We start from the raw sequence: 142,555 nt of genomic DNA on the forward strand, positions 1-142,555 counted from the left end.
ACCTAAATTAACACAAGTGAAGTAAAATTTGTTAGCTTCTGTGATTGTAGTATGAAATGGTAAAACCGGGGCTGGCGAGGTGGCGCTAGAGGTAAGGTGTCTGCCTTGCAAGCGCTAGCCAAGGAAAGGACCTCGGTTCTATCCCCCGGTGTCCCATATGGTCCCCCCAAGCCAACGGCGATTTCTGAGCGCTTAGCCAGGAGTAACCCCTGAGCATCAAACGGGTGTGGCCAGAAAAAACAAACAAACAAACAAACAAACAAACAAATGGTAAAACCTACTTCAGGCATGGCTGGATACGGGTGTTCAAGTCAGAAACAGGAGCACTATCTCTTAGCATTGCTCTTTTCTGGGTTAGTTTTCCTGTCTGCCAGCAACTTTAATTGCCCCTAGTGGCAATGAAAGGCTTACATTTCTGCCTCCCTCACCTCTTTTAAGGACATTTCTCCGAAGTTCTGGCACAGTATTTGTTGGCTTGAGATGTTGTAACAAATACTGGAAGGTGGGCAAAAGCGATAGATAACACAGTGGTAGGGTGTTTGCCTTATGTGCGGCAAACACAAGACAGACCCCAGTTTGATTCCCAGCATCTCATGGTCCCCCGAGCTTGCCAGGAGCGATTTCTGAGCTCAGAGCTGGGAGGGAGTAAACCCCTGAGCGCCGCTGTGCAACACTAACACAATAAAATGCACAAATACTGGAAGGTGGGTTGCCTAACTCAATGTATTACTTATTGTGAGAATTAATTTTAAGCCTCTCTTCCTGATTTATAAATCTGGATTTCTCTCTGTGCATGGGGGAAAAAAGGGGAAATCTTTTTTTTTTTTTTTTTTTTTTTTTTTTTTTTTTTTTTTTTTTGTGGTTTTTGGGTCACACCCGGCAGTGCTCAGGAGTTATTCCTGGCTTCACGCTCAAAAATTGCTCCTGGCAGGCACGGGGGACTATATGGAACGCCGGAATTCGAACTGATGACCTCCTGCATGAAAGGCAAGCGCCTTACCTCCATGCTATCTCTCCGGCAAAGGAGTACACTTTTTTTGTTGTTTGTTTGTTTTTGGGCCACACCCAGTAACGCTCAGGGGTTACACCTGGCTATGTGCTCAAAAGTCACTCCTGGCTTGGGGGACCATATGGGACGCCGGGGGATCGAATCACAGTCCCTCCTAGGCTAGCGCTTGCAAGGCAGACACCTTACCTCTAGCGCCACCGCGCCGACCCGAAAAGGGAAAATCTTGAGGCCTCTTCCTCTCCTTATAATGATACTATTCCTATCAAATTGGGACCCCACCCTTGTACTTTAACCTTCATTATCTTCCTGAAATACTATCACATCAGCGGTCATGCTTTCAACATGTATGAGTGCGAATGGTATATGAGTTTGCATCGGTCCAACTACCTATCAGGTTCATCCTTCCAGCCAAACACTATATCCAGAGAGGTGAGACACTTCTAGTGGTTAGACCAAATTGTTACCTGTGATGTGTTATGAAGCTGGAAGTCTAGAATCACAGGAAATGAATAAAGGAGGGACATTGCCCCAAAGAAAAATTGTGAAGCATGTCCCAGAAGCGATAGTGACTTTGTAGGGAAGGTACCTACAAGTGGTAATGCAGAGCCAGCAGGCCTCTCTTGATTCTCCATTCTCCACTTGGCTGTGTATACCATTTAGTACTTGCTACTTGGGGTCCAGTAATGTTGGGGACCATCAGAACCACTGGATTGAACCAGTTGAGCTATCTCGACAACCACAGAAGGTGGTGTGTAAGCACTGTTATGGGCTATTTCCACTTCATCCATGGATTCTGCAGCTCCAGTATGGTGGGACTTAGAGACTGGGCCTTTGGGAAATCCCTGGGCATGGATGAGGTACTGTTGGTGGGGCCTCATGACACCATTAGTGCCTTGATAGCAGAAACCAAGCTCAGTCTCTCCCCCCATTCTGTGGCTTCTGTCTTGCCTCTGCAAGTCAGAACAGAACTCTCTTCAGAACCTCAACTGGCTGGTACCTTGATTCGTGGGACTCCCAGGCCTCTAGGACTGGAAGGCAAAGACATGTAGTGTCTGAGCCATGGTTCCAGCATCTGCCCTTTCCAGTGAATCAAGAAGTTGATTAGATTAAGATCCAGCCAGACCTCAAGACCCTTCCTGAACAGAACTTACAGTTAAGAGCCCCTGATAGACTGACTGCTGTTGGAAGCAGCCTACCTTGAGGGCTACACTCTCTCCCAAGGCTGGCAGAGAGGCACAGGCTGGGAAGGGCTTGTAGTTGGCACACAGAGGCAGCAGCCACCAGAGGACATGAGCAGAGATTGGGGGTGGGGTTGGGCAAGACAGAAGGGCTACAGCCAGGAGTGGGTGGGGGGGAACAACACCTGCTCCGCGCGGGGATCAGCAAGGAAAAATTGTTGGGTGCCTGGTCAGACCCTGACACTTATGTATGGCTGGGTTTGGGACTCTGATGCTCAGATCAGGGTTTGCTTTCTGCTTCCCTCATTTCTCATGTCCTTGATGTAGGGGGTGGTAACCCAGCCATTGAGTCATTCTTTCCTCTTCTGTAAAAAGGAGCAAGAGTTACTCTTCCTCACAGTTCGAGTTCACCACCTCACCCCAAGGACAATATTCACTGGTAGTACTTTTATAGTACCCAGCTCTTTTTTTTTTTTTTTTTTTTTTTTGGTTTTTGGGTCACACCTGGCGGTGCTCAGAGGTGACTCCTGGCTGTCTGCTCAGAAATAGCTCCTGGCAGGCACGGGGGACCATATGGGACACTGGGATTCGAACCAACCACCTTTGGTCCTGGATTGGCTGCTTGCAAGGCAAACACTGCTGTGCTATCTCTCCGGGCCCATAGTACCCAGCTCTTAAAAATAACTGTTGCAGGGCCGGAGCAATAGTACAGTGGTAGGGAGTTTACCTTGCACTTGGCTGGATTCGGGTTCGAACCCCCGGCTTCCCATATGGTCCCTGAGCCTACCAGGAGCAATTTCTGAGTGCAGAATCAGGAGTAACCCCTGACCACTGTTGGGTATGGCCCCCAAACCAAAGAGCAAAAAAACAAAACAAAAAAAACCCAACCATAAAAACCTCACAAAGATAAATGTTGCTTTTCTGCATGGTACAAGAGGATATTTATTTTTTTTTTTTTTTTTTTTTTTTGTTTTTGTTTTTTTTTTGGTTTTTGGGTCACACTCGGCGGTGCTCAGGGGTTACTCCTGGTTGTCTGCTCAAAAATAGCTCCTGGCAGGCACGGGGGACCATATGGGACACCGGGATTCGAACCAACCACCTTTGGTCCTGGATCGGCTGCTTGCAAGGCAAACGCCACTGTGCTATCTCTCCGGGCCCGGATATTTATTTCTGGGCTCAGCAGTGACCACTGGTAGTGCTCCTGGAAGCTGCATAGTGCCAGAGATAAAGCAGGCTGGCCCTATGCAAAGCATGTGCCTTAACAGCAATCTCTGTGGCTCCACAAATGTTGCCTTCTTCCAAAACTCGGGATTTCTTCTGTTTTTCTGCCTGTATTTGAGTAAGGCTGCTCCACTGCCTGCAGACTAAAGATCCCCATTGTGTCCTTGATTCATAATTTCCGACCTATAGCCATCAGAGTCCAAGGGTGAAATACAGGGTAATGGGGAGCTGGAATGGATTTCAGGCCATCTCAGGAATGATGTGAGTTTCTAGGGGAAATGCCCATGGGAGCAGGAGGCGGGACATGGGTGGAGGGAGGTATTGTTATTATTATTATTATTTATTTATTTATTTGTGGATTTGAGGCCACATCTGATGCACTCATAAGTACTCCTGGCTCTATGCTCAGAAATCATCCCTGGCAGGCTTGGAGGACCATATGGGATGCTGGGTATCAAACTCGAGTCTGTCCCAGGTTGGCAGCATGCAAGGCAAATGTCCTACTGCTGTGCTATTGCTCCAGCCCCTGGAGGGAGGTATTGCTGATCATGTTCTTCTTCAGCAAATCCAGTGCTTTAGGCACTGTACCATTTCTACCTCTATTCAAAAATTTTTTTTTCATGGTTTTTTGCTTTGGGCTCTTTCCTCACAGAACCCATCATACTCTCTATTTCTTTCTTTCTTTTTTTTTTTTTTTTGGTTTTTGGGCCACACCCGGCGGTGCTGAGGGGTTACTCTTGGCTGTCTGCTCAGAAATAGCTCCTGGCAGGCACGGGGGACCATATGGGACACCGGAATTCGAACCAACCACCTTTGGTCCTGGATCGGCTGCTTGCAAGGCAAACACCGCTGTGCTATCTCTCCGGGCCCTCAAAATATATATATATATATATATTTTTTTTTTGGTTTTTGGGCCACACCCGGTGACGCTCAGGGGTTACTCCTGGCTATGCGCTCAGAAGTCGCTCCTGGCTTGGGGGACCATATGGGACGCCGGGGGATCGAACCGCGGTCCGTCTCCTAGGCTAGCGCAGGTAAGGCAGGCACCTTACCTCGAGCGCCACCGCCCGGCCCCTCAAAATATATTTTTAATTAAATTTTTGTTGTTGTTTTTTGGACCAAACCTGGCAGTGCTCAGGGGTTACTCTTGGCTCTGCACTCAGAAATTGCTCCCGGCAGGCTCAGGGGACCATTTGGGATGCCAGAAATCGAACCGTCAGTCCTGGGTTGGCTGGGTGCAAGGCAAATGCCCTATCACTGTGCTATCTCTCCAGCCTCTTGCTTAGTATATTTTGTTGATTCATTGAAGTAGAAATCAAGGGTATTCTCCTTTTCCATGCCAAGTAGTCTTCCATAGCATGAATTGCCACAATTTATTAGGGCCTGACATTTTTTTTTTTTTTTTAATTTTTTTTTTTTTTTTTTTTGGTTTTTGGGCCACACCCGTTTGACGCTCAGGGGTTACTCCTGGCTATGTGCTCAGAAATCGCCCCTGGCTTGGGGGGACCATATGGGACGCCGGGGGATCGAACCGCGGTCCTTCCTTGGCTAGCACTTGCAAGGCAGACACCTTACCTCCAGCGCCACCTACCCGGCCCCAGGGCCTGACATTTTATTGTGTCCAGTTTTGGCTGATTCTGAACCGTGCTCCCATGCAAGTTGTACAAGTCTTTTTATGGTCATATGTGTCTCAGGTAGATATCTGAGATCAGAATTGCAAGGAGATAGTACAAGTGCACGTGTAACTTTGTAAATAATTGAACATTTTTTTGCAATGCATGAGAATTCCAGATGTTCCCTACCTGACAGGTCTAGAGGCTATGGCGCAGCTCTTCGTTGCATTTTTTTTTTTTTTTTTTTTGGTTTTGGGCCACACCTGGTAACGCTCAGGGGTTACTCCTGGCTATGCATTCGGAAATCGCTCCTGACTTGGGGGGCCATATGGGACACCGGGGGATCAAACTGCAGTCAGTCCTAGGCTAGCAAGGCAAGGCATAAACACCTTACCCCTTGTCCCCACCGCTCTGGCCACTCTTCATTGCATTTTTTTTATTATTGTTTTGTTTTTCTTCATTGCATTGTTAATTAGACAAAGTATCTGCTATCTTTGACTAGTACTTTCCTATGAATGAAAAGAGTTCAGGCATGATTTTCACTTTGGGGGGCCACATCCAGCAATGCTCAGAGGTTACCCTGACTCTGCACTCAAGAATTACTCCTGGGGCCCGGAGAGATAGCTCAGCAGCGCTTGCCTTGCAAGCAGCTGATCCAGGACCAAAGGTGGTTGGTTCGAATCCCGGTGTCCCATATGGTCCCCCGTGCCTGCCAAGAGCTATTTCTGAGCAGACAGCCAGGAGTAACCTCTGAGCAACACCTGGTGTGACCCAAAAACTAAAAAAAAAAAAAAAAAAAAAAAAAGAATTACTCCTGGGGCCAGAGAGATATCATGGAGGCAAGGCTTTTGCCTTTCATGCAGAAGGTCATTGGTTCAAATCCTGGAATCCCATATGGTCTCCTGTGCCTGCCAGGAGCGATTTCTGAGCCTAGAGCCAGGAGTAACCCCTGAGTGCTGCCGGGTATGACCCCCCAAAAAAAATTCCTCTTGATGCTTCTGGGGGAATATATGGGATGCCAGGGGATTCTGGGGTTGATCATGTGCAAGGCAAATGACCTACCAACTATAGTTTCTCTTTGACCCCATGATTCTTGCTCACAAGGTCAATAATCTTTGGCACCTAAAAGCCAACTGACTTCAATTCCTCTCTAGAGGGACTGATTTTTGGAGAGAAAAACAGGTGTTCTCATTGTAAGTAAACATGATGGGAGGCCAGGTCAGTCACGTTTCTCCTTCAACACTCAACTTTCCCATTGCAGTGACCAGTCAGGCCATGAGACTCTGAGGCCCCATCCTGCCTGCTGCATATTTTTCTGGGCCTCTGCTATGACTAGTTCCCCTAGGAAGGCTTAAATTATTCTCTCAAGTAGACTCCACATTCTTCTTTGAGCTGTTCTGTGACTGAAAAGCCTGCCTGAAAATAAAAAAAATAGAAAGTCACACCCAACAGTGGTCAGGACTCATTTCTGGCGTTTGGCTCAGGATTTACTCCTAATAGGACTTAGCTATGTGCAAGACAAGTGCCTTAGTCACAGTCCTATCACGAATAGCTTTAGTGTTTGGGCCACTTCCAGCAGTGCTTAGGATTTACCCCTGGCACTGCACTCAGGGATCACTTCTGGCAGGCTAGGCGGATGATGGATGGTGGGGATCAAACCTGGATTGGCTGTGTGAAAGGCAAGCACCCTACCTGCTGTGTCACTCCAGCTCCATTAGCTCTGGTCTTAACCCTTCATTTCTGCCATTTTAACATTATCCTTATCCTCCAGGCTATCATCTCAGTGACTGGCTCTATTAATCCCTCATCTTCTACCCCCATTCTGTGCAAATCCATCTTTGTCACTGAAATGGAAATTGTTGAGGACATAAGAATACTGACCTAAAATTGGCTGTGTCAGTCAATGTTTTAAAATGTTTGTACTCTGTGCTGAGAGAATGACTGTAAAGAGCATCTCCTGGGACTGATCCTTCGATGGGATTTTTCCTCTGAAAGGAGCAATTTAAAAACCTACAGAAATGATATTAAACAGTTTTATCTCTGGATTTTCCTGTGGGTTTTCAAATATTGGTTGACTACTTATCTTTGGGGGTTGTGAGCTGAAAATAACAATGGAGAGAGGGAAAATAACAATGGAGAGGGATAGAACCTGACTGAGAAGAGTTTCACCACACCCTGCCCTGTTATCAGACTTCAGCTCCCAGCAAATTGTGCTTCTTTTTAGATCAGTTCTGTCAAATGTGGCCTGGTTCTTGTTTGCTTGCTTGCTTTCTTTTCTTTTCTTTTCTTTTCTTTTTTTTTTTTGAAGTGTAAATAAAGTTTTATTTAAGTCACCCACCCTGCATGCAGTTTTCATCTTCCTTCACTCTGGGATGCCTAGAGAGCAGAGCAGGTTTTCAGGCAGGGGTGGATGTGTGTGAGGAGGGCAGCATATGTAGCCCCGCAGAACAAACAGCTGCTCCCTGAGCGGCTGCCGCGTCCTGAGGTCTGTTACTCTTTGGTCACAGCGTGAAGAGTTCTTTCTTTTTTATGCTATACATAGAAATTTATCTAAAACAAACAAAAAACAGGGACTGAGAAGCTAAAATAAAATGTCTCAAACTAAGCCATGGCCTGAAAGAGAAAAATGAAAAGGAATGAGAATGAGGGAATATGAGAGAGAGATGAGAGAGAAAGGAAAGAGAGGGAGAGAGAGAGAGAGAGAGAGAGAGAGAGAGAGAGAGAGAGAGAGAGAGAGGGAATATGAGAGAGATGAGAGAGAAAGGAAAGAGAGGGAGAGAGAGAGAGAGAGAGAGAGAGAGAGAGAGAGAGAGAGAGAGAGACAGGTCAGTTAAACCTGAGAAGTCTGTTTGCTTTCTTTTTTCAAAGAAAAATTACAAAGTAAAGCAAGCTCACTTCAAAACAGAAAGCTTCATCTGAACTGCTGACAATCAGCGTTTTGACTAAAACTCACACTTAAAAAAATTATTCCTGGGGCCAAAACAATAGCCCAGTAGGGAGGACTTGCCAATGACTGACCAGATGGGATCCCTGCTCCCATGAGCTAGTCAGAGAGATCCTAGACTGCAAAAGTCCGTACTATGCTCTGAGCACTGCTGAGTGTGGCCCCAAAACAAAACAATTATTTTTAGAGTTATAATTTGTTTGGAGGTATATAATATGTCAGACTCCTGGGCGCCCAGGTAAAAAAATTAATAAATAAAATTCCTGACGTAACATGCATCACAAATTGACAGTCTCTGTCTCTCTGGTTTTTGGGGCGATGGGTAATTGGAATTGTGATTGAAAATTTCTATTGTCCATGTTTTTTTTTCATGGTTTGGCCAACCTTTTGTGGGGAACTGAATCAGAGCCATGTGCTGTGTAATTGTGTGTGTGTGTGTGTGTGTGTGTGTGTGTGTGAGTGTGTGAGTGTGTGTGTGTGTGAGAGAGAGAGAGAGAGAGAGAGAGAGAGAGTGAGAGAGAGAGAGAGAGAGAGAGAGAGAGAGAGAGAGAGAGAGAGAGAGATGACAGATGGAGCCAGAAAGGCTACACTGGTTGTGGGAGTTGAAAAAGATCCCATGGGTAGCGAGACAGGAGTCACTAAGAGCAGTTAAGTTCCCCATAGACCAAGCCCTGCTGCTACTGCTAAGAGAAAGATCCTAGTAAAAGTAAAGTGTGAGTTTTCACTAGGCCTGATTGATTTTTGAGCGTCAGACATCCAAGAGTGTTAAGTATTTTGTTGTGTATAGTTGCTTTGGGTACTCTGTGCCTGTCTTTGTCTGTGGTTCTATGTTCTGTGTTTTCTCTGTCTTGTCTGGTCAGGACATGGAGAGAAATTCTAGGGAGAATGCCACCCTTTCTAAGGGCAGGTATTGTGTGTCGAGTTGGCCTTACAGGTCTTTGTGTAGCTCAATTTGTAAGCTCTTCTAGGGACAGGGCAGGGAGTGGAGGTGGCAGAGGAGAATAAATTCCAGATTCCTTCTCAAAAGGCCATTGGGACATAAATTTGTCCTGAGAATGCCTGGCTTTGCAACCTATCGCATCAGCCGCTTTTCCTGTCATGCTTCAGTTAAGGACAGAGAAAGATGAAATTATCTGCGTGTGTGCAGAGAGAGGGGAAGGGCGGAATTAAAAGGATCATGGAAGCTAATGGCCTTGCCCTTTTTAGGTTGTAAATTGGCTGGAGAGAGAGAGAGAGAGAAAAAAAATGGCCTTTTAAATTCTCTACTGGAGCTTATCTAAAAAAAGGAAACCTTCCCAGCCCTTTCCCCAGAGTTTATTGCCAACAATCTCAAGCAAACTCAGCCTGGCTGGGTGATGCAGAGTAATAGCAGTGGGTTTTTTACAGATCAGAGAAGAGACTTGACTAAGGGAGAATGTCTTTGGTTTGTTAAGGACTGGGAGCCTAGAGGAAAAATTTGAGCCCTTTTTAAAATTTCCTATTGGAGAATTGTCTCTGATTTTAGGGGTGTCTAAAAAGAAATAATTGAGTGGGAGATGTTGCAAATTATTATGATTAACCTTTTTAGATAAAATTGGATAGTCTAGGGCCCGGAGAGATAGCACAGTGGCGTTTGCCTTGCAAGCAGCCGATCCAGGACCAAAGGTGGTTGGTTCGAATCCCGGTGTCCCATATGGTCTCCCGTGCCTGCCAGGAGCTATTTCTGAGCAGACAGCGAGGAGTAACACCTGAGCACTGCCGGGTGTGGCCCAAAAACAAAAACAAAAACAAAACAAAACAAAATATTGGATAGTCTAAAACATATAGTAAAAAATCCCCACCCGCCCCTAAAGAATTTTGAGGATTATCAGTAAAAGAAAAACTTCTTGACCTTTTTATTTGGTTTTTGGGCCACACCCAGTGTTGCTCAGAGGTTACTTCTGGCTGTCTGCTCAGAAATAGCTCCTGGCAGGCACGAGGAACCATATGGGACACCGGGAATTCGAACCAACCACCTTAGGTCCTAGATCGGCTTCTTGCAAGGCAAACACCGCTGTGCTATCTCTCCGGGCCCAACTTCTTGACATTTTAAATTTAAATGGGTTACTAAAGTGTTAAAATTTGGGTCTTTTATATTTCTTTCTTTTTTTTTTTTTTGTTTTTGGGCCACACCCGGTAACGCTCAGGGGTTACTCCTGGCTATGCGCTCAGAAGTTGCTCCTGGCTTGGGGGACCATATGGGACACCGGGGGTTCGAACCGCGGTCCGTCCAAGGCTAGCGCAGGCAAGGCAGGCACCTTACCTTTAGCGCCACCGCCCGGCCCCGGTCTTTTATATTTCTATTGGAAAGGTATCTAAAGAGAAATTTGTGTGGAAAATGTTGTGGTTAGCTTCTTAATATTAATTTTGTGAGTGCTTAATATTGTTAAGATCACTAGGTTTAGCTAAATAAATTTCATAACTGTATTGTCACCAGGTACTTAATGTGGTCTTAAGATCTAAAAGGCGGGGCCGGAAAGATAGCATGGAGGTAAGGCGTTTGCCTTTCTTTTTTTTTTTTTTTTTTTTTTTTGTGGTTTTTGGGTCACACCCGGCAGTGCTCAGGGGTTACTCCTGGCTCCATGCTCAGAAATTGCTCCTGGCAGGCACAGGGGACCATATGGGATGCTGGGATTCGAACTGATGACCTCTTGCATGAAAGGCAAACGCTTTACCTCCATGCTATCTCTCCAGCCCCAGGCGTTTGCCTTTCATGCAGAAGGTCATCAGTTCAAATCCTGGCGTCCCATATGGTCCCCCGTGCCTGCCAGGAGCAATTTCTGAGAATGGAGCCAGGAATAACCCCTGAGCACTGCCGGGTGTGACCCAAAAACCACACACAGACACAGACACACACACACACACACACACACACACACACAAAAGATCTAAAAGGCAGGGGCTGGAGAGATAGCATGGAGGTAGGTGTTTGCATTGCATGCAGAAGGATGGTTTTTGGTGACCCAAAAACAAAAAAACAAAACAAAACAAAAAGATCTAAAAGGCAAAAATGCTTAAAATATCTTTACTAAGTATAATAAAGAACAACTTGGTCCTGTTAAATGGAAGTAATTCTGACAATTTGTTTTTTAATTGAAAAAAAAAAAAAGGAAATAGAAGTTTTAATTATCTGGATAAAATGCAGACCTTTTAAAATTGGAGTAAAATCAATCTTAGTCTATATTTCTAAGGCTTTACAACTTAAGTTACTATAGTGCATAGATTTAAAAAGCACTAGTTATCCTTGATATAATTTGAAAACTATTGCACATTGCGTATTTCTCACTTGCTAAAGTTGTGTAATTAATCTTGTAATGCCTAGGTAATTTTGTAATTAGTTTTTAAATATAAAATATATTTTGGGCCCTGTGATGAAATTTGACATTTGGATTTTGATGATCAGCAAACATTTTTTTTTTTTTTGGTTTTTGGGCCACACCCGGTGACGCTCAGGGGTTACTCCTGGCTATGCGCTCAGAAGTCGCTCCTGGCTTGGGGGACCATATGGGACGCCGGGGGATCGAACCGCGGTCCGTCCTAGGCTAGCGCAGGTAAGGCAGGCACCTTACCTCTAGCGCCACTGCCCGGCCCCAACTTTCTTTGTGGGGGGAGGTTGTCACACCTGGCGCTCAGGAGCTACTCCTGGCTCTGTGCTCAGAAGTCACTCCTGGCAGTCTCAGGGAACCATATGGGATGCCGGGATTTGAACCGGGATCTGTCCTGGGTCAATCGTGTGCAAGACAAATGTTTTACCGCTGTGCTATAGCTCTGGTCCCAACAAACACAAACTTTTTATTTTATTACTTGATTAAAGGTAATTGCAGATAAAAGCCTCTTATTTATATTGTGAGGGCAAGAAGCAACCTCTCTTTGTTTCACATCAGTATAACATGTTAAACTATTTGCATTTACTAAATATAGCAATTTCAAAATTAAAACACTGAGGCAGTCAGGAATCATAAAGTATTTGTAAGTAAAATTTATATTTAGAAACTTCAAAATATGCTTGAAACAATTATAATTTCTCTGGGTTATAAATTTTGAATTTTTTTTTTTTGTTTTTTTTTGGGGGGCCACACCCGGCGGTGCTCAGGGGTTACTCCTGGCTATCTGCTCAGAAATAGATCCTGGCAGGCACGGGGGACCATATGGGACACCGGGATTCGAACCAACCACCTTTGGTCCTGGATCGCTGTGCTATCTCTCCGGGCCCTTGTTTTTGTTTTTGGGCCACACCCAGCGGCGCTCGGGGGGTTACTCCTGGCTATCTGCTCAGGAATAGCTCTCGGCAGGCAAGGGGGACCATATGGGACGCCAGGAGTCATTGGGATTTGAACCAACCACCTTTGGTCCTGGGACGGCTGCCTGCAAGGCAAACACCACTGTGCTATCTCTCTGGCCCCAAATTTTGAAAATTTTTTAAAGAAAATTTATGTTTTGTAATGGTCTAAGAATTTTGTTAATCTGGTATATAGAATTTTAACATGGAGTACTTACACAGTAAGAGACCATAACTTTTAAAAATTTATTTAATTTTTGTTCAATGTTTTGGCTAAAAGTGTTCTTTTCAAAATACAACTTAAATAAATTTAAAAAAGAAATATTCATTTATTTTGGGTATTTAAAACAAAAATGAAATTTCTGGTAATTTACAAATCATTAACTTGATTTGTTGTTGTTGTTGTTGTCGTTTTTTGAGCCACACCCGGCGGTGCTCAGGGGTTTCTCCTGGCTGTCTGCTCAGAAATAGCTCCTGGCAGGCACGGGGGACCATATGGGACACCAGGATTCGAACCAACCACCTTTGGTTCTGGATCGGCTGCTTGCAAGGCAAACGCCGCTGTGCTATCTCTCCGGGCCCCGCATTAACTTGGTTTTTATTTTTCCCCAAAATGTGGGGAAAGGAATTTTCTCTGTAGGTTATAAGCATGTGTCAGAGAAGTCATCTGCTAGCACAAAGGTAGCTGAACTCTGAGGCTGCGCGGCTTAAGGTCCCAGGCAAAGTTTTGGAAGTTACAGTTACCCAGAGTTGTCTGGTCCAAATATTAGCAGTGCCTTCTAGAAAATGTAACCAGGCTAACTTACTGAGATACTTCTTTTCTAGTTATTTTATTTTTGGTTTGGGGGCCACACCTGGTGACGATCAGGGGTTACACCTGGCCATGCGCTCAGAAATCGCTCCTGGCTTGGGGAACCATATGGGACACTGGGGGATTGAACTGTGGTCTATTCTAGGTCAGCTGCATGCAAGGCAAATGCCCTACTGTTGTCATTGCTCTGGCCCCTAGCTAGTTTAATAATAAGTTTATGAGAATGATAGATTACTACAGACAAAGGGGGAAATGTTGAAGTCTGAAATGTATTCTACTCATACACTAATTTGTTTTTGTAACCTTATTATAAAATTTGCTTAATTTACCTTGGGTTAATTGTAGTCATGACAATGCAGGCTTTTAAGCAGCCTAGGCCTCTGAGCCTAAAAGAAAAGAGGCCTTCTGATTAACCAGGAAGTCCACCGACGCTATTTTTGTAATAGCATTGTGTGCAACCTTGCTCGCATCCTTATCTATGCTATACTGTAAGTCCTGTTTTTCTGGTAAAAGTATTTTTGTACAACTATGCTCACATTACTATGCTGTATATTAAAATTGGTTCTGACGTAAAACCATTGTCTCACATGTCAAGTATGTCTGTTATATTGCCTACATAGGTTGCAGAGGGGAGGGGAAAGTTAGAAGGAACTATTGTTTTACATGTCAAGTAAAATGTCAAGCATTGTCTTTGAATGGTTAAATGAGATGCTGGATGGAGTATCTCTGAAATGTAAGGGCCACAGATCATGCACTTCGTCAGGAAACTGTCAGACCCTTGGGCAACCAGGTTAAAAAATATTAATAAATAAAAATCCCGATATAACATGCATCAAAAATTGGCAGTCTCTCTCTCTCTGGGATTTGGGGTGATGGGTAACTGTAACTCTAATTCTAACTCTAACAAATACAGATACAATTTTTTTGGGGGGGGGTCACACCTGGCAGTGCTCAGGGGTTCCTCCTGGCTCTACGCTCAGAAATCACTCCTGGCAGGCTCAGGGGACCATATGGGACGCCGGATTTCGAACCACTGACCTTCTGCATGAGAGGCAAACGCCTTACCTCTGTGCTATATCCCCGGCTCCTGTTTTTTGGATCAGACCTGGCAGTGCTCAGGGGTTACTCCTGGTTCTATGCTCAGAAATTGCTCCTGGCAAGCTTGAGGGACGATATGGGATGCCGGGAATTGAAACACCATCCTTCTGCATGCATGGCAAATGCCTTATCTCCATGCTATCTCTCTGGCCCAAGGTGCAATTATTATAATATATATTATGTTATAATATTATATTTAATAATCCCATGTGATTCCTGGGGGCATACCAGGGATCCTTAGTGTAGAGTCAAGAAAAGGCTTTTTTGTTTTGTTTTGTTTTTGGGTCACACCCAGCAGCGCTCAGGGGTTACTCCTGGCTCTATGCTCAAAACTCATCCCTAGAAGTCTCGGGACCATATGGGATGCCAGGATTCAAATCACTGACCTTCTGCATGCAAGGCAAATGCCCTACTGCTCTGTTATCGCTCCTGCCTCCAAAATAGCTCTTAGCACTATCAGGTGTAGCTGGAAAAAAGCAAAAAAAATTGTGAACAGTCTTCCAGTATTGAAAAGGGGAATTAGTTTCCTTTCAGTTAAAAAGCAATAGCTTTGGGACTGGAGAGATAGCATGGAGGTAAGGCGTTTGCCTTTCATGCAGGAGGTCATGGTCCCCTGTGCCTGCCAGGAGCAATTTCTGAGCCTGGAGCCAGAAATAACCCCTGAGCACTGCCGGGTGTGACCCAAAACCACACACACACACACACACACACACACACACACACACACACACACACACACACGCAATAGCTTTGGGGCTGGAGAGATAGCATGGAGGTAAGGCATTTGCCTTGCATGCAGCAGAAGGTCGGTGGTTCAAATCCCGGCATCCCATATGGTCCCCTGAGCCTGCTAGGAGCAATTTCTGAGCATAGAGCCAGAGTAACCTCTGAGCGCTGCCGGGTGTGACCCAAAAAAAAAAAAAAAAAAAAGAACAATAGCTTTGAAGTGGCTGGAGAGATAGTGCAGCCAGTGAGTAGGGCACTTGTCTTGCACAGGGCCAACCCAGTTTAATTCCTAGCCCCCTATGGTCCCTGAGCCCTGCCAGAAGTGATCCCTGCGTGTAGAGCCAAGAGTAAGCTCTGAGTACTGCAGGTTGTGGGCCCAAAATAAAACCCATATTTTGGGGAAGGTGAAGTTTCATGACAACACATCAGGTTACGTCCAAGAAATGATGAAGATGAGAATAAGACACATGCATACCACTGTTCTCTACAAGCAGATCTTGGACTACCCGTGCCAGGGGGCATAAAACTGAGTCTATCTGCAGAATTTTTGTTTGTTTGTTTGTTTGATTTTGGGTCACACCCGGTGATGCTCAGAAACTGCCCCTGGCTTGGGGGACCATATGGGATGCTAGGGGATCGAACTACAGACTGTCCTGGGCTAGTACCAGCAAGGCAGATGCCTTACCGCTCCATGCCACCACTCTGGCCCCCTATCTGCAGAATATTTAAGGAGCAGGGATATTGACACATGCCCTGACAGTGCTCAGGGCTTTTAGGATCAGTCCTGGGGAGTCTCAGGAGACTGGGGATAAAAACCTAGCATCCGATGCATACAAAGCAAGTGCTTTACCTGTTGATCTACCTCTTTGACTCGGTAAAATATGTTTTTGGGTCACACCCTTTGGCACTCAGGGGTTACTCCTGGCTCTGCATTCAGAAATTGCTCTTGGCAGGCTCAGGGGATCATATAGGATGCTGGGATTCGAACCACCATCCATCCTGGGCCTGCTGTGTGCAAAGCAAATGCCCTACTGCTGCGCTATCTCTCCGGCCCCTCAGTAAAATATTGCTAAGAGATTTATGGGCCATATTCTGCTAGAACTGACTTTTTTTTTTTTGTTTTTGGGTCACACCCGGCAGCACTCAGGGGTTACTCCTGGCTCAATGCTCAGAAATCGCCCCTGGCAGGCTTGGGGGACCATATGGGATGCCGGATCTGAACCACTGTCCTTCTGCATGAAAGGCAAACACCTTACCTCCATGCTATCTCTCCAGCCCCTAGAACTGCTTTCTTTAGTTATTCATTATTACTGAGGGGGGGGGGCATACCTGGCTTTGGGCCATACCTGGCAGCGCTCTGGTGTTACTCCTGGCTCTCTGCTCAGGAATCGCTCCTGGCAGGCACAGGGGACAATATGGGATGCCGAGATTTGAACCACTGTTGGTCCTGGGTTGGCTGCTTGCAAGACAAACACCCTATTGCTTTGCTATCTCTCTGGCCCCTAGTTATTCATTATTATAGAAATCATATGAGACTTGGAGCAAGAATGAGAGCAAAACAGAGAGTGACTGTGAGACCTGAGGACACACAAACAAAAGCAGTCTTCTTTCTTTATGACTGTTTGCAGAGACTTCTCCACATTACTGAATTTTTGCCTTTTATGGAGCCCTGATTGCAAAATAAATTGCTTAAGAAAAATAAAACACCTAAATAGGAGGACCTGAAGAGGATAGTGTGCTTCTGTGATCATGAGAAGAAGGAAAGGAGAAAAAGGCAGAGCTGCAGACTGACGAGTCATTTCAGTGTTTCTTGCAAAATCGACACAGATGGATCTCAGTACGGGAAGTTAAAGGCAGGTCTCTATAGCTAAAGCCTAATCTCCACAATCCCTGTGCCCCAACACCCACCCACTCCCAGACATCTGGTCCTCTTTCCCCTGTCAGTGCCACCCTCCCCACCATGTCTCTACACCTTGTCAACACCCCAGAACTTTCTTCAAGGTTCTAGATGGTTCTGAGGAGAGTGCTCAGACACTAATTCTCAGCTCCCCTGCAGGCAGGCCAGAGAAGAGCGTCCCCCCAGGAAGTGGCACTGCCCACTGTGGTGTCCACGTGAGAGCCGAAACTTCCTTTGCTACTGGCAGTTCTATGAACATTTCTGTGGTTTTCTTGTTTTCAAAAAAAGCTCATGTAGAAAAACAACCAAGATCCTCTTCATGGCAGTGAGAACCGTCCTGCAAACACACTTCCCCTACAAGCACATCTGCTGGCTGATTCTGCATCCCACAAGAGTACAAAGAATACAATACAAAAACCCCTTCCTCACACCTATATTTATTGCAGCACTATTCACAACAGCCAGGCTCTGGAAACAACCAAGATGCCCTTCAACAGACGAATGGCTAAAGAAACTGTGGTACATATACACAATGGAATATTATGCAGCCGTCAGGAGAGATGAAGTCATGAAATTTTCCTATACATGGATGTATATGGAATCTATCATGCTGAGTGAAATAAGTCAGAGGGAGAGAGAGAGAGACGCAGAATAGTCTCACTCATCTATGGGTTTTAAGAAAAATAAAAGTCATTTTTGCAACGATCCTCAGAGACAATGAAAGGAGGGCTGGAACTTCCAGCTCACTTCATGAAGCTCACCACAAAGAGTGGTGAGTGCAGTTATCGAAATAACTACACTGAGAACTACCATAATCATGTGAATGAATGAGGGAACTGGAAAGCCTGTCTAGAGTACAGGTAGGGGTGGGGTTGGATGGAGGGAGATTTGGGACATTGGTGGTGGGAATATTGCACTGGTGAAGGTGGGGATGTTCTTTACATGACTGAAACCTAATCACAATCATATTTGTAATCAAGATGTTTAAATAAAGAAAAAAACATTAAAAAAAAAGAGTGACTATAAAGAACAAACGATGGAGACTGGAGATGTGGGAAGAAGAGGCCACCCCAAAATGTGCCACTTTGGCAGGCGGAGTTTTTGTTGTTGTTGTTGTTGGGTGTTTTGGGGCCACACCTCGCGGTGCTCAGAAATCGCTCCTGGCAGGCTCAGGAGACCATATGGGATGCTGGCACTTGAACCCAGACCTGCTTGTGCAAGGCAAATGCCCTACTGCTGTGCTATCGCTCCAGCCCTGGCAGGTGTTTAAAGGCAATTAGGAACTAGCAGACTTCTCTCTTTCTTTTCTGGTTAAGCCTACACCAGCTGTGCTCAGGGCTTACTCCAGGTTCTGTGCTCATGGATCGCTCCTGGAGAGTTTGGGGGGGACCCTATGTGGTGCCAGGACTGAAACCAGGTTGGCTGCATACAAGGCAAATGCCTTAATCTTTACACTTTCTCTTTTTTTTTTTTTGGGAGGGGGCACACCCAGTGATGCTCAGGGGTTACTCCTGGCTATGCACTCAGAAATTGCTCCTGGCTTGGGGGACCATATGGGACGCCAGGGGATCGAATGCTTTCTGTCTTAGGCTAGCACTTGCAAGGCAGATGCCTTACCTCTAGCACCACCACTCTGCCCCCCCCTTTTTTTTTTGGCTTTTGAGTCACACCTGGTAGCACTCAGGAGTTACTCCTGGTTCTATGCTCAGAAGTCATTCCTGGCAGGCTCAGAGGGTAGGGGGCAATATGGGATACCTGGAATCGAACATGTGTCCATCCTGTGTTGGTTGCATGCAAGACAAATGTCTTACCTCTGTGCTATCGCTCCGGCTCCTACACTTTCTCTCTTGACCCCCTGGTATCACTGAAATGATTAGACTAGCCAAAAAGCCTAGAAGGTCAGAAAGAATTTTCTTGTAGAGATGTGACACTTTTTGTTGTTGTTGTTGTTGTTGTTGGTTTTGAGTCACACCAGCGACACTCAGGGGTTATTCCTGGCTCTGTGCTCAAGTCGATTCTGGCAGGCTTGGGGAACCATATGGGATGCCGGGATTGAAACCACAGTCCATCCTGTGTTGGCCTTGCGCAAGGCGCCTTACCACTGTGCTATCGTTCCGGCCCCAAGATGTGATGCTTATGATGACCATCACAGACACTGGTGATCCTAGCTGTGGATTTGACTCAGCACCAGGGCCTGTTGGGTGTGGCTGTGTGTCTCCTGGCACTCCTGAACTTACAGAGCTGTGAGGATAAAGTTTTACACCAGCACTGACTCCGATGCAGTAGGAGAGTCTCCTTGTCTCAAATCACACACCAGGCTACCCAGGATTTTGACATATTTAATCAAAAACAGAATCTGGCATTTCCAAAGTTAGGTTTACTAATGTCATACAGCCATAGGTTTAGTGATTTATTTATACACTGTCTAAGAAAGTAAGACATCGAGAAAGTAAGTTAGGAGTTCGTTATAAGCTACAGAACTTCACAAAGAAATATCCAGCTTAACTGCAACAAACCATTGTGAGAACTTTTAATTAAGTACATAAAAACATGAGTTAAATACAAGTCTCTGGGAATATACATTATACCTACAGCTGTTTTTACAATGAGATTCTTCCGGTCTTTGTTTTCTCCATCTTTGATTCTCAACATGGAAAAATCACTGTACGGTCCTTGACCTCCAGGCTATAAAACTGAAGTATGCGTTTCCAGCATAGCAGATGGTGACCAAGAAGGCAAAGAACTGTGGGGGGGGGGGAGAAAAAAAGCACAACAGGAAAAGCTATAAAGTATCTATGCATTATTGTATTGTATTATTATATTATATTACATTGTTTTGTCAAGCACTGCCATTCTATGTCATTGAATCAAGCACTCAGAGCTGCCCTTAATTCCAGGCTTTCTTATCTAAAAGACTCAATTGCTTCTGTTGCAATGTGTGTGTGTGTGAGTGAGAGAGAGAGGGGGGGGAGAGAGAGAGAGAGAGAGAGAGAGAGAGAGAGAGAGAGAGAGAGAGAGAGAGAGAGAGAGAGAGAGAGAGAGAGAGAGAGAGAGAAAAGAGCTTAACCCTTAACCTCACATCGGCACAGGGTCAGGGAACAGAAATGAGTGGTATGGGAGTGGAAGGAAGTGAGAACCCACAGGTGTGGTGGGGAATATGTGGGTTCCTCTGAAGTGGTAGCCACAAGGTCCAGTCACTCCTTGCTATTTGTTACACTGAGACCAAGTGCTGACAAAGCTTATTATGTATAATTTTTTTGCAGGGGCCATACCTGGTGGTGCTCAGGGTTACTCCTTGCAGGCTTGGGGAACCGTATGGGATGCCAGAGATTGAACCGAGTCGGCCATGTGCAAGGCAAACACCTTACCTCTGTGCTATCGCTCCGGCCCCTATGATGTATAAATTCTGTGCTGTGTACCCAGGTTCTCTTCCTCTGAGATTTTCAATGTAAGAAAAAAATGATGAAATGTTCCTATATTATCTATCTACCAGATTCTCTTTTATGCAAGAACTACTTTTTTTTTTTTTTTTAATCACTTACTGATGCTCAGGGTAACTCCTAGCTCTGCATTCAGAGATCACTCCTGGTTCAGTCATGTGCAAGGCCAGTTTCTTACTCACTGTACAATCTCTCCAGTCCTGGGAATACTTTTTTTTTTTTTGGTTTTTGGGCCACACCCGGTAACGCTCAGGAGTTACTCCTGGCTATGTGCTCAGAAGTTGCTCCTGGCTCGGGGGACCATATGGGACACCGGGGGATCGAACCACAGTCCGTCCAAGGCTAGCGCAGGCAAGGCAGGCACCTTACCTTTAGCACCACCGCCCGGCCCCTGGGAATACTTTTAAGGTCAGGCAGAGACAAACTTTTATTTATTTTGAGTTTTGGGGCCACATCTAGTGGTGCCTAGTGCCAACTATGCTCAGGAATCACTCCTGCTAGGGCCTGGAAGCCCATGTGGGGTGTCAGAGATTAAATTTGGGTCAGCTACGTACAACGCAAGTGGGTTTTGGTTTTATTTTTTGGTTTTTGGGCCACACCAGGCAGCGCTCAGGAGTTACTCCTGGCTTTGAGCTTAGAAATCACTCCTGGCAGGTTTGGGGGACCATATGGGATGCCAGGGATTGAACCCAGGTCTGTCCTGGGTTGGCTGTGTGCAAGGCAAACGACCTACAGCTATGCTATCACTCTGGCCCCTACAATTAGTAGTTTAAATTAGAAAAGTGGTATATGGGCCGGGAAGGTGGCGCTAGAGGTAAGGTGTCTGCCTTACAAGCGCTAGCCAAGGAACGGACCGCGGTTCGATCCCCCAGCGTCCCATATGGTCCCCCCAAGCCAGGGGCGATTTCTGAGCACATAGCCAGGAGTAACCCCTGAGCGTCAAACGGGTGTGGCCCAAAAACCAAAAAAAAAAAAAAAAAGAAAAGTGGTATATTGTTTAAAATGGTTTAAAAAGGTAGGTAGACACCGGGGTGTGGCTTAGTGGCAGAACACATCCCCTGCATATGGAAGACCCAGATTTTGATCCTTAGTATAATGAAAAGTAAAACACAAAAAGAAAAAAACCTCCTTCCTTCTACTTCTTTTTATTTGGGAAGGGAAGTGTTGGACCATACCCAGTGGTAGGTACGAAGAAGTTACTCCTGGCTTTGTACCCAAGAATTTTTCTTGGAGTGCTTGGGGACCATATGGAATGCTGAGGGTCAAACCCAGGTAGGCCATGTGCAAGCCAAAAGCTCTACTTGCTCCATTGCTCTTGCTTCCCTCCTTCCACTTTATTTAGTCTCAGTCCCTAGAAGAAGTGTTGGTGCATTTCCCTCATCTTTCTAGATATTTTCTTTTTTTTTTTTTAATTCTTTTTTCTAGGTATTTTCAACGTAGAATAAACACTTCTATACTTCTTGTTTGTTTTGTTTTGTTTTGTTTGTTTTTGGGTCACACCGAGTGGTATTGATGGGTCACTCCTGGCTCTGCACTCAGAAATCACTCATGGCAGGCTCGGGGGACATATGTGATGCCGGGGATTGAATCCAGGTCAGCCATGTGCAAGGCAAATGCCCTACCTTATTGATATTTCACTCCAGCTCTTTTTCTGTTTGTTTGTTTTGTTTTTGGGTGGGAGGCATAACCTGTGATATTAAGAGGTTACTCCTGGCTCTACACTCAGGAATTACACCTAGCAGGCTCAGGGAACCATCTGGGATACTTGGGATCAAACCTAGTCTGACACATATAATGCAAGGCCCTACCCACTGTATCATCTCTTTGTCTCTGGAAAATCTGCTTTTTAAAAAATGGGGGAAGAGGCCAGCTGGAGATATAGCACAGCAGGTTTGCCTTTGCACATGTCAAACCCAGCTTTGATACCCAACATTCTAAGTGATCCCATGTGTATCTCCACTCAGAAATGATTCCTGGGCCAGAAAGATAGCACAGTGGAAGGGCAGTTGCCTTGCAATTGGCCAATCCAGGGATGGACTTGGGTTTGATTCCCAGCATTCCATATGGTCCCCTGAAATTGCCAGCAGCAATTTCTGAGTGCAGAGCCAGGAGTAACCCCTGAGCGCCACTGGGTGCAGCCCCAAAATAAAACAAAACAAAAAAAGAAATGATTCCTGATTACAGAGTCAGGAGTTAATCCCTGAGCACTGCCAGATGTATCTCAACAAAACAAACAAGGGGCCGGGAAGGTGGCGCTAGAGGTAAGGTGTCTGCCTTGCAAGCGCTAGCGTAGGATGGACAGTGGTTCGATCCCCTGGCGTCCTATATGGTCCCCCAAGCCAGGGGCGATTTCTGAGCACATAGCCAGGAGTAACCCCTGAGCGTCAAACGGGTGTGGCCCAAAAACAAACAAACAAAAAAAATTCTTGGGCCCGGAGAGATAGCACAGCGGCATTTGCCTTGCAAGCAGCCGATCCAGGACCAAAGGTGGTTGGTTCAAACCATGTCCCATATGGTTCCCCCTGCCTGCCAGGAGCTATTTCTGAGCAGACAGCCAGGAGGAACCGCTGAGCACCGCTGGGTGTGGCCCCAAAACAAAACAAACAAACAAACAAACAAAACAAACAAAAAAGGAGGGGGCACTAAGAAAATAGCTCAGGGGCCGGGCGGTGGCGCTGGAGGTAAGGTGCCTGCCTTGCCTGCGCTAGCCTAGGACGGACCGCGGTTCGATCCCCCGGCATCCCATATGGTCCCCCAAGAAGCCAGGAGCAACTTCTGAGCGCATAGCCAGGAGTAACCCCTGAGCGTCACAGGGTGTGGCCCAAAAACCAAAAAAAAAAAAAAAAAAAAAAAAAAAAAAAAAAAAAAAAAAAAAGAAAATAGCTCAAAGTGTTAGAGTGCAAGCTGTATGTCAGAGCCCTGATTTAGTTCCTGGTCCTACAGGAGCCACATCCAAATAACCAGCAAGAAGACATCCTCAGTTCTTCCAGTTGTGGCCTAGAACCCGAAAAAGAATCCTGGTGGGCTCATCTGCATTTAGAGGCAGTACAACTATGTAGAAGTCTCGAATATACGCTCCCTTGAAGGCTGATTCGGTTCTGGCCATTTATCTGGCTCTCACAGAAGCAGTTCCTTAGCTTCAGTGCACTTAGGGACGGGCCACCAAGTATGATGTTTCTGGCCCTATGCTGACTGCTCCCCTTCAATCCTGTGAGAGGCCCCCCTCAGGGGCATAAGGAGGAGGTCATGGAAGCCTAGGCACTCACCGAGGACGCTGCCCAGCTGTTGAAGTTGTGGTTGACCCTCTCCGTTGAGACAGAGGACGCATCCACCACTGCGGCTGAGAGGTACAAGACGAAGGCGCTGCTGTTGAAACACAGGCCCTGGGGAGACAAGGTGGGGGGGATCAAGATATTCAGGGAGGGTAGGAGCATCCCAGACAGGCAGGGTAGGAGTACATAGCCATAATGAGGACCACTGATCAATGCCTTAAGGAGAGGAGACCTGGGGCTGGAGTGATGGCACAGTGGTAGGGCGTTTGCCTTACATGCAGCTGACCCAGGACAGACCTTGGTTTGAACCCTGGCATTCCCTATGGTCCTCCAAGCCAGGAGTGATTTCTGAATGCATAGCCAGGAGTAACCCCTGAGTGTTACCAGGTGTGCCCCCCCGCCAAAAAAAAAGATGAGGAGACCTTTGTACCCATTCAGACACAGCCCACATAGATTCCTCCCTGTAAAAGGCAGGAAAAAAAAAGTACAGAAACCTCTGTACTATAATGTATTACTGGATTCAACAATATACACGGCCCCTTTCTGCAGAGAGGAAGTAGCTTCTTTTTTAGTCTGACAATCATTTCCTGTCTAGAAGCTAACTGCTGTCTGCAGGAGGCAGGGCAAGCAGACACCAAGGTTGGCAACTGAGATTGGCATGAGGCAACCTTTCTCCATTCCTAATTCTCAAATACCCTCCGAGCTAGGGCCAGAGTGATAACACGTGGGTAAAGCCTTGCATATGGTCAAATGGGTTTCAGTGCCCAGCATCCCATTGGTCTCTGATCTCACCAGGAGTGATTTCTGAGTGTAAAGCTAGGAATAACCCCTGAGCACCACTGGATGTGACCCAGAAACAAAAGCAAAAACAGCAACAAACAAAAATGCCCTTAGTGCTTACATTTTTTCACCTGCAAAGTGATGGTGAAGATGAAATGATGCAGAAATTAAACACTGGCATATGCTCATATACATAGTGACACCTGACACATACCAGTGCTAATGCCTAGAAAATGTTCACCACCCTGCCTTCTGCAAGCAACGCATACCACACAGGGGGCTTATATAAGATCAACAGGAGAGGAATTCTCTAGGAATATACTCAACCCTGGTACTTGCAGTCATGCAGAGGACATTCCATGGCTTTGAAGCTTCAGCTCAAATCAGATTTATAAGAAAGTACATTTGTTGGGGCCAGAGAGATAGATAGCACAGCAGTAAGGCATTTGCCTTAGATGCAGGATGGTGGTTCAAATCCCGGCATTCCATATGGTCCCCCGAGCCTGCCAGGAGTGATTTCTGAGCCTAGAGCCAGGAGTAACCCCCCAGCGCTACCGGGTGTGACCCCACCACCCCCCCCCAAAAAAGAAAGAAAGTACAGTTGTCTTTGATATTTCTGAGCATTCCTTTGATTTGGGTTTTCTGTTCTGACTGTAAATGGTCCCTAGATTGTTCGGTTCTCAGGTGCAACCTATTGCCAAGGCTAAACTGTGTTTATCCACTGAGGCATGTCAAGACAAGTCTGATTTTTGCAGTGCCCTCTGGGCGGTATACTAGCCAAGCTTCCAAGGGGCTAAAATCACATTGAAGAACTCTCTTCTTTCCAGCTGGAGACACCTCAGGTGCTCTGCAAGCCAAAAGTAAATTGCAGTCCTTGCACTAAGCCTCTGTAAATACCAACTTGGGACCTTAAGCTGATGGCCCTGTTTAGAAAGGTCAAAATCTGGGGCCAGCGAGGTGGCACTAGAGGTAAGGTGTCTGCCTTGCAAGCGCTAGCCAAGGAAGGATGGCGGTTAGATCCCCCAGCGTCCCATATGGTCCCCCCAAGCCAGGGACAATTTCTGAGCGCTTAGCCAGGAGTAACCCCTGAGCATCAAGTGGGTGTGGACCAAAAAACAAAAACAAAAACAAAAAAAATCTGAGCACCCGCAAGGAAAGCCCAAGGCCTGGCCTCCTGAGGGTTGGTGGGGTGCTCCCAAAAAGAGAACTGTAAACAGTACTGGAAGGAGAGTGAGACCTACACTCCCAGACACTGTGGCAGGGATACTATGGAGTCAGCTAAGGGTGACAGATTTCAATCATGCAAATGGAAACATCTGAAATAAGGGGGAAGGGACCTCTACTTTATAAAGCACCACTAAATGCAATTATATTTAAAAATGCAATCAATTATGAAATCTAGGGCTTAGAGAAGAGTCTCTAGATGAACTAGTTTTAGGGTTAACAAATAGGTTTGTTTTGTCAGTTTGTCAATAAAGTTTTATGGGTACACAACCTTGATTGTAAATGGCAAGCTGGTCGCAGTTAGCAGATGGTCCCCAGAGATAAAATATTCTCTAGATCCTTCTACAAGAAAAGGAAATGTAGGCTAGATTCCAAAAAGGAATTGCTCATTGTTGTACTTGCTCCCTCGTCACACTTTTCCTCTCCCCAGCTCAGAAGTTTGCTTCAAGATGTAATTTGGGGCGGGGGGGGGGGGGTCACACCCAGCATCGCTCTGGGATTACTCCTGGCTCTATGCTCAGAAATCGCTCCTGGCAGGCTCAGGGGACTATATGGGATGCCGGAATTTGAACCACCATCCTTCTGCATGCATGTTACAATCTTCCACGTCCATGAAGTGCCCTTTCTCTTATAAAAATGCTCCCTACAACATGATTTCCCTCACTTTCCCTGCCCCTCAACCAGCATGTTTTTCAGAATCTGTGGTTTTTGATGTGCTCTGAGCTTAGTTGCTTTAGTTGTATTCCAAATAGAAGAAAAACCATCTGGTATTGACTTCCTCTTCCTGACTTGTTTCTCTGTTCTATTCAGACTGTGTAGAAAGACAGAACTTCATCTATTTTAACCACCTGGCAAGATCCTCTATGACCCACATAACGACTTTCCACCATGGCATTCAGTAAATCCACCTAGTCCAAAGGACTGTCTTCTGGCCTCTTGTTTCTGGGTTACTGTGGCTTCAGGGTGAACGGACTTTTTGTGACTCCTGTATTCTGGTGAGCCTGTGCTCCCGAGAGACCATGAGGAGTTTCTTCTTTCTTTTTTTTGGTTACACCCGGCAGCACTCAGGGATTAATCCTGGCTCTACGATCAGAAATAGCCCCTGGCAGGCTTAGGGGACCTTATGGGATGTCCAACAGCCATCTTTCTGCGCCTCAGGCAAATGCCTTGTCGCTGTGCTATCTCTTTGGCTCCTCTTCTTTTCTTTTCTTTTTTTCTGGGGGGGTCACATCCGGCAGTGTTAGGTAGCTTCTCCAGGCTCTACACTCAGAAATCACCCCCGCCAGACTTAGGGGACCATATGGGATGCTGGGACTCGAAACACCTTACCTTCATGCTATCTCTCGGGCCCCTCATGGGGGGTTTCTTGTGCTGTATATGATGGCCAGATGAGCTTTGCTGGAACTACCTACCAGCTTTACTATATTCTTGAAAAATCTCAAAGGATAGACCCTTCACTTGCATATTTGAGTACAGTAAAGCATTAGTCTATCTGCTTTGTGAAATAAAAAGAGATAATGGTGGCTGGAGGGACAGTACAGGAGAGACACTATTTTGCATGTAGCTGTAACAGCAAGGACCCTGGCTTTTTCCCCAGCACCACATATGGTGCTCATATCTGAGCACAAAGCCAGGAGTAGTGCCCTGAGACTGCTGGGTGGGGGGCCAAAATGAAAGCATTTTCATTTTCATTGCAAGGTGTTCCCTTGCACGTAGCTGACCCGGGTTCGATTCCCAGTATCCCATATGGTCCCCCAAGCCTGCCAGGAGAATTTCTGAGCACTGCTGGATAAAGCCCCCACACAAACAAACAAAACAAAACAAAACAAAAGACTCCTCGGTGAAATATACTCTTCCCTCTAAATAAAGAGATTGGTTCCGGGGGGTGGGGGTGAGTAAGGGGTGGGTGGGCTTAAATTAACTCTGAAGAGGCCAGAGAGATAGCATGGAGGTAGGGCATTTCCTTGCATGCAGAAGGAAAGTGGTTTGAATCCCAGCATCCCATATGGTTCCCCGAGCCTGCCAGGAGCGATTTCTGAGCATAAAGCCAGGAGTAACCCCTGAGCGCTGCCGATGTGACCCAAAAACCAAAATAAATAAATAAATAAGCAAGCTCTGAAGGCACAGAAAAAGAGTCAGAAACATTTTGGACAGTGATTTTTACCATACCCAATCTCCAACAACACATATGGTATCCCATGCCCACCAAGTGTAATTCCTGAGCACAGAACCAGGAGCAGAACCACAGAACAGTGCCTGGAGCACTGTTAGGTGTGCCCCCCCCCTAAAAATTGTGATGTTAAAGTTGATTCTGTGGGTCTTCAGGAAGGAGACAAGAAGTGAGCAAAAGGGTCTGCCTTCTTTGGAGTATGAAGAGAAATGTGAAAATAAAAGTGGGCTAGAACACAGGCCATTCTGGTGAGGTGTGGATAAAACAGAAATTTATGACAGAAAATCCAATGAAAGCTGATCTGTGTATACACCAAGCGGCAAAGAATCATACTGAACTCTTTTTCAAACCTGCAAGTAATGGCGCTGGGTATTTCCAGCTGAAGGGTTATTTGTTTTGGTTTCATGGGAGGAAAGGCTGGATATAGAAATTTTTGTGGAGGGGGAACCCGCATCTAAAAGAGCTCAGTGCTAACTTCTGGCTCTGTGCTCAGGGATCGTTTGTGGCAGATTTGGGAGACCATACGTAGTGCTGGGGATCAAACCCTGGTCAGGCAATTGGAAGGACCTGCTATAATATTTCTCTGGCCCCAGCTGAAGAGACTTTTTCTTTTTTGGGTCACACCCAGCAGCGCTCAGAAGTTACTCCTGGCTCTCTAAGTTCAGAAATCACTCCTGGCAGGCTCAGGAGACCATATGGGATGCCAGGATTTGAATTACCGTCCTTCTGCATGCAAGGCAAACACCCTACCTCCATACTATCTCTCCGGCCCCTGAAGAGATTTTTCAACAAAATGTTGAAAACTTGGATCCATGAGCCAGAGAGACAGCACAGCGGTAGGGCATTTGCCTTGCACACAGCCAACTCAGGACTGATGTTTGTTCAAATCCCGGCATCCCATATAGTCCCCCAAGCTTTCCAGGAGTGATTTCTGAGCAGAGACAAGAGTAACTCCAAGAGTAACTCCTGAGTGCTGCCAGGTGTGATCCAAAATAAAACAAACAGAATGTTGAAATGTATTGGTTCTTGCTGATTACTTTAAAAGAAAAGGATGAGGGGCCGGGCGATGGCGCTGGAGGTAAGGTGCCTGCCTTGCCTGCGCTAGCCTAGGATGGACCGCGGTTCGATCCCCCGGCGTCCCATATGGTCCCCCAAGAAGCCAGGAGCAACTTCTGAGCGCATAGCCAGGAGTAACCCCTGAGCGTCACAGGGTGTGGCCCAAAAACCAAAAAAAAAAAAAAAAAGAAAAAGGATGAAGCACAAAGCATTCTTTAAATAGAAAGGAACCAGATTTGAAGACTGAATTTATTTGTTTATTTATTTATTTATTTTTGGTTTTTGGGTCACAGCTGGCAGCAATCAGGGGTTACTCCTGGCTCTCTGCTCAGAAATCACTCCTGGCAGGCATGGGGACCATATGGGATGCCAAAATTTGAACCACCATCCTTCAGCATGCAAGGCAAGCGCCTTACCTCCATACTATCTCTCCGGTCCCTTATTTATTTATTTTATTATTTGAGTCACACCCGGCAGCGCTCAGAGGTTACTCCTGCTTCTGTGCTCAGAAATTGTTCCTGCCAGGCTTCAAGGGACCATATGGAATGCCAGGAACAGATCCGGGGTCTGTCCTGTTAGGTTGGCCTCATGCAAGGCAAACACCCTACTGCTATACTATCACTCCAGCCCACTCCTGTCTTTAAATGTGAGGGTGCTGACTTGCTCTGACAGTGTTTATCACTTCTTTTCCTTTTCTTCCCTGTTATTTGGTTTTGGCTTATTGGATCATACCACATGGTACTCAAGGCTTACTCCTTGTTCTGTGTCAAGGAGACCATCTGAGGTGCCAGAAATTAAGCCTGGGTCAGCCATGTGCAAAGCAAGTGCATTGTCAGCTGTACTATCTCTTTGTCAGCTGTACTATCTCTCTGGCCCTGAATTTATTTTGGAGAACTCTGCTACTAGTTGGAAAGGAACCTGGGAGCTTCCAAACGACTCATCTTCACATTAAAATACACCAGTGTCTTATGTTTATCTGCTTTGTCCTCTGCTTTGTTGGCAGAGACAACTGAGGAGCAGAGAATTACATTTTATCTCAACTAATAGTCAAGAACAGAATAACCACCCCCAGTTTCCTTACCACAGTTGTCCAGGGCACTTGGGGAATCCTGGTGTAGGTCATTGTTAGGTAGATGATGAGGAAGAAGACGGTGAGGACCCAGTAAAACACAGCTACGAACATGACCCAGCCAAACGCAGGCACCCGGAAATATTCTGTTCCTGCTATCAGGGTCCACACCAGCAGTCCCAGGATCTGGAGGGTGATGGGGGAGGCGGAAGTAATAAGGAGAAAAAAGTGAAGAAGAGAAAAAAATTATTACAGTGTCAATGACAACCATGCATATATTCACATCTCAGGATCAACACATTTACTATAATCCACACTCATGTTCTCTCTCTCTCTCTCTCTCTCTCCTCTCTCTCTCTCTCTCTTCTCTCTCCTCCTCTCCCTCTCTCTCTCTCTCTCTCTCTCTCTCTCTCTCTCTCTCTCACTCTCTCTCTCCCTCTCTCTCTCTCTCTCTCTCTCTCCTCTCCTCTCTCTCTCTCTCTCTCTCTCATCTCTCTCTCTCTCTCTCTCTCTCTCTCTCTCTCTCTCTCTCTCTCTCAGGTGTATGAGCTCAGAAATTGCTCCTGGCTTGGGGAACTACATGGGATGCCGGGGTTTGAACCCAGGTCCATCCTGTGTCAGCTGCATGCAATGCAAATGCCTTACTGCTGCGGTATCACTCCGGCCCCACTCATGCCTTTTAATGCCAAGAGGGCAAAATGAATGAACATAACAGGCTAGGGGCAGAGACCAAAGAGAAATGATGTCTTATTTTATGCCTTATTTTAAAGGGGAATGTCTAGCAAGAGGTTCTAGATGGTGCTATGGGAAGGTTTTATAGGTCCCTATAAAATTTGATATTTTTCCCCAGGAAAACACACACACACACACACAAAAAATCATGTTTTTACACTATCATTTTGATTTTGTTTTTGTTTTTTGGCCATTCCTGATGCTCAGGGGTTACTCCTGGCTATGTGTTCAGAAATCACTCCTGACTTGGGGGATTGAAGTGTTACATTCTCTAGGAGATTGGTTAAAGTTTGATTCCCACCAAGCTCCCAGACAGGAAAAGCAGTTCTACTCTTTAATTACAAAATTATACAACAGGGGACCATATGGGATGCCGGGGGATCACACTGCAGTCTGTCCTAGGTTAGTGCGCACAAGGCAGGCGCCTTACTGCTTGCGCCACCGCTCCAGCCCCCATCATTTTGATCTTTAAAAGTTAGCACTATTGGGCCCGGAGAGATAGCACAGCGGCGTTTGCCTTGCAAGCAGCCGATCCAGGACCAAAGGTGGTTGGTTCGAATCCCGGTGTCCTATATGGTCCCCCGTGCCTGCCAGGAGCTATTTCTGAGCAGACAGCCAGGAGTAACCCCTGAGCACCGCTGGGTGTGGCCCAAAAACCAAAAACCAAAAACCAAAAAAAAAAAAAAAAAAAAAAAAAGTTAGCACTATTAAGGTTTTTTGAATTTGTTATTGTTTTGGTCTATACCTGGCAGGGCTTGGGGAAATATATGAGTACTGGGGATTGAATTTGAGTTGGCCACACCTTGTTTTGCCAGGCAAACACCCTATTCTGTGCACCATCTCTCCTCCAGCTTTTTTTTTGCCTTTGGGTCACACCCAGTGGTACTCAGGGTTTACTTCTAGCTCAGAAATTGCCCCTGGCAGGCTTGGACCATATGGGATACTGGGGGTCAAACCTGGGTCCATCCCGGGTTGGTAGCATGCAAGACACATGTCCTACCACTGTGTTATCACTCCAGCCCCTCCTTTCATACTTAGTTATAGTGTCAAGAGGTTTGAATTTAGGGCCTCCAAAATGTACACATATACTTCAGCATAGAACAATACTGTTTATATGTTGTATATATTAATATCTAATAATATTGTTATTGTTATTTGCTGTGCTGGGGACTGAATCCAAACATCAGAGCAAGTAAGGAGTGTGCCTGGCCACAAGCCACATCCCCAGTTTCTACAAAGTTTTAGAACACCATGGTGGTAGGGACAAAACAATATACACTATGACTGGAACTTGCTCGAAGGATAATTTCACTTGGAAAGTGACAGCAGGTCCCTCAAGGTAGTTCCTAGGAGTGATGTTCTCCCAAGGAACAAGCTGCTGATGACACATTTCTTGTAGCTGGCAAATATATGGCCTTTAAGCTTTCACCTAAACCTAGCCAAAAGGCTGCAAAGCGATGGCCTGAGAACTTTCAGAAGGAGGACAAGGGCCAAAGAGAAAGTAAAGGGGATAGAGCAATTGCTTTGAGTGCAGCTGACCCAGCATGCAATGGGATGTGATGGGTACTGCTAATCCCTAGAAGTACCACTCAGAGTCCTCTGGATACCAACAAGAGTCACTTCTGTAATAGCCCTCTAGGGCACTGCAGGATGTGACCCCTACCATGAAAACACCCCCCCCCCCAAGAGACGAGCAGAGATCCTTTTAGACCATGCAAATAATGGTATAGAGACTTCTCTAGAAGACTACTGGCTGTGTGTGTGTGTGGGGGGGGGGTTTGGCAAGATCAAAGTCAAAATCCGAATGGATGGACATCACTAAGAAAACCACCAGTTCTAACATGGAAACATCATCTATCTTGTCTTTAAATTGAAACTTCAATATATAGGGGGCTGGAGTGATAGCACAGCAGTAGGACATCTGCCTTGCATGCGAATGACCCGGTTTGAACCCAGCTTCGGCATTGCATATGGTTCCCCAAGCCTGAATTCTACCAGGAGCGATTTCTGATCACAGAACCAGGAATAACCCCAGGGTTGCTGGATGTGGCCCCCCAAAACCCAATAAAATAAAATAAAATTCAATATATACTTGTGGTCTCAGGGAGTCCAGGGGCCACATCCCACCATTTCTGGACAATCATGTTGAAAATTTGGTGCATTGAAAATGTAGGGTTGCTGGGGCCAATAGCGGTTGGGGGGGGGCACAGGGGCTCAAAGCTAAGAAAACTTCACACTCAAGCACTTTCAACAGACGAGGCATTCTATGTGACAGGGTGCAAACTGAATACTAAACAGATCCTGTGTATACAACTTGGTCCACTGAGGAAGTTCTCTAATAACTGTGGAAAATACCGCTGAAGGAAGGTCGAGCCTATGATAAGGGTCTGTAACAGGGAGATGTGGTGGCAAGTTAGGTATCTGAGAAATGACTTGAGCCTGAGCGAGACCCAGTGAGATGTCGGTGGGAAACCAGGCTGTAGACAGACAGCAAAGGCGGGCAGGATGGAATGGCCTTCTGTCTCCTGGCACTGTTGAGTGGGTATGATAGCCAGGACATTGGGGGCAGCGTCGAGAAGTTGAAAGGGCTAGATCTATGGACTTTGGGATCTAAAGAGCTTGGACTCGATGAAAAGACAGAGGATGAAGGGCAGAGAGACAGCACAATGGGTAGGGTGCTTGCTTTGTGGGCCACCTGGATTTATTTGATCCCCAAACCCAAGAGTGATCCACTGCGAAAAGCCTGTGGGGGAAAGCTAGAGCTTTTCAGGCAAGAGTTAGCAGAGGTGGTGTTTTCTGTCACTCAATACTGAGATTCGTCCACGATGCTGAAAACTTTTGTTGATGCCAATTTTGGTTTTTTTTGTTTTGTTTTGTTTTGTTTTTGGGTCACACCCGGCGGTGCTCAGGGGTTACTCCTGGCTGTCTGCTCAGAAATAGCTTCTGGCAGGCATGGGGGACCCTATGGGACACCGGGATTCGAACCAACCACCATTGGTCCTGGATCGGCTGCTTGCAAGGCAAACACCGCTGTGCTATCTCTCCGGGCCCTGATGCCAATTTTGGGGTGGGGTAGGGGTGCAGTTTGGGCCAAACCTACAGTGCTCAGGGGCTAGCTCTTTGCTCAGCAGTGACCTCTGGTGGTGCTCAGAGTTAGTTACATGCAAGGGAAGTGTCAACCCCTGGGCTCTCATCAGCCCTTGATGGTTTGCTCTTTGCTCCTTCTCCTCCTGGGTACACACTGATTTTCAAACAGGGAGCCCCACTCTCTCGCCTCAGCGTCTGGAATTCTGTGGTCCTGGGAGGTGACCAGAGAACCTATGTTTCTACCAAGTTCCCAGTTGATGGTGATACCCTGTTCCAGGACCCCACGTTCAGAACCACTAGTGGGGACCCAGAAAAGGTGCAAAGGTTGGTGCACATGTTTTGCATGTGGGAGGTACTGCACAGTCACCTGGGCACAGAGCTGGGTGTGGCCCCCAAGCACTGCTGGATGTGACCTCAAAACCAAAACTAACAAATCATGGTCTTACTGAATTTATAGAGACTCTTTCTCAAAGAGGCTTATTTTTTTTTCTCTCTGTGGTTAAATTTTAGTTTCAATAATGTTTTTCAAGATACAGGCTTTTTTTGTTTTTGTTTTTGGGCCACACCTGGTAATGTGTACTCCTGGCTATGCACTGAGAAATTACTCCTGGCTCAGGGGACTATATAGAATGCCGGGGATCAAACCAACGTCTGTCCTGGGTCAGCTGTGTACAAGGCAAACGCTCTACTGCTTGCACCACTGCCCTGGCCCCCTCGAGATACAATTTTATGCCTCTTCAGAACAGACCACATCATACCTATCACCGAAGTGCCAATATTTCTCCTCTTCCCTCACTCAACCAAGACCCAGGAGTTGTTTAGATGGGGCTTTGTTTGCTCTAGACGCAGGGGTCTCAAACTCAATTTACCTGCGGGCCGCAGGAGGCAAAGTTGGGGTAATCCTTGAGTGCAAAGTCATAAGTAAGCCTTAAACATTGGGGGGTGTGACCCAAACAACTAAAACAAAACAAAACGAAAAAAGATTCCTCTAGGGCAGGGCCACAAAATGTTGTACAGAGGGCCATTTGTGGCTCTCGGGCCGAAAGTTTGAGACCCCTGCTAGATAGTCTTCACAACTTTATACTCACATTTACAACTTTTAAAATGTTAGGGCTGGAAAGAAGTACAGCCAGCAGGGAGGGTGCCTGTCTTGCACACAGACCTTAGTTAGGTCCCCAGGATCTCACATGGACAGACACTCAATTACTGAACCAGGAGTGATCCCTGAGAAGAGAGCCAGGAGTATGCTCTGAGCACCACCAGATGTGGCTTATAAACAAAGAGCAAACAAACAAAAATTACAAGATGGGTGTGATGCTAGAATACTGTGCATGAGAAACCATTATAAGCTACAGAACCTCAAGCAATAAAAAAGTGTATTTTAGGGGCCAGACAGATAGCATAGTGGTAGGGAATTTTCCTTGCATGAGGCTAACCCAGTACAGACTTGGGTTTGATCCCCAGTATCTCATATGGTTCCCCAAGTCTGCCAGGAGTAATTTCTGAGTGCAGAGCCAGGAGTAAACTCTGAGCGCTGCCTGGTGTAACCCAAAAATAAAAACAAAAACGTATTTTAAAAATGTTATACCTGGAGCCAGAGATATAGCACAGTGGTAGGGCATTTGGCTTGCATGCAGTCAAACCAGGACAGACCTGGATTTGATTCTTGGAATCCCATATGGTTTCCTGAGCCTGCCAGCAGTGATTTCGGAGCACAGAGCCAGGAGTTATCCCTGAGCAATGCTGGGTGTGGCCAAAAACCAAAAGAATTTAAAAAGTTATACCTAATCTTTCTGCAAGCCCTTCCTCCCATAATGACAAAGAGGAAAAATTCCAGAGAAGCCCAATGTCTCTAAGAGGCAAAAACCGGGCCTGGAGAGATAGCACAGAGGCGTTTGCCTTGCAAGCAGCCAATCCAGGACCAAAGGTGGTTGGTTCGAATCCCGGTGTCCCATAGGGTCCCCCGTGCCTGCCAGGAACTATTTCTGAGCAGACAGCCAGGAGTAACCCCTGAGCACCGCCGGGTGTGTCCCAAAAATCAACCAACCAACCAACCAAACAAAAACAAAACAAAACAAAAAAAAACCCACAAAAAAACACAAAAAACAAACAAATAAGAGGCAAAAACCACGCTAACAGAAACCATTCTAAAGAAAATGAAATAAACCAGAAGGACTCTGAATTGTTCTGCCTTTCGCATGCCGTCCTTCTTTCATCCATCCACTAGATTTAAAAAAAATAATAAAAGCCTTTCAGTTTTAAATTACTGTAATTTTTGGTTTGTTTTTACAAACACCATACCCAGCAATGCTCGGGCTTTGTTCAGGCATTGTCCGGGTGGGGCTTGGGGGGACCATATGGAGACTGAATGTGGCAATGTGGGGCCACAGGGGGCTCATTCACGAGCACTTGCCAGGTTCACTGGCCTCTGCATGGCAGCTGCGCACCTGGCCCATGCAGGCACTTTCACTTGCTGAATCTTGCAGGAGCCATCCTACATTATGATTGCTGTGTTGCGCTAAGGATGGAACCCAGGTTGCACATGCTACCTCTGAGATACATCCCCAGAAGAAGTCGAGCAGATGAAGTCCCAGAGTTTGGCTGCAGTTGTCTGGGGGTGGGGTGGGCTCAGAGGAATCTGCCCGTTCAATGTCTTCTTTACCATCTCTGGGCCACAAGTGAGCTAACTTCCTCCTGACGTTGGCTTCTGCTGGCAGAACAACTACTCTGGATCTGTGTGCCATCCTTGAAAGCAGGCGACTGCCCGGTGGCCACTAACAAGTGTGCCTAAGGAACAAACAACACACCAGCTGTTCCACTGGCTCTGCCCAGGGCAGCTGCCCTGATCCAGTGTGAGCTCAGTGCAATACTACATAAATCTGAAATTGGACTTCAATCATTTGTCATTTTAACTCATCACAGTGAAGAAGCTGAGGGAACTGGTAACTATAAACTCCTATTATGTCCTGCTCCGAGAGAATCAAACAATATTGCCAGGCCCAGCCTGTGCTCTGATGTGCTTTGCCCAGCACATCTGGCCAGACTCACTCATGTGCAAACTTCAGAGTTCTCACAGGGACTGAGTGGGAGGAAGGGGGGCAAACCCGTCTTCACCACCAGAGAAAATATGGTAACAGGTATTTAACCAGAAAGTGTAGAAAGTCATCTGGAAGAAGATGAGGTTGGTGCATCTGAGGACTCAACCATGTCTGGGTAATCTGAAGATAGTGGTCTGGATGGGAGGATGGGGGTGAGGGAGGTTGCATGGGGGGGGGGTAGTTAAGATGTGGAACAGACAAGACACCAACTGACAGGCACTTCAAAGGTTCCTACACTTGGAGAGACACAAGTTCCTGCTCCAGGAGGCTCTGACAGCACTGCAGATCCATCTCCAGACAGCACCTTTCTCTTAAGACAAAAGCCTCCCCTAGGGCTGAAGATATAGCATGCCTTTCATGCAGAAGGTCATTGGTTCGAATCCCGGCATTTCACATGGTCCCCCGAGCCTGCCAGGAGCGATTTCTGAGCGTGGAGCCAGGAGTAACCCCTGAGCACTGCCGGGTGTGACCCCCCCCCAAAAAAAAACAAAAAACAAACAAAAAAGCCTCCCCCAGAGATTTGAGGGCAAGAGACAAGAGTGCTGGCAGAGAAGGATGAATGTTCAGGCTGAGAAGGGGCGATTGTGATCGGAAGAAAAATCTAAGCAATCATTCAGAAGTGATGAATGATAAATAAAGGCGAGTGGTCACAGAACCAGCGTCCAGCTGGGATCTCATCTGGGGTTGTTTAATTCATATTTTAGGGCCATTGTTCCCTAGCCCCCTTTTTTTCCTTAATCTTCCAACAGCCCCACCCCCAGTTGAAGGGATAGGCAGTGATGGTTTAGCAGGGGAAAATCTATCCAGAGTTATCCTACACTTGAGCAAGTAAAAAATTGAGCTGTTTCCTCATCTATAGAGAAGGGATAGAGGGGCTGGAGTGATAGCACAGCAGTAGGGCATTTGCCTTGCACACAGCTGACCTGGGATAGACCCAAGTTCAATCCCTGGCATCCCATATGGTCCCCTGAGCCTGCCAGCAGCAATTTCTGAGCACAGAGCCAGGAGTAATCCCTGAGTGGCACTGGGTGTGCCCTCCAAATAAAGTGGGGATATAAAGACCTAGAGGTGGGGGAGAACAGAATTAAGTGACACACACTGCAGCATCAGAGAGATAGCACAGGGATGGGGCCGGGCGGTGGCGCTGGAGGTAAGGTGCCTGCCTTGCCTGTGCTAGCCTAGGACGGACTGCGGTTCGATCCCCCGGCATCCCATATGGTCCCCCAAGAAGCCAGGAGCAACTTCTGAGCGTCACAGGGTGTGGCCCAAAAACCAAAAAAAAAAAAAAAAAAAAAAAAAAAGATAGCACAGGGTTAAGGTACCCATTATGCATGTACTTTGGTCTCTGGCACTGCATATGGTTCCCTGAGCACCAGTAAGAAGGATGCCTGAGCACAAAAGCCAGGATTAAGTCCTGAGCACCACCAGATGTGGCCCCCAATCTCCCTCAACAAAAATAAAACAACCCCCCAGAGATGTATATACAGTCATACAAATGCTTGAGTTAACTTGTATATTAGGGGGCCCAGAGAGATAGCACAGGCGTTTGCCTTGCAAGCAGCCGATCCAGGACCAAAGGTGGTTGGTTCGAATCCCGTGTCCCATATGGTCCCCCGTGCCTGCCAGGAGCTATTTCTGAGCAGACAGCCAGGAGGAACCCCTGAGCACCGCCGGGTGTGGCCCAAAAACCAAAAACAAAACAAAACAAAACAAAAACTTGTATATTAGGAACAAACTGTATAGTTAATACACTTGATCAGAGTCACTGCTAGGACCACAAGGTCCTTTCGGGCACTCTCAGTAAATCTCATCCTGAAGCTGACCTCTAGTTGCTGAGAAATTTTTTTATACAGCCAAAGGGGGCTTTCAATAAGGGCTATTTAAGCCAGTCCTTTCCACACCTGCTTCTAGCTCTGACGTGCAGCAGGGCCAACATCCTTCCCTGATCACCCACTAGATGGGGACCACACACCACTTTTGAAAGATGGTGGTGTTCCAGGCCCGGCTCCACAGAGAGATCCAAGCTGCCCATCTGCCAGATAAGTTCTATGCTTGCAGCGCATTCCCCAGCAGTGGCAGGTCAGAACCATTAGAAATGGACCCCCAGGCTCCAAAACAAGAATCTGGTGAGACACAAACCTCAAAGCAGAAAATAATCCACACAGTGAAAGGGTGTCAGAACGGGTTCAGGAAATCCAACACTCAAACTAGGAATCCCACCACAGGAGCCTTCTGATCCTAAGAAGGAAAGCAGCTTAGTGGAAAGGTAGAATGAGCACTTTCCCATGCTTTCATTCACAAGAACCAGGCCACACCCTAGGGAATGAATAATCCCATCACCAGATCACACCCTAGAGTGGCGTATAAAGACTGATTAGGGTGGGACCAATGATCTAACAAACCATGGCCTTGTACTAGCCTCAGCATCTAGACACCAGACATTGGCTGGAAACACCGCTGACAAGTAACAGCATTAGCTGGCGAGGTAAAGATGACTTAACGGGGAGATGTAGAAGGCCAAAAATCCTGCAAATGCACTGTCCCCATACCATGTCCCTACCAAGCCTTCACATGGTGTGTTCAGGGTTGCATGGAGGGGCTGAGAGAGCACAAGGGGTAAAGACCACATGTGGCATGTGCCAAGACTAGAATTCAATCATCAGGCCTGAATCTTGGGGCTCAGATGGTCAGGGGTGTCCTGACAGTGGGGTGTCCCCTATGAAATAGTGCTGGACTGGGGATTTCCGGGCCAGCACAGTCACAAAAGAGGGCTTTCCTGCCTTTCTCAACAAGGAACTTGCTTGCTTTGGGGCTCGGCGCCCGGTCTGGGAAGCAGATATAATGGGGTTAGAAAGGTGTCAGCCCCTCATCTCTGAATCCCTGGGGACTCATTACTAACCATGCCGTGGGGGTGTCTGTCCTCTGATCTCCTCAACCATCCCTCAAGCATCTGAGTGCTTTGTAACAACAAAGCTTGATTTGAGGGCAAAGTTCTTTTGGTCATTTGTGACCTGGTTCTTGCTAAGAACCTTTTTTTGAGTCTCTAGAGCCCCCAGTCCTGAGAAATCATCAGGGGGTGCAGCTTTCTGGCAGCAATGAACTAGAAACATGTCTCCAGAATTGGTCTGTCAAAGGGGCAACAAGTTCTCAGTTTCTGCATTTCTTTAGTGGAGATAACAGCGAGCCTAGCTTACTGCTGAAAACAAAGTGGGTCTAGGTAAGGAAAAGTGCTTGCTTTGTGTGTGGCCAAACCCAGGTTCCATCTCTGCCACCATATATGGTCGCCTGAGTCCTACCAGGGCTGATTCCTGAGTCTGGAATAGGAGTAAGCCCTGAACACTATTGAATGTGATGACCTCCTATTCCCACCAACCCCTCTTCTCCCTTCTTCCTGTGCCCTGCCTTCTGCCACCAAAAGAATTCGGTCCAGAGTATGCTGAGAATAGGGTGATGAACCAGAAAGCACTCTTCCGGTTTGAGCAAGGTAGGATCTCAAAGTGGTCACCCAAGAGATGGCTCTGGACTTTCTTGCTCCAGTGAAACCCAGTCTAACCCCCTGTGATGAAGTCTCGGGCCTGTAGCATCCCCACCTTTTTTTTGAGGGGGAGGCACACGTGGCAGTGCTCAGGGGTTACTCCTGGCTCCTTGCTCAGGAATCACTTCTGCCAGTTCTCGGGGGACCATATGATACTGGGAAATTGAACCTGGGTTGGTCATGTGCAAGGCATGGTGGACAACCTAGCCTGTCTGTCAGTCTATCTCTCTCTGTCTATATCTATCTCTCTATCTCTCCATCCATTCGTCCGTCTGTCCGTCCGTCCATCCGTCCATCCATCCGTCCATCCATCCATCCATCCATCCATCCATCCATCCATCCATCCATCCATCCATCCATCCATCCATCCATCCATCTATCTATCTATCTATCTATCTATGACTATGCAGACCAGTTGGACTAACTAGCTATGTAGGTATATATTTATCTAGACCGGTGGACTATCTATCACTCCAGCCCTTCTAGCATCTCTCTCTCTCTCCCTCTCTCCCTCTCTCTCTCTCTCTCTCTCTCTCTCTCTCTCTCTCTCTCTCTCTCTCCCTCTCATTTTTGGGCCACACCTGGTGACATTCAGGGGTTACTCCTGACTATGCGCTCAGAAATTGCTCCTGGCTTGGGGGACCCTATGGGATGCCGGGGGATCAAACCGCAGTCCATCCTAGGTCAGTGTGTACAAGGCAAACACCCTACCACTGTGCCACTGCTCTGGCCCTCAGCACCTCTTTTTAAAGAAAAGCTTTGATGTATCCACATGCAAGACATGTATGTGCTCAGTGGCTACACACATCCTATGCATTCCTGTGGTGCTCAAGGGAACCACAACTCTCACATTTCTGCTCCTGTATGCAAAGGTATGAAAACGTGTGCCTGCCCAAGGCCTTTGCCTTCTCTTCAGCCAGCATACGTGCCTCTTCCTGCTCCTGAACCTCCTGGCACTGAGGCTTCTCAGACAACAGGGACACCCATGGCTACTTCTGCCCTAAGAGCCTGACGTGTCCTTTGGGGGACAGAGTACCCTTTGCTGGCCTCTCTTAGCAGCAAATTCTGGAGGCTCGTGGAGATGTACAAAGCCAGAGGATGCTTTTGGAGGAATGCTTTTGGAGCAAGATGAAGGTTTGTGGAAAGAGGGCAGTGGGCATCAGAAGGGAAAGGACTAAGGGGTCTTACTGAACCTATTCTACAAAGCTGGTGAAGCCCTGGTGCAAGTCAAGTCCAAGGATACCTTTCTGGTCTATGGTCCCTAATGCCTTTGCCAGGCAAAGCTTGCCAACATCAGACATGTCTTCTTCCTGGGCTTGCAGGGAGCCCTTCCTGACCAGGTGATGCTACTTGAAATCAGAACCAAGCAGAGATCTGAAGCACTGCCACAGGATGGTGGCTCTCTCTTCACACCCCTCCTTGCAACTCAACCCCTTTACAGACCCAGGGATGCAAGGTGTAGAGTAGACTCCTGCTAGCTCTGTGCTCAAAGAATGCTCTTGACCAATGCTTGGGGACCATGCATGCGGCGTCTGGATTTGCAGCCAGGTCTCTCCCATTCAACGCATGCACCCTGACCCACTGCTTCTATTCTCAAATCTGCCACTGTAGTTCCGAGCTTGGAGGCCCTGTGCTGTCAAAAAGAAGGAAGTGGGGGGCAGGGTAAACACAGGAAACACCTGGAAAGAGTCCACAACAGTTTAATCAACAGTTCCACCCGGCCAGTCCCAATGTCCTGCTGTCACCAGCTGCTTCAGAGGGTTTCATACTTAAAGTCAGTGAAGTCACAGATGCTGACACTGAGAAAGGGAACCTGGGCTTCTAGAGACCAGGGAGAGGAAACTAGGCTTTTGGAAGCGAGCTTGACATCTGCTATTTCATGCACCTTTCACCTGGAAGCTGGTCTTTCTTATATTCCCTCTCCAGGCCCTAAATCTGATTTTTTTTTTTTAAATGAAAACCTATAGTAAATAAAAGTTAGGAAGTATTTTTTTAAAATGTGAGTTGGAGAGATGTAAGCAGGAGTTAAGGCACTTGTATGTGGCTGACCTAGGTTTGATTTTTGGTAATCAAATATGGTACAATGAGGGGTCGGAGTGATAGCACAGCGGTAGGGCGTTTGCCTTGCAAGCGGCCAACCCCAGATGTACCCCAGTTCGATTCCCAGCATTCCATATAGTCCCCCGAGCCTGGCAGGAGAGATTTCGAGCAAAGAGCCAGGAGTAACCACTGAGCACTGCTGGGTGGCACCCCACCTCCCCCAAATAAAAGGTACAATGAACCCTGCCAGGAATAATCACTGAGCATAGGCAAGTGGTAAGCCCGGAGCACTGTCATGTATGACCTCAAAACAATATAAATTAAAATAAAACTAACACAAGCTGTATTTTGGAAAGTTCAGACTGTGCCCAGGATCTTTGGAACATGTTCATCTACCATCATTAAAACAAAACAAACAAAAAAAAGAAATAATGAAAAACACACAGAGTATTTTTAGAGCAGTTTTAAATTGGCAGAAAAATCCAATAGGAAGGTTCAAAGTTCCCCTATTCGGGGCCGGGCGGTGGCGCTAAAGGTAAGGTGCCTGCCTTGCCTGCGCTATCCTTGGACGGACCGCGGTTCGATCCCCCGGTGTCCCATATGGTCCCCCAAGCCAGGAGCAACTTCTGAGCGCATAGCCAGGAATAACCCCTGAGCGTTACCGGGTGTGGCCCAAAAACCAAAAAAAAAAAAAAAAAAAAAAAAAAAAAAAAAAAAAGTTCCCCTATTCCCTCCTGCTCCTCCCCCCATTTCTCTTATTAGCTGGTATTATTACTGACAACTGATAACCCAATCTTGAGACACGTGTGTTAACTGAAGTCCAGAGTTTCTAAGAGGGTTCATGTTTGGTGAGGTGCATTCTATGGGTTCAGACACACACAGAAGGGGGACTCAACTCTGCTTCAACAAAACTCGGAATTGTCTCACCATTCAAAAAAATACTTCCTGCTCTCCTATTCACCCTTCCACCCTTCTCCAGAAGCCTGACCACCACCTTTGTCTTGTTTTTGTAGTTTTGCCTTTTCCTCCAGATTTTGGGAGTGCTGGTGGGAGGAGTGAAGATGGAATATTACACAGCAACGAGAAACACATCATTAGAAACTGAGCAATGACATGCATCTTTATTTATTTTGGCTTTGGAGCCACACCCGGTGGCGCTCAGGGGTTTCTCCTGGCTCTGCACTCAGAAATTGCTCCTGGCAGGCTTGGGGGACCATATGGAATGTTGGGAATTGAACCCAGGTCTGTCCTGGTTTAGCCTCATGCAAGGCAACTCCCTACTGCTGTGCTATTGCTCTGGCCCCCAACATACATCTTTAAACATCTTTAAACAGTGCTAAATGAGTGCCCGAGTGACAGTGCAGTGGGTAGGGCACTTATATTGCACGTGGCCATCCTGGATTCCACCCTCAGTAACCCCCATAGTTTCCAGAGCACTCCAGGACACAGAGCCAGGAATAGTCCCTGAGCACTGCCAGGTATGGCTCCCCCAAAATAATTCCCCTCAAAGTGCTATGAGAGGGAGGTGGAGAAGAGAGCAAGTCTAGGGTTTCCCAAAACATCCACCCACATACAAATCCCCCGGTGGGTATGTTAAATGCAGGATGCCATCCACAATCCACTGGGTCTGGGCTATGCCCAGGCTTGTACTTCTAATCAGCTTTCCAGTTTGGTTGATGCTGCTGGCCCGAGAATATGCTGGGTAGCCAGGAGCAACACGAAGCATCTGTCATCTGTCCTTAGATGGTCATCACAAACCTAATCACTCCACTTTCTGTAAGGATCAGTAAGAGAGAACTTTGTATTTTCATATGGAAGTAGGTAGGGTTTGGGTCATACCTGGCAGTGCTCAGGGGCTAGTCTGGTATTAGGCTTTGCTCCCTATATTCTTGGGGAATTGTGTAGTGGCAGGGATTGAACTGGGGTCAGCCAGATAGAAGGCAAGGGCCATTATCCCTTAAACTCTCTTTCTAACCCAGATCAAAAAAAAAAAATTTTTTTTTTTTTGTTCACACCCAATAGCACTCAAGGATTACTCCTGGCTCTAGGCTCAGAAATCACTCCTGGCAGGCTCGGGGGACCATATGAGATGGCAATAGGGCATTTGCCTTGCACGTAGCTGACTCTGGATGAACGGAGGTTCAAATCCTGGCACTCTATATGATCCCCAATTCAGCCAGGAGCAATTTCTGAGTGCAGAGCCAGGAGTAACCCCTAAGCACCGTCGGGTGTGACCCAAACAACAACAACAACAAAAAATGTTGTGGGGGGAGGGAAACACACACACACCAATAATGCAAAAGTCATGATATTTAAATTTCAGTCCCCTTTCTGCACGAACTATAGCCCCCCCCACCAACAGAAGAACCCAGCTCCACAACTTAAGCTTATCAAACTTCCACCAATTTGATGTCAGATCTATAAATCCTGATACCTCAATATTCAGATTCACAGTAAATCTGATGGAAAAGTTACACAATAATTTATCCAGCACAGTGAGCCTAAAGAGGAACAGTAGGCTCAGCTAGCACCAGACACACAGCCCAGTAAATCCTTAGACACTGACTTTTATAATACTATGGAGAGATAGAACAATCATTTCAAACCAACCCTTGTTGATCTACGTTTTGATCATTCCATTTGCCTCAGTGTCATAACAATCTGAAGTCAATTTGTTTGTGCCTGCATGGAGGCAGGCTACTGAGGTGGGTGGAAAATTGAGGACATTGGTGAAGGAAAGGTCACTCTGGTGGTGGGGTTTGAACATTGATGTTTGAACATTTAATGGCTGAAACTATTATCTTATGAACAATTTGGTAAATTGCAGTGCTATAATAAAAATTAGAAAAAAAATTTCGGGGCCAGAGAGATAGCATAGAGGTAAGGCGTTTGCCTTTCATGCAGAAGGTCATCAGTTCGAATCCCGGCGTCCCATATGGTCCCCCGTGCCTGCCAGAAGCAATTTCTGAGCATGAAGCCAGGAGTAACCCCTGAGCACTGCCGGGTGTGACCCAAAAACCACACACACACAAAAAATTTTTTTTCAGTTCCCATGAGGTTTGAACAGAATACCATTATACTCCTTCTACCCAGCAACCACTATTTATTTTCTTTACTTTTTTTTCTTTATTTTTGTTTTTGGGTCACACTCAGTGATGCTTAGAGTAGCGTTTTTCAACCACTGTGCTGAGGCACACTAGTGTGCCATGGGGAAAATTCCCATTTTATCTGGAACATGCGGCTTTGGCTCACAAATAGATGGATCATTAGATTATTTCATAATAAAGTAATTATAAAATAATTTCTTTGTGTTTATTTGGTTCCTATTCAAGAGAATTACTTTATATATAGTCAATATAGGCACAGAGTTAAATTTTCTTTTTTTTTTTTAACATTTTCTAATGGTGGTGTGCCTCGTGATTTTTTCTTTCATGAAAAAAGTGTGCCTTTGCACAAAAAGGTTGAAAAACACTGGCTTAGTGGTTACTCCTGGTTCTGAGCTCAGGAATTACTCCTGGAATAATGGGATGGAAGACCCTAAAGTGATGCCAAGAAAAAATATTGAACCTGGTTGATCAGCTGCAAGACAAGGGCCCTACCCACTGTACTTCCTCTCCAACCCAGGTGCACCAAGCTTTATCTGAATCTACACACAATTTAAATTCCAGCCTTATCACTCTGGCCCTAGTTTCTTTTTCTTTTTTTTGATTTTTTTTGGTCCACACCTGGCAGCTCTTGGGGGTTACTCCTGGCTCTGCGCTCAGAAATTGCTCCTGGCTGGCTCAGGGGACCATATGGGATGCCAGGGATCAAAATCATGTCCGTCCTAGGTCAGCTGTGTGCAAGGCAAACACCCTACTACTGTGCTACACTCTGGCCACATGGCCCTAGTTTCTTTACTTGACATAGGGTGCCTTACTATACTATCTTTCTGGCACCCATCTAGTGTTATTTTTTTTTTTTTAAGACTTTGACTATTACTTTGCTTACTTTTTGGGAGGTGGGACAGGGGAGACACACCAGAGAGTGTTCAGGGCTTACTCCTGTATGTGCACTTAGGGATCACTTCTGATGAGTCAGGGGATCATCAGAAGGGTTCAATGAATGTAAGGCATGAGTCCCACCTGCTTATTATTTATTGCTCCAGCCCTACTTAGCTTCCCAGTATCTTTTCTTTCTCATTCTATATGTTGTCCTTTCACTCTGTTGACTATCCTTTGCTCTGAACACATTTTTGCAGTAAGTTCCAGTTCTACTTGTCTATTTTGGCTTTTTCTTTTGCTTTGGGGATCACATCCAAGAAATCTTTGCCAAAACTCAAGGTCATGAAGGTTTTCCCTTAGTTCCCTTCTAGGAGTTTCACAGTGTAGGTCTTATATTGGGATCTTTTTTTTTGGCGGGGGGGGGGGGGGTGTTGGGTCACACCCGGCAGTGCTCAAGGGTTACTCCTGGTTCTGCGCTCAGAACTTGCCCCTGGCAGGCACAGAGACCATATGGGATGCTGGGATTCGAACCAACCACCTTAGGTCCTGGATCGGCAGCTTGCAAGGCAAACACCGCTGTGCTATCTCTCCAGCCCCCTATTTTTTTTCTTTTTGGTTTTTCGGCCACACCCAGTGACACTCAGGGGTTACTCCTGGATATACTCTCAGAAATCGCTCCTGGCTTGGGAGACCATATGGGATGCCAGGAGATCGAACCTCGGTCTGTCCTAGGCTAGCTCGGGCAAGGCAGATGCCTTACCCCTTGTGCTACCACTCTGGCCCCTCTTTAATCCTTTTTTTAGCCAAATTTTGTCTATTGTGTAAGGTCAAGGATACATATTCATTCTTTTGCAAGTGAGCACCTAATTTTTAGCATTATTTCTTAAAAAGACCATCCCTAAGGTAGAGGAAATATTACACTAGAGTTGGGATTGGTATTGGAATTTTTTTTTGTTTTTTTTTGTTTGTTTGTTTGTTTTTTTGTTTTTGGGTCACACCCGGCGGTGCTCAGGGGTTACTCCTGACTGTCTGCTCAGAAATAGCTCCTGGCAGGCACGGGGGACCATATGGGACACCGGGATTCAAACCAACCACTTTTGGTCCTGGATTGGCTGCTTGCAAGGCAAACGCCACTGTGCTATCTCTCCGGGCCCGGTATTGGAATATTGAGCAACACTATAAACTATGGTGTCTAAAATAAATTTAATAATATAAAAAAAGATCACCCTTGGTCTAGAGCAACAGTACTGTGGGTAAGGAGCTAACCTAGGAAGGGAAGATGGAAGGAAGAAGGAAAGGAGGGAGTGAGGGAGGATGGAAAAGACCATCCTTTTCCACTGTACAACTCTGGCACCTTTGTCACAGGTCATTCAACAGTGTATCCTGGGGTTCATGTCTGACTCTATAGTTCCGCTGGGCAGTATGACTGTTGGAAAAGGCAACCTATGCAATATATTCTCTCAATCTCACTTGGCTGCACCAGAAGGATTGTGGTACAGGAAGACTTCGTTACTAAGAGAACCAATACAGTCTGTGTAGGGCTTACCAGTTGCCTGGAAATAATCTTTTTTGGGGATGTTCCACATCCTGAGATGCTCAGTAATTATTCCTGGTGGTGCTCGGGGGACCATATGGGATGCCGGAGATTGAACCTGGTTGGCTATGTGTAAGGAAAATGCCTTCCCCGCTGTATTATCTTTCTGATCTCCCAGTTTTACTTTCAATTCTTGAGTTTTATTTTCTGGGGAAGGGCTTTTGAAGAGACTTGACAATTTTATATACATTATAGGGTATTTTGGGAGTTCATCTTAAGGGGGATCAGAATTCTTGGCTTTTACACTCAGAAATTATTTCTGGCAGGCTAGGGGACCATATGGAATGCCAGGCATCGAACCTGGGTTTGCTGCTTGCAAGGGAAAAATGCCTGCCTAGCTTAGTGTGCTATATGTCTGGTCCCGCATTTTTTTTCTTGCTTCTGTTGGGGGGACTTACTGTGGTCTTAGATGTGCCGTTGAGGCACAATACATTGCACTCCATTCTAGTTGCCAGTACGAGGTTTGCCAGATGCATATATGTAAGCTACACCATCAACACAATAAAGACCACCCCCATTACAGAAGCTTTCATTCCGCCATGCCCCTGATAGTTCTGGTTCTACTGCTAGCCCACCTCACCTCCACTTTTGTTCTGTCCTTATTGGAGACACCATTCTGCTTTCTGCCATAAAATTGTTTTCAATTAACAGAACCTGTCAGCCAGCGCCAGCTTTGTCTGGAAAGGGCCATCCCCCCCCCCCCAACTCCCCCAGTATTCCTGAGTACAGAGGCAGGAATAGCTCTTGGGCACTGCCAGATGTACCCTCCACCCCAAATACAAACTCAAAACAAATAATCCCCATGTTTTCTGTATTTGCATTTCTTTTCTTTTTCTTTTCTTTTTACTTTCTATAATTTGTGGTGCTTGTATCATGTTGTGTTAAATAATTAAAGATGGTGGTGGATGGCGATGGATGGAGGGATCTTTCTCTGCCATCCCAGGCCACGTGGCTCCGCAACCCCCATTTAGCCAGCGGGTCTGGGGTCCAGGAAAGCGACGGGTATTGAACTCACTCACAGGCAGGCGTCAGGAAGCATCAACTTTATTCATGTCCTATTCACCACATGTGTGTGGCCTATCTCATAACCTTTCAAGCACAGCCATTCTTCGCTAGCCCTGCCTCTTAACTCCTTTCAGCCATCTTCCCTTTGGGCTCCATGCTGCCCAAAGACCAGAAGCGAGAGAGCCAGCCAAGACCCTAATCCCCTCTGGTCCATACCTTATCTACCTTTTTCAAGACCCCTCCCAGGAATGGGCGGGGTCTTGCAGGTAAGGTCAAGTTACCTAGGGAGAAAGGGTGGAGGCTGAGGCTTCAGTATCACATCAAAAAAATCCCCATCATGATAAAAGCATTTTTTCCTAAGAAGTTCCTTGTGAGAGGTATAGCTAGGCTCTGACACCATTCAGAGCAGTGTCAGATACTGCCAGGGGCAATATTTACAGGTCTGAGAGGAACCATGCCCACATTTGCAGGGCTGCACCCAGCAGCAAAATTTCTTCCTTGTATGATAGGAAAACAACTATGGCAGGGAACAGTAAAAGGCTCCAAGTGGGCCTTACCTATTTTTACTGTGCTCATCTCCCTTGGCACTTCCGGTAGGCAAGGACAAGGCCTCTTATTTAAGATGCTGCTGGCTAGATGGCAGAGCTCCAAAGTGCCTCCAGACAGCAAATAATCTGTAGTGTAGACACACTGTTACTTGGAGCAAATGGTTGGATCATCGGTCAACTGGAGTTCAACAGTGCCAGCATAACCTCTTCACATCCCCACTGTCATCATAAATTCTTCACTTTATTCTTATTTTTGCTGGCAGTGCTATGTGGTGCCAGTCACCAAACCGGGCCGATCACATGCAAGACAAATTGCCTTAATTCTTGCATTATCTTCCCTGGCCTACCACAGGATTCTGAGGGGGCCTCCATCCAATACAGCTGGCTCTCAAACCTTCCCCCCAAAACAAGGCTTATATAGTTTAGTCCAAGCCAATAGGAGTCTGAAGATACCCAACTTACTGACAAAAGACACGTTTACAACTTACTCATCACTGCACCACTGTTCTTCACTTGTCACAGCTGGCAAAAATTATAATTGAGAGCTAGAGGGTGCTTGCCATGCCTGCTGCTAACCCAGCTTTGATTTCTATAACCCCAAATGATCCTCTGAGTCTGCCAGGGTGATTCCTGAGTACAGAGGCAGGAGTAACCCCTGAGATTTACCGGATGTGGCCCAAACACACACACACACACCCAAAAAAGAATTAGAATTGGGCCCAAACACACACACACACACACACACACACACACACACACACACACACACACACACACACACACACCAAAAAAAGAATTAGAATTGGGCTGGAGGGATAATACAATGGGTCAGGTGCTTGCCTTATGTGTGTAGCTGACCCTAATTTGATCCCCCCGACACTGCATATGGTACCCCAAATTCTATCAAGAGTGATTCTGGAGTTCAGAGCCAGTAGTATGTCCTGAGCATCGCTGGGTGGGCCTGTCCCCGACCCTCAAAAAAGAAAAGATGGGGGGCTGGGCGGTGGCGCTAAAGGTAAGGTGCCTGCCTTGCCTGGGCTAGACCGCGGTTCGATCCCCCGGTGTCCCATATGGTCCCCCAAGCCAGGAGCAACTTCTGAGCACATAGCCAGGAGTAACCCCTGAGCGTTACCGGGTGTGGCCCCCCCAAAAAAAAAGAAAAGATGTAGTCTAGAGCTATATTCCTCAATCTTTTTCTCACTATGCTCCCCTTCTTATTTTGTGGCCTTCTGGTGGTTTCCTGTCCTGGGGGTTTGCACCTAGTTTCATGCCATGGTCTCCCATTGATGCAATCCCCAGCCCTGGTCCCCTTGAATACATGCCCCAGCAGAGAAGTGCTGGTCTTGAGATAAGACAGCATCATGACATGCCTTGTCCTGGGATGGGATACCCAGTTTAGGGATATTTCCAGCTTTTCTGGAAATTTGCACCCTCTCAGCCCTCCTAATCCCCGGACCTAAAGGGAGAGTCGGTGCCCAGAAGGGCATTACCCATCACCTTGAACGAGTGCCAGCATCACTTGCAGATGGCAGTTGGAGCATGAAGCAGAAGGGCTGGGTAGGGCTGCATGAGCCTCCAAACTGTGCCAGATCTAAGCTCACCACATGTGCTGGGGTCAAAGCTGGGCTGGCACAGGCAAGGCAGGTGTTCTCCACCCTTGAGTCATGCTTTCCCTCCCAGGAAATAAAGAAATAAAACTCTTTTTCTTTAAAGGTCAGAACAACAGTACAGCAGGTAGGGCATTTGCCTTGCACATGGCCAACCTGGGTTCGAGCCCCAGGGTCCCATATGGTCTCCTGAACATAGCTAGGAGTGATCTCTGAGTGCAGAAACAGACGTAACCCTTGAGAACTGCTGGGTGTGGTCCCCAAACCAAAAATTAAACAAACCCCCCCTCTCTACACACACACACACACACACACACACACACACACACACACACACACACATCCTCTTTTCCTCTTGAATGAACTTAATTTTATCCTGGTTCCTTTTAAAAGCATGATTCTTTAGTCATGTACACTCATTTGCTCTCAGAATCTTTTACTGATGTGGGTACTGGAATAATTCGGGGGGTGGGGGGGATAAGGTGATTTATGGGTTTTCTTTGTTTGTCCACATAAATAAGGTTGATTTCCAAGGTCACTGGTATATTGTTTTTCTGAAAGGGGGCAGTAGGTCATATAAATCTGGGAATCTTTGGTTCAGAGAAAAAGCTTGAGTTGGCCCAATAATGATGCCAGGGGAATGAGGAGTGGGATTTCCTAAGGGCCAGTGAAAATTCATCTTGAGGACCGCCTCTAGACCACTTTGTTCTTCTAGCAAGATGTTGAACTTTGAGAAGATTCTCCAGCTTCCTGGAACACCCACTGTCTCATCAATTGTCAACATCTGTGCATAAAAGAACTCGACCATCCAGGACTTAAGAGCTTTCCATGTGGCTTTATCAATATTCTTGGGACCTGGATTTTTTCCTCTTTGATAGAAGAATGTGTGTGCGTGTGCATGCATCTAAACACGTAGTTTCATACAAATTAGAAGGGGAAATAACAGGCTGCTCTTCTTGGGGACAGCCCCATACAAGTTGTGAAAAATTACAAATGTATTCACACTGGGGAAAGAAAGTTAACACTCGTAGTGGGATTGGTGCTGGAACAGAGTATGCCTAAAACTCAACTATGAATAACTTTGTGAATCACAGCATCTTAATAATAAAATAAAACATTGAGGTTAGGGAGATAGTACAGCAGGTAAGGCCTTGCATGCAGCCCGCCCATCTGTATTTGATCACCAGATCCCCCCCCAATAATCATACCCTGAAGCACTGTTGTAAGTAATTCCTGAGTGTAGAGCCAGCTGTAACCCTTGAGCATCTCTGGGTGTATCCCAAAACAAAAAAGTAAATAAAATTTAAATAAATAAATAAATAAATAAATGAGGGGCCGGAGAGATAGCATGGAGGTAAGGCGTTTGCCTTTCATGCAGAAGGACGGTGGTTCGAATCCTGACATCCCATATGGTCCCCCGTGCCTGCCAGGGGCAATTTCCAAGCATAGAGCCAGGAATAACCCCTGTGCGCTGCTGGGTTTGACCCAAAAACCACAATAAATGAATGAATGAATGAATGAATGAATGAAGGATGTAACCCTTGGGGGACAGCAAGGCTAAGTGAATGTGTGAGGAAAGCACAACCAGGTATGTGTGCAAACTCTGGTAATAACAGAAATGTCCAGAAAAGAAAAGAGCAGAGAGAAATATCTTCTGCTATTTTCCTGTCACTTTTCAAATCACTCTGAAAACAACTGCAAAGGTTTCCCTATAGCTGGCTATGGTTGTAAACGGGCACCACGGAAACAGTGTTTGGAATGATTAAATTACATTGTTCAACAGATGCTCCTTCTCACGCAGGATTTTGAACAACTGCATTTTTCCTTCTTTGGTGGTTCTTTTTTGTGTTTATTTTTGTTTTTCGGCCACACCTGTGATGCTCAGGGGTTACTCCTGGCTATGCGCTCAGAAACTGCTCCTGGCTTGGGGAGCCATATGGGACACCAGGGGGTGAAAGTATGGTCTGGCCTAGGTTAGCACGTGCAAGAAAAATGCCCTACCGATTGTGCCACTGCTCCGGCCCCTCTTTGGTGGTTCTTTTTGTTTGTTTGTTTGTTTGTTTTGTTTTTGGGTCACACCCGGCGTTGCTCAGGGGTTACTCCTGGCTGTCTGCTCAGAAATAGCTCCTGGCAGGCACGGGGGACCATATGGGACACCGGGATTCGAACCAACCACCTTTGGTCCTGGATCGGCTGCTTGCAAGGCAAACGCCACTGTGCTATCTCTCCGGGCCCTCTTTGGTGGTTCTTAACCTCATGCCTCAAAGTAATGCTTGAGACCATTGCCTTAGATGGAAAGACAAGCACAAAATTCACTTGAGTTTCCACATCCACACAGAAATATCTCTTTTTGCAAATCTTAGTTAAATCTTTTTTGTTTGGGAAGTTTAAATGCCTCTTTAAGTCAATAGCATCAGCGACTTTCTCTATTATGCCGCAGAGGCGGTTCATCAAAAAACCAATGTGTAACCCGGCAAAAAGAATTCTGCCCAGATTCTCTTGTGTGCACCACCAGAGAAACATCAGCCACTGAATAACTTAATCTAGATCTGCAATAATCCTTGGAGGCTCAGGACACTTCCCAAATATTTGCCCTCTGGGTCTTGCCATGGAGACCAGAATCGCTTCTTTTGTTCATGAAGAATGAATGTGGAATTTCGAGGCCACAGAGCCTGCCGCACATTATCTCTGATGTTTACTCAGAAGAAGAGGCAAAGGAGTGGCTCTATAGAGATCTGGCCAAACACACCTCCTTTATGCTTTTTCCCCCCCTCTACCTCCTCCAACAGCTAAGAACCACACAGTGCTGGATGCTACAATCAGTAAGCAAAAGATGTGGTGAAAAGTATGTCCACACGGCCAAAATAAGGCCTCATGGACTTACTGAATGAAAAAGATCTCTTAAACATATGTTTAGGGCCCAGAGTACAGGGAGAGAGAGGGCACTTGCCTTGTCTGCAACCGACCTCGGGTTTGTCTTTTCTTTGGGGGGTCACACCCAGCGGCACTCATGGGTTACTCCTGGATCTACACTAAGAAACCCCTCCTGGCAGGCTCGGGGGACCATATAGGATGACAGGAATAGAAACCAGGTCCGTTCAGGTCAGCAGCATGCAAGGCAAATGCTCTACTGCTGTGCTATCACTCTGCTCCCCACCCCCCCCAACCTGGGATTTGTTCCCAGCATCCCATCTGGTCCCTTGAACAACTAGGAATAATTCCTGTGTGCAGAGACAGGAGTAACCACTGAACACGGCTGAGTATGGCCCCCAAACAAAATTTGGTTGTGTGCCAGAAGAGTTTTTTTGTTTGTTTTTGAGGCTTAGCAGGCTGACCTCAAGCTTAGCACCGAGGAGGTCCAAGTTTAATCCTCAACACTGCATGATTTCCCAAATTAGGAGTGACCCTCCCAAACAGAGCTGGGAGTGCCCCCAGCTACCATTCAGTGTGGCTCCACTTGCCCCCCCCCATTATGTTTTGAGTTGTCATGATTTATAATAGTATGCATACACATTTTGAGGACCTTCACCCGGCAGTGTTCAAGAACTATTCTGACTTTGGTGTTCTGGAGATATCCCTGGCACTGCTCAGCAGACCAAAACTGGGGTGAACACCAGATAGCTTAATTCCTATCCCATCTCTCTGGCCTATAGTTTTAATACTGATGTTTTATGCATATAGTGCAATTGTCCCCATGCCACCAAATACCTCCCCAACACTGTCCTGAGGTCTTGTCTCATCTCCCCTTTTAGGAAATCTGGCAGACACTCTTAGCAATACTGAAATGGGAACAGCTGCTGTTAGTTGCTTTACAAATGACACCATCTGAGACAAACAAACCCCTGAGCTTGCATTCTTGTCCAGACAGCCTAGCCTGAACCACATCCTGTGGAACCAGAAACTAGGCTGTGAGGATTGCAGAGGGGGAAAAAAAGGGTCTGTACTCTTCTAAAAGTCAGTGTCAGAAGAAAATGCTGTCTGTCTGGATGAAAGTGACTCCAGAGACAGGGCAATGGCAGGTGACTAATGGATCCGGTCCAACCAGGCTCTTCAAAAGAGGAGGCAGAAGGAAACATTGGAATGTCATGAAGACATGAAGGCACAGACAATGGTCCTGAGGTGACGCAGGGTGGCAAAGAGCATTGCATCACTGGGAAAGAGACACTGAGGGGTTCCTTCAGTAAATTAGCACCTGATCTGTGATTTCCTTAAAACTCATCCAACAGAACAATGCCACGGAATCAATATGTGCCCCAGAATGAACATGGGAAAATGTTAAGTGGCAAATTCAAATGAAGGAACCTGTCATTTCTTCAGTTTTCTTATAAAGTTGAGGGGCTGGAGAGATAGCATGGAGGTAGGGCATTTGCCTTGCATGTAGAAGAATGGTGGTTCGAATTCCGGCATTCCATATGGTCCCCCGAGCCTGCCAGGAGCGATTTCTGAGTGTAGAGCCAGGAGTAACTCCTGAAAACAAAGTGCTGGGCAGAGAGGCAAGGGATGAAGACTTGTTATAATCTTTTCTCCTGGGCAAGTTTAAGCATTCACAGCTGCACTTTTGAAGTCAAAGGGCCTTGGTTCCTTATTTCTTTTTCCATCTCTCAACAACATATGGACTGTTAAGGTGCCAACCAGACTTTCTGGAGCTTTGTTTTATCTTTTCTCCTCTCTTGGCCAAGGAGATCTTAAAAACAGGCTTTGAACAGGGAAGTGGCACTGAGGTCCTGTTTGAGCCAGAATGATAGTAATAAGTAATAATACTTACAAGGAAGTACCTACTTACAAGGTGGGAAGCTTGCCTTGCAAGTGGCCAACCCAGATTTGATCTCCGACACCCCCTAGGGTCTTTTGAGCACTACCTAGAGTAATCCTTGAGTGCAGAGCCAGGACTAATTCCTGAGAATTGCCAGATGTGCCTTCCACCCTGCAAAAGGAACCTGCAGTTCCTTATGGGGCACTTGGCCCCATAAACTGAATAGCAAACAAAGGTAGACGATTCCATTTGGTTTGTGTCCACCAATATGTGTTCCAAGTAGAGCATTAACTTGAGTGTTTATATGCTCTTCTACCATGATAGTGTATCTTTTGTGTAAGGTCCAGCCTAGAAAATGTAGGTCCTGAACACAGACTATGCTATTATTATGTAGGAAAAAACCCACGAAGAATCAATGGTGGGGTGAAAAACCCTAGCAATGTTCAGGATTGGGAGCCAATCCTGTTGATTCTCTGGCAACCAGAACGAATGATTCAATGTGATGGTGCCCCAACGTGATTTTGCTTTCTCAGGGAGGGACCACTGCCTACTGCTCTGGGAGTTATGAAGCTCCAAGGATTTACAGGGGGATAAGTAAGCCAGTCTTTTCTGCATCTCCTGCTGCACAGCCCCCACTGTCCACCCTCCCATCACACTTAATTCCAGAAGGAATTTGACTCTTTTTGTTTGCTTTTGGGCCACACCAGGCTCTGCATTCAGGGTTACCATATGTGGTGCTGTGACTTTTTTTTCCCCGGCCACACCCGGTGATGCTCAGGGGTTACTCCTGGCTATGCACTCAGAAGTCACTCCTGGCTTGGGGGACCATATGGGATGCCGGGGCTAGCACTGGGCAAGGCAGACGCATTACCGCTCTACGCCACCACTCCAGCCCCGTAGTGCTGTGACTTAACCCAGCAGTTTCATTTAAGACAAGTGGCTGGCCTGCCCCCTTGACGATATTTTTTCTTTGGTTTGGGGGCCACACCCAGCTGTGTTTAGGTCTAAGTCCTGGTTCTGTACTCAGGAATCAGTACTGGCAGGCTTGAGGAACCACATGGAATGCTGCGGGGGGGGGGGGGGGGGAATATGGGAAATCAAACTCAGGTTGGTCACATAAAAGGCAAGTACTCTACCCACTGTACTATCACTCTGGCCCATTCACCTTTGACTAATTCAATCATCTTGGTTTTAGTTTTACAAAACCAATGAGTAGAGGGGCCCTGGGTTGTGGCTCAGTCCCGGAGTAACCGACTGCCTTGCATGCATAGGGCCATGAGTTTGATCCCCAGCACTATCTACATCACTGAGTTAAAATTCCCGAATCTGTTGCTGTTCATTTTCAGAGCACATTCCTAACAAGTGTGTGAACTTGGTGTTCTACCACCACCCTACAACACCAACCACAAAAAGAAAGAGAAAAGAAGGAAGGAAGGAAGGAAGGAAGGAAGGAAGGAAGGAAGGAAGGAAGGAAGGAAGGAAGGAAGGAAGGAAGGAAGGAAGGCAGGCAGGCAGGCAGGCAGGAAGGAAGGAAGGAAGGAAGGAAGGAAGGAAGGAAGGGAAGAAAAGAAAGAAGAGAGAGAAAGAAAAAAGAACTGTTGGATGAATGCTTTTAAAAAGAACTCATTTTGCCTTTTAGGTTATGTAGCTGCCAATTATAATATCTGAAAAACCAGACACTTGATTCTTACAGAAAATGCATGTATTGGGGCTGAAGTAATAACACCGCAGGTAGGACATTTGCTTGCCTTGCACATGGCTGACAGGGGTTTTATCCTCAGCATCCCATATGGTCCCCTGAGCACTGCCAGGAGTGATTTCTGAGCCCAGAGCAAGGAGTAACCCCTGTGTGCCGCTGTATGTACCCCCCAAAACAAAGCAAAACAAGCAAACCAAAAAAAAAGCATGTATCTGACACTTGACAAACATGCCTTTAATTCAGGGAGGCTATTAGCAGGAAGACAAGAGCTGGCTCATGGGCAGATGCAGAAACTAAGGGAAAGTCTATGAGAAAGGAATGCTAGAACAGACTAAAGTTAGGCACAAGAGTAGTTCAACTTCTGCAGGTATGAGGCAGCAATCCTGTTTTGTTAGGTCTTGAGACAGAAAAGTTTTTCTGTTTTTGATGACTGAAAAAAAGGATGAATACTTTAGAACTCAAAACCTATAGGGAATTCCGAAGTCAATGCTGATGAATAAAGTTTTATTGGTACATGGTTGCCTTGTCTGTTTCACTATAATTTGCCATAGGACATGCTAAGTAGTTACTACAGAGACTATAAGAACCTGCAAAACCCATATAGCCAACCAGCTAGCTCTTGACAGGAAAATAGTTCTGACTTCTGCAAGAGAACAGGGGATGATCTTTGGTGGCTTATCAGCCAAGAAGACCCCCCAACACACACACACACACACACACACACACACACACACACACACACACACACACACACAAGACACTAAGAAGGCCCTCATTAGTTGCTTGTGAGCTTCTTTTTATGTTTTGAATAAAATTTTCTTGAAAATGCCCTCATACGGGGCTGGAGAGAGAGCATGGAGGTAGGGCGTTTGCCTTGCATGCAGAAGGTTGGAGGTTCGAATCCTGGCATCCCATATGGTCTCCCGAGCCTGCCAGGAGCGATTTCTGAGCGTAGTGCCAGGAGTAACCCCTGAGCGCTGCCAGGTGTGACCCAAAAACCAAAAACCAAACCACCCCCTCAAAAAAAGCCTTCATACCAATTTATAACGTGCCTGCCCTTGAATTAATGACTGCTGCAGCAGGAAACCTGTCTCTAGAGTAAGACTGACGGTGCTACACAGAATCCTGGCATTCCAAGGGTTCAACAAAAGGACTCGACAGTTTTATTAACTCTAGGGCAATCTGCCAGTATTTCCATAGAGTCAAAACAATGATCCCATTTGAACTTTTGAACAACGGACTGGATTATGGGAGAGCAAAAGCAGGGTTATTTTAATGTTATAATAATCAGAGGTTGATATATGTCCAAATCCTAAGTGTCTCCTTGGAAAGTTTTTATTCTGAAAAAAAAAAAAAAAAAATATATATATATATATATATATATATATATATATATATATATATATATATATATATATATATAGGTTTGTTTTTGGACCACACTCATCGGGGCTTGAATTCTGCACTCAGGTATCATTCCTGGTTGGCTCAAGGGACCACATGGGATGCTAGGGATAAAATCTTGGTCAGCTCTATGCAAGGTAAGCACCCTGCCTGTTATACTTTCTCTCTGGCCCCAATTCTGAAGTTTTTTTTTTTAATTTTGGGTACCACCTGACGATACTCAGGGGTTACTTCTGGCTTTCGGAAATCACTCCTGGTGGTTCTCAGGGGACCAGATGGGATGCTGAGGATAAAACCTGAGTCAGCTGCAAGCAAGTCAAATGCCATACTGGCTATATTATCACTTGGTATCGCTCAGGCCCCAATTCAGAATTATCTTTATGAAAGGAAAAATTTTCATAGAAGCAAAATACTGCATCTCTACCTATCGGACTTCTCATGATTTGTTCTGCTATTTCCAGAAATATTTTACGGGGCTTACAGAGACGTTGTTGGAATCCAATGAGCAAAGAATACTGATAAGGATCCAGAAACCTGATGATGAATACACAACACAATTTGTTTTGAGGGAACACCTGGGAGTGTTGGGGCACTCATGGCAGTGCAGGAGGGCCCCGTAGGGTCAGGAATTGAAACCCAGTTATTCATGCAAAGTAATTTAGCCCTCTGAGCCAGTTTCCCAGTTCTACACCAGACCTTTTCACCTTTCTGTGGAATTGCTTTTTCTTTTCTTTTTTTTTTTGTTTGTTTGGTTTTGGTTTTTGGATCACACTGGGTGGCACTCAGGGGTTACTCCTGGCTCTGCACTCAGAAATAGCCCCTGGCAGGTTCTGGGGACCATATGGGATATTGGAATTCGAGCCACCATTCCTCCTGGGTTGGCTGTGTGCAAGGCACACACCCTACTGCTGTGCTATCTCTCTGGCCCCTTCCCTGGAGTTTTCTTGGGGGAGATGGTGAGGGTTTGGAAGAGGGCCATATCCAGATGTGTTCATGGCTTACTCCTGGCTCTATGATCAGGGACCATTCCTGGTGGTGGTGGTGGGGCTATATGCAGTATTAGGATGGAACCAGGGTCAATGGCATGCAAGGCAAGTGCCTTACCCCAATACTATATTTTTGGCTATCCTGGAATTGTTGTTTGTTTGTTTGTTTGAAGTCACATTTGACTTTTTTTTTTCTTTTTTGGTTTTTGGGCCACACCCGGCAGTGCTCAGGGGTTACTCCTGGCTGTCTGCTCAGAAATAGCTCCTGGCAGGCATGGGGGACCATATGGGACACGGGGATTCGAACCAACCACCTTTGGTCCTGGATCGGCTGCTTGCAAGGCAAACGCCACTGTGCTATCTCTCCGGGCTCCACATTTGACTTTTGACTTTTTTTTTGGGGGGTTTTTTTTTGGTTTTTGGGCCACACCCGGTGACGCTCAGGGGTTACTCCTGGCTATGCGCTCAGAAGTCGCTCCTGGCTTGGGGGACCATATGGGATGCCGGGGGATCGAACCGCGGTCCATCTCCTAGGCTAGCGCAGGTAAGGCAGGCACCTTACCTCGAGCGCCACCGCCCGGCCCCCACATTTGACTTTTAATGTTATTCTTCCCCAGTACCTTAAATTAGTCCCCCTCTCCTTCCACCTGCTCCCTACAAACATAATTTTGCAAGGGGCAAGCCTTTATTTTAAACTGTCCAATCTCCCTCACACCCCAGCTTAGCACTTCTATTTTCCCTTAATTGCCACAAGCAGTCATTAAATGTTCCTCTGGCTAAAGCTGGTGAACAACAGAAAAAAAATTGCTAACTTCTCCTCCCTGTTCAGCTGAGATAACACTTCAAGACAGTGTCTGAGAGTGCCTGTAGACATACAACAGGTCCAACAAGGTCCTTCTGGAAACTTCTTTTTTTTTTTTTGGTTTTTGGTTTTTAGGGTCACACCCAGCAGCGCTCAGGGGTTACTCCTGGCTCTACACTCAGAAATCACTCCTGGCAAGCTCGGGGGACCATATGGGAATATGCTGGAATTTGAACCACCATCCTTCTGCATGCAAGGCAAACGCATTACGTCCATATTATCTCTCCAGTCCCTAGAAACTTCTTTGGCTGAGGCTGCATGACAAAGGTGGATTTGGAGAGAGGAAGGCAGTAAAAATGGTGACGAGTGTGGAGAGAATCTCTCTCACAGTGAGGGACAATGTGGCCCCATCTTATCGCACAACACAGGGGCAATTTCTTTGAGTTCCTCTTTCTACATACAATGGGAAGGAATGTATTTTTATCTGTTCAGCCAACAGGGTACAAACTTTCTAGGAAAACCAGGCCCTTAGGGAGCAAACTTGGGACAGGAGTAGAAAAGATATGAGAGGACTCATAAACTAATAAACTGTGAAGATGGCAGTGGCTGTTCTCTTTGTCCTTTGCTGGCTAAGGGACACAGGACACGTACAAACATGTTCATGCAACACTGACCCTTCTGTTCCCCGAGACTGATATGGGTTCTCAAGGTCCCCAGAATGTCCTGGGTGAGAAAGGCAGGAAGCCACACCTACGGGACTTCAAATCCATTGGGACACACACCTGAAGCAATTCAGGCCATGGCTCCACCCTCCTCAGGGCACAAAGCTCTGGCCTCAGAGCCACTGAATAAATAAATGCTCAGGGAGAGGCTAGCTGTTGCCTCCCCCAAGGTCATGGCTTCAGAAATGGGCCCAGAAGAATGTACAGTCTGTCCCAGGGGAGAGGGCAAGGGAAAGATGAGATTCTTTCGGAGGAAGACAGGCTCCAACCAGGCCAGAGTCAATAAAGACAAGCACTGACAGGTCTCCACAGTCCTCTCCATCAGTCATCGCTCCCAGTGTCTACACCCTGTACTGACTCCTGACAGTTGCAATGATGGGTGGTCAAAGAGGAGACTGGCCTTAGAAAAAAGGGGGTGAAAGTCCCCCACATTACTACCACACAAGAGGGGCTCAAAGAGATCAAGGGGATGGGGGAATCAAAGATGGCTTCCAGAAGGAAGTGACACACAAAAAAGGTCTGTGAGAATATAGGCCAGGAGAGGCAGGCAAGAGAGGCAGACAGGAAAATCCTTCCAGGTAAAGATTCATTCCTCTGCTGTTCAAGGGCCAATCAAACAAGAGACAGGGCTGGGAGGAGAGACAAGAGCTGTATTGGCAACACGCTGGTAATTTTAGGTTGGTGGACTCAAGTCCTCAAAGCAATTATCTTCTCTGCGCAGTCATAAGAAGTTTTGTGTGGGGCCGGGCGGTGGCGCTGGAGGTAAGGTGCCTGCCTTGCCTGCGCTAGCCTAGGACGGACCGCGGTTCAATCCCCCGGCGTCCCATATGGTCCCCCAAGAAGCCAGGAGCAACTTCTGAGCGCATAGCCAGGAGTAACCCCTGAGCGTCACAGGGTGTGGCCCAAAAACCAAAAAAAAAAAAAAAAAAAAGAAGTTTTGTGGGGCAGGAGAAGTAGCACAGCAGCTAGGCAATTGCCTTACAAGCAGCCAATCCAGAATGGACGGTGGTTTGAATCCTGGCATCCCATATGGTCCCCTGTGCCTGCCAGGGGTGATTTCTGAGTGCAGAGCCAGGAGTAGCCCCTGAGTGCCGACCTATGTGACCTCCCCCCCAAAAGAAGTTTTATTTTGTTTTTAGGGGGAGGGGGCCACACCTGCCAGAGCTCAAATTACTCCTGGTGGTACATGAGGGATCGTATGCAGAGCCAGGGACCAAAGCCAAACTGGTCACCTGAAAGGCAAGTAAGTGACTCAGTGCCTGTGGTATTTCTCTGGCCCCAAGAAGGTTTTCAGGTTTGTTTGTTTGTTTGTTTGTTTGTTTGTTTTTAAACAAGAAAGAAATGGTGGGACAGATAAAATCCCCTCATGAGCTGGTTCCCTGAGGCATATCTGCAAGCCTAAACAAAAGGTTAGGCTTTGGGGGGCAGGGTAACCTGAGGACAAGCTGTCCTTATCTTTAGGCTTTGGGACCAGGCAGTGTCCTGCCTGACACTGGTCTCTGGAGTTTGTTGTCCTCATTATATGAGCAGAGCACAGCCCCAAGGAATTCACTGTGTAATTAAGAAAATTCCTACCCCCCCCCAATTCACAGTGTAATTAAGAAAAACATTTATAGAAGCAATTAACAAAAACAAATGGCCTGAGGTTTCAGAGCTGAAACAAAAGAGGCAGCAAAGAGGTCTTCAACTGCAGATTTGTTCAACACAATTTCTTGATAATACGGGTGAGGAAAATGAAGGATGCTGGCTGGTATTCAAGGAAATCTAGTTATTCCAGGACCCCCTTTCATTGTAAATCATTTCACTTAAAGTCAGATGACAAGGTTAATGGGGACGGACTATACCTGGACCGTGCCTTGTGAGATCTAAATGACTTTTATTCAATTCCAACTGCGAAGGTAAGGATTCTCTCAAAGTTAAACATACCCAGGGCCTACTCCATGTCACTACGGTTGGCCTTACTGCTATTTCCTTTATTCCCTTGCTGTGTTTCTTAAAGAATAGACAGATTTCAGGCCAGAGCAATAGCACAATTCATAGGGCATTTGCCTTGCAACTGGCTGACCCCTTGAGTATCATCAGGGGTAATTACTTAGCAGAGTCAGGAGTAACCCCTGAGCACTACTGGGTGAAGCAAAACCAGAAAGAAAAGACTGGCTTGTTGGGGGGGGGGGCATGAGTTCTGTATGCAAATCTTTGATACAGGTCTTTAGAACCACAAGCTCAGCAACAGTAGTCTAATTTCTACAGGAAAAGGATCACAAACCAGCAGAGAAAAAAAATAAGAACACCGGCCCTGAATAAGTAAGAGACTCACTTCTTCAAGGCAACACATCAGGCCGACCCAGGAGGGGACCCAGTTCATTCCTGGCAAACTGATATGGTCCCCCCGCCTGCCAGAGGTGATTTCTGAGGGCAGAGCCAGGAGTAACACTGAACACCACCAGGTGTGGCCCAAAAAACCAATCAATTAATAAATAAATAAAGTTTAAAAAAAAAAGAGAACTGAGGCCAGAGAGATAGCATGTAGGTATGCCTTGCATGCAGAAGGACGGTGGTTCGAATCCCGGCATCCTTTATGGTCCCCTGAGCCTGCCGGGAGCAATTTATGAGCGTAGAGCAGGAGTAACCCCTGAGCACTACCGGTGTGACCCAAAAACCAAAATGAGAGAGAGAGAGAGAGTGATGAGATGGGAGGAGAGAGAGGAGTGAGAGAGAGAGGAGAGAGAGGAGAGAGAGATGAGAGAGAGAGAGAGAGGAGAAAGAGGGAGAGAGAGGAGGAGAGTGAGAGGGAGGAGAGAGGGAAGAGAGGAGAGGAGGAGAGAGAGGAGAGAGGAGAGAGAGAGATGGGAGAGAGAGAGAGAGAGAGAAAGAAGGAGAGAGAGGAGAGAGAGGAGGAGGGAGAGAGAGAAGGAGGGAGGAGTAAGAGTGAGAGAGAAGAGAGAGGGAGAGAGAGGAGAGAGAGGAGAGAGAGAGAGAGAAGAGAGAGAAGAGAGAGAGAGAGAGAGAGAGAGAGAGAGAGAGAGAGGAGAATTCCTGATGGAGAGTTACCATATTTGAAACAGACCAGTTCCACAGACTTACTCTTTTCTCAAATGAGATGTAAACTGAGCCATGAAAGATCATGGGTGCACTGGCCCACTCAGCAGAAAGCTAAAAATCTTGGGGGGAGAGTGGGCCAAGCCCCCACCCTACCAAAGCCTCCCCTGCTGCCTCCACTACCCAGAATCAGTTTTGTCCGATGGCCCTACCTCATCACCAATCCTTTTCCCTCACCAATCTGACCAAACTTCAGGTACACTGACTGATATCACCTTTTTTTTTTTTTTTTTTTTTTGGTTTTTGGTTTTTGGGTCACACCCGGCGGTGCTCAGGGGTTACTCCTGGCTGTCTACTCAGAAATAGCTCCTGGCAGGCATGGGGGGCCACATGGGACACCAGGATTTGAACCAACCACCTTTGGTCCTGGATCGGCTGCTTGCATGGCAAACGCCGCTGTGCTATCTCTCCGGGCCCACCATTTTGGTTTTTTTGTTTTTGTTTTTGGATCACAACTGGCAGTGCTCAGGGATTACTCCTGGCTCTGTGCTCAGAAATTTCCCTTGGCAGGCACAGGATTCCATATGGGATGCTGGAATTCGAACCGCTGGGATTCGAACCTCTGTCCTTCTGCATGAAAGTCAAATGCCTTACCTATCTATCTCTCAGGCCCCATGCTATCTCTCAGGCCCGAATATCACCATTTTGAGCTGATATCACCAGGAGTTTTTGGAACAAGTGTGGGCACCCCTCCCCCATCTTTCTTCTTCCAGGAGGTTTGACAGCTGAGTATACACCCCTAAAAATTATACTATGAGCAATAGTGCTTTGAATTTCTGGACAACTTTATTTGTTTGATGCTGTCATCTCTAAAGGAACACACCAAGTTAATAGATGGACAATTAACAACAAGAATTTATAACCCTTCAGTCATTGTATTAGTGATGCATGTATTAATGACTTCATTGGAGATAGAATAATTTTCACAAATGTGCTTGCTACTATACTTTTTCTTTTGTTTAACTTTCTCTTCTATTTTATTTTATTTCCACAAACTTTTGTTTCCACTTCTCTGGAAACAAATGTATTACAACCAACTATCACAACTATGTGATGAATTTTCTTTAAGTAAATTAAAAAAATAAAGAATTATTCCTGGTGAAGAGGTAAGGCCAGAGCAGCTCAGAACTCTGCTGATGTGGAGAGGGGAGAAGCAGAGAAGACTGAGTTTCCTGAATCCATGTTTGAGGAGAGCAAGGCTATTTCTGAAGTAAAATGAAGCACTTTTTACCCACAGAACTTGCAAGAACATGATAAAGAAAAACCTTGCAGATACAGGCCTTGGCCTCTGACAGGAAAGGAACCACAGGGCAGGGTCCTGGGGAGATGGAGCAGCAGGCACCCAAAGGAGATAGCCAGAGGCTGCCCCAAGAGGGGAAGAAATTACTTGTTTAATTGGTGTCACAGCATATGGGAAACAGGTGCCCCTGTGGGAGCCTGGTGTGCCCTGAGACAACCTCCACACCAAAGCAACTGCCATTGAGACATGATGGCCCTATGCTAACCACTGGGATACATGCACAAGTAAGCAAAGCCTGACCCGTCATTAAAGGAAGGCCTGGGCATATAGTTGCTACTTTTTTGGTTGTTTGGTTTTGATTTGGGGGTCACACCCAGCAGCGCTCAGAGGTTACTCCTGGCTCGATGCTCAGAAATCGCCCCTGGCAGGCTCGGGGGACCATATGGGATGCTGGGATTTGAACCTCTGTCCTTCTACATGCAAGGCAGATGCCTTACCTCCATACTATCTCTCTGGCCCCATATTGTTGTTACTTTTAAATAGAAAAAAAAATAGAGGTATTAAGAAGGGTTGGAGAGAGAGTGCAGGAGTTAAGGTGCTTGCCTTGGACATGGGCCACTCCGATTCCACCTATGATCTCCTAGCACCACCAGGCATAACCCCTGAGTTCAGAGCCAGGAGTAATCCCTGAGCACTACAAGGTGTGGCCATCAAACAAACAAGAAGAGCAAAGAAGGATATAGGTTCACATTTGTTTTTTTTGATAGCCTACAGCAGCTGTTCTCACCTAAGGATGTCTTAGCCCCAGGGACACTGGCCATGTCTGGAGATGCTCTAGATTCCCATGAGAGGTAGCAGGTGTGCTGCTGGCTACCAGATCTGGTGGGAACTGACTCAGTGAATGGCAGCAAAACACAATGAACAGACAGACACTCCTTCCCCAGGAAGCACAAAGCAGCCCCAACCCCAACATCTCTGGGGCAGAGGTGGAGGAATCCCCCAACTAAAGAAACAGCAGGGCCTGGAGAGATAGCACAGAGGCCTGCAGGCCATTTGCCTTGCACGCAGGCGATCCAGGACTGACGGTAGTTCAAATCCTGGCATTACATATGGTCCCCATGCCTGCTAGGAGCGATTTCTGAGTACAGAGCCAAGAGTGGCCCCTGAGCTGAGCGCAGCTGGGTGTGATCCCAAAACAAACAAACAAACAAAAAAGAAACAGCAACAGCATCACCTGGAGCCTGTTGGGGCCTTCTTTCCTAACTGGGATGGAGAAGGGAAGGTTTCTGGGTGTAACTCTTTATAATTCTGCCTTCTGAACCATGCATATACATGACCTGGTACATATTCATTCCAAGTCTCCTTTTATTTATTTATGTATGTATTTATTTATTTGTTTTTGGGTCACACCTGGCGGTGCTAAGGGGTTACTCCTGGCTGTCTGCTCAGAAATAGCTCCTGGCAGGCACGGGGGACCATATGGGACACCGGGATTCGAACCAACCACCTTTGGTCCTGGATTGGCTGCTTGCAAGGCAAACGCCGAAGTGCTATCTCGCCAGGCCCACCAAGTCTCCTTTTAATTAAGTGAAAAGAAACACAAGCTGTGATGTCTGGGGCATAGGTGGGCTCTGGACTGACTGACTCTGAGCCTGCTGTGAGCCCCTTATGGTCAGAAACATGCCACATGTTACTGTCTATAGGTCTAACTTCCTGCGAGGGAGTAACTCCAGGTTGCTCCAGAATCTCCCCCTAAAGGCCCCTCACCATGACAACCCAATGAGTGAGTGGTGGGGTGGCCTCCACAGGGCCTAGTTCACAATCCACCTCCTCAGTTCCCAGCCATGAACCACCCAACCTAGTACTGAATTGCCATGTCATGTTTGGGAAGCCTCACCCCTATCCCCTCTCTGACCCCCCCCCCTTATGCCTTGCAACTACTGCTTGTGTACAAATCTGAAAATTAACCTGTATTAAAACTTCTGGTATATGGGGCCAGAGAGCGGTGTTTGCTTTGCAAGCAGCCAACCCACGACCTAAGATGGTTGGTTCGAATCCCGGCATCCCATATGGTTCCCCCATGCCTGCCAGGAGCTATTTCTGAGCAGAGAGCCAAGGAGTAATCTCTGAGCACTGCCGGGCGTGGCCCCCCCCAAAAAAAAAAACTTCTGGTATAAAAGCTCTTTCTAGGAGCTGGAGCGGTACGCATTTGCCTTGTGTGCAGCTGATCCAGGATGGACCTCGGTTTGATCCCCGGCATCCCATATGGTTTCCCACACCAAGAGCGATTTCTGAGCGCATAGCCAGAAGTAACCTCTGAGCATTACCTGGTGTGGCCCAAAAACAAACAGCTCTTTCTAGACACAAAGGATTGGAACTCTGGCTTTGTCACTGCTGATGCCAGGGGCCCTGAGTCCTGTCTGTGACTAATGCGGGGAGGTCTGACTCCTGTAAAGAAGGGTCTGGCTCCCCCACCCCTCATCCCTTTGCTCATTACCACTATCAGAGGAAGTCTGAGTCCTGTGTTCTGCATCACCCTGACATGTTTATGTACTAAATCAACCTGTCGTATACTAATGCAATCTGCTCCCTTCCCTAGTCCAGAGACACGCCTGCATAAATGTGGTCTGGACCTCGGGCACTTGCTCAGCATTTTCAGATCACTCTGCTGGGCAGACACCTTGCCTGGAATTCTGCAACACTAGTACGGTAAGTCATTCATTCATCCAGCTCCGGTTTCCTAACCAGGGAAACAAGCTAATGATAAGGTAGGAAAGCCAAAGAGAATTGCTCGCTGGCAACCAAAACAAAGGCCACATTTTCTAGTTTCCCAGGTGGAATCAAGCCTGACTCTCATCTCAAGTCCCAGCTCACTAAAGCTAAAAGTCCAGGCTCCCTGTCTGGAACCCTGTGTTTGCAGGGACTTGGGGAAATGGAGAAACAAAGTGAGATTCTAAAAAAGATCCTGGGACACACGGATCAGATCCAGGTCTAGCTCTAAAGCCCTACTAATACTTTTTTAATTTTCCCTGTTCTCTTGCATGTGGCTTTTGCTACTGATGCAATGACCAGGGGTGGTGTCACTGGTCCCACCAATCGAGGGATAACAAAGTCCTTAACAAAGTAATGATACTGGGCCCAGAGAGATAGCACAGAGGCGTTTGCCTTGCAAACAGCCGATCCAGGACTTAAGGTGGTTGGTTCGAATCCCGGTGTCCCATATGGTCCCCGTGCCTGCCAGGAGCTATTTCTGAGCAGACAGCCAGGAGGAACCCCTGAGCACTGCCGGGTGTGGCCCAAAAACCAAAAACAAAAAACAACAACAAAACCAAAACCAAAAACAAAGTAATGATACTTACATTCACACACAGGTGATATGGCTCACCAAAGGTTGCATCCTTAGCCACAGTGTCTCAAGACTCCACTGTAATGCGGGCTTGGGGGGGGGCATCTATGTTAGCTCACACACATACGTGGCCTGGCAGGTCCCTGTTTGCAGCGCTCCTGAGATTGCACTTGGCATGTGGGACCATACAGAGACTCAAACTCACAATCACGTGCCCATAGGCAAGTGCTCCATCCTGGAGACACATCCCTAAATCTCCATTTTCTACATTTATTTTAAATTTTTGTTTTGTTTTTGGGTCCACACCCAGTGATGCTTGGGGTTTACTCCCAACTCAGTATATGGTGCTAAATCTAAAAGGCGTTGCCTGGGGCCGGAGAGATAGCACCACAGCGTTTGCCTTGCAAGCAGCCGATCCAGGACCTAAGGTGGTTGGTTCGAATCCCAGCATCCCCTATGGTCCCCTGTGCTTGCCAGGAGCTATTTCTGAGTAGATAGCCAGGTGTGACCCCTGAGCACCGCCGGGTGTGCCCCCCCCCAAAAAAAAAAACCCAAAAAACAAAAGGCGTTGCCTGTACACAGACAAGCACCTTACCTCTGTGCTATCTTTCCAGCCCTGCTGTTTAATATTTTTCAATGTTTGAGGGGTGAAAATAAATTGCAAAATACTTGTGGTGTGAAAACTGGATGCAATTCAAATAAATTTGTTCTCGAATAAAATGTTGCTAGAATGCAGCTATGCCTGTTTATTCACACATTGTCTTGATGCTTTTGTGCTATTTGAGATTTGGCAAACAAATTCATCCCTTTCTCCAAGATATAAAACCGTCTGTCATGGTCTAGATGGTTCTAAGTGGACTGTTACTCTCTGATTTCTATAGGCTTTAGGTATATTTTCCTAGAAGGCTTATCCTCTTATCTTGTTTACCTGGCCCTCAATCTGATCTTACTTTGGTCCCCAACTCAACTCTCTCTCTTTCTTTTTCCCTCTCCAGAGGGTCTCCAGCCACCTATGGCCAGTCCCACCCTAGGGATGTGTCATAAAGCCCCTGGCCTTGCCTCCCTATCCTCTGTTTATTTTTATTGTTATCATTATTTTGGTTTTCGGGCCATACCCAGCAGTGCTCAGAGGTTACTTCAGGCTCAGTGCTCAGAAATCACTCCTGGAAGTCTTGGGGGACCATATGGGTCCATCCCAGGTTGTCTGCATGCAAGACTAATCCCTATCACTGTGCTATCTCTCCAGCCTCTCATTCCTCTGATTACTCTACTGAAGCATTCAGCCCCAAGCTTTCCTTTCATGAGGGTCAATACCCCCAAGAAAAGATCCCTCTGAGCACCACAGGAAAAGACATTCTCAAAGTGGACTATACCTGACTGCTGGACAAATGATAATTTCAGAGGAAGATGGAGCTCAGCGGGACAAACATGATCATGAATGCATAGAAACCATGTCTTAGTGCTTTTAGGAGGATGGGGAAGTCCAAGGAAGCTCCAGTTGCACAGGAACTCACACCCCCACAAGATAAGAGTAATGGTTGTGGGCCCGGAGAGATAGCACAGCAGCGTTTGCCTTGCAAGCAGCCGATCCAGGACCAAAGGTGGTTGGTTCGAATCCCGGTGTCCCATATGGTCCCCTGTGCCTGCCAGGAGCTATTTCTGAGCAGACAGCCAGGAGTAACCCCTGAGCACCGCCGGGTGTAGCCCAAAAACAAAACAAAACAAAAACCTCCCAAGGATGGTGGCAATCCCCCATTGCCAGGTCTCCCACAGACTTCCTGTAGGTTGCCAACAAGATCCAATAAAGCATATTTGGTCCTTTTTCTTGTTATTGGTTATTAATAAACCCACTTTGTTGTTGGAATAACTGATTACTTTTGTTTGGGGACAACATTACCAGTTGGGAAAAGCTCTAAGAGGAAATCACCCAAAAAAGGTCAATGAGATTAAAGCTGGCTTTGCTGCCAGAGACTTCAATTTTTAAAACCTTTATTTTGGGGATCAGAGTGATAGCAGAGCAGTAGAGCGTTTGCCTTGTATGCAGCTGACCCAGGACGAACCTGGGTTCGACCTCCAGTGTCCTATATGGTCCCCTAAGCCAGGAGCAATTTCTAAACACAGAGCCAGGAGTATTACCCCTGAGTATCACCAGGTGTGGCCCCAAAGAAGCCCCCTCTGCCTGTTCTCAATGCTGTCTTCCTCTAGTGGTCCTATTAAGCACTGCACCCCAGCCAGCGACTCTTGGAGGAGCCCCTCTCCCTGTTCTCAATGCTGTCTCCCTCTAGTGGTCAATTTAAGCACTGCACCCCTGCCAGCAGCTCTTGGAGGAGCCCCCTCTCCCTGTTCTCAATGTCTTCCTCTAGTGGTCCTATTAAGCACTGCATCCCTGCCAGCTGCTCTGCAGGAACCCCCTCTTCCTGTTCTCAATGCTGCCTCCCTCTAGCGGTCAATTTAACCACTACACCCCAGCCAGCGGCTCTGCAGGAGCCCCCTCTCCCTGTTCTCAATGCTCAACCAACCAACCAACCAACCAACAAAATAAATAAATAAATAAAACCTTTATTTTTGGAGGCTGGAGGGGTAGTACAGGCGTTAAGTCCTTGTGCCTGACTGATGTATTCACAAATGCCTAAAATACTGCATACAATCAAACAAAACACACACACACACACACACACACACACACATACTCAAACACACACAAACATACTCAAAGTTCCTCTGTACCTAAAACCAAAGTTTTCCCAATAAAGGCATTTGTATCGCCAGTGAGTTTTATCAAAGCCAGACATGGACATGGTACAGTCAACAAGGTATAGATGAGAGCTTCTATTTCTCTAGCCTCTAGAGTTTGCATATAATTCGCCCATTAGCACTTTTTACTGGGCATATATTTATGCCTGACTCTACGCAGGTTCCCTGGTTTTTTAGTTCCCCATGTTAATTACTTTATTGCAGAACCTCAAACCAAGCCACAACCGGTATGGGACCCTCAGTGGTCCCATAAGTGGTTTTCTTTCTTGAATCCAGTAAGACAACCCAGCTCTGAAGGAGCAGAACTCTGACTCTCGACTATGAACGTACCCTACAGTGTCACGCTGCTAACCCAGTTTCTGTGAGAAAAGGCTGTATGAATCGTGTGTCAGCAGTGATCCCAAGCTTTCCTGGGATCAAGATCCAAGCCATTGCTCCACATTCCTTGTGTAACTGCCCCCAAGAAAACACGGCTGTGAGAGCCGGAAGAAAACAGCCTTTCCTCAACAGCCTGGCCTTTTTCCTTTCCAGTAAGGAGAACTGTAACAGCATTCACTTATGCAATAAAATATTCATTGAGTTCCTCCTGTCTTCCAGGTACGCTGAATAGACACTGTGTGACCTTGATGGCTAGTGAGTCCAGGCCAGAGGGGCCCCTCTCCTGGCAGGACAGATGTGAGGCTGGGGACTGAGCCCTGCCCAAGACAAATGCCTTATTCTCTTTATGATCTTTCTGGCCCCTGTACTACTTCCTTGGGCCCTGAGCTGGAAGTTTCTGGTATGTGTTGTGGAGTTCTATCATAGATGAACACTCGAGGCTCACTTTTCTTTCAGGCAGAGTCCCCAAACCCACACCACACCCTTTGTATGTTTGCATAGGGGAAGGGAAGTACTGATACTGGTGGTGACATAAAGCTACTTCAAACCCTTTTTTAATTTTGTTTTGGGCTAACCCAGCAGTGCTCAGGGCTTACTCCTAGAGAGACTGGGAACCACATGGGATGCCAGACATCAAACCTGGGCCAGGCATGCAAGACAGATATCTTATCAGCAGTACAATCTCTCCATTATCTTCAAAGCCTTCTGGATGGGAAGGGGGAGAAGGGAGAGGTACGTACTAGTAATAAACAAAGTTTCAAAAAAGGCTCTGGACTTGTTGCACTTTGTTTTCTGCCATAAATGAAGACATCTCAGATCTTTTTAGTTCCCACCATTCTTTTGGCCCTCTGTCTCGAACTGGAGTGCACTTAACTAGCAAAGATGCTCATAACGTTAAAGAAAAAAAAGAAAAAAAAAAAAGCGGGCAGTGAGAAATGGGGAACAGTTCACCAACATCAGAGTAGTCTCAAACAATGGCCGACTGCCTTCCCCTCATGGTCCAGGGCAATCCAAGTTAAGGCCCAGGCAAGAGGCTAATGTCAGCTCCTTCCAGTCATCACAACAGGACATCCTCTGTCTTGGCCACTCAGTAGCATCTCCAAAGCACACAGCAATGCTAGCTCCTACTGCAGTATCCCCACAACAGCAGATAATCAGCTTGGCAGGCCCTGCTCACAAAGCACATCTCATCCTTGAAAAATAAAATTTGTGGGCTGGAGAGAGAGCACAGAAGCCGAGGTGCTTGCCTGGCATGAGGCTGACTCCATTTGATCTCTAGCAACACAAGATCTCTGAGTACTGTCCGGTACAGTCCCAGAGGTCCCTGGAGCATTGCTGAAGTAGCCAGGGAAAGATCCAGCATCAGTGGGTTTGGCCCAAAATCCCCAAAGCCCCCTACAAAAGCTGCATTTTAAGCCTTTCATGTGAAATCACTCTTCTGTTTTGGGGGGACAGGCAAGATGTGGTCTCATTTTCCTATACATCAGTTCTAATGGGAGCAGCTGACAAGCAAGGATGGACTTGAAAGACAACAGATGTCACCAGTTCTTGCCACCTTTAGTGCTGGATCCCTCCAGCTAAGCTTACAGCCTCTGCTGGCTTATTTTTGGTTCTTACTGATCTCCCTCCCGGCTTCTCCTCCCACCCCTGACAGCCCCCCACTCTCAGTCTGTTCTCTGCACAGCAGCCAGAGAGATGCTGCTGAGATGTGTCAGGTAGGCGACTTTCCGTCCTGTTCACAGGAAGATCCATCCTGTTCCGTCTCTGTACACGAGCCCCATGTCCTCCATCCTAGCTCTGTGGATTCGACGCCTTTACCAAGCCTGGCTTTTCTCTCAGCCCTTCTTTGACTCAGACCCACTTTCTCAGATAACTGTGTGGCTTGTTTCACTATCTCCTTCACTAGATTTTTCTCTTTCCACCATGAGAGAAATGCTACGGCCTAATGGTGGCCCCCTGTACATCAATGGCCTTTCCCACTGTGAATATGGTGAATCTTCCTTTCCCCTTCCTTTCCAGATGAATACACTGGATTTGAGACCCAGATGGACAAGTGCACCATCCAAGTGTCAGTCCTTTAAACAAGACACTCAAGGTGATAAGGGCGTTGCTGCTTGTCCCGTGGCCTGACTCAACAAGTCTGCCCAGACAAACTGCTCCTGGGAAGAGGCGTCAGAAGCATGCCGCAGTGCCCATTTCAGTCAGGGATTCGTTTACAAGATGAGTTCTAAGGAAACCGGTGTTAGGCTGGCCCTGGTTCAGACTGCCATAAAGCAAGGTCCTACCAGGACACAGGTGTGTGACATGCACAGTTCCTCCCTAAAATCCAGGGGCCACCATTACCTGCCACAAGGCAGTGACTCCATTAATATTCTGCCCAAACAGGCTCCAACCACACGCACTCAGCTCACAAACTGATAGGAAGATAAGGGAGGCATCAAGGCAGCACCACCATATGAGACCAGATCAGAAACAATCACTTGGTAGAAGAAGCAGATGCCCTCAAGAGCAGCCTCCCAGGGACACAGCATCTTCAGCCTGTCTTCCTTTCCAGGCCAGGGATCCATGAGGCTGGTAGGGGTGGGAGGGCAGTGACAAATGCCCTGTGTCAACCCAGAAAGAGGCAATGCTTGAAACCAGGATAATACTCAAAGAGAGAAAGGAGAAACAGTACATTAGAATAGAGGAGGAGGTGGATTTGACTAACTACAGGCCCTGCAGAATGACTGAGCAACCCCACCAGTATATCAAAGGACTGGGAGAACCCCCCTAATACAAGGGAAGTGCACCTTTTCCCAAAGGGGAATCCTGACTGTGCCAGGCCCTGGACCAAAGCATTTTCATGAGGTTGAGTATGACTGTCTCAGAGACCCAAAGAAAAAGGTATCATTAATATTTTATGGGCAGCTATAATATTTTATGGGCCAGAGAGGCAGGACAGAAGAGGCACAGTAGGTGGATGCATCCCATGTGACCCTGGCTGGAATGTCCTGCATCATATGTGGCCCTTGTGCAGTACCAGGGGTCACTTGAGCAGAGAGTGAGGAAGAGCCCCAGAGCAATATTGGGTGTGTGGTTCAAGCCCCTATACCTCTCCCCCCCCAAAAAAAAATATTGCTTTAAAGTAAGCTAGTGAATCAATTAATAAACTAAGGAAAAGTTATGTATTTTATTTATAGACACAGAGCTCAGTGTAGAAGGGCAGGATGAAAAGCAAGATGGATTTAGTTCCAAATTCTGTGCCATGTCTGCATGGTCAGGCCAATATCACTGAGAGGGACTCTTGAGAAAATGGGTGAAATCTGAGCACAGATTGTCTTCATAGCAAGGACAGATCTCTACTGAGCATAAAACTATTCTGTGGGTACAGAAAATTCTTGCTCTTGGGAGATGTAGCTGATGATACGGGAGGAATGTGGGATCAAGATGTTTGTGATCTACAAAACGGTTCATCACACCACGAGACAAGACAGTGCTTGAGGACAGAGAAGATTATTTACATGTGAAAACCCCACTGACTGGAAGAGGAAATTCATTATGCCAGGTTTACTTTTAGTTTGTTTGTTTTTTTGGGTTTTGGTTTTGGGGTCACACCGGCAGCACTCAAGGACAACTCCTGGCTCTATGCTCAGAAATCGCTCCTGGCAGGCTCGGGGGACCAGATGGGAAGCCGGGATTCGAACCACTGTCCTTCTGCATACAAAGCAAACACCCTACCTCAATGCTATCTCTCCAGCCTCCAGGTTTACATTTTAACAAATTTTATTTTTAGCTGAAAAACTAAAAGGGCCTGGAGAGATGGTTTAGCAGGCTGTAATACATGCTATGCACCCTGGCACCAAAGGCCACCAACTTACCAAGCCCAGTAGCCCAAATACTGCCAGGTATGGCCCGAACACCAAAAAAAAAAGGTTGCTTTCTTTTTTATTTTTGGGCCACACCTGGTGATGCTCAGGGTTTACTCCTGGCTATTCGCTCAGAAATCGCTCCTGGCTTAGGGAGCCATACAGGACGCCAGGGGATGGAACCACAGTCCAAACTGCAGTCTGTCCTAGACCAGTGCGTGCAAGGCAAATGCAATACCACCTGTGCCACTGCTCCAGCCCCAAAATTGTTTTTTTTTTAAGGAAAAGGATTTTACCTTCAATGTCAGTGATAGGAGAAGGAGAACTAAAACAGAAGGCTTGCTTTGCATATGGCCAACTCAGGTTAGATCCACATCATCCTATATGGTCTGCTGGACACTGCCAGAGTAATTGCTGAGTGCAGAGCAAGGAGTAACCCCAAAACAAACAAACAAAAAATGTCAAGTGGAGATTCTCTCAAATGAAACAAGTATGGATCAACTATAAAACACCTTTAAACATGCTGCTGCACTGATATGAAAAGAAGAACTTCTAAGAGACTAACAACAAAATATGGCAGAGACCACTGGAAATAGTCAAATCCAGTCAGTTTTTAGGTTGAGTACTGGTTGAACCTCTGAGGGACCTTAACCTTCCACATTTTGTTCTATTTTTTTTCATAGTTTTTCGTGAGAGCTAATTCATAAGCCATATAATTCATCTTTTGAAATATACAGCTCAGTGATTTGTTTGTATCCTAATTTATTGATTTTTGAGCAGCATCAGAGGTGCTTAGGGAACCATTTGGGGTGCTAGGGATTGAACCCAGGTAGTGTAGTGCAAGCACTCAATCTCTGTATTAACACTTTGACCACTGGTGATTTGTTTTTGTTGGTTTTTTTTTTAGACTATTCACCAGAATGGGGCTGGAATGATAGCACAGCAGTTAGGGCGTTTGCCTCTGCATGCCGCCAACCAGGATGGACCTGGGTTCTATTTCCAGCATCCATATGGTACCCTGAGCCCTCCTAGGATCGATTTCTGAGTACAGAGCCCGTAGTAACCCTGAGCGCCGCCGGGTATACTCCCCCCAAAATATTTACAGAACCTGTGCAATATGTAATTTTCAGGATAAACACTGTAGATTTTCAGGATATTTTAATAATACACATACACACAATACCAATCTACAGCGCTCTCTCCCTATTCCCACTCTCCCCATACCCACTCCTGGGTGTCTTTTGTCTTTATGTAATTGCCTATTCTGGACACTTCAGTCATCCAAAACTAGTGTGTGGGGTCTCATATGTTTTATCATCAAACTATTTATTTTTGTTTTGGGGGGCCAACATCTTTTTATTTTAAATTTTCGTTAAAATTGGGGAGGTACGGGGTCAGAGAGATAGCATGGAGGTAAGGCGTTTGCCTTTCATGCAGAAGGACGGTGGTTCAAATCCCCATATCCCATATGGTCCCCTGTGTTTGCCAGGGGAGATTTCTGAGCATAGAGCCGAAGTAAACCCCTGCCGATGCTGCCGGGTGAGACCCCACCCCCCCAAAAAAATTGGGGCAGGTACATATACCAACAAGAAGAATCACCTGGGAGTAAAAAAATTTCCTTTTAAGGAATCTGGCAATTATTTTCTCAAGTAAACACAATAATTTTCCAATCTTATCAGTATATGTGAGAGCTCAATTCCTCTAAAATTCTTGCCAATCTGTCGTTGTTATAGCTATCTTGGCATAGATGAGAAATGTAATTGTGGTTTTGATTTGCACTTTTCCTGAAGAATAATGGTACTTAAACTATTTTCATATGGTCTATGGATCCTTTGAAATTTTGAGGAATTTCTATTTCCATTCTTTTTTTTAAACTTCCATCTTGGTGCTAAAGAAACAAAGTAATTAAACCCAGGACCCCATCCAAAGCTATAACACACAAGTCCTTATGCAAGGAAAACAGCCCCAGTCCCTCTACTAAGTCTACAAGAAAACAATGGCTGACAACTCTTCCTAGGTAGTTGGTCTAGGCTGAAAAATTTGGGCCTTCTTAACGTAGTGGGGGCGGATGGGAGAGGCTGGTGGACAGGAGCAATAGCACAGCATTTAGAGCATAAGCTTTGCACGCGGCTCACTCGGGTTCATTCACCAGCACTTCCATATTGGACCCATGAATCTGTCAGGATTAACTTTCTGAATGCAGACAACCAAGAGTAAATGAGGGCCCGGAGAGTCCTAGCACAGCGGTGTTTGCCTTGCAAGCAGACTGATCTAGGACCAAAGGTGGTCGGTTCGAATCCGGTGTCCCATATGGTCCCCCGAGCCTGCCAGGAGCTATTTCTGAGCAGACAGCCAGAAGTAACCCCTGAGCACCGCTGGGTATGACCCCCCCCCCAAAAAATAAAAAAGAGTAACATGAGTGCTGTTGAGTGTGACCCACCAAAACAAAATAATAGTTTTTTTTTAATTAGTAACATTAATTTTTTTAAGACTCTAAAATGTTAAGTTACTTTGAATAATATAAACAAGAAACCCCAAAATATTTAACCCAATTATTCATTGCAGCAGCCGGGATTCGAAACCGATGACTCCTGCATGACAGGCAAACGCCTACTTACCTCCCATGCTATCTCTCCGGCCCCAAAATAATCGTTTTTAAAAAAGGACATGAGTGGCCCCGGAGAATGCACAGCGGCGTTTGCCTTGCAAGCAGCCGATCCAGGACCGAAGGTGGTTGGTTCGAATCCCGGTGTCCCATATGGTCCCCCGTGCCTGCCAGGAGCTATTTCTGAGCAGACAGCCAGGAGTAACCCCTGAGCAATGCCGGGTGCGGCCCAAAACCCAAAAAAAAAAAAAAAAAGAGAAAGAAATAATCCAATATTATAAGGGGCTGGAGAGATAGCATGGAGGTAAGGCGTTTGCCTTTCATGCAGAAGGTCATCGGTTCAAATCCCGGTGCCCCATATGGTCTCCCATGCCTGCCAGGAGCAATTTCTGAGCCTGGAGCCAGGAATAACCCCTGAGCACTGCCGGGTGTGACTCAAAAACCACACACACACAAAAAAAGGAAAGAGTGGGGCAGATTTCCTTTTCTGCTTGACAGCACAGCAGCCTGCATTCAAACCCAACACACACTCCCCAATAGAAGACCCACAATTTAACATTATCAAATTGCCAAGCAAGCAGATCAATTTTTTCAGATCTACCCCATAGGTATCTGGATCATGCGGCTAGCCTCGAAATTCCAACAACCTAATAGTAGTGTGCAACTCAAAAGGATCATCAGCAATTCTGATGAGAAGGCTGCACCGACATACCACCAAGCCTCCAGTGATCATACGCAGAGCAGCACAGACAGCTCAACCAACATCCAGCCATGGCATATTAAATCCATAAATGACCTTAGAAACACCACTGAGAGACAACAATTATTATGAATGGCTCTTACTGATCTAAGTTTTGATACTTTCATTTGATTTTGTATTATGACAACATACTCACTGATGTAAATTTTGTGCCTAAAAGGCTAGGGTAGTGGGGCCGGAGAGATAGCATGAATGGTAAGGCGTTTGCCTTTCATGCAGAAGGACGGTAGGTTCAAATCCCGGCATCCCATATGGTCGGTCCCCTGTGCCTGGCCAGGGGCGATATTCCTGCGCATAGAGCCAGGAGTAACCCATGAACGCAGCCCAGGGTGTGACTCAAAAAAAAAAAAAAAAAACGGCTAGGGTAGGTGGGAGGAAACTTGGGCCAACTGGTACGGTAGTGGGACTATGTTTTAAACAATTTCATTAGTCTGTAACCACAACTGTATATATGTAATATAACACAACTGTTTTGTAAATAATTTGGATACATTATAGTGTCATAATAATTGTTTCTAAAAGTAACAAAACCCCCAAAGTAAAGTTGGCTGCCTCAAAGGGACTGTACCTTCAATCTGAGGTTGGTATAAGAAATCAATCAAAACCCCCCCGGTCCAGGTACAACCTCAAGCTAGTCACTATCTTCTTTTTGGCAAAAGATGGGAACACTGAGGGTAGGAGTGGGGGAATCTTATTTATAACCTATAGTCACACTCCATGTATCATTGATCTGTCGGAGTCTAATAAACCATTGAAGAGGGTGACAGGTCTGAAGAATTTCTAGAATATAAGGAGACTTGACATTTAAAACTGAAAGTGTTGATTAAAGAGACAGAATCTGTCTTTACTACTGTACTGTGCTGTTTTAATTATTACTTTTTTTTTTTTTTTTTTTTTTGGTTTTTGGGCCACACCCGTTTGATGCTCAGGGGTTACTCCTGGCTATGAGCTCAAAAATCGCCCCTGGCTTGGGGAGACCATATGGGACGCCGGGGGATAGAACCGAAGGTCCGTCCTACGCTAGCGCTTGTAAGGCAGACACCTTACCTCTAGCGCCACCTTCCCGGCCCCTTAATTATTACTTTTAATACAGTTTGAAGTCGGGGAAAGTTGATACCTCCAATCTTCTTTGTCTCTATGATTGCCTTAGCTATGTAAGGGGTGCTGTTATGGCCTATATGAATTTCAGGAGTGTTTAGTCTATTGATTTTATATCCTTATAAGTACTACATTGTAACTGACAGTGCTTTGGGTGTATGGACATTTGGTGATATTATCCTCCCAACCCATGAGCAGAGAAGATAGATTTCCATTTCCTTGTGTCCTCTTTTATTTCTTAGAGTAGTGTTCATTGTTTTTTTAATATAGGTCGACCTAACAGGCTCATTATATGGGATGCCAGGGACAAACATGGGTCAGCCGTGTGCAAGGCAAATGTCCTACCCACTGTGCTATCACTCCAGCCCAAGTATAGGTTTTTTTTTACCTCTTTAGTTAAACTGATTCCAAGATACTTGATTTTCTGAGGCATAATTATGAATGGGATTGTTTTTAAAATTTCTCTCTTGTCTCTTTCACCATTTGCATATAGGGAATCATGGACTTTTGCATATTAATTGTGTAGCCTGCTACTTTGCTACACAAATCTATTGTTTTTAGGAATTTCTTTGTTGTCTTTAGGATTTTCTAAATATAATACCATGTGATCTGCAAATAGTAAGAGTTTAACTTCTTCCTTTTTTATCTGGATCCCATAATATCTTTTTTTTTGTTTGTTTGTTTGTTTGTTTTTTGTTTTTTGGGCCACACCCGTTTGACTCTCAGGGGTTACTCCTGGCTACATGCTCAGAAATTGCCCCTGGCTTGGGGGGACCATATGGGACACCGGGGGATCGAACCACGGTCCGTCCTATGATAGTGCTTGCAAGGCAGGCACCTTACCTCTAGCGCCACCTTCCCGGCCCCCCATAATATCTTTTACTTGCTCAATTGCTATGGCAAGTACTTTCTAGTCCTTATACTGATTAGAAGTGGCAAGAATGAGCAAATTTGTCTTGTGCCTGACCCTAGTAAAAAAGCTTTTAGTTCTTTTTCCCATTGAGTTTAATGTTTGCTATGGGTTTGTGACAAATGGCTTTCACTATGTTGAGGAAAGCTCCTTTAATATTCATTCTGTGGAGATTTTTTTTTTATCAAGGTAGGCTTGGAGCTGAAGCAGTGGCGCAAGTGGTAGGATGTTGCTTTGCATGTGCTAACCTAGGATGAACCATGGTTCAATTCCCAGCATCCCATATGGTCTCCCCAAGCCAGGAGAAGCTCCTGAGAATCACCGGATATGGCACCCAAAAAACCAACCAAAAAAACAAACAAACAAAAGAATAGGCTTGTCAAATGCTTTCTCTACATATATTGATATAATATTTTTCTTGACATGGTGATTTATATGGATTGACTTGCATATATTAAATATCCTTGCTTCCCTGGGATGAATCCCAACCCTCTCTGATGAGTTGTTGGATCTATTTGCTAGATAGTATTTTTTTTTTTTTTGGTTTTTGGGCCACACTCGGCAGTGTTCAGGGTTACTCCTGGCTGTCTGCTCAGAAATAGCTCCTGGCAGGCACGGGGGGACCATATGGACACCGGGATTTGAACCAACCACCTTCGGATCCTGGATGGCTGCTTGCCAAGGCAAACGCCGCTGTGCTAATCTCTCCGGGCCCCTAGATAGTATTTTGTCAAGGATCATTGCATCTATGTTTGTCAGGGATAATGGTTTGTGGTTCTCTTTTTTGTGTGGTGTCCTGCTTTTAGTATCAGAGAGACAGTCCTCTCAAGTATATGATTTGTTAAATTTTGATAAAGGAGCAAAAATTATGAAAGTGGAGCAAAACAAAGTCCCTTTCAACAAGGTTAGTGTTGGGAAAACTGGTCAACACATGCAAAAAATATTTTTTAAGCCAGATCTCTTCTAATGCCATGCACAAAAGTCAAATTAAGATGGATTAAAAATATTGATATCAGATTTGAATCCCAGAGGTATATAGAGAAAAATGAAAGCAGAACTCTCTATGACACTAAAACTAAAGACACATTCAAGGACAAAACACTGACTAAGCAGTGGAAGCAAAGATAAACAAATGGAACTAAATTATAATTTTATCAAGAAACTTCTGCACTTCAAAAGAAACAATGACCAGGCTACAAAGACTACCCAGGAAATGGGTAAAATTATTTGTCCACCTCTCATCTAATAAAGGGTTAATAAAAAGATATTAACATACTGGTAGAACTCAACAAGAAAATAACATTCAACTCCATCAATAAAAGGAGAAAAGAGATGAACAGAAACTTCCTCAAAGAAGAAATACAAATAGCCAAAAGTTTGGTACATAAAAATGCTCTCTCTCTTCTTGAGAGCCTGGAAGCTGAGGACGTGCCCCACAAAAGCTGCAATATCAATAATAGTGCTTTCAATTCCTAGACAAACTTCATTTGTTTGATTCTGTCATCCCTATAGCAACACATCAATTTAGATGCCATATGTAGCTGAGCTCAATATTCAGAAAAAGTGAAATAACAGAATGGACAGCTAGCTGCAAGAGCTTACTCTTCAGCCACTGTCTTAATGATTTCATTGGAGATACAATAGTTTTCACAAATGTGCTTGTCTCTGTTTTTTTTTCCCCCTAAAAACCTTCTTTCTATATTTTTTATTTTGCATAACTTTGCTCTCACTTATATGGAAACAAATGCATTTTCTAATGACCTAATTGGAGAAAAAACATTACGAATTTGCTTGTCACTGTACATTTATTTATTTATTTATTTATTTATTTATTTATTTATTTATTTATTTTGATTTTTGGGTCCTACCTGGCAGCGCTCAGGGCTTTACTTCTGGCTCTGTGCTCCGAATCGCTCCTGGCAAGTTCAGGGTAACCATGGGAAATGGAATCTAGGTTCATCCTGGGTCGGCCTTGTGCAAGGCAAATGCCCTACCACTGTGCTATCTCTTCAGCCTCTTACAGTACTTTTTTAAATTTTTCTTCCTTTTTATTTCTTTCTTTCTTTTTTTCCTATCATCTTTTTAAAATAATTTGCTCTTAATCTATCTAAAAAACAAATGTATTATGGTCAACTATGTCAACTCTGTGATGCATTTTCTTTTTCTTTAGTATATAATTTCTTTATTTAAGCACCATGGTTAAAAACATGCTCATAATTCGGTTTCAGCCATAAAATGCAGACACACACACCCCTTCACCAATGCAACCATTGTCCCCCATTTCCCTCCTCCCCCATCCCCTTCCTGTCTTGGAGACTCGAGACAGGAATTGCACTTCGCCCTCTAACAATGGCAATTGTTAGTGTAGTTATTTCTTTAACTGCACTTACCACTCTTCATGATAAGTTTTTTATTATAGGCTGGTCCTTCCAGCCCTCATCTCTATTGTCTCTGTGTATTATTATGTTCATTAAATAAAGTAAAAAAATAAAAATTAAGAATGGGTTGGAGTGATAGCACGGTGGGTAGGGCGTTTGCCTTGCATGCAGTCAACCTAAATTAGATCCCCAGCATCCCATACAGTTCCCTAAGCCTGCCAGGAGTGATTCCTGAGTAGAGACAGGAGTAACCCATGAACACTGCCAAGTGTGGCCAAAACAAAACAAAACAAAACAAAGAGTTAGTAAAGAAATGACTATATGGAAGTAGTAGTAATAAAGAAAAATACTGTCTTGAAAACAGAGCTGAAAACAATCATTTTTAAATGATAAAGTGGGGGGGGCCAGAGAGACAGCATGGAGGTAAGGCATTTGCCTTGCATGCAAAAGGACAGTGGTTCGAATCCCGGGCATCCATATGATCCCCTGAGCCTGCCAGGAGCCATTTCTGAGCATAGAGTCAGGAGTAATCCGCTGAGCGCTACTGGGTGTGACCCAAAAACCAAACCAAACCAAAACAAAACAAAACAAAAACAAATGACAAAATGGGGGTAGGAGGCAATAGCTCACAGAGTCTGTCTGCCTTGCATGCCGCAACACGGAACCTGTGTTTGATCCCTGGTATCCCTATGGTTCTCTGACCTGCCAGGAGACGATTTCTGAGCACAGAGCCCAGGAGTAACCCCTGAGCACCACCGGGATTGGCCCAAGAACAAACAAACAAAAAATTTAAATAAAAAGAAAGAAAATGACAAAGAATGTTCTAAGGATCTAGTACATGTACAGCCCAGTTCCAAGGAGAAGAAAATGAAATAACAAAGCTACTACTTCCAACATTTCATGGGACAATGGCTGAGAATAATTTAATGTGTTAGATCAACAAATTATTAAAAATCCCCATGAAATACAAGGAAAAATAAAACGAAATCCTGAGCTAGACACAGCATGATGACATAGCTGAACATAAAGAAAAAGAAAACTCTAAAGCAAAGCTGTTTAATTAAAAAGCACAGTACTTTGCAGCTTACTTTCACAGCAACCATGGAAACCAATAAATAAGACAAAAGAATAAAACCTTTAATGAATGAGACAAAAATAACTGTCAACTTGGAATTCAATAATTTGCATATTTAGTCTTCAAGGTGGAGCAGAAAGATGATTTCAAAAAAAAAAAAAAAAAACAGATGGGAGGCCTGAAATATAAGAAGAAGAGATAAGAAAAATATCAAGTAGGGATCGGAGAGATAGCACCGTGGTAGAGCGTTTGCCTTGCATGCAGCCGAAGAGGGACGAACCCGGGTTCGATTCCCTGCATCCCATGTGGTCGCCCAGGAGCGATTTCTGAGTAAACCCTGAACGCCACCAGCCACCAGGTGTAGCCCCAAAACAAACAAAAGACCAACAAAGCTGAATTTCCAAACTAATAGGAAAAAGAAAAATAGAAAGCACAAGGAGAAAAAATTAATCCATGTACAGCAAGGCAGTCTAAGTGGCCATCAACACAGAAGGCACAGCTAATGAGCTGTTATAAGCATCTAAATAAAAAACACACATGAAGGAGGAAAGTAGTAAATCACAGGGGGAAAAGGCTATGCAATCTGTACCCTGCAACGTTCAAAACAATGACAAATACTAGCAGCTTCCAAGTAGACTAAGCTGGACAGAGAAGCCCTCTAGGGAGGTGGTCAGGGCACAGGTGGGGGGGGCCTCTCAATTAGAGTGGGTGCCACTTCTTTAACTGACTGGCAAAACTACTTGCTCTAGGGCCCGGGGAGATAGCACAGCGGTGTTTGCCTTGCAAGCAGCCGATCCAGGACCAAAGGTGGTTGGTTCGAATCCCGGTGTCCCATATGGTCCCCCGTGCCTGCCAGGAGCTGTTTCTGAGCAGACGGCCGGGAGTAACCCCTGAGCAATGCCGGGTGTGGCCCAAAAATAAAAAACAACAACAACAACAACAAAAAAAACTACTTGCTCTATTGGTCTAGATTTGTGAAATAGTCACACAGCAGGCTGAAGAAATCTCGGGGACAGGGTATGCCAATGCACTGGACAGACATCTCCCTATTTTTCAAGGTTGAAGAAAAGAAAAAAAAGAAAAGAAAAAAGAAAAGGAGAGAAAAAAGAAAAAGGAAATCGGGGCTAGAGAGATAGCACAGCTGTAGAGTGTTGCCTTGCACACAGCAGACCCAGGATGGACAGTGGTTCAAATCTTGACATCCCATATGGTCCCCCAAGCCTGCCAGGCGTGACTTCTGAGTGCAGAGCTAAGTGTAACCCCTGAGGTCAGCCGGGTGTGGCCCAAAAACTTAAAAAGAAAAAGAAAAAAAGGAAAAAGGAAAATCCAAGGCTAAGAAAATGGGTCAGAGGACTGCAGCATATGCTTTGCATTGAGGCAGCACACGGTCTCCCTCCCTCAAGTTTTTCTCTCTTTTTATTTTGTTTTGGGCCACACCTGGCAATGCTCAGGGGTTACACCTGGCTCTGCACTCAGAAATCACATCTGGTGCTGCTAGGGAGACTATATGGGACGCCAGGAACTGAACCTGGGTTGGCTGTATGCAGGCAAGCAACCATGCCCATTGTACTATCTCTCTGGCCCCTAATTTTTATCTTTCTTTTCTTTTTGTTTTTTGTTTTTTTTTTTGGTTTTTGGGCCACACCCGGCGATGCTCAGGGGTTACTCCTAGCTGTCTGCTCAGAAATAGCCCCTGGCAGGCACGGGGGACCATATGGAACACTGGGATTCGAACCAACCACTTTTGGTCCTGGATCGGCTGCTTGCAAGGCAAATGCCGCTGTGCTATCTCTCCGGGCCCAATTTTTACCTTTCTAAAGTGAACCCTGGTGCTTCTACACCCTTGACTGATATAGAGTTCTTGGTGCATCCTTTAAAATTCCAATCGAATTATTTCTGTCCTGCCTAGAGACCTTTCTGGAAACAAGACATGCTATAAAGGATTGCTTTTTTTCAAAGAATTATATTTCACCCACAAAGAGGCACCTCTGAGAGTGTGACTTTAGAAAGAAGAAAGGGGGTGGCGGGAACTAGAAAAGCAGCAAGGTGAGTGTGGCCTGCTTCCCAGAACAAGCCATTCAGCTCAGAGCTTTGAAAAAAAGGTTCCTGCCAAAGTTCTTAGAGCTTATTGGGGTCAGAGTACTGGTACAAGGGGTAGAGCATTTGCACTGCACAAGGCTTACCCAGGTTCAATCCCCAGTGCTCCATATGGTTCATAGGCATTGCCAGGAGTGATTCAGGAGCACAGAATTAGAAGTAATCCCTGAGCACTATCCAAAACCAAACCAACAAAAAAGATGTCTAAAGTCTGAACAGGAACACAGAAGCACAATACTTTTCGTGGCACCATCTTGCCCATCCAAATGAACAAATCACGCCAGGTGCCAGAACCAGCAGGTCTCCATGCTGCTTGGTAGAGCAAGTTTCTTCAATTTAAAAGATGGTCCGGAGGGCTGAGGGGCTCAGTACCACACCAGGTGTGGGCCCCAGAATGCTACCAACAAGCAAAAGGAAGGACCTTGTCCCACCACAATAGAAGCCATTGAAGCTCAAGTGTGTTCCTGCTTAGTGCTGGGAGACAAAAACTCACTATAAACAAATCTCTCACCCCACTTGCTGTAAATGTGGATGTACTCACCTGTGAATAGCTATGAAGCCTGGGCCCACTGAGGGAAAAAGGAAGAAATAAACCTCCATTATGCAAGAAAGAGGACCTGAATGAGTAGAAAGGTTAAGACATAAAACTTGCATGTGGGGCCCGGAGAGATAGCACAGCGGCGTTTGCCTTGCAAGCAGCCGATCCAGGACCAAAGGTAGTTGGTTCAAATCCCGGTGTCCCATATGGTCCCCCGTGCCTGCCAGGAGCTATTTCTGAGCAGACAGCCAGGAGTAACCCGAGCACCGCCGGGTGTGGCCCAAAAACCAAAAAAAAAAAAAAAAAAAAAAAAAAAAGCAAACTTGCATGTGGCCCAATCTCTAGCACCACAAGTTCTAGAGAACTTGTGTGGCCCCCAACCACTGTTGCAGGACCCAAGTGGTAATGAAAATCTGTTGAGATTCAATGGAAGTGATCCCTAGGTCTCCTGCACATAGCTGAGAAACACTCTGTCCCTCTCTCCATACATAAAACCAAACAAAAGAAGACATTTCATATTCACTTCCGGGCTAGGGTATTAATACAAGAATTCAAACCCAGCATTTTCCCACTGGTGCCCAGGATATTCAGGGAGTTATGGGTGACACTGTGTAAATGAGGGACCACGGTATGAGATGGTGGGGCCAACCACAGACACAGGTTGGAAGGGAGACATGGCTGAAAAAAGGCTGAGATCCATGGCTCTAGCTGGGGTCATTTTTTTATACTGCAGTGGCATCATTTAACTTCTTGTTGCTGCAGATACAAGTCGAGGAAGTACTAGGTCAACTGTGCCTGGTCATAGAGGCAGAGAACAATTGCAGTGAAGGGACAAATGCTGAGCATTTGTCACACACAGCACACAGGAGAGACAAGTTCCATCCCCACCACTGGGACCCTGTGCAAACACAGTGAGAGTGGCTGGGACAACCCTGACTGTGGCTTCATCCTCTCCATTCTGTTCCCCTTACTCGCTGGTGGTGGCAAACTAGATGCCAGCAGACACAGCTACTAGGAGACACAGACATGCAAGACTCAGAAAGCAGAAGACATTCATAGGAGAGAGTGCAGGAAGATGTCTACAGCAAAACATCAGCTGAAATCCCTACTGGAGGGCAAGGCAAGCCAGGGCACACACCTGGGCACCTGGGTCTTGGCAGAAATAACCGGAGGACCCCCGCAACTGTGTTCTGAGGCTCAATCCTGCTTCCTGGCCTTCCTGCTTGTGGCAGGCCAGTTCCATGGTGACCCTGTGAGGAGTGTCAGGAAGCTCAGCCTAGAGTCCACTCTACCTCCGGTCCTGTCCAAACTTATCGAGTCACACAATGATGAGCTATATGTCTCTTGCCATTTCAACTATCCACAATAGATGGTGTCCTGTTACTGAACCTTCCACCCAAACAATGGACATCCGTTTTCCCAGAGAAAGGAGATTCCACTGGGCTGATAGGGAATCATGATTCTCATGGACAAACTTGAGAGAAAAGCAATCAGATGGGATTTGTTTGCCCTTGCATTTCTTTTTTTTTTTTTTTTTTTTTTTGGTTTTTGGGCACACCCAGTAACGCTCAGGGGTTACTCCTGGCTATGTGCTCAGAAGTTGCTCCTGGCTTGGGGGACCATATGGGACACCGGGGGATCGAACCGCGGTCCGTCCAAGGCTAGTGCAGGCAAGGCAGGCACCTTACCTTTAGCGCCACCGCCCGGCCCCCTGCCCTTGCATTTCACCAAGGGCTTGTTGACTCACTTAGGAATGGTTTCAGCAAATCAGGGGTCCCCAGGCCCAGAGAAATACCTTAGTGGCTTAGAATGCAGGCTTTGAAGCAGATGGTCAGGAATTCAACCCTGGGTACTGCTGCATGCTGGAGACCAGCCCCAGTGAAGAGGGTTGAAGCAGGGGCACTGTGGAGGATAATTAAAACATGATGGGGACTGGAGGGATAGCACAATGGATAGGCCACTTGCTTTGCATGTGGCCAACCTGGGTTAAATCCCAGCATCATATGGTCCCCCAAGCCTGCCAGGAGTAACTCCTGAGTGTTACCTGGTATGGCCCCCCCAAAAAAGGAAAAAAAACATGACAGAAATTAAGAGAAAAAGCAGAAGGTTAGGGGGTTAACAGCTTTGTCGATTGAGAACCTATTCCTCATACTCAATATTTATCAAATTGCGGCTGGAGCAATAGATAGTGTAGTAGGTAGGGTTCTTGTCTTGTAAGCAGCTGACCAGGGTTCAATCCCTGGTTCCCCTGAGCAACACCAAGAGTAATTCCTGAGTACAAAGCCCAGAGTAAACCCTGGGCACAGCCAGGTGTAACCCCCAAAACAAGACAATATGCATTGCTTTGATTCCAGAAACTTCCCAGGAGAACATGCTTAGATGACATACCTAACTATCTTAATCAAACAGGGCTAAAACCTACTTACATATTGAAGGGTCTCAATATATTGAGGCGAATACCTTTCTTATGGGTTTGTCTAAAAAGATTATTTCTTTTCTTTTTTTTTTCCGGCCACACCCGTTTGATACTCAGGGGTTACTCCTGGCTAAGCGCTCAGAAATTGCTCCTGACTTGGGGGGACCATATGGGATGCCGGAGGATCGAACCTCGGTCCTTCCTTGGCTAGCGCTTGCAAGGCAGACACCTTACCTCTAGCGCCACCTCGCCGGCCCCATATTTCTTGGAAAAAAAAATAAGCAGACAAGCAGTTACAGGAGTCTTGCTCAGTGGTTTTCCATATTAGCATCAGTTTTCTGGGTTTTAAAGTCTTGTTTTCTGCCTATTCTACCCTTTCCCTCATTCTTGTTCAGCCCTTAATCCCAAATAGCCACATGCTAGAGATGGAATCATGGCAGCAGGGCCATCAAAAGCAATTTCTGGCAGCTTCACAGCCAGGTGGGTACAAGCTAGGTGTGTGCCAGGGAAACACTGAAACTAAAGCAATGCACCATCCCATCACCTCGGTTGGAAGGATGGCCCATAGAGCACTGTGTGAGTACCAGGAACCCCGGCAGGCATGACCACCAGAAGACACAGGAGCAACACCACATGTGTGCAACCTAGAGAGCATATGCGCAGCAGTGAGCACCATGGCAGAATGAGCAAGTCCCATGACCTGATACATGAACCATCCCAGTGAGTGCAGCTGAACATGCAAGCACCACAGCCAAGCATTTGAACAGAGTTCATTAAGGCCAAAAAAGGGAAGAAAGGTAAGGGGGAGAAGAAAGCAGAGATTCTCTGAATCAAATTACTTCCTATCAAAAGTGAGATCATAAATCTCATTTCACTTATAATAAAATAAACATGTTTGTCTATCACTCCTAGCAATGTTCAAGGGACCATCGTGGTGCCAGAATTTGGACCCAAGTCAGCCATATGCAATACGCTGTATTAGTGCTCCAGCCCTCATTTACTTAAAGGAAAATAAATACTGTGGTTATGCCACTTATTCTAAAGGCTCGACACAGATCCTAGTATCCAGTAACTATTAAGTAACATATTTGATGAGTAATGATAAGCTAGGCATTATTAATTTACACACTACAACCCTCAGCATTTCAGCCAAGAAAAGGCCTTGACAAAATTAAGACTTTATATTAAGACACGCAGGAACAGAGAGAACAGGTGGAAATTTTCTTCTTCATAACTAAGAACGCATTACCTCAAGGCTTTTATTTTTGTGGCCCAAAAAAGGAAAAAATAATAAATAAAAAAATAATAATTAAAAATAAATGTAAGAACCAATTAAGTGTTGGGCCCGGAGAGATAGCACAGCGGCGTTTGCCTTGCAAGCAGCTGATCCAGGACCAAAGGTGGTTGGTTCGAATCCTGGTGTCCCATATGGTCCCCCATGCCTGCTAGGAGCTATTTCTGAGCAGACAGCCAGGAGTAACCCCTGAGCACCGCCGGGTGTGACCAAAAAAAAAAAAAAAACACACACACACACACACAAAAAACACAAAATAAACAAACAAAAAAAAACTAAGAACAGGGCCAGAGAGATAGCATGAAGGTAGGGCATTTGCCTTGCATGTAGGATGGTGGTTCGAATCCTGATATCTCATATGGTCCCCTGAGCCTGCCAGGAGTGATTTCTGAGAGCAGAGCCAGGAGTAATCTCTGAGCACCGCTGGGTGTGGCCCAAAACAAACAAAAATAAAAAAAAAAAAGTGTTATTTTATTGAAACCATTGTGATTTATATTTGTTTTTCAGACATACAATGAATCAGAGCCATTCCCACCACCAGTGATGACCTCTCTCCACCAATGTTTCCACAGCGCCCTCTATACCACCACCCTTTGCCCCCTGGCCTGCCAATATATCAGGTCCACTTTAAGTTTATATTGTTATCGCTTGGGTTGCTTGATTTTATTGTTGTTGACTCAGGCTTGGATATTTAATTCTGTCCTTTTTTTTTTTTTTTATCTCCACCAATGCACCTGAGATCACTTGGCTGCTGGCCCCAAGCACTTTTCTAGTGCTGGCCATTATGAGGCACAGGAGTCACTCCTGGCTCTGCACAAGAGGATCAGGTCACAGCTTCTACCATGCAAAATGCTCAGCCCCAGAATTTTTCTTTCAAGGTCGCTGAACAGACCTGTATGTTCATCTTTCCCTACATTTCACTGAATGATAAAAAACAGATACACAAATGTACAAAGAATTCTTAAGCTTTTGAGCTAACCCCCTTAAAAAAAAAATCTAGCAAGATCAATACCAGCAGTCTGGTAATGGGTTCTGAGAGCAGAAGGAACAAGCTTCAGCTGAGGAAACAGGACACCAGCAGAAAGGGAATTTCTAAACACTTTCAGAAAAGGAGCGGGAGAAGGAATGGGCCCAGCAAAATCTGCTAAGGGGAAATCAAAGATTCCGAAGCTGCCAAGTTAATCATTTTCTCCCCATCACCTCCAGCAGTTACTTCTGGAAATAGCTGCCAAGATAAAGCTTCAATATTCACAGTTCTCATGAAACAGAGAAATAAAAAAATAAATAAATAAATAAAAAGCACATTAGAATCAGGTCACGTGATGACAAGTCATGTTTTGTACCAGGAACTCAGGGTTCTTGTAAGGCTGAGCAGGCCCTTACCAGCCATCTCATCTATAATTATAAACAGACAAATTACCCAGTGAGGGAAACAGCCCATTCAAGAAACAACAGACTCAACATGCAGAACAAGCAGAAACAGAGAAGCTTAAACAGATAGGATTGGTAAGGTGGTTCAGTACAAAAGCCATCAGACTACAAACATTTAAAAAAAAAAGAAAGGCACACTTTTGGGATTGTGAAGATCCAAACAAAAATAAAAACTGGATCTGAAAAAAATAGACCATCTGAATTTAAGCTGGAAGTGTTAATTTTCTAGAACTCTGTAAAAGAACTGAGAGAGGAAGTATGAGAAAAAAATAGGAGATATGGAAGACAGGTTAATTTCTCCTAGAAATTCTTTTTTTTTTTTTTTTAGAAAAAAAAAAAGAAGAAAAAAAACAGAGACACCGAAAAAAGGGATTGTATTGTATTGGACACAGATCTAAATATAAATAATAAAGGGCTCACTGGAGCAACAGTATATCAGTTAGGGATGGCACTTGCCAGGGTTCGATCCTTAGCGTTCATGTGTTCCATTGAGCCTGTCAGAGTGATTCCAGAGCAGAGAAACAGGAGTAAGCCCTGTGCATTACCTCAAGGCCTATATTTTTGTGGCCCCAAAAAGGAAAAAATAATAATTAAAAATAAATGTAAGAACCAATTAAGTGTTAAGCAAGATGAATAAGGAATGCCCTAATAGTCAAATGCATACGCCCTAGATATAGGAATATCTAAACATTCTGAAACCTTTCAGGTAGATTTAAAAGGACATCTGGTGGGGCTAGAGCAATAATATAGTAGATAGGGCACTTGCCTTACATGTGGCCAACACACATTCAATCCCTTGCATCCCAAAGGGTCCTCTGAGCACTGCCAGGAATGATATCTGAGTGCAGAATCAGGAGTAACCCCAAACCCCACCTCTCCAATAAATAAAAAAGACATCTGCTTACTTAAAAGAGGCCTGGGGGCGGGGGGGCGGAGAGATAACACAGTGGCGTTTGCCCTGCAAGCAGCCGATTCAGGACCTAAGGTGGTAGGTTCAAATCCCCAAGTCTCATATGGCCCCCAGTGCCTGCCAGGAGCTATTTCTGAGCAGATAGCCAGGAATAACCCCTGAGCACCACTGGGTGTGGCCCCAAAACCAAAAAAAAAAAAAAAAAAAGGAGGCCTGGGGTTGAGGAACTTGCCTTACACATGATCAACCCTTCAATTCTCAGTACCCAATGTGGTTTTCTTTTGGGGGGGGGTCACATCAGGAGGTGCTCAGGGGTTACTCCTGGCTCTGTGCTCAGAAATCTCTCCTGGAAGGTTCGGGGGCCATATGGGATACTGGGGATCGAAACACCATTCATCCTGGATAAATTGCATGCAAGGCAAACGCTCTACCACTGTGCTATATCTCCAGCCAGGTGGTTTTCTGAGTGCTGCTGGGTGTGGTCCAAAAAACTCAAAACTAAATAAAAATAAAAGGGCATGAGATTCAGATTCCCACGCAGGAGTGCTCTTGAAGCCTAGGTAAAACTTTGTGTGACTTTGCAAAGTATTACAAAATATGACAAAGGTTACAGCTGACCACATGAACACAGGGACGTGTTCCCAACAGCGAACACCAAGTCAGAGCTGTCCTGGATATTTCAGGGGTCCCTGGATCCTTCCAGGCTTGGCGAGGTCATTCTGTCTACCCCAGGACACAGTCAGCTTCAGCACACTGCAAGCAGGAACTTTATACCCAACCACACCTGATAGATTTCCCAAATTGCCTTTAAGCAAGCCAGTCCACCTGTACAGTACAATATTCCACCTACGGTTTCTGCCTACACTATCAGTGATATCTTTCTCCATTCTTTTTTTTTTTTTTTTTTTGGTTTTTGGGCCACACCCGGCGTTGCACAGGGGTTACTCCTGGCTTTCTGCTCAGAAATAGCTCCTGGCAGGCACGGGGGACCATATGGGACACCGGGATTCGAACAAACCACCTTTGGTCCTGGATCGGCTGCTTGCAAGGCAAACGCCACTGTGCTATCTCTCCGGGCCCCTTTCTCCATTCTTGTGCAAGTCATCAGTCACAATTTTATCTGTGCAAAAGGCCATCATGAAAGCTCAAGGCTTTTGCAGAACTAACCAGGCTCATTCAAAGAAGCACTTGGAAAAATCAAGAAAGCTAGACAACATCAAAAAGCATCACAAATCTAACTCTGAAAAAAACATTGTAGCATGGAATGAAATATAAATAATTGCTTGGTATGTGAGTAGTTTCTGCTTCAGGTATCTGGCAAGAGATGAGTACTGTGAAATCTTTCTGTTTGTGGGACACACCCAGCTGTGCTCAGGGCTTACCCCAGTTGGTGTTTAGGGGACCACATGCAGTGCTATGAATGGAACCAGATCAGCCACATGCAAGACAAGTTTCTTACTCCCTATATTATCTCTCTAGCCCAGAAATCAAAAAATATTGGGGGGTATGGGGGCAGCACCTGGCAATGCTCAGGAGCGCCTCCTAATTCTGCACTCAGAAATCACTCCTGGCAATACTCGAGATATGTATGTTGGGGATAGAACCTGGGTCAGCTTTGTGCAAAGCAAGAGCCCTCCCTACCCATAATGCTATCATTCTAGCCTCCCAAAAATAATTTTTTGCCCCACCCCCCAAAAATAATTTTTAAAACAGATACAGTGATAGTAAAATGGTGAAGCACTTGATGTTTTCACATCTAATTAACTGTCGAGTTTTCCAAAGATCCAGAGATATCACTCCTAGGTAGATATTGAAGAAAAATAAAAAATAAATCCACAATAAAACTGTATGCAAATGTTCTTAGTAGCAGCATCAATGATAGTTAAAAGGTAGCAGCATTAATCCAGGACAAAAAAGCTAAAAGTGCAGTAGAGTAGAACTACACAATACAATGTTCTTCAGAAATAAAAATAGCAAAAGTACTGATACATACAATCAGGAAAGACCATATTGTGGATTCTGAAAGACCATATTTGGGATTCTATTTCTATAAAATAACCCAAATAGGCAGATGTAACAAAGACAAAAATATAGACTTCTGGGGGCCGGGTAGGTGGCGCTGGAGGTAAGGTGCCTGCCTTGCAAGCGCTAGCCAAGGAAGGATCGCGGTTCGATCCCCCGGCGTCCCATATGGTCCCCCCAAGCCAGGGGCGATTTCTGAGCACATAGCCAGGAGTAACCCCTGAGCGTCAAATGGGTGTGGCCCAAAACCAACAAAAACCAAAAAAAAATATATATATATATATAGATATAGACTTCTGGTTTCTGGGGCTTGATAAGAAAAGAGAAAGTGAAGGGGGTGGAGATAGCATCATGAATCGGGCACTTGCCTTGCACACAGCTGACCCAGGTTCAATCCCCAACATCCCATATGGTCCCTGAGCACCACTGGGAGTTATTCTTGAGTGCAGGGCCAGTAAGAACCCCTCATCACCACTAGGTACTAGGTGTAACCCAAAACCCAAAACAATAATAAAAGAAATAGAAAAGGAATGCAAATGGGCTTTTTCAGAAATGATACAAAGTTCTAAAATTGATTATAATTATTGAATAACTATGTGAATAAATATAAACAATACAGCATATGAATGATGCTCCATAAAGCTGTTAGTTCAACTGCATGATACAAATGTAGGCTATGAATAGTTAAGGAAGAGAGTATTTTGAATGGAATTATGTGTCTATACACCTTGATATACATCTGGGCAGTTAGAAAAAATGTTGAAATATATGTAAATGATGGGGCCAGAGCAAAAGTACAGTGGTAGAGTGTTTGCCTTGCAAGCAGCTGACCCAAGACAGACTTGGGTTCCATCCCCAGCATAGCCATATGGTCCCCCAAGCCAAGAACGATTTCTGAGCGCATAGCCAAGAGTAACCCCAGAGTGTTACTGGGTGTGGCCCCAAAACAAAAAACACAGAATACAAAAAACCAAAAATATATGTAAATGAATATTCTATATAAGCATGTATACAAAAGTCAATTTGTAACTTTGAAATATTACTCAGCTGTAAGTAAAGATAAAGCCATGCAATTTACTGCAACATAGGTAGATCTAGAGAGTATCATGTTGAATAAAATCAGTCAGAAGGAGAGGAATAAACTTAGAATCTCTCTCTTTCTCTCTCATGTGGGGACGTAAAGAAACTCATAGGGGAATATCAAATGCTCATGGCAATAGAAACAAAGAGCAGAACTGGTCTTCATTAGGAAGTTTGTCACTGAAGGGAATAAGGGAATAAGATAGAGAAGGGAATACTAGGATAATGAAAGATGGGAAAAGTGCCTGTGATGGAGGTAGGCTGGAGGGCAGGAGGGAAACTGGGGACATTGGTAGGGGGTAATGGACACTGGTGAGGGGACTGGTGTTAGAACACTCTACACCTGAAACTTAGTTAAAAATACCTTTATGGGGCCAGAGAAATAGTATGGAGGTAAGGCGTTTGCCTTTCATGCAGAAGGTCATTGGTTCAAATCCCAGCATCCCATATGGTCCCCTGAGCCTGCCAGGAGCGATTTCTGAGCATGGAGTCAGGAGTAACTCCTGAGCGCTGCCGGGTGTGTCCACCCAAAAACCAAAAACAAACAAAAAAAATACCTTTATAACTTAAAAATCACAGTGATTTTAAACTTTTGAGGTTAACTTAAATTAATATGCATGTGCATGGAACTGTAAAAAAAAAATACTATGCCTTCAATGTTAAAGGAGTTACATAAATTTTGTGACTTTAGATTGCTTTGTGTACTGCTAATAAATGTTCTAAGGTACCACAATCTGGAGACTTGAGGGACAAAGTAATTGCACATGTGTTTTATTTTATTTTTCTTAATGTTTTTTGGCTGAAAGTTCAAAATTGAGGTGTCAGCAAGGGGATTTCTTCTGAGAATTCTGTTTATGGGTGATAGTCTTCCCACTGTAACTTCACCTTGTCCTCTTTCTTTGCATCTTTGTCTTCATAAAATAAGACAAAATTGAAGAAAAAAATTACAGTGATTCAATTAAAAGAAAGAACGAGGGGCCAGAGAGATCGAGATGGTATGGGTCATTTGCCTTGGCATGACCAATCTGGGTTCAATCCCTGGCATCTCAGTACAGGCCTTGCCTTGTATGCAGCCAAACTGGCTTTGATCCCTGTCACCCCATACTGTACTCCGAGCCTGTCAGGTGTGATTCCTGGGTGCAGGACCAGGAGTAACCACTGAACATTGCAGAGTGTGGCCCAAAAGTTAAAAATAAAACCAAAACAAAAGGAAATGGATTAGATTATATCAGATAAATGCTAACCCCAAAAATCTTTTAAGATAATAAAAGGGGGCCCGGAGAGATAGCACAGCGGCATTTGCCTTGCAAGCAGCCGATCCAGAACCAAAGGTGGTTGGTTTGAATCCCGGTGTCCCATATGGTCCCCCGTGCCTGCCAGGAGCTATCTCTGAGCAGACAGCCAGGAGTAACCCCTGAGCACTGCCAGGTGTGGCCCAAAAACCAAAGAAAAAAAAAAAAAAAAGATAATAAAAGGGTCAGTGAGATAGCACAGTTCAATCCCCCAAATCTCATATGATCTTCCGAGCACTGCCAAGACCGATTCCTAAGCACAGAATAAGGAGTAATCCCTGAGCACTGCTGGGTGCGGCCCCAAAACAAAAACAAAGATTACAATTAGAAATATGACAAAATAGAACAAAACAAAGGAAAACCAAGGTAAGTCTTAGCCTTACATAACAGAATAGAACCAGAAATCCATGATATAATAGTAAGTCAAATTCTATACTAAAAAGTTCTAAAATTGAGGGACCGGAGCAGTGGCACAGCAGCAGGACATTTGCCTTACAGGCGGACAGACTGTGGTTTGATCCCCGGTGTCCCATATGGTCCCCTGAGCCAGGAGCGAGTTCTAAGCACATAGCCAGGAGTAACCCCTGAGTGTTACAGAAAAAAAGTTCTTAAAATCCAATTATTTATCAAGGAAATATTACTAAGTATATATTCAACAAGAAGTACGAGATTTAGCATTAGAGTATATATAAAAACCTAAAAATTTAACACACAACACAATACCCAAATTCCTAATAGAGAGGCCATATTTCCCAGGAACAGAGTTTGAGGGTAGAAAAAATATGTGAGAAACCAAAACTATAAAACATCTGGGAGGGGCTGGAGAAATAAACCAAGGGCTGGCTTTTCATGCAGTTCAATTCCCCACATTGCATATGGTCCTCCAAGCCCCCCACGAATGATCCCTGAATACAAGCCAAGAGTAAGTCCTGAGCACCTGCTGGGTGTGGCCTAAAAACAACAAAGTTCTGGGGGTACAGCAGACAGCTTGGACACCATAACTACAGTAGTGAACTGAAAGTTGCCAAGATTTTAAAAGTTCTCACCATGAGTTAAAAAACGTAATAACCTGGTAAGGTAATGATATTAGCCAAACTTGCTGTGGTGATCATTTCTTAATTACACACATGAATCATTTTGTTGTATTTTTTAAGCCAACACATTGTTATCTGTTGATTATATCTCAATAAAGCTGAGGGCTATAATTTACGTAGATTTTATCACCAGGGTACCAAAATGAGTAAAAGTTACTTTTCTACTATCATACACTGCATTAGCAAATGTATACCAACCAAAATGGACGTACCTCAATCAAAACCATCCAAACCTTGTCTCCTAAATTTAACATTACCCATGAAATTACATATACTATTAATCTTCCTCTCTAACTTGACAAAATCAGGACCAAGAACTAGACCTGCACTATCATTAAAAAAGTGGAAACAGGGGCCGGGCGGTGGCGCAGGAGGTAAGGTGCCTGCCTTGCCTGCGCTAGCCTAGGACGGACCGCGGTTCGATCCCCCGGCGTCCCATATGGTCCCCCAAGAAGCCAGGAGCAACTTCTGAGCACATAGCCAGGAGTAACCCCTGAGCGTCACAGGGTGTGGCCCAAAAACCAAAAAAAAAAAAAAAAAAAAAAAAAAAAAAAAAAAAGTGGAAACAGGGCCCGGAGAGATAGCACAGCAGTGTTTGCCTTGCAAGCGGCTGATCCAGGACCAAAGGTGGTTGGTTCAAATCCCGGTGTCCCATATGGTCCCCCGTGCCTGCCAGGAGCGATTTCTGAGCAGACAGCTAGGAGTAACCCCTGAGCACCGCCGGGTGTGACCCAAAAACCAAAAAAAAAAAAAAAAAAAAAAAAAGTGGAAACAGGACCCGGAGAGATAGCACAGCAGTGTTTGCCTCGCAAGCAGCCGATCCAGGATCAAAGGTGGTTGGTTCAAATCCCGGTGTCCCTAATGGTCCCCCGTGCCTGCCAGGAGCTATTTCTGAGCAGACAGCCAGGAGTAACCCCTGAGTACTGCCGGGTGTGGCCCAAAAACCAAAAAAAAAAACAAACAAAAAAAAATGGAAACAGGGGACCAGAGAGATAGCATGGAGACAGGGTGTTTGCCTTGCATGCAGAAGGACAGTGGTTTGAATCCTGGCATCCCATATGGCCCCCCCAAACAAGGTGGAGTGATAGCACAGTGGTAGGACTCTGTCTACACTGTGGATGCAGCCAACCTGGGACAGACCTGGGTTTGATCCCCAGCATCCCATATAGCCCCCTGAGACTGCCAGGAATGATATCTGAGCACAGAGTCAGGAGTAACCCCTGAGTACCACCAGGTGTGGCCCAAGCCCTCCAAAAGTGGAAACATCCTAATCCCATTTCTGAGCCAGTCAAGTTCTCTCACTATTACCTCAATAAATCAGTATTTCTTGGTCACTACCCAAATGGCAAATATTAAAAAATACAAATATACATTGGAAAATTATTCCCGCTACAACTTCTAAAAAAAATACAACTTTTGGGGCCGGGTAGGTGGCGCTGGAGGTAAGGTGTCTGCCTTGCAAGCGCTAGCCAAGGAAGGACCTCGGTTCGATCCCCCGGCGTCCCATATGGTCCCCCCAAGGCGTCCCACATGGTCCCCCCAAGCCAGGGGCGATTTCTGAGCACATAGCCAGGAGTAACCCCTGAGCGTCAAACGGGTGTGGCCCAAAAACCAAAAAAAAAAAAAAAAAATACAACTTTTAGAAAAAAATAAATAAGATCTTTTAGATAATCTTTTTGTCATTTGTTTTAAGGTCACTCCTAGCAGTGCTCACAGACCACTCTCAGTTTGGTGCTCAGTACCAACTGCTGAACCAGGGCTCTCCTGCATGCAAATCACATAATCCGGCTGCATTTCTTTTTTTTTTTGGTTTTTTGTTTTTGGGCCACACCCAGCGGTGCTCAGGGGTTCCTCCTGGCTGTCTGTTCAGAAATAGCTGCTGGCAGGCACGGGAGACCAGATGGGACACCGGGATTCGAACCAACCACCTTAGGTCCTGAGTCAGCTGCTTGCAAGGCAAACGCCGCTGTGCTATCTCTCCAGGCCCTACATTTCTTTTTCTTTTTCTTTCTTTTTTTTTTTTTTTACATTTCTTTTTCTTGTTGGGCCATACCTGGCAGGACACAAGACTTATTCCTGGCTCTATGCTCAGGAGTGACCTAGAAGCACTCATGAGACCATATCTCATGCAAGACCATATCTCATCTATTTCCCAGATCCCATTCCCTTTTACTTTTGGCCTCCCAGGACCTCCTAATGATGCTTAGAGTCAGATTGGCTGTTTGGGGACCAAATGGTACCTGGGATGGAACCAAGGCCAGCCACAGCATGTACCCTGGTATTCTCTCTCCATCCACTAGCAATATGAGTTTTAAAAATAGTTTTTTTGTTTTGTTTTGTTTGTGTTTTTTGGGTCACACCCGGCAGTGCTCAGGGGTTATTCCTGGCTTCATGCTCAGAAATTGCTCCTGGCAGGCATGGGGGACCATATGGGATGCCGGGATTTGAACCGATGACCTTCTGATTGAAAGGCAAACACCTTACCTCCATGCTATCTCTCCAGCGCCTAGTTTTTCTTTCATTATTAGGGATTGATCCCAGAACTCATGCTTGCTAGGTTTGTCCCATGCTATGAGCCACACCTTTGACCAAGACATTAAACTTTAATGACAAAAACCATACAGACATTTTCCCAAAGAAGATACAGAAATAGGGGCCAGAGATATAATACAGGGGGCAAGACACTTGCCTTGCACATGGCAAGTTTAATCAAACCCAGTTTAATCCTCGGTACCCCATATGATCCCGCAGCACCATATCAGGAGTAATTCCTTAGTACAGAGCCAGGAGTAAGCCCTGAGCACCAGCAGGTATGATCCAAAATTCCAGAAAGAAAAATAAAACACACAAATGACTAATAAGCAAATGAAGTAGTGTTCAGCACCATGAGTCATCATGAAAATACACAGGTAAGATAACACGTCACACCCTACAGATGGCAAGAATCCAAAAGACAGAAAATGATAGACAAATCTTAGTACAGAAGCTGGAACCTTCATTTGGTCGGTGCAATTGTAAAGCAGTCGGTGGAAACACTTGGAAATAGCCTGGCAGTTAATATTAAACAGTGAGTTACCACATGATCCAGCCATTCTAGTCTTACGTAAATGTCCAAGAAAAAAAAAAGTCCACACAAAAACTTCTACAAGAAAATTCAAATATACTCTTTGGTAGAGTCAAAATGTAAAGACAACTCAATGTCCATCAAGTGATCTTTAAAATGTTTACTCTCTCTCTCTCTGTGCAAAAGAATATTAATTGACAATAAAATAAATAAGGAGTGAAGATACTTCAGCTTGGTAGACCCTTGGGATAATTCTGCAAAGTGAAACAAGCTTCAAGGGTCACATCTTTCAGGATTTCAGTAATGTGATATGTCCAGCTATGTGCAGAAAAATGCAAAGAGATCAAGAGAATCCGTAGCTACTGCAGACTAGGGAAGGGCAGAATAGGAAAGGGCAGAATGGGAAGTGACAGCTCATTGGGAATGGGTGTCTAACATGATAAATATATTTTAAAATCAGACAGCACTGACAGGGTCTGTGAATATTCCAGCATTCCTTGGCTTTTATTTAAGTGGCAGTGCTGGAAAGCAAACCCAAGATCTCACTTAGATAAAGCAAGTGCTCTAGCATAAAATTAATTTGTGCACTTTTAAATGGCGAGTTTCATTATGTGACTCATTTGTAAATTAAGGAGTTGTTTTTGTTTTGTTTTGTTTTGTTTGGGGGGGAGTTTGGGCTACACCCTGTGGTGTTTAAGGGTTACTCCAGGGGGCCAGAGAGATAGCACGAAGGTAGGGCGTTTACCTTGCATGCAGAAGGAGGTTGGTTTGAATCCCGGCAACCCATATGGTCCCTCGGGCCTGCCAGGAGCGATTTCTGAGCATAGAGCCAGGAGTAACCGCTGAGCGCTGCTGGGTGTGCCCCAAAAACTAAAGCAAAAGAGGGTTACTCCAGCATAGATATTTATGAAACATTTTGAGACCGTTATGAATGTCAAAAGAAATTATTACTGCATAAAGAAGACTCAGATTCTATTCCTGACATTTCTAGTTAGGATCACCCCCCAGCAAGAGTTGGAAGCAGGACCCCACACACATACAAACAGATATAGACATACACGCAAGAACCCAAATATATGAAAAATAATTATTAATGAGGAAGGGTGGATCAGGTCTCAAAAGGAAAATGATCAGGCAAGGTGATCTAAATATGGTAATTTAATAAAGTAGTTACTGGGCTAGAGAGAGCAGTTACTGGGGTGCTTGCCTTGCATACAGACAACCTAGGTTCCATCTTTGGCATTCCATTTGGTCCCCAAAGCATCACCAGGAATGATTCTTGAATGCAGAGCCAGGAGTAAGCTCTGCACATTGCTGAATGTGACTCAAGATCCAATAAATAAATAAATAAGTAAATAAATAAATATATAACATAAAATGAGGTATAGTCGGGACTGGAGAGATAGCATAGTGGTAAGGCGTTTGCCTTTCATGCAGAAGGATGGTAGTTCAAATCCTGGAATCCCATATGGTCCCCTGTGCCTGCCAGGAGCGATTTCTGAGCGTAGAGTCAGGAGTAACCCCTGAGCGCTGCTGAGTGTGACCCACCCCCCAAAAAATGAGGTATAGTCTGGCAATAGAAGCAAAGAGAATAAAAGAGATATTAGGAGTTCTCTACTACTTCTCCAGTTCTCAGATAAACCCTGTTTGTCATCCAACTAAGTTACTCACAGCAGGAAGCACATGTCCTTACCTGGACACTATGATTCATTTTATAATCACCAATAACCAATCAACATTGCTCTGACAAATCACTTTTACTCTTCTTTTTTTTTTTTTTTTTTTTTTTTGGTTTTTGGGCCACACCCGGTGACGCTCAGGGGTTACTCCTGGCTATGTGCTCAGAAGTCGCTCCTGGCTTGGGGGACCATATGGGACGCCGGGGGATCGAACCGCGGTCCGTCCAAGGCTAGCGCAGGCAAGGCAGGCACCTTACCTCCAGCGCCACGGCCCGGCCCCTCACTTTTACTCTTCAAGGACTCATAAGCCATCTAAGATCATGGCCTTCCACAATCCAAGGGTCCAGTTCTAGAATTTTTTTTTTTTTTTTTTTTGGTTTTTGGGCCACACCCGGTAATGCTCAGGGGTTACTCCTGGCTATGTGCTCAGAAGTTGCTCCTGGCTTGGGGGACCATATGGGACACCGGGGGATCGAACCGCGGTCCGTCCAAGGCTAGCGCAGGCAAGGCAGGCACCTTACCTTTAGCACCACCGCCCGGCCCCCAGTTCTAGAATTTTTTTTAGCATTTTTTTGTTTGTTTTTGTTTTCTTATAATATATTTTTAGCTTGTTATAAAAGTTGAAAAGAAAGGAAGTGACCACAATTTGGTTTTTTTGGGGGGGTTTTTTTTTTTTTTTTTTTTTTTGGTTTTTGGGCCAGACCCGGCAGTGCTCAGGGGTTACTCCTGACTGTCTGCTCAGAAATAGCTCCTGGCAGGCTCGGGGGACCATATGGGACACCGGGATTCGAACCAACCACCTTAGGTCCTGGATCAGCTGATTGCAAGGCAAACACCGCTGTGCTATCTCTCTGGGCCCCACAATTTGGTGTTAATGTGACATTACACTGGCTCACCTAAGTGTTCCAGTGGGGTAATCTACCACCACTTACTCTGGGAGAATATCAGGGCAAGAGATTTGGACAACTGATTTGGACAAGCATTGTGTTTTGCTCTTAATTATTTCATTTTTCCCCAGATTCTATCAGCTTAGTAATTCTTTGTCTCAGAAACTTTTTGCTTTTCTTTTTTCTTTTTTTTTTTTGGTTTTTGGGCCACACCCGGTAACGCTCAGGGGTTACTCCTGGCTATGTGCTCAGAAGTCGCTCCTGGCTTGGGGGACCATATGGGACGCCGGGGGATTGAACCGCGGTCCGTCTCCTAGGCTAGCGCAGGTAAGGCAGGCACCTTACCTCCAGCGCCACCGCCCGGCCCCTGCTTTTATTTTTTCAAGGCAGAAAGTAACGTTCAGGGCCCGGAGAGATAGCACAGCGGCGTTTGCCTTGCAAGCAGCCGATCCAGGACCAAAGGTGGTTGGTTTGAATCCCGGTGTCCCATATGGTCCCCCGTGCCTGCCAGGAGCTATTTCTGAGCAGACAGCCAGGAGGAACCCCTGAGCACCGCTGGGTGTGGCCCAAAAACCAAAAAACAAAAACAAAAACAAAAACCTAAAGCCACAATCCACAAGACAGACAGTGTTGCTTTGCAGGTAGCAGATCCCAGATAAATCTCTAGCACCAAACACAGCCCTCTAACATTGCTGAAAACAGACTAAAGATGGACTCAGAGCAGCCCCCAGCACTGCTGGATGTGGCCCAAACTATTCCATAAAACCCACACACCCGCACACTACGCAAATATTTGATCTAATAGGCTCACACTTCTGACTAACATTTAAAGCAACGAATTTTCGAAGAAAGACAACTTGAGGAGAGGAAACAAAAGTCTCACATTTGTGTCTTATCCTTTCAGACACAAATGTAAAATTTCCCTCGAGAAAGTCCTGGCCCCAGAGAACAGCACACCAGGAGGAGGGAGGCCTCGGTACAGGCTGTTCCAAGGCCTGGCAATGTGGCAGTTCTTGCCAGTGGCGCCTCCTGTTCCAGGATCTCAGCCCCCGACAAATGCTCAAGGTAGGGTGAGTGAACAGGGGTTCCCAAACTCAGTAGAAGAAGCTGAGGAAACTGTTACACCTGGGAGAGAGGGAGATGGAGGAGAGAGGAAGAAAAATAAAACACCCAGGATGATAAAAATTTTATTTTTAAAAACTCCTGTGGGGTGGGCAGAGTGATAGCACAGCGGTAAGGTGTTTTTGCCTTGCACACAGACAACACTGGGTTCAATCCCTGGCATCCCATATGGTTACTTCCCCCCCCCCCCCAACCTGCCAAGAGAGATTTCTGAGTGCAGAGCCAGGAGTGACCCCCTGAGCACCACCAGGCGTGGCCCCAAAACAAAAACAAAAACAAAACTCCTGTGGGGCCAGAGCAATAGTACAGTGGTAGGACATTTGTCTTGCCCCCAGCACCCCATTGGTACCCTGAGTACTACCAGAAGTAATTCCTGAGTGCAGAACCAGGAGCTACCCCTGAGCATCTCAGGGCATATATCCTACCAAAGCAAAAAAATAAATAAAATTTTTTTTTTCTTAAGGAGTCACAGATGTAGCTCACATGTAGAAGACCCAGGTTTGCACCCCAACAGTGAATGGCCTCCAACACTGCCCCCAGTGGCAGTACTAGGTATGACCCCAGACCTTCTTTCTCTCCCCTCAGACATACATGAGTTTTTCAGATTAAGACAATGTATCAGTTCCCCCAAATAAATTTTTCATTTATTTATTTATTTGTGTTTTGGTTTGGATTTTTTGGGGGGTGGCACACCTGCAGTGCTCAGGGGTGACTCCTGGCTCTGGGCTCAGAAATTGCTCCTAAGGGGCTGGAGCAGTGGCACAAGCTGTAAGGCCTCTGTGGTTTGATTCCCCAGGTCCCATATGGTCCCCCAAGCCAGGAACAATTTCTGAGTGCAGAGCCAGAAGTAACCCCTGAGAGTCACTAGGTGTGGCCGGAAAATAAAGAAGAAATCGCTCCTGGCAGGTTCAGGGGACCATATGAGATGCCTGGGATAGAACCTGGGTATGTCCGGGTCTGTGGTATGCAAGGCAAACACTCTACTGCTGTGCTATGTCTCTGGCCCCTATTTATTTGTATTGTGTATTTGTATTTTGGATGTGTGCTCAAGGGGCTATTCTTGGCTGTGCTCAAGAGTGGCTCCTAGTGGGCTCAGGGAAATATATACAGTACCAAGGATTTGAACCACAATCTTGTGGCTGCCACAGCTGCAAACAAGGTATGTGCCTCCTACCTCTCTAGTCCCAGGTCCCTGAAATATTTCTTTTTGGGGTCACACCTGACAGCACTCAGGAATTACTCCTGGCTCTGTGCTCAGAAATTGCTCATGGCAGGCATGGGGGACCATATGCCCTCCTACTGTGCTATCTCTCTCCCCTCCAAAATATATATACTTTTTAAATCACATTGTTGTGATTGCACATCTCTGGAGAGAAAGAAGATTCTATAGAAAATCTGAAGTTGGGGGGCCGGAGAGATAGCACAGCGGTGTTTGCTTTGCAAGCAGCCGATCCAGGACCAAAGGTGGTTGGTTCGAATCCCAGTGTCCCATATGGTCCCCCCGTGCCTGCCAGGAGCTATTTCTGAGCAGACAGCCAGGAGTACCCCCTGAGCACCGCTGGGTGTGACCCAAAAACCAAAAACCAAAAAAAAAAAAAGAAAATCTGAAGTTAAAAAAGGAAAAGGGGGGCCCGGAGAGATAGCACAGTGGCGTTTGCCTTGCAAGCAGCCGATCCAGCACCAAAGGTGGTTGGTTCGAATCCCGGTGTCCCATATGGTCCCCCGTGCCTGCCAGGAGCTATTTCTGAGCAGACAGCCAGGAGTAACCCCTGAGCACCGCCGGGGTTGGCCCAAAAACCAAAAAAAAAAAAAAAAAAAAAAAAGGAAAAGGGGCCGGAGCAGTAGCACAGTGATGGGGTGTTTGCCCTGCATGCGGCCAACACAGGATGAACACCGGTTTGATTCCCAGCCATGTGCAAGGCAAAGGCCCTACTGCTGTACAATCACTCCAGCCCAACACGTATATTCACTTTTTTTTTGGGGGGGGGGGGATGTCACAACCGGAACATGTTGGGTAAATTCACTTCCAGCAGTGCTGGGGATTGAACTTGGCCTCCTGTGTGTACAATAAGTTTTCAGCCCCTTTGGAAACATTCCAACCCACATTTCTTAGGAACAGCTAGAGGCTGTATGTTCTCTGTAGGGAAGGAAGCTGGGAAAAGAAGTCTGGTCATGAGAAGCAGGGCTCCATTTTCAGGGAGACGAAGGGGACAACTGTCATCAGCTATGTTAGGGAAGCAGGTCAAACGCTCACAGAGAGGCTAGCAGGAAAGATGACTTTGAGAGAAAAGCTGAGATCCTTTCTTGGGTTTCCTGAGGAGAGCAGGACAAAGCTGAGAGCAGAGGAAAAACGTGTGACTGAGTCTGGAGAAATCTAAAACATAGAGGAAGAAATACTAGCTCCAGGGAAACCAAGAAACTGGCGACAACATGGAAAGTACTCCAAGAACTACTCAGCTGTGAACAGTGCAGAGGTCAGCACAGGTCACTAATCTATCCAGAGGCTCCCCAATTTAGCTGTACTCTTTCCAAAAAGAAGCAACCTACCTTCTTAAAGCCAACAAACAGGGGCAAGAGGGATAGCACAGCGGTAGGGCATTTGCCTTGCACGTGGCCAACCCAGGATGGGCACAAGTTCACTTCCCAGCATCCCATATGGTCCCCTGAGCCTGCCAAGAGCCATTTCTGAGTGCAGAGCCAGGAGTAATCCCCAGCGCCGCCGGGTGTGGCCCCAAACCAATAAAAACTAAAGTAATGAAAAAAATATTTTATTAAAAATTTTCCCGAGGGCCGGAGAAATAGCACAGCTATTTGCTGTTTGCCTTGCAAGCACTCGATCCAGGACCTAAGGTGATTGGTTCGAATCCCGGTGTCCTATATGGTCCCCCGTGCCTGCCAGGAGGTATTTCTGAGCAGATAGCCAGGAGTAAACCCTGAGCACCGCTGGGTGTGACCCAAAAAAAAAAAATTCCTGGGGTCAGAGAGATAGCATGGAGGTAAGGCGTTTGCCTTGCATGCAGGAGGACAGTGGTTCGAATCCCAGCATTCCATATGGTCCCCCGAGCCTGCCGGGGGTGATTTCTGAACATAGAGTCAGGAGTAGCCCCTGAGCGCTGCTGGGTATGACCCAAAACCAAAAAAAAATTTTTCCCACAACCCTCCCCCGCCTCATTATTAAAATAATAAAAAAAGATGCATGTCCAGGGAAGGCGAGAAGATAGTACAAGCCTTATAGTTTTGCCTTACTCATTGAACTCCGGTTCAATCCTGGGCACCACTTTTGTCCCCTGAGATCCACCAGGGGATTCTCTGAGCAGAGAACCCACAAAGCCCCCCCCTCAAGCACCACTTCATAGGATTGTGGGTCCTTCCACAATACAAGATACAAGAAGTAGCATGTCCATGGATAAACTGCAGTAATTTCTAATGGGGTACCAAGTACTGTGGATTACTTCCATTTTATTCTTTCACGTTTCTAGATTCTGAAAAAGGGAGGAACACAGTGGCCACCGAACATACATGGAAAAGAGCTTTCCTTTATGACCCATCCAAACCCACTTGGGACAAACACCCCTGCCATGTGAACTTCCGTTTGCTCTGCTGGCACAGGGGCCTGTCAGCTCTCTCACTCACAAGGCAAATATTTGTTGTATTCCTTTAAGCCAGGCCCTTGCAAGGTGATCTCAGGCTCCCCGGCTTTTCATTGAGCCCTCTGACATCTGTAATTTCATTTGAGGTAACAAGCTGAGGGGGGGAGGGTGGTGGAGAGAAAAACCTTCATCTTTTGTGCACCCTGGAGCCCTCTGGGGCCAGGAGGTATGAGATTCTGGAGGAGTCCAGAACCTACAGGCACCACAGGGCTGCTGGAGGAGTTTTCAGTCTCCAGTCACTTCTCTACCCTCCAGCTCCCTTGCCTCTGCCTCCTTCAGGACAGTTTAAAGGAGAACATATGAGCAATGGGAGAAAGGGCATGGGTTAACAGCCAGGATCTGAATTCCAGAATCCATATGCCCTGCCACACACAAGGTTGAGTCACCTTTCCTACCTCTGTCTCAGTGTCCTCACTGGAAAAATGGGGTTTTACTAGAATAAACCCACTTTCAGAAGCTAGGGATGTTGTGTGGATCCATGAGGCCTCCCAAGAATTGGATAAATCCCAAGAAGAAAAAGAAGACTCAGTCAACAATGGATACCACTAGGGGCCGGAGCAATAGCACAGCGGTAGGGCATTTGCCTTGCACGTGGCCACTGGGTTCGGGCAACCCCCTTGGTCCCCGAGCCTGCCAGGAGCGATTTCTGAGCACAGAGCTGGGAGTGACCCCTGAGCGCTGCTGGGTGTGATGCAAAAAACTAACCCCCCCCAAAAAAAAAAAGGATACCACTCACTAGCTTTTCCCATGGATCAAGTTCTCTGCCAAGAAAGGGGTCATCACTCCATCTCTCGGCCTCTAGGTACCCCTAAGGCGAGAAGACTGCACACCCAGAAAGGAGCCCAATCTATTCTGGAGTGCTCAAATTTTACCTACCAGGCCATTCTTCCTGATGCGCCTCACCCTGATTTGTCATTTTTTTTTATTGTATTTTAGCCAACATGCTGACAGGAGCGCCCACTAAGTTTTAGGGTTCTGTTTTGCAAGAAGACTCTCCCTAACTTCGCAGCAACTAGGATGGAACTGGAGGGCGTTCTGTGAAGTGACATAAGTCATCTCCAGCGTACTACCAATGAGGCAATGAAGAAAGGGGGAGGGGGGGGCAGAAGACTTGGCTCAAAGAAGTTGTCGGGCATGCTCTTTGCAGATAGGAGGCCCAGATTCGGTGCCTTCCCCTCAGCAACATCTGGAGCACCCCCAAGTCCACCCCTAACCTCAGTCAGATAGTAAACAGCCCTCCCTACCTCCTAAGCACCAACAAGAAAAGAGAAAACAAAAACAAAATACACGTGAAGGCGCACACACGCGTGTACACACACACACACACACACACACACACACACACACACACACACACGAGGATTCTCCTATCCCATGCCCAGGTAGCCTAGCATTTTAGGGGGAGAAGGAGAGGGAATCACAGGTGTTGCTGACATTCCAACTCCAAAGAATCAGGAGCTTCCTGCTCCCAAGCCCTAAGTGGCAGGAGGGCCCAATGGGTTGAGTTTTCTCCCACAGCGGACCCTTCACCTCTCGAGACCACCCACCAACGGAGCGATCGAATGATCAGGGATCCCGCAGGGAGCCGGGAGGGGAGCACCCTGGAGCCCAGGCCGGCCAAAGCTCGGGTCCGACTGACTGCAAACCCCTCACCCCTGGGACGCAGGCGAGCTGGCCAGGCCGGGCCAGCCGGGCCGGGCCAGGAGGGAGCCGGGCGCGCAGGAGTGGCCAAGGCGGGGACCCTCGGACTCCGAACCCCCGAACCCCGAACTCCCCGGCCACTCACGATCTCGGCCACGATGAGCAGCCCGGGCCAGGTGCGCAGGAACTCGCGGTCGTAGGCGAAGCTGCCGCTGCCCGTGGAGAAGTTCTCGGCGAAGGAGCTGGCGGTGGTGGTGACCGTGTGCGAGCGCGCGCGCTGCGCCTCCTCCATCGCCAAGCCCGGGGGGGCTCCCCGGGACTTCGGGGTGCCCGGGAGCACCGGGGGCACCGGGGCGCGGGGCCGGGAGCACCGGGGCCGGCTCTGGGGTCCCCTCCCGGGGGCCGAGCCACCGCGCGCGAGTCCTGCGGGGTGCGCGGCGCTCCCCTGGCCTGGGCGCGCGTCCTAACCCTAGCCGGCTGCGCGGGGGCCCCACCGCACCACCAGCCCAGCCCGGAGACCCGACCCAGCCGCGGGGCCGCGGGAGTCTGCGGGGGCCGGCCGAGGGGCCGAGGAGGGGCGGGCTGGGGGCGGGCGGGCCCGGGGACCGCCCCGCGGAGGCGCCTCGCAGGCTCCACCTGTAGCCGGGAGGGAGCGCGCGGCTGCGAGGGCGGCGGGGCGCGCCCGGGGAGGGGGTGGCACGGGCCAGTGGGGGCCAGTTGGGGTTACATGGGCGAGTTAGGGGTTGCACGACCAGTTGGGGGTTGCAAGGGCCAGTTGGAGATGGCACGGGCCAGTTGGGGTTGCATGGGCAAGTTGGGGGTTGCACGACCAGTTGGGGGTTGCAAGGGCCAGTTGGGGGTTACATGGGCCAGTGGGGCCAGTTGGGGTTGCATGGGCAAGTTGGGGGTTGCACGACCAGTTGGGGGTTGCAAGGGCCAGTTGGGGGTTACATGGGCCAGTGGGGGCCAGCTGGGGTTGCATGGGCAAGTTGGGGGTTGCACGACCAGTTGGTGATTGCAAGGGCCAGTTGGAGATGGCACGGGCCAGTTGGGGTTACACAGGCCAGTTGGGGATTGTATGGCCAGTTGGTGTTGCACAGGCCAGTTCGGGGTTACACGGGCCAGTGGCCAGTTGCACGGGCCAGTGGGGCCAGTTGGGGTTGCATGGGCAAGTTGGGGGGTTGCACGGCCAGTTGGGGATTGCACAGGCCAGTTGGGGGTGGCACGGGCCAGGTGGGGTTACACCTGCCAGTTGGGGGTTGCACGGGCCAGTTGGGGTTGCAAGGCCAATTGGGGGTGGCACAGGCCGAAGAGAGGCACGCACGCGGGGGCCTGGGCGATGCGCCCCAGCCTGGGAGCGCCTGGGGGTGCTCGGGAGGGAGCGCGGGGAAGGCAGGCTCGCAGGTCCTGGGGACAAGCCAACTGTGGCTGTCGCTGCGCCCGGTTCGCCTGGAGCAGCTGGAATTGGGACCCGGACGAACCTTAGACCCGAGATCGATACCACGTCGCCGGCCCAGCGTCGCCCCGACACCCGCCCCACGCCACAGTCCGGCCTCGCCTCCCGCAACAAATCGAGGAACCGGCTTCACCTCGGCGCTTCGTGGGCAGGACGCGTCTGGCCGCGCGCAAGGGGACCCCCGACACCGGGTCAGGACCTGGGGGCTCGCGGGGAGCTGGTGTGATGTGCAGAGGGTGATGAGGTCACCCCAGGGCCCTTAGCTGGGGAACAACAGCCCCAGACCAACGCCAGCACTGGCCGGGCGGGAGCTACGGGGTGACCCCAACGCGCTCTCCAAGTGGGGGAAGCGACTGCTGGCGGGTTGGGGAGCCCCCCACTCCCACGAGTTTTAGAAGCCCAGGGGTGATGGCATAGCGGTAGAGCATTTGCCTTGCACGCAGCAGATCCAGTACGGAGGGTGGTTCGAATCCCGGCATCCCATATGGTCCCCCATGACTGCTAGGAGCGATTTCTGAGCGCAGAGCCGGGAGGATGGATCCCTTGTGCCCCCACCCCCCAAATAAAAGAGAAGTGCAGGGTTATCAGCATTGGTAGATGGACCTTTGGCTCATCTGGGGCTGGGAGAGGTTGTTAAGCATGTGTGAAAGGACGCCTAGAAACTGGCTATATTAGCTATGTGTATGTATGTATGTATGTATGTATGTAGTTTATGTATATGTCTGTACTTAGTTTATTCGGGCTTATAAGAGAGGAACTCACAAGGCATCACAACGACAACATCCTGCACTTCTAGACTCCCAGTAAAAGGCCAAAAGAGACTGTGTGGGCCACAAAATCCTACCAGCCGGATAGAAAGCAAAAATAAATAAATAAAAGTGTTAAGACTCCCCTACCTCTTTGGCTTAACGACCCCCTGAGAACACCACCCCGTCCTCCTCAGCTGGGTTTCCTACAGCATCTCTCGGAGCAGATCCCTGGAAACACCGCGGGTGTGCCTTTCCCCCACGCCCCTCTAAGGAAGGAAGGGAAGGAAGAACGGGTCTAGCTGCAGGAAGTAAAAGTTAGATATTCATAGGATAAGGATTTGGAGGAGGAATTCCGTCCTGAGCACCTCTGACTAAAGGGTAAATGCTGCAGAAATGCTAACCGGTCACTTTCCCCTAGAGCAGCCGTTCGGGATTGTAGTTCCCAGACCAGCAGCTTAAGCAAGTCCAGGGAAACTCAGAAATGCCCATTCTAAGCATCACCTCTGGCCCAGGAATCAGAAGCTCTGGAAAGCTTCTGCAAAGGACCTCTCGAAGGCTCTGTTGGAGGGCTGAGTGGGGCTGAGGGGAGGAAAACTGAAGTCACAGTGGACCTGCTGGAGAGGCAGTCTGTGACTGGAGGTGGCTTTTAGGGAAGGCAGGAAGGAAGTCTAAAAACTCTATTTCTGTAATACAAAGGACAATTCCTTCTCCCACAACCTTTGGGCCCAGATAGACTTCAGACTTAAGATTTGGGGTTCAGGAGAGCCTGAGTGGTAGCACAATAGTAGGGCGTTTGACTTGCACACAGCTGACTCAGGACAGATGTAGGTTTGATCCCCAACATCCCATATGATCCTCCAATTGCCAGGAGTGATTTCTGAGTGCAGAACCAGAAGTAACCCCTGAGCACCACCAGGTGTGGCCCCCCAAGAAACAAAAACAACAAAACAAAACAAGATTTGGGGCTAAGGAGGGAGCTCAAAGGACTGGAGCACAGACTTTGCGTATAGGAGACCTGAGCATCACCAAGGATAGAGACATATACCACCCCTACCAAAAAAAAAAAAAAAAAAGAAGAACACTTTTTAATTTATAAAATAAAATGCGCTTATTCCTAATTTCACATAATAAATAAATAAATAAATACCCCCAGTGAGGTCTAAAATCGACACCTCAGTCAAATAAATCTCATTTTCCACAATGAAATTATACAAGTGGCATAAATGTGTGGATTAGTTATTGCAGTTTAACAAATGTTCCCCAAACATTCGTGTTTGAAAAGAACAACTTTATCAGGAGCAGGAATTTGGGCCAGGCATGCCAGGCAGGTTCCTCTGCTCCTACAAGGCTTTTCCTCCAGGAGTGCTTTCATTCACTCCCACACGCACTGCGAGTTTCCAGGGTCTCTGGCTCCCTGAAGCTTCCATTCTTGAACTCTCTGCATGCTGGGCTCACAGGCTTTGGACTTCTCTGTGGCACCCATCTTCCAGGAAAGAACATTCCTGGGAGAGCTAAAGCTGATACTGCGATCTCTTAGACTCTGGAAAGCCAAGAAAAAGCATCTCTGGGGTTGGAAAATAGCCTGGAGATAAGTCATTTGCCTTGCATGCAGAAGGGCGGGTGGTTTGAATTCCGGCATCCTATATGGTCCCCTGAGTCTGCCAGGAACAATTTCTGAGCATTGAGCCAGGAGTAATCCTGGAGGGCAGCCGGGTGTGACCAAAAAAAACAAAACAAAACAAAACAAAAAAAAAAGAACAGCACATCTACCTACCTCATCCACCACTCCTGAACCTCCAGCTTCCTTGTTAGGATAACATTCCACTGAGGATATATACTGTATTTTTCACTCTATAAAATGCACCCAACCATAAGATGCACATAATCAAGGGCTGGAGAGATAGATAGCACAGTGGTAGGGTGCCTTGCATGCAGCACATCCAGGACGGATGGTGGTTCGAATCCCGGCCTCCCATATGGTCCCCCATGCCTGCCAGGAACAGTTATTCCTATTCAGGGGCCCAAATGGTTCCAGGACTCAAACTCAGGACTTCACACTCATCAGTTATGTGACCCACATCTTTGAGCCCTATTCCCTCCCTAAGAGTAATCCCAAGCATCATGGGACTTGGGCTACTCCCAGTGCTACCAGGCTGGACAGTTCAGTGCCAAAGCCTAATATTGCTGCATCACTTAGGCCCGTTGGTGCTGGGGACCATCAGAGCTACCTCATCAAGGTGTCAGAAAGCCACACAATGACAGAAAAGTCAGGGTCAGCCCATGCAAGGCATGAATCCATCCCTGACATTTGAGCTATCTCCCAACCCTGACACTTTATTCTGAAGTGCAAAAAAAAAAAAAAAAAAAAAAAAAAATTAAAAGAGAAAAGTAGTTCTGTCCTCCCATAAAAAACTTCCCATGTGCAGAACTCTGTGATCTATGAAAATCCAGAAAGGATCAGACCAGCCTACAGAGGTGGCCCATAAAAACCTGAGAACCAGAAGGGGTCGGCCATATACAGACAGATGTTGGAGGACCAGGAGTAGGCTATCTGCACACAGATGTCAAGGAGTCTAGGATATCTGTGCAGATGAATTGATTGAAAGGTGAAGGGCCTGCAATATTTCCACAAGGCATGTTACCTACTAGGCTATATGACTTAGCACACTTAACCATTCCACTTGTTTTCTTTCTGGTAAGAAAATAACCCAGGGTCATTCTCACTTATGAAGTACTTGACTGACATTGGTTGCACCTTTATTCATCTCTTTTCCAACCAGATCATTTCTGACATTGTTTTTTTTTTTTTTTTTCTATGTTGTTCTATCCTATCACTTGGTCCCCTAGACTAACGCCATGGCCCTCCATGTATGTGATTTTCTTGTAACATGTAGCTAATGGTTGAAAAATGCTAGAATCTTACCGTTCTCTTCATTATTATTTTATTTTTTTATTTTTGGTTTTTGGCTCACATCTGGCAGCGCTCGGAGGTTACTCCTGGCTCTACACTCAGAAATCACTCCTGGCAGGCTCGGGGGACCATATGGGATGCCGGGATTCGAACCACCACCCTTCTGCATGCAAGGCAAACACCTCTCTCCAGCCCCTTTTCATTTATATTTTAGTTTAAAATTAAGCACATTATTTCACATCAGATACATCATTGGATATTAGAATTAATATACAAGAAGACTACAAGAAAATTATGTCTTATGTTTTGTTTTTTTACTTTGTTTTTGGGCCACACCCTGCACTGTTCATGTTTTATTTTTTCCTGGCTCTACATCCAGGAATCACTACTGAAGGGCTCAAGGGACCATATGGGATACCAAGGATCAAACCCAGATCAACTTCAACCATATGCAAGGCAAAAACACTCTACCTTCGGTGCTGTAGCTCTGGCCCTCTTTTTGTTTATTTTGATCACACCCAAGAGTGAACAGGGCTTACCCAGTAGTGAACAGGGCTCCTGTCTCTGCACTTATTCCTGAAAGGGCTGGGAGAAAAATATGTGGTGTCAGTGATAGAATCTTGGTTGACTGCATGCAAGGCAAGTTCCCTGCTTTCTATAGTATCTCTCCAGCTCCAAAAAAAAAAAAAAAAAAAAAGGTTCTTTTTTTGTTTTTGTTTTTAGGCCACACCTGGCTTAGGTTATTCTTGATTCTGCACTCAGAAATCACTCCTGGAGGGCTCAGGGGACCATATGGGATGCTGGGGATTAAACCCAGATTGGTCTTATAGAAGGCAAGCGTCCTACCCACTGTATTATCACTTTGGCTCTCCAAAATTATTGTGTTCTCTCAAAGCAACTCCGCAGAGGTATTATTTTTCTTTTAGTAATTCACAAGATCTGCAACAGAGAAAGTGCAAGACCCCTTTAGGCAGAGAGCTCCTCTCCCCAAGAACGTGGACTTCTTGATCTGAGAATGCCACATTTGTGGCATCTTGACCAAGATGTCTGCCCTTAATCCAATTATGAATAAAGGACAGTCAGGCTGAAATCCAGGGATGTTTTATGCATATCAAGTTCTTGAAAGACAAAGAAATATTGAAGAACTGTTCTACACTACAGACAAAGGTGACCTGGCAGCTAAGTGCAACGTGAAACCCTAGACTAGATTCAAGGCCAAAAGAATAACATTAGTAAGACTATATCGTGAACTATGAATAAAAAGTGTGTGTTAGGTAACAGGTACTTTCAATTTGAATTCCATGGTTTCTATACTCTTGTTATATAATGTGTTAGTGTTTAGGAAATTTGGGTAAAAACTTACAAGAAGGGCTAGAGAAATAGTACAGGAGTTAAGATTGTTTTCATGGGGCCGGAGAGATTGCATGGAGGTAAGGCGTTTGCCTTTCATGCAGTAGGTCATCAGTTCAAGTCCCGGTGTTCCATATGGTCCCCCGTGCCTGCCAGGAGCAATTTCTGAGCATGGAGCCAGGAATAAGCCATGAGCACTGCTGGGTGTGACCCAAAAACCACACACACACACACACACACACACACACACACACACACACACACACACAAGATAGTTTTCATGTAGACAGTCCTAGTTCAATCCCTGGACCATATATGGTTCGTCCAAGCAATGCCAGGAATGACTCTCAAGAGTACAGAGCCAGGCCGGCGAGGTGGCGCTAGAGGTAAGGTGTCTGCCTTGCACGCGCTAGCCAAGGATCAGGACCGCCGTTCGATCCCCGGGTGTCCCATATGGTCCCCCCAAGCCAGGGGCAATTTCTGAGCGCTTAGCCAGGAGTGACCCCTGAGCATCAAACGGGTGTGGCCGAAAAACAAAAACAAACAAACAAACAAACAAAAAGGGTACAGAGCCAGGAATAAGCCCTGAACACTGCTGGATGGGCCAAAACCAAAATAAAATATGAAACTAGAGAGAGGAGAGATAGTACAGTGGGGAAAACACTTTCCTTCTACATGGCTGAACTCAGGTTTGTTCTCCCAAACTGCCAGCAGTGATCCCTGAGCACTGAGCCAGTAGTGATATCTGAGCACTTCTACGTGAAACCCAAAACTCAAAAAAGAAAACTTACAGGAAAAGGAGCTGGACTTCTTTGGGGCCGGAGAAATAGCGCAGCTGTGTATGATTTCCCCACCCCCCCAAAATGTTGTCAACTTTTTTGTTTCAGAAAATTATTTCAAAAGGAAAAGTTATAAAAATGAAAATGATTCAGTTTATTAAAAATAGAGCACTGTAATTCCAAGTGCAGTTCTCAGTCTCTAAGTGGCTAGTCCCCCCCACAACTTTTGCTTATGCAAAACTTTTGCCAATGCTAACATTGTTGTTCAGAGGAGCTGGGAACCTGGTTGGGAGTGGAAATGTTCTTTTAGCACAGTGCGAAAGGCTAGCATCAACGTGGTCTTTCTTATCATAACAAGAAGCTCAACTCCATCTGTTCTCCAAGAAAGGGACCTATGGAGTCTGCACTTGGGGTTTGTTTGTTTGAAGAGGTGTTATCATCTTGATCAGATCTTCAATCCGCAAATTAGGCAGATAAGGTACAACAAATATGTGAATCAGACAGATTTCTTTCAGAATATTTGCTTGAACAGTGCCCTGAGTCAGACACAATTGGGTTTAAACACTAACTAACTTTATTCATGCAAAAGAGTATGATTCCTCCCATTTCTCTTAAGATGGCTGACTTCCTAGGATGTACTTGCCTAGTTGGAAGCACAGAACCCTGAAAAGTTTCATTTTCCTCTTCCCATAAAGCAACATTTGGACCCTAGGGAAATCTGCCCCTATATCAGAGGAGAAAGATGTAATGATGTGATGAGCTCTACAGTCAACAAGGTGTCTGTAGGTGGTGGTAAAGATGAAGCCCAGAACCTTGTACATGCAAAGCATATATTCAACCACCAAGCTACACTGCTGGTCTCTTCATTATTTTAAATACTGATGGTCCATTAAAAATTTTTTTTTAGTTGAATCATTGTGAGGTACACAGTTACAAAGTTATTCATGTCTGGGTTTTAGTCATAAGATATTCCAACACCCATCCCTTCACCAGTGCACATTTTCTGTCATCCATGTCCCCAGTTTCCCTTCTACCCTCTTACCCGCACTTCCCTTTATGGCAGACATTCCCTTCCTCTCTCTTACACACCTACATACATACATAAGCACATATAAACACACAGATTCTCTCTCTCTCTCTCTCTCTTATATTCCTTTCAGGCACTGTGATTTGCAGTATTGTTACTGAAGGGGTACCATGCACATCACTTTACCTGCTTTCAGCACCCAGTTCTTGTCCAGAATGATCATTTCCTCTATCATTATCATACTGATCCCTTCTCTGTCCTAACTGCCTTCCCCACTTCCAACCCTTTGTATCAAGCTTCCTAGTATGGACCACTCCTCCTCTGTTTTTTGTGGGTGAGACAAAACTTGTCTGAGAACTATCACTTGGCACCTATGGAGATTCAAAGGGATAGGGTCTTCGCTCTGTCTCTCTTTCTCCCCCCACCTCTCAGAATTGGAATGAAAGGCTGAAGACAGTTTTCCAAAACTAAGAAACAGTGAGATGAAAAGAAGATGGCCCCGGGCTCACTCTATAGTAGGGGCTGTCCTGCACTATCCCTCCTGGTAAGGCACTGTCTTCCCTTAGGGACCCTGTCCTGGGGCAGAAGATAGCAACAGGCTGCACACAGGCTTTGCAGGTGGGAGAAAATTGGGGGTGACACCTGAGCACAGAGCTGTGGGTAACCCCACCCCCCAGCACAGCACCCCCAGGTGCGACCCAAAACAGTAAAATAAAAAGGCCTGGGAGAATGGAGAGGGCATGGGGTACCAGTCATAAGTGATGGGTTGAATTCCTGCCAGTCCTAAGGGGTCAGCTGCGGGGGGGGGGGGGGGGAGGAAATGAGTCAGAGGGAGAGGGATTGATATAAAAAATATCACACTCGGGCCCGGAGAGATAGCACAGTGGCATTTGCCTTGCAAGCAACCGATCCAGGACCAAAGGTGGTTGGTTCGAATCCCTGTGTCCCATATGGTCCTCCGTGCCTGCCAGGAGCTATTTCTGAGCAGACAGCCAAGAGGAACCCCTGAGCACCGCTGGGTGTGACCCAAAAATAAAAAAAAAATCACACTCATTTACAGTATATTAAAAAAAAAAGTCTAGTATGAGATAATACCCAAAGACAATAGAAATGAGTGGGGGAAATGGCCACTATGACAATAATAGATGGAAATAATCACTCGGGACAATAACTGGGTACTAAAAGGAAGTAAAATACTATGCTTGATACTCTTTCAGTAACCTTGTTGCAAATCACAGCGCTTAAAAGGAAAAAAAAAAGAAGAGGGAGGGCAGGGGAGAGGGAGAGGGAGTGGGAGAGGGAGAGGGAACGAAGTATCTGTCACAGAGGCAGACGGGGAACTGGGGCAAAGGATAACAGGGGAAAGTAGCGAATGGATGAGTTCGGCACATAGTATGGTTGAAACGCAACCATCAACCTTTTTTTTTAACGGTATCTCACAGTGATTCAGTAAAACAAAAAATTTTAAGTGTCTTTCAGGGCCTTTCAACATTTAGAAGGTGTTTGGTCTTCCAGCAGAAATTCATGGGCCCTCTTATGTAGTACTCTATTTGCTCAAAAAATATTCTTTGGTTTTCTTCTTTTTTTGAGGGGGGGCGTCACACCCGGTGGCGCTCAGGCTCCGCACTCAGAAATCGATTCTTTTGTTTGTTTTGTTTTGGGCCACACCCAGAGACCCTCAGGGGTTACTTCTGGTTCTGCACTCAGAAATCACTCCTGGGGCCGGCGCGGTGGCACTAGAGGTAAGGTGTCTGCCTTGCCAGCGCTAGCCTAGGACGGACCAAGGTTTGATCCCCCGGCGTCCCATATGGTCCCCCAAGCCAGGAGCGACTTCTGAGCGTCACCGGGTGTGGCCCAAAAACAAAAAACCAAAACAACAACAACAAAAAATCACTCCTGGCAGGCTGGGGAGACTATATGGGATGCCCTGAGATGGAACCCAGGTGGACTGCGTGCAGAGCAAATGCCCTACCTGTTGTGCTATAGCTCTGACCCCTGAAGTGTTCCTTTCTTTATCTTTTTCTTTTATTGTCAGGAGAGAGGGTAAGGTGCACTGTCAGAGCTACTCAGGGTTTACTCCTGGCTCTGAACTCAGGGATCACTTCTGGCAGGATTAGTGGGGGGGATCATATGGGGTACCAACAATCAAGCTTGGATCAGCCCTTATGTAAGAAAAAGCATCCTACCTGCTGTACAATCTCTCCAGCCCCTCAAAAACATGCTTAAGTGGTGCTTGGCAGAGAAGAAATCAATGTCACATCTGCTTCTGTGCTTGAGTGAGAGAGAGAGAAGAGCACTCTTCTGCTGTATGCCTGTTGGTATTTGTGTAGGTGGAGGGGGACAGAAATCAGGCAGATACTGGCTGCGCTTTTGGTTTGCAGGCTTCATTGCTTTTTCAGCAACTGCACAGTAAGTTGAAAAAATAAATTGTTGCGACTTGTAATATTTCCACACATACACAAAAATTGGATTCTTTGAGATAGTACAGAGATTAAGGCACTTGCCATAGTGTGACTTGATTTTGGTTCTATCCCTGACCTTGTTTCTATTCCCAAGAATGCTTAAAGTCCCCTGAGCATAGAGATAGGAGGACTGCCGGAAAAGGCCCCAAAGAACTCCCCCAGAAAGATTAATAAGACAGAAAAGGGGTGGTAAATGGGAGTAGCAATCAGCTTTGTCCAACAGATAGTTGACCCCTACAGAGTGGAAAATCACTGAGGAAAATTTGCTGAAGAGAGCCCAAGTTTTCCTTTCACGTGCCTTGAAGAGGCTAATTTATCACAGTGAAACAAGGAAATGGAAACAAATAGGCGGAAACCCCTACCCGGCCTGGTGTCTGAGGATGAGGAGGAGGCCCAGGAGATAGGCCTGTTGGTGTTGGTGTTGGAGAGGGGATCTGCTGAGGCCCCAGGCTCTGCCCTTGAAGTTCCACAGAAAATCTGACTTAGTAGTAACACTTGTTCCATGTTCCACAGGCCAAGCCTAGCATCTGGACTGATGGGACTAAAAAAATTCTAACTCTAAGTATTTGGATCAGAGGTAAAGTAGAGGGTTCTATTCACTTGGATAATTTGGCATCCAGGTATACATTTGTTAGGTTATACCCAAAACAAAGATCATCCCTGGTTCCTTTGTATGTTTGTTTACAGTTTGGATTTACTCCAAAATAGAGATTCCCTTACTTGTAAACCTGGGTGGGACTGGCTCAGGATAGCCTGAGCTACCTGTCCTTACTACCCCATCCAGGGGTGGTCTCTGGACTCAATAAAAATGGTGGTGCTTTCGCACCAGCGGTGTGCAATCAGTAGGTTCTATACGTTCGAAGTGCTGGGGCCGGAGAGAGCATGGAGGTAGCCCGGCCGAAAGGGACCGCCGAATGGATCTCGGAGGAAAGAGGGGCTCTTGCAGGCTTCAAGTGGCCGTCACTCGGACTAAAGTCTAAATAAATCTTTTTTTTTTTTTTTTTGATTTTTGGGCCACACCCAGTAACGCTCAGGGGTTACTCCTGGCTATGTGCTCAGAAGTTGCTCCTGGCTTGGGGGACCATATGGGACACCGGGGATCGAACCGCGGTCTGTCCAAGGCTAATGCAGGCAAGGCAGGCACCTTACCTTTAGCGCCACCGCCCGGCCCCAAGTCTAAATAAATCTTCATGAAGGTCCTAATATTAATGTTTGCCAGAAGCCTGTAACCCGACCATTTGTCAGCCCTGTTTCAGGAATATCTACTGAAGCTGGAATGAGACAACTGAAGTTTTGAGTTCCCAGTGACCACAAGAGTAACCTGAGGATTGTGTTAAAATATATAGATGTTGAATGATTTGGTTTTTTACTGTCTTAACATTGGAAGAATTAAAAGTTCTTTAAATTAAAAAAAAAAAAGGTGGTTCTGGGGGCCGGAAAGATGGCGCTAGAGGTAAGGTGTCTGCCTTGCAAGTGCTAGCGTAGGACGAACTTCAGACTTCGGTTCGATCCCCCGGCATCCCATATGGTCCCCCCAAGCCAGGAGCGATTTCTGAGCGTATAGCCAGGAGTAACCCCTGAGCATCAAATGGGAGTGGCCCAAAACCCAAAAAATAAATAAAAATAAATAAAAATGGTGGTTCTGTCAGGCAGCTGGATCTCCATATCAGGTAGAAGACTGCCATGCTACATGTGTTTCATCTCCAGCCTGGTTTGGATTATTTCATGCGTGACCCTGATTTAGACTTGTTCACTTGAGGTTGGAGATACAGAGCTTGTGGTGATTTTATACATATTCCTCTGCTTATGGTTCCTTCCAAGACTGATTATACCCCCAGTGCCAGAAACCTTCTACATGAAGTCAGAAGTGCACCCCTAAATTGGGCAGCAGAAATGAAAGGGGGGGAAATACCAGAGTAATTATGCCATAACATGTCTCATCAGAAGTATCATTTTATACAAGTAATGTAGGAAGTGAATATCTGTTTGCCAACTGGTTTGGCTTCAGAAAGAGTTAATTAGAAGTTTACAAAAATAGATGATTAACTGCTTGGCTGAAGAGAAATGAGAATCCTCAGGAATTTAAAGGCAGCTAAGAATCAACATTAGGCTGGATAGATAGTGCAGTGGGTAAAGCTCTTGCCTTGCTTGTGGTTGACCCCAATTTAATCCATGGCACTGCATTGGCCCCCCCCAAGGATCACCAGGAGTGATCTGAATCCAGAGCCAGGAGAAAGCCTGAGCACAGTTAAAAGTGTCTCAAAAACCAAACTTATGTATGAATCCTAAAAGCGAACTCAAAGTAAAATAAATTATGGTGATGCCTGCTTATTGTTATTGTTGTTGTTATAGTTTAAGGTCGCTTGGTTAAGTAGTGTTAATGTTTATGGTATTTGCTAGCTACAAAACCAAAACCTTCCTCATTTATTTCCTTTGTTTCATTTGGTTTGGAGGCCACGGCTGGCAGTGCTCAAGGCTTACTCCTGGCTCAGCACTCAGGGATCACTCCTGATAGGTTTGGGGAACCATTTGGGGTTTCTGGGAATTGAACCCGGTGAGCCACATACAAGGCAAGCACCTCAACTTAAGCATGTTTTTATGTTCTAGTCCTCTGTGTTCATGGTTGAGTAACTGTTCTGTGGATACCACAGAAGCTTCCTTTGGGTGTTGGGGGGAGTCTGGGAGGTTGGGTAGCAAGACTAGGACTATAAAAGTTAAAGTCATACTTGGATCAGCTTTGTTCCTGGATGACAAACCTCACTCCAGGAGAGTTTGCACCTCCCTTGGCAAGGTGAATCTAACCAGAAAAGCCAGTTAGCTCTTGGTGCCCTCAGACAGTGTGGGCTGAGGGAGAAGGGGCAGGTAGACTGTTTTCATGAGGTCTATGCCCTTCCAAGTACAACCCTTTCACCCTGCCAATGCCATAAACTCAAAAGAATTAAGGTAGTGCCAGTGAAGAGGGACTGCTCTATGGTTTAGAGCCTGGCTGAGAACCTGGCAACAAGATTGGGAGAGAGAACAGGGTAGAAAGATGGGTAGTTTTCTAAAACACAGGTCATTGTGAGACCTCTTAACAGATCATGAAGAAAATCAAGATAAAACTGGAGAGATAGCACAGCAGCGTTTGCCTTGCAAGCAGCCGATCCAGGACCATAGGTGGTTGGTTCGAATCCCGGTGTCCCATATGGTCCCCCGTGCCTGCCAGGAGCTATTTCTGAGCAGACAGCCAGGAGTAACCCCTGAGCATCGCTGGGTGTGGCCCAAAACCCAAAAAAAATAAAAATAAAAAAATAAAAATAAAACTTGTCAGAACTGGGGGGGGGGGGAAGAGGGGGGAGGAAAAAAAACTTGTCAGAACTTTCTGCAATGATAATTTTTTTTCTTTCTTTTTATTGATTTTTGGGTCACATCCGGTGGCACCCAAGGGTTACTCCTGGCTCTGTGCTCAGAAATCGCTCCTGGCAGACATGGGGGACCATATGGGATGCCGGGATTCGACCCACCATCTGACCTGGATGCATTGCATGCAAGGCAAAAGCCCTCCTGCTGTGCTATCTCTCCGGTCCCTGCAGTGGTAATTTTTTCTTTTTTCTTTTTCTTTTTTTTTTTTTTTTTTTTTTTGGTTTTTGGGCCACACCCGGCATTGCTCAGGGGCTACTCCTGGCTGTCTGCTCAGAAATAGCTCCTGGCAGGCACGGGGGACCATATGGGACACCGGGATTCGAACCAACCACCTTTGGTCCTGGATCGGCTGCTTGCAAGGCAAACGCCACTGTGCTATCTCTCCGGGCCCCAGTGGTAATTTTTTCAATGATTAGCTCCATCACTAGGAATGGATCTTGTCCACCCTATCACACAAGGAAAACTTTATTTAGGGTTTTGGTTTTATTTTGGGGTCACAGCTAGCGATCCTCAAGGGTCATTTCTGGCTCTGTGCTCAAGAATCACTCCTGGAAGGCTGTGGGGACTATATGGATGCTGAGGATCAAATTCAGGTTGGCCACATGTTAGGCAAAATGCTCTACCCACTGAACTATTGTTCCCGCTCCTATATAGATGGTTTTTGTTTGTTTGTTTGTTTGTTTGTTTTTGGTTTTTGGGCCACACCCGGCATTGCTCAGGGTTACTCCTGGCTGTCTGCTCAGAAATAACTCCTGGCAGGCACAGGGGACCATGTGGGACACCGGGATTCGAACCAACCATCTTTGGTCCTGGATCGGCTGCTTGCAAGGCAAACGCCGCTGTGCTATCTCTCCGGGCCCATATAGATGTTTTTGAACCCAAATTGGAGACTGCAATCTTCTCTCATCTATAGACTTTTATTTTATTTTATCAACTCTATTGAAACCCTAGTTGTCTCTAGTTGTCTTCTTCCCTTTTCTTTAATAATAAAGCTTCATTTTTTGGGCCAGAGAGATAGCACAGCAGTAGAGCATCTGCCTTACATGCAGACAGACGATGGTTCGAATCCCGGCATCCCATATGATCCCGGAGCCTGCCAGGAGTGATTTCTGAGCACAGAGCCAGGAGTAACCCCTATCGCTGCCAGGTGTGACCCCAAAACAAAAACAAAACAAAAACAAACTCCATTTTTAAAAAATCTGAACACACCTTAATCTGCTTTCTAGATCTCTCTGTGCTAAGTAAGTTGTGAGGCAAGTAAAAATAATAGCTTACCTTTGGATAAAGACAGGTCACTATTTCAGATGGTTTCTGCATGGGAACCAATTTAATTTGGACCATAATTTTGTGAAGTATTAGGAGCAGAAACACAAGATATGAAATGGCTTGGCCAAGACCACACACATAGTTAATGGCCTAGCCAGGATTTTAAGCCAGGAAGTAGGGCCTCATGGTTTGAGGTCTGGTCCAAAAGAATGAGATTAAAACTTCCAAGTCATACCTTCAAAGGAGAGTCTATTGCTGTATTCGCCCTCTGCTGAGTGGTAGTTGCTATCTTAAATTCCAAGATGGGAGCCAGTTGCTGAGAAAAGAAAGACCAGAAAGAAAAAACTAGAGCATCAACCGTCTTATCAACCAGATTCCCTCTGTTCAGATCATCTCATGAAAAAGAAGGAAACTATCTTGGTGTAGCCATTGTAATTTGAGGTGGGAGGGTGGTCTTTTCAAAGTAACACTGGAATAAAGAATATATTTGAACTAATCTACCCAAGGTAAAGGAAGGGATCCTGCAGAGAAGAGAAGCTTATTTCTAAGCACCCACTCTAAACCCAGAATTTTCTCACACCCTCTTCTTCACAGCCCACAGATGCTCTGCAAATAGGTTCTGAGCAGCATCTACCGCTGAAGCTCTGGTGATGCCTGAAATCATGTTGGTGGTAGGTGGAGAGAATGGGATTTCAACAGCTGGTTTCTGAAGGTCCCTTGTTCAATATTCCACAGTGACCCCTCTGGAAAAGAATGACTCATTTAAAAGAGGCATTTTGACATCTATATCATGATTTAGAACCCTTTACTAGCGACCTCTCAAAGATTGCTCCTCAGAGTTCCACTTGGTAGATGAGAAAACAGACAGGACGAGCAATTATATCCCCGGAGTCAACAAAAGACCTAGATTTAGAAACTGCAGCTGCAGAGAACTTGGAGATGTATGATTTCTCTACAATTAGAACCAATGTGGGAACCCGAGAGTCCTTGTTCTTAAAACTGGAAAGAATCTTGCTCTTTATCAATTTCAGTGGTGCAGGCTAGCTCAGTGGGTAGGGCAGTTGGAAAGCACCATCAAGAATGACCCCCCGGGGCTGGAGAGATAACACGGAGGTAAGGCATTTGCCTTGCATGCAGAAGGTCATTGGTTTGAATCCCAGCATCCCAATTTCTGAGTGTGGAGCCAGGAGTAACCCCTGAGTGCTACCAGGTGTGACCAAAAAACAAAAAAAACAAAACAAAACAAAAAAAAAAATGAATGACCCCCAAGTGATAGCACAGTGGTGGGGCGTTTTCCTTGCATGTGGCAGCCCTGGATTGGACCCGGGTTTGATTTCTGGCATCCCATTTGGTTCCCCGAGCCTGCCAGGAGTGATTTCTTTTTTTTTTTTCTTTTTGGTTTTTGGTTTTTTGGGTCACACCCGGCAGCTCTCAGGGGTTACTTCTGGCTCTATGTTCAGAAATCGCTCTTGGCAGGCTGGGTGGGGGGTACCATATGGGTTGTGGGATTCAAACCAGCGTCCTTTCTCATGCAAAGCAAATGCCTTATCTCCATGCTATCTCTCAGGCCCTAAGAGTGATTTCTGAGCAAAGAGCTAGGAGTAACCCCCAAGCACCACTGGGTGTGGTCCAAAAAAACCCCACCAAAAACAAAAGGAATGACTTGAGGGCCAGAGTGATAGTACAGCAGCAGGTAGGGCATTTGCCTTACAAGTGGACTAATCCCTGCATGTAGGTTCAATCCCTGACATCCCATATATTTCCCTGAGCGCCCCTGGGAGAGATTTCAGAGTGCAGAGCCAGGAAAAATGCCTGAGCACCACTAGGTGTGGCCCTCCAAAAAACAAAAACAGGGGGCCTGAGAAATAGCATGGAAGCAGGGCGTTGGTCAGCCTGGAACTCTGTCTGAATTCTTTTCCTCTCTTGTCCTTTGGGCTACAGTGACAGTGTTCTGGCATTATCATTCCTGGCTCTGTGCTCAGAAATCATTCTCTGGTAGGGCTTGGGAAATCATATGGGTGCCGGGGATTGAACCTGGGCAGACTGTATGCAAGCAAAGTGCTCTGTACTGTGTATACTCTGTGTGTGTGTGTGTGTGTGTGTGTGTGTGTGTGTGTGTATGTGTGTGTGTGTGTTTACTTTTGAAGATAGGGGAAAGGAAGATAATATTAGGCCTCCTGCCCTGCACTTAAGTATCTGTAACAAAAAGGCCATTTTCCACTCGATCTGAGGCCTCAATGTAAGAAATTGTCCACCTTGCTCAATCCTTCAGCCTTCTGGGCCGTCAAACCTGTGCTTTCCCCTACCCAAAGCTAAAGCCACCACTCTGGAAAGACTACACAGCCCAGCCAGCTACTGTTTGCCTGGAGCCAGATAACGTCAGGGGGAAATCTTTGCAAGTCAATGTGGAACAAAGTCCCTTTGTACCAAGCCACCTTGACTAGGAGAGCATGGATACCCCTGTGCTTTTTGTTTTCTCCATTAACCTCCCAGAAAAGAATTTTGCTTTTATCCCCTCCCTCTCTGAATGTCCCTCATCACCCCCAACTCTGGGCTTCTCAATGTTACCTTCTAATCTAGCCAAATCACTTTTTTTTCCTTGTTTGTTTTTTTTTTTTTTTTTTTTTTGGTTTTTTGGGCTACACCCTGTGACGCTCAGGGGTTACTCCTGGCTATGCGCTCAGAAGTTGCTCCTGGCTTCTTGGGGGACCATATGGGACGCCGGGGGATCGAACCGTGGTCCGTCCTAGGCTAGCGCAGGCAAGGCAGGCACCTTACCTCCAGCGCCACCGCCCGGCCCCTCCTTGTTTGTTTTTTGGGATACAGTGGGTGGTGCTCAGGGTTTATTCCTGACTGCACTCAGAGGTCACTCTTGGCAGGCTCTGGGAACTATATGAGGTGCCAGCGATCAAACCTGGCTTCAGGGCATGCAAGGCCCTGAAGACCCTCTCCAGCTCCTTCTATTTATTTTTTCCACAGGAAAGAATTCTGTTCCGGGACCAGGAAGACAGTTCAGAAGGCTAGAATGCCAGCCTTGAATGCCAGAAGCACCAGTTCAGTCCTTAACACCCCTTTATGACTTGGTCTCTGAGCAATGTCAACTAGAAGTGCGGACTAAATGGAAGGTTATGTAAGGTTTTAGAAATATTAAATGAGGGCCCGGAGAGATAGCACAGCGGTGTTTGCCTTGCAAGCAGCCAATCCAGGACCTAAGGTGGTTGGTTCGAATCCCGGTGTCCCATATGGTCCCCGTGCCTGTCAGGAGCTATTTCTGAGCAGACAGCCAGGAGGAACCCCTGAGCACTGCCAGGTGTGGCCCAAAAAAACCAAAAAAAAAAAAAATATTAAATGAAACTACGTAAATAGACCACCTGGTGTACACAATGGAGTTATTATTTTTAAATAATTATTTAATTATTTTTAAATAATTTAAATACTTTAATTTATTAAATTTTAATTATTTAATTTAAATTATTATTATTATTATTTTGCTGTTGTTTTGGGGCCACACCCAAAGGTGCTCAGGAGTTACTCCTGGCTCTGCACCCAGGAATCACTCCTGGGGTGGCTTGGATCATATGGGATGCCCAGGATCAAACTCAGGTCACTGATGTTCAAGGCAAATACAAATACACATCCATTGTATTATCACTGAAGCCCATTTCCACACTCTCTAATGGGTCTCAGAAGCCTCACAAACCTGGCTTTATGCAACACCAACCCAGAACATCTAGTTGCAAATGTGGTAGCACAATAGTATTACTCCTTGCTTTCGTGCAGTCTACCCCATTTGTGCTGTAGAGATCATTAGAAGGCAATAGAAGGATAAATAGCAGCATATGTTAATCGCAAATTGGATCACCACTCATATCTTCTTACATCTGAAGCTCTTCTGTTAACACTTAAATACTGAGTTTAATGAAAAATATATCCACAAGAGGGGCCAGAGAGATAGTACAGTGGGTAGGGCATTTGCTTTGCACAGCTGAACTGAGACCACCTGAGTTGAATCCTCAGCATTTCATATGGTCACCCGAGCCTGTCAGGAGTGATTTCTGACCACAAACCAAATAACCCCTGAGTATGCCAGGTGTGGCCCCAAAACAAACAAAAAATTCAAGGGAAAATTGGCTTTAAAAGCACAGAAAGTTCTCAATTTCATCAAAAATCTTGATATAGTTCAAGGAAAAAACACAGAAATACAGTCTTTATTGTGGTAGATAGAGGTAATGAAGAAAGATCTGGGGCCCGGAAAGATATGCCAGGAGCTATTTCTGAGCAGACAGCCAGGAGGAACCCCTGAGCACTGCAGGGTGTGGCCCAAAAACCAAAAAAAAAAAAAAAAAAAAAAAAGATCTGGACGAGAAAGTTAATTAACTAACATAAAAAGTTATGTGAATATTAACAGATTAATAAAAATTAACTGGAAGAGATAAAGAAAGAATTCAGTAACTAATCTCAGAAATAAAAATCAAAATGGCAAAAACTGTACTACTGTCTTATAAACAAAATATAGGGGCTGGAGTGATAGCACATTGGTAGAGCGTTTGCCTTGGAAGCAGCAGACCAAGGACCAAAGGTGGTTTGAGCCCCGGTGTCCCATATGGTCCCCCGTGCCTGCCAGGAGCGATTTCTGAGCAGATAGCCAGGAGTAACCTCTGAGTGCCGCTGGGTATGGCCCAAAAACAAAAACAGACAAACAAAAAAACCCCACAAGTGAGCACCACAAAAGAAGCAATAAATAAGAGAAGAAAATGAAAAATATTTCATATCCTATGATTAATATTTAATTATAGGAATATGTACAATAGAGTAAAATGAGTAAAGAGATAAAAGGCTAGTGGAAGAGATAGTAACTGAAAAATTCCCCAACCATTAGAGAGAGATCTGTACACAGATTCAAGAGAACATAAACTACCAAAAAACTACACTCAAATAGAATAGCAGCAAATCAAAATCGCAAAGACCAATGAGAGATTAAAGTGGAAAGAGAGAAGTAAAATCTTAAACACAAAGGAAATACATTCACAACAGATATCTCATATGAAACCATACAAGTAAGAAGAAAATGTAATGATATATTTAAAGCACTGCATAAGAAAATAATCTTTATTCTAAGGTTCTTTATTCTGCATTGCTATCATTCAGAATTAAGAGAGGGATGAAGAGATTCTCAGACAAACACGAGCTTGATATAATTTGCTGTATATAAAGTCTAACTGAATTATAAAGTCTAAAAAATGTCTACAAAAAAGTCTAAAGGCAAAAACAACCAAGACCTCCAATAGAAAAATGATGACAAGTTCATTTATATTAATTTTTCTCAATGTCAATGGACTAAGCTCTTCCATTAAAAGACAGAGGGTGGCTGGATGAATCAGGAAACAGAATCCAACTATTTTTGCTTACAGGAAACACACCTAAATTTACAGGATAAATATAGGCTCAGAGTGAAAGGATAGAAAACAATTACATAAGCCAACGGTAGACAAAAAGAAAAAAACCTGGGACAGCTCTATTTATATCAGACCAAACAGGATTCAATCTAAATATAGTAATTAGAGACAGAGACGGACACTACTTATTGGTTAAGTGAACAGCAGATCAATAGGTACTAATTCTTGTCAACATATATGCAATACATGAAGGGACAGCACAGTTTATAAAAACTTCTCTTCACAGACCTAAAAAAACACATTGACAGAAACACCATAGGAGTCGAAGACTTCAATGCTCCACTTTTGCTGTGAGACAAGCCAATCAGATAAAGTATCAGTAAAGATACAAGAGCCCTAATTAAGGAATTAATTAAAACTGGGATTAATAAACATACATATATATATTTAGAGGACCCTTCATCCCCCAAAAGTCAAATATACATTCTTTTTTTTTTTTTTTTTTTTTGGTTTTTTGGTTTTTTGGGCCACACCCGGCGATGCTCAGGGGTTACTCCTGGCTGTCTGCTCAGAAATAGCTCCTGGCGGGCCCGGAGAGATAGCACAGCGGCGTTTGCCTTGCAAGCAACCGATCCAGGACCAAAGGTGGTTGGTTCGAATCCCGGTGTCCCATATGGTCCCCCGTGCCTGCCAGGAGCTATTTCTGAGCAGACAGCCAGGAGTGACCCCTGAGCACCGCCGGGTGTGGCTCAGAAATAGCTCCTGGCAGGCACAGGGGACCATATGGGACACCGGGATTCGAACCAACCACCTTTGGTCCTGGATCGGCTGCTTGCAAGGCAAACGCCGCTGTGCTATCTCTCCAGGCCCAAATATACATTCTTATCGAGAATACAAGGAATATTTTCCAGAATAAGCCACATAATGTAGCATAAGGAAAATATACATAACTTTATAAATGTAGGAAGCATAGCAAGAATCCTCCAAGATCACATTGTTATGTAGGTAGAAAATAGCAACAACAACAAAAAAGGGGGGAAAAAACTCCAACAATTGGAAACTAAACAAAATGAGGCTATATAGCAATTGAATAAAAGAGGATATCAAGGAATAAATAGATTCTTCAAAACAAATGAGATGAAAGAAACAAACTATCAGGATCTGTGGGACACAGCAATATTGAAGAAATGAGAATCTTCCTTAACAATAAAAATGTCCCCTTTCTGGCCCGGAGAGATAGCACAGCGGCATTTGCCTTGCAACAGCCGATCCAGGACCAAAGGTGGTTGGTTCGAATCCCGGTGTCCCATATGGTCCCCCGTGCCTGCCAGGAGCTATTTCTGAGCAGACAGCCAGGAGTAACCCCTGAGCATCGCCAGGTGTGGCTCAAAAACCAAAAAAATAAAAAATAAAAAAATAAATAAAATAAAAAAAATGTCTCCTTTCGGGGCTGGAGAGATAGCATAGAGGTAAAGTGTTTGCCTTTCATGCAGAAGGTCATTGGTTTGAATCCCGGCGTCCCATATGGTTCCCCGTGCCTGCCAGGAGTAACCCCTGAGCACTGCTGGGTGTGACCCAAAAAACAAAAACAAAAACAAAAAAATAATAATAAGGGCCGGAGATATAGCACAGAGGTGTTTGCCCTGCAAGCAGCCGATGCAGGACCTAAGGTGGTTGGTTCGAATCCTGGTGTCCCATATGGTCCCCCGTGCCTGCCAGGAGTTATTTCTGAGCAGATAGCCAGGAGCAACCCTGAGCACAGCCGGTAGTGGCCCAAAAACCAAAAAAAAAAAAAAAAAAAAAAAAAGTCCCCTTTCATCTCTGGTCTTATTTACTTGGGCACTTAAAAATGTTTTTTCATTGTGAGTTTAACCAAGATTTTTCTTTTTCTTTTTCTTTTTTTTCTTTTTTTTTTTTGGGCGGGGGCACACCCGGCATTGCTCAGGGGTTACTCCCGGCTATCTGCTCAGAAATAGTTTCTGGCAGGCACCGGGGACCATATGGGACACCGGGATTCGAACCAATCACCTTAGGTCCTGGATCGGCTGCTTGCAAGGCAAACGCTGCTGTGCTATCTCTCCGGCCCCCATAATCAAGATTTTTAGATTTTTTTAAATACAACATGATTTTAATATTCAAAGCAAATAGAGATACTACTAAAAATAAAAATTTCAGACTAATTTTCCTAATGAACAATGATGCAAAAATCCTTAATAAACTCTTATCAAATTGAATCCAGCAACATAAAAAAAATAGCATATACCACAACCAAGTGGGATTAATTCTAGCAATGACCAAGATGGTTCAACATATGCAAAACCATATAATATACCGGAACTATAAAAGGAAATATAAAATCCTATGATTAGGCCCAAAATATAGTACAACTTGGCTTTTCAATACATTGGACTGCATATAGTCCCCCCAAATATTGCCAAAGAGTGATCTCTTGAACACAGAGCTAGGAGTAAGCCCTGGGCACCACTGGGTATAACCCCCAAACCAAAACTAAACTTATGTTCATATCTATGCAAATAAAGCTGTTGACAAAATTCAACACTGATTCATGATAAAAACCAAAAACAGAGCAGGAATACAACAGATAGGGTATTTGCCTTGATATGCTGCTGGTCTGGCTTTGATCACTGGCATCTCATAAGGTTCCCTGAGTACTAGTAACACTAATTCCTGAGTGCAGAGCCAGGAGTAACCCCTGAGCATTGCTGGGTGTGAACACAAACCAAACCAACCAACTAACTCACTGACCAACCAAAAAGAAAAACACCCCGCAAAACTGGATAATAACATGTAAGTAAATGAAGTTGATCCATATCTCATTCCTTATGCAAAAGCCAATTCAAAGTGAATCAAAGATCTTGAGATTAAATCAGATTAAAATACACTGAGGAAAATGCAGGTAGATGCTTCAAGGCTTGGATCTTAAAGGTGCTTTCAATGATATAATTTTATTGGCAAAGACAACAGAAAGAAATGGGACTAGTAATTAAAGAGATTCTTCAAGGCATAATTAAGAGTTAAATGTACGGGTCTGGAGAGATAGCATGGAGGTAAGGCGTTTGCCTTCATACAGGAGGTCATGGTTCCCTGTGCCTGCCAGGAGCAATTTCTGAGCCTGGAGCCAGGAATAACCCCTGAGCACTGCTGGGTGTGACCCAAAAAAAAACACACACACACACAAAAAAGAAAGAAAAAATAAAGAGTTTAATATATGGGGCTGGAGAGATAGCACTATGGTGTTTGCCTTGCAAGCAGCCGACCCAGGACCTAAGGTGGAAGGTTCGAATCCCCGGCGACCCATTTGGTCCCCCGTGCCTGCCAGGAGCTATTTCTGAGCAGACAGCCAGGAGGAACCCCTGAGCGCCGCCGGGTGTGGCCCAAAAATAAATAAATAAAAAAAAAGAGTTTAATGTATAAAAATTAAAATCATATTAATATTGGTGGTTCTGGTTATCATTGCTGATAGCAAACTATTCCCTTACCACTTTAATGTCAGCTAAAATAAAATAAAATAAAATAAAATAAAAACAAACCCCATTCTTGTATTAGAACTCTCATTACCACTTCTTTTAAGAAATGTTGGAGTTGTGTTTGCTTCGGCAGCACATATGGTAAAGAAATGTTGGGAGTTGAAGTTATAATACAGTGTGTAGAACATTTGTCTTGCACGTGGCCAACCGCGGTTCAATCCCCAGCATCCCATATGATCCCCTGAATCTGCCAGGAGTGATTTCTGCATGCAGAGCTGCCAGGAGTAATCCCTGAGTGCCACTGTGTATGGCTCAAAAAAAGAAAAAAAGAAAAAAAAAAGAAATACTTATAATAAAATGAAAAATGAAAATGGGAAATCATATTTTTCCCACTTACTTCTTACTTAAGGTAAGAAAAAGAAGATATATTTAAAAAAGTAAATGGTTCCTAAGAATTTCACTTAAGCATAGTATTATAGGCTAGTTTTGTTTTGTTTTAATCAGGGTCAGCAAAATCCATAGAAAACTCCTTACTCACTGTACTATCTCTTCGGTTCTGGTATTGTAATTTTCTTTTTTTGTTTGTTTGTTTGTTTTTGTTTTTGGGCCACACCCGGCGGTGCTCAGGGGTTACTCCTGGCCGTCTGCTCAGAAATAGCTCCTGGCAGGCACGGGAGACCATATGGGACACCGGGATTCGAACCAACCACCTTAGGTTCTGGATCGGCTGCTTGCAAGGCAAGCACCGCTGTGCTATCTCTCCGGGCCCTGGTATTGTAATTTTCTAACCTGGAATTTCAATTAGGAATACTTTTAAATTTCCTTATAATTTGACATGCTAAATATCTCTTCTACTTCCTTCCACATATGGTATTTAGTAATACCATTTTAATGTTCTTGTTTATCTGTTCATTTCTTGGTCTATTTGTATTAATGAATTGATCTACTTATAATGGATTATATTATATTGATTGCTTGCCAATATTTGACTGAATGTCAGGCATTGTGAAAGTTAACGTGGTGGTGAGCAGGAGAAATAGAGCAAAGGGATTAAGCACATATACCAGGAAGCCTGGTTCCTATCCCTCATAGGCCAATATTTCGTTGATAAGCAAATGTTTTAACAAATATATTTTATTTATTTATTGAATTTTGGGCCACACCTGGCAGCCCTCAGAAATCGCTCCTGGCAGGCTCGGGGGACCATATAGGGTGCCTGGATTTGAATCACTGTCCTTTCCGACTTGGCTGCATGCAAAGCAAATACCCTATTGCTATGCTACCTCTCTGGCCCTTTATTTTATTTTTTAATAAATAATTTCTGGGGGTGCAGAGATAGCATGGAGGTAGGGCATTTGCCTTGCATGCAGAAGGATGGTGGTTCAAATCCCGGCATCCCATATAGTCCCCCAAGTCTGCCAGGAGCGATTTCTGAGCGTAGAGCCAGGAGTAACTTCTGAGCGCTGCCCAGTGTGACCCAAAATCCAAAAAAAAAATTTGTTTTTCTTTATTTAAACACCATAGTTACAAACATGTTTGTAATTGGGTTTCTGCCATAAAATTCACACCCCACTTCACCAGTGCACCTTTCCTGCCACCATTGTTGTTTTATTTACTTATTTTTGTGTGTGTTTTGGTCCTGGCTCTGCACTCAGAAATAGCTCCTGGCAGGTTCAGGGGACCATATGGGATGCCGGGATTCGAACCACCATCCTTCTGCATGAAAGGCAAATGCCCTACCTCCATGCTATCTCTCTGTCCCCCCACCATTGTTTTAAGTTAATCAAATCCATTATATTGCTTAGATATTTTCACAATCATATTTATTAAATTTATATAATGTTTACATCAATTGCTTAGAAAAAAGAAATGAGCAATAATTGCTTGAAAAGATGCTCAGCATCACTCATCATCAAGGAAACACAAATACAAAGTACATAAAAGATCATCTGATAAAGCCAGAGAGATAGCATGAAGGTAGGGCGTTTGCCTTGCATGCAGAAGGACGGTGGTTCGAATCCCAGCATCCCATATGGCCCCCCAAGCCTGCCAGGAGCGATTTCTGAGTGTAGAGCCAGGAAGAACTCCTGAGCGCTGCCAGGTGTGACCCCAAAACAAAACCAAAACCAAAACCAATATATATATATATATATATATATATATATATATATATATATATATATATATATATATATAATTTGACACCTTTTAGGATGGTTTTTATTAAAAAGACCAGAGAAAGGCCTGAGTGATAGCCCAATGGGTAGGATGTTTGCCTTGCAAGCAGTCAACCTGGTTCAATCCCTGGTATCCCATATGGTCTTCCAAGCCTTCCAGGAGTGATTTCTGAGTGCTGAGACAGGAGTAACTCTGAGTGCCTCCGGATGTGCTCCTCCCTCCCCCTAAAAAAGATCAGAGAAGAGATTAAAGAGATCCAAAGGATTCAAAAGATAAGGAGCTTGCCTTGCACACCGCTGACTCAATTATGGTCACCTGAGGACAAGGCCAGGAGTAAGTTCTGAGAAAAGCTAGGTGTGGCAAAATCCCTCTAAAATATCCAAGAAAAATTAAGATGTTTATCAACAATAAAGACAATTCTTTATGTGTATGAGGTTCTTTTTTTTTGGGGGGGAGGGGGGGTCACACCCAGCAGTGCTCAGGGGTTACTCCTGGCTCCAGGCTCAGAAATTGCTTCTGGCAGGCACAGGGGACCATATGGAATGACAGGATTTGAACCAATGACCTTCTCCATGAAAGGCAAACGCCTTACCTCCATGCTATCTCTCCATCCCGTGTATGAGGTTCTTAATCTGACTCCCAAAACCACTCACACAAAATTTTAAAACTTTCTATTTCTTCCCTACCCTGTCTTCCACCCTCCCTCAGTTCTTTGTAATATAATTGTTTGGAGCCATTCTATGTTCCAGCATCAGTTCTACCACCTTGCCTTTTCCAGTGTGACCTTCTCTTCACCATTGTCCCCAGATTCCCACCTACCCCCCAAGCCTGACCCTTTGGCAGGCACAAAATAATTTATTCTATATTACTTGTTACAAAAACTGCTAAGTGGGATTATCAAAAAATAGTTCCGTCAAAGAAAATTTGTGAAAACTGCTGTCTCACATGGTGTTATTAAAATTACTGTCTGGATTTCCTGAGCTGTTTGTTGGTAGTTGAACTGTTTTATTGTTTTTCTTATTGAGTTTCCTGGGTTACTATATTATTTTCATTTTTTTTTTTTTTTTTGGTTTTTTTTTTGGGCCACACCCGGCAGTGCTCAGGGGTTACTCCTGGCTGTTTGCTCAGAAATAGCTCCTGGCAGGCACGGGGGACCATATGGGACACCGGGATTCGAACCAACCACCTTTGGTCCTGGATTGGCTGCTTGCAAGGCAAACACTGCTGTGCTATCTCTCCGGGCCCACTATATTATTTTCTTATCTAATATGCTGTGTTCCTACAGGCAGTTGTTTTGTGACTTCATACGAGGCCACACACTCCAGTAGCTTCAGCATTTGTGGAACTGACCTAGTTTATGCCCTCCCCCTCCAGGAGTCCCAGACTTTTCAGCCTGAAGACCCATCATGTACCTGTTTCACCAGCTTGTGTTGGCATCTCTTCTGAGATTCCTTGTGAGACTGTGAAGCTGTGTCTTTTACATGGCAGTGACTGTGGATTGTAGGTGTATCTGACAGAATGGATATGGGAGTGCATTGTATGTTTTCTTGAATAGAGTTTTTTTTGGGGGGGAGTCACACCCGGCAGCACTCAGGGGTTACTCCTGGCTCTACGCTCAGAAATTACTCCTGGCAGGCTCTGTGGACCACATGGAATGCCAGAATTTGAACCACCATCCTTCTGCATGCAAGACAAGTGCCCTACCTTCATGCTCCCGGCATTGTATGTTTTCTTTAGGAAAAATAATCTCTTTTCAAATTCTTTGCCCACATTTCATTAGATTTTTTTTTTTTGCTGTTGAGTTATATGGTTTCTTAATTTAACCCCTCATCAGATATTTGTACTTGTATTTACAGACTAGTTCATGGTGAGTGACCAGTTAAAGAATTTACAAAACAGAATTTGCAAAAGGGGCCGGAGCGGTGGAGCAGGGCCCAAGGTGCCTGCTTTGTGCCAATCCCTTGGAGTCTCACATGGTTCTCCAAGCCAGGAGTGATTTCTGAGCGCATAGCCAGGAGTAGTAACCCCTGAACATCACCGGGTGTGGCCCAAAAAAGAAAAAAGAAAAAAAAATTTGCAAAAAAAATTATTTTGTTATATAATTATATGCTTATTTTACATTTATATTTTTATAGTTTTCTAAGCTCTTTTTTTTTTTTTTTTTTTTTTGGTTTTTGGGTCACACCAGGCAGTGCTCAGGGGTTATTCCTGGCTCCAGGCTCAGAAATTGCTCCTGGCAGGCACGGGGGACCATATGGGACGCCGGGATTCGAACCGATGACCTCCTGCATGAAAGGCAAACGCTTTACCTCCATGCTATCTCTCCGGCCCCAATCTTCTAAGCTCTTTTAAAATGTATCACTAACTCCTACTTCAAACTTCAAATTTTTTAATTATAGCTACGATGATACTGAATTAATAAAGAGACAGCATGCCATTAATGATGTGAATGAAATGAAAATGAATTGGCAAGTTAACTGATGCATGCAGCTGTTCCTTGCAAAACTATTCAATAACCAATATTTTGGGGTTTTTTTTTTGGGAGGGGGGCTACCTGGCAATGCTCATGGCTTATTTCTGGCTCTGCACTCAGAAATTGCTCCTGGCAGGCTTGGGGACCATATAGGGTTCAGGGGAAAGAACCCAGCTGGCCATATATGCAAGGCAAATGCCTTACCTGCCGTACTATCTCTCCAGCCCTAGTAACCAATTTTTTAAGCAGTTTCCCTCAGATTCATCCTTCTCCTGCATAGCATTATCCCCTACCTTAGGTAATATTTGTTTGGGCTGCTGGTTTGAGACAGTTTTTGAGGCACTGCACACTACTGTGTGTGTATGAAACTATTCATTGCAACACCATTTGTAGAGATAAACTTGAGTAACAAACTTGCTAAGGACTTAAATCTGAAGTAATTCAAATCCCTATTAGTTGACAATACATATAGGTTACTTAAAGGGGAAAGTAGGAGAGTAATATGAATAATATGTTCAAAGATTTTTTTTAAAAAAACATCTAAAAAAATTTAGTCACGGCAATTTACAAATCTCTTGATAGCAAGGTTTCAGTCACTGAATATATATGCATAGATAAAGCAAAACTACACCAGTCTTCCTGAACATGAATATTTGTTCAGCTAATATTTGCATAGAACACGCCAGGCACCAATTTTCAGTGCAGACATTCTAGGGGTGGAGAGAACACCACGGCAACTATATAGAACACAGGACCAAGAATGTGGGGGTAAACGGGGAGGATAATAAAGAAGAAAAGGGAAGACATGAGAGGTATTGAGACTAAAATATGAAGCCCTGGAAACAGCTTTCAAGGTAGGCGCAGAAAGACCAAAAAGAATGGTCAGAATGGAAAGAAATCAAGTGATAAGAAAATAAGAAAAATTAAAATCAAGGAGGGGAAGGCGAGGTGTGGGTGGGCGGATCATGGAGTGACCCGAATTAGAACCAAGGCCTGGCTTTTGCTTGCCAAGAGGACCAACCTGTCCTTTGGCCCAAAGTCCTTTTTCTCAAACTCTCACCCTATAGCACTTAGGCAGAAATCTTTTGAGGGGGCCTGCACTCGATCACACACTCATGGGTGGGCTTTTTCCCAGGGTGCACACTCAGTTTGGGGATTGCCCCAGGACTAGGTGGGGGTCGAGATGCTCCTAGGTTTATTGGAGAGGGACAGGAGAGGCTGTGTGTAGGGGAAAGATAGGAAAGAGGGAGGTGCCCTCTTCCCAGGGCTGAGGTAGCCTGTCAGTTCAATCTGGTCAGGTAGGAGCAGTGGGAAGAACAAACAAGAGTGCTCACACCTCCATGCCAGTCTCTTGCTGGGCTCCCATTGGCTTAAGAGGGTAGCCTGAGATCAGGGAGGTTTCTGATTGGCTAAAGAGGATCCTGAATAGGGAACCTCCTCATGGACGAAAGAAGTCAGTCTGGAATCAGGGGGTTTCTTCCCAGGGAGAAACCACATGGGCTAAAGGAGAGCAGCCTGTGATCAAGGAGCTTTTTCTTGGCTTAAGAAGGCAGTTTGGAGGCCTCCCAATTCTTACCACAGGCTGTGTTCTTTACACTGACTCCATAGAAAGAGGAGGTGCAGTAAATGCACCCCATATACACCTCAACCCAGGCCCTTTGCCTGGTCTGTATTGTGAACTGGGGGTCAAAAAAAATAAGAAGGCAGTTTGGTGGGTGGGAGGAAATATTCCCTCAAAGGGCACATGGAAACCATCCAGCCCAGCTTCTCTACAAAAAGCTGTAAATGACACATCACAAAGGTGCAAATAAATAAATAAAAATAAAAACTCTCAAGGATACAAGAGAATGGAATGGATCACACTTTATAGAAATAAAAAAAAAACAATTTCTCATTTTCTAGTAAATATAACTGGACCTTCAGTGCTATTATCAGAGCCAGATGTATGGCTCAGAATTTTCTTGGTGGTGGTGGAGGGAGGAAGTAAAACTCCAAATATATCCAATGGTGGTTCGAATCCCGGCATCCCATATGGTCCCCCTAGCCTACCAGCAGCGATTTCTGAGCATGGAGCCAGGAGTAACTCCTGAGCACTGCTGGGTGTGACCCAAAAACCAAAAAACAAAACAGATATATTCGAATTTCCTTTTAAATGACACTTTTGACAAGTAAAGCCTGTTCCTCTTGCCTGGCTGGGCTTGGGACTCAGCTGGGGCAAGGGAAAACGTAAAGGAAGGGTGGGCCAAGACTCTCCTGGAACCCTGGAATTCTCTGTCTTCCAATGGAAAGATGCCAGTATTATCTCCCTGTTCTTCCAAACAAGTAAGGCCTTACCTCAGTTCTTCCTTTTCCTCCCAGGTTTCCCGTAAGTCTCCTCTGTCGACACAGAGGACATTTGCATCTCTTGTCATGTAAACAGTCAGTATTTGTGAAAGCCAAGGGCTGTAGCCCTAGGCAAATGCAAGAGAGGCCTTGGCTGACTGCAGGTTTAGATTTTAGATGTTTGAGCTACA

At 45.7% G+C, this 142,555-nt stretch overlaps 1 protein-coding gene and 1 non-coding gene across 2 annotated transcripts; one reads left to right on the forward strand and one right to left on the reverse strand.

Annotated features, from left to right (window-relative positions):
- Positions 1-19,151: 19,151 nt before the first annotated feature.
- Positions 19,152-111,511, reverse strand: CMTM8 (CKLF like MARVEL transmembrane domain containing 8). The gene is made up of 4 exons (XM_049766443.1): positions 111,251-111,511; positions 29,818-29,991; positions 23,501-23,617; positions 19,152-19,537 (listed from the first exon to the last, which is right to left on the reverse strand). The coding sequence occupies exons 1-4, from the start codon at positions 111,395-111,397 to the stop codon at positions 19,454-19,456; spliced, it is 522 nt and encodes a 173-aa protein (XP_049622400.1). The 5' UTR covers positions 111,398-111,511; the 3' UTR covers positions 19,152-19,453.
- Positions 111,512-141,601: 30,090 nt separating this feature from the next.
- On the forward strand, positions 141,602-141,734 carry LOC125998466 (small nucleolar RNA SNORA51). The gene has a single exon (XR_007492032.1). It is a non-coding gene; the product is annotated as a small nucleolar RNA SNORA51 (small nucleolar RNA).
- The last annotated feature ends 821 nt before the right edge of the window (positions 141,735-142,555 follow it).

The sequence above is a fragment of the Suncus etruscus genome, chromosome 20, assembly GCF_024139225.1.
Source record: "Suncus etruscus isolate mSunEtr1 chromosome 20, mSunEtr1.pri.cur, whole genome shotgun sequence".
Taxonomy (NCBI): domain Eukaryota; kingdom Metazoa; phylum Chordata; class Mammalia; order Eulipotyphla; family Soricidae; genus Suncus; species Suncus etruscus.

Coding starts and splice junctions, on each gene's coding strand:
- CMTM8 (XM_049766443.1), bottom strand. CDS start 111,397: ATGGAGGAGGCGCAGCGCGCGCGCTCGCACACGGTCACCACCACCGCC. Junction 23,618..29,817: donor AAGTGCCCTGGACAACTGTG/GTAAGGAAACTG, acceptor TTGTCTCCCCAG/GGCCTGTGTTTCAACAGCAG. Junction 19,538..23,500: donor ACAGCTGGGCAGCGTCCTCG/GTGAGTGCCTAG, acceptor CCCCCCCCACAG/TTCTTTGCCTTCTTGGTCAC.